Source organism: Cupressus sempervirens, chromosome 10 (genome assembly GCF_028749045.1).
Source record: "Cupressus sempervirens isolate cs-2001-9-10 chromosome 10, ASM2874904v1, whole genome shotgun sequence".
NCBI lineage: Eukaryota > Viridiplantae > Streptophyta > Pinopsida > Cupressales > Cupressaceae > Cupressus > Cupressus sempervirens.
This window is the reverse complement of record NC_143127.1, coordinates 583863776-584007954: the sequence shown is the minus strand read 5'-3', so window position 1 is coordinate 584007954 and position 144179 is coordinate 583863776. Positions and strand designations below refer to the sequence as shown.

Below are 144179 nucleotides of genomic sequence, written 5' to 3'. Positions count from 1 at the left end.
AAGACTCATTGTAGATTTTAACATAAATAACTTTCAAATTCTTAGCATTATCATTTTTATTAAACAACTCTAAAATTGTTTAATAGTATTCAATATACATTATAAAAAGTCTACTATATAAACCATATTAAAATCTCTTTTTTTTTAATCCATTTACTTAGATTGACTAATAATTAACTACACTTCTTCTACTATTAACTAATCTTAATTAAATTTGATTTAATTAGATTAGATAATAGACCATATAAAACTAATACATATTAATAAGATTTTAATAAGAGAAAATTGCAATAATATCTTTAATTCATTTCATGCTTTGATATATATATTATTTTTGTGAAGCTTAAGCATAAAGAACTCTTAGTTAAGAGAAATGGAGAAATATCTGTTTTTGAATAAAACAGTTTCAGTACGACAGTCATATCTCCCTAATGAACCGTTGGATCGAGCTGAAATTTAAATATGTTGGAGAGGGCCAAGTTGCGCCAATTGTGACCGAAGCGATCGAATAAATTCGATCCCAATAAAAAGTTATGAATGACTGAGTTCGGGTCTATCCAAGAGGCAGTGACAGGGCAGTTTGTGATGAATTAAGAATTTTCTCTTAAAATAATTGTTCTCTAAATTTAACCATAAAAAGGTTTGTTCATACGCATCTAAAAATATAATTGATAGAAATATTACATCTAACTATTCAAAATTTCAACTTAGAATTTCTATTTTAATTCCAAATTTTGTCTTTCTAATTTAATATAAATTTGAACCCAAACCCGATTAAAATTTAATTTCTTTCTCATTTGGAACGAGGGTTTTTCTATTGTTTTCTTCTCATCCAAATAAAATATCTAGATTCCAATTTCAAATAGTAGATTCAATCACAGAGAGTATTCAGACACATAAAATAGATATGATGAAGATAGGAAGAGAAAGAGTGCAAAGGAAATATGAGAATATCACGAGTGCACCTGGACACTGATGCTACTTTGTCATGTCTCAGAAGTCCATAGAAAATTCTTTATTTCTCTATCATTCGCAATTCTTTCAAGAATCCAATCCGATCGAATCCTCCAAGTGATTAGAAGTGCTAGAAGGAGCATAGAAGCAAGTAGAAAATATATGAGCATATGAATCTTCTCTCATGCATGTAAGCTTTGAAGCTTCTATTTTAAACTTGTAGCTTGTAGCTTGCATTCCCCAATTGCTCTCCACACTATATCTAAGCTTCTATGAATGCCTGAATATGAAAAGCTCTCAATAAACCTTTGAAATACTTCTTAAAACCGCTGAAAGGTGTCACCAACTAAGCATGAGTCTTTTCCAACCTTTTTGATGAGTCATAGAGTTATAGACACTTTGTGTTTAATTGATGCACTAACCCCCGTGTTGTTGACACATGTTAATTCTCATGCAAGCTTATAACTCCAATTTACTTTACTCTTTCCAAATTTAATTTATTTATTTATTAAGTCTCATGCACTAACTTTAATATCTCCACTTTTTAATCTTAATATATTTATATTTTAATCATATGAGATTTAGAATCTTTTAATAATTTAAAATATATTTTCCACTTTTAAATTTTATTTTCCAAAACTTAATTGCTAAAATATTTATTAGCTTTAATAATAATATTATTTAGTCATTTATTTAAAAATGAACTCCAAATATATTATTATTAAAATAAATGTTGTCACATTCCAAATTTAAACTTTTAACTTTTATTCTCAAATTTAATTATTTTATTTAATTAATTTCTCAATTAATTAAATAAAATAAATATTAAAATACCATATTAATTTTCCATTTAATTAAACCATTAATTAAAATCTTTTTAATTAGGCTTAATTAATATAAAATACATCAAAGACTTCACAAGGGTAAAAATATGAAAACCCATCATAGCCAAAATACATACAAAATCAAACCAAGGGTTAATATCACGAATTATGTCATCCGATATATTCGAAGGGTACTCAACTCAGATACTTGTCCTAATTTTCCAATTAGGGCAAATGGCTTAAAGGGTTGGAATTTGGACTTGAGAATTTATCTCCCTTCTCTTATCATTGAGATAATGTGATAGGGTACGCTCATCCTGGCAAATTCAGGGAAGTCGATACCCGATACCTGCAACCTGCATAAAAATCATGCATGTACAAACACAATATATACTAAATTAAACAGGCAATGGCAGGAAGTGGTGCATCGTGTAGATTTCGACTAGCAGGTGACTACGACTCCCTTCCTTAACCACATCAGACACATCATACAAAAGCAAACACACAAAGCAAACACGCACACCATACACATGCAAGTATGGGGTAAGTATCCATAAGAAAACACATATGATTATAAATTATCTTTCTAATCATCATTAATAATTGCAAACACTGAAAATAATCATCATACATACATGAAATGTAGAGTCTAAGTAATCTCATCACATATCAACTGAATCCATAGCACAATATCTGATACTCTCATAATAATGTTACTAACCATCAACATAAAACTAGTTCTAAAAGAGTTCAGTAACAATAACAAAATGCGAACTAGGGGCAGGCACTACAGTCTTCTAGTAGGAAGTTCTCCCTAAACTTAGTAACCATGGCATTCCAATTGGCTATAGGCTTCTTGCCCATGTTGATCCTCTCATCCTAGACATATTTCCACCATGTCAATGTTGATCCTTTATGCCTTGACTTATCTACTTTGACCTTTTGTACTTCTGACACCCCTTCACACTCAAAATGGCTCTCCATTCCATCTATCTAATCCATTGTTGCATCAATATCCAATTTTCCACTGAATAGTGGTACACCTTCCAAAGCTTTCCCTCCCAAGGCTTTGATAGCTTTTAGAAAGAGCTCTTCATTCAAGATAGGGTCAAGTTTAGGTACCACATCCTCTTCTACTACCTCCTTACCCTTCTCATTGTCTTCTTCGTCCTTCTTTTTAGTTGCATCAGCAACTTCCTCTAACTTTTTCTTCCCCTCTTCCAAGGCTACTTCAAGGAGCTTGTTCTTCTCCTTTTATCAACTTCTTTGGCTAACTCTACATTAGTCACCATGATGGACTCACCTACTGACTCTCCAATAGCTTCAAACATGCACCACTTTCTCCCAAATCTTTAACTTTCTCTAATACCACTCTGATGTAACTACAAATCTTGCTTCTTCCCCAAGCTCTCTAATGTAATGGAGCCTAGTGGGATTGATTAAATGATGATCAACTAGTCCAAAAACCCTCTTCACTGAAGTCTTTCAACCAATTGTCTTGGTATGATGATCAAATGTGCAAGCACCAATCAAAATTGCTTCAAGCATTATATTAGATTATCACAACTACTCATCCAAAAAAGGAAAATCCTAATCACTAGGGCACCCTACAAACAAGATAACTTATCACAAGTTGCTCACAATGCACAAATTGACCCAATTTGGTAAAATAACCCTAAACTTCATGAAATGACCAGGGGAGGCTCATACTCATGGAAATGGTCTATTTAGGTCATAAATGGAATGATCCAATGATTAAAAACCAACTATGCAACTTCTGGCATACGGTTGCTTTGTTAAGCCACTCAAAAAGGCTAATAGCCCTTTTTGATGAAAATTTGACTTAAAAGAAAATATATCCACACAACTAAGGGAGAAAATTATAGTTTTGGATACCCTTTTGGGACTTACAAAACATGTTAATGCACCAAGGTTTGATGACACACAAAAAATAGGCTTTTGTTCAATTTCTCGCCTAGACAATTAGGGTTATTAGGTCTCCATTTACAAAGGAAGTACATGTTCCAAGACTCCATCCTAAAAACCAATGATGGTAACATGTGAAGGAAACTTGAGACAAGTCACAAACCTGATTTTAATCCTTGATGCCAAGCCTAGTTGAAGTTGTGGGAGATGTTGCATCCTTTTCCTAGCATGCACATGGGTCTTGCATACCTAGGGCATCAAATAACTCATGGATCCCTACAAGTACACTCCTAAAACCACTTGCATCTTATCATAAATTTTAAACACAAGGATTTCACCAAAGGCTATTAGATTCCCATGGTGAAATCCCTAGTTATGCTTTAAAATGCTTTAAAACCCTAGGTTAGCAACTTTCTAAACCAACTTGTGCAAAAGTAAGAATAACTTGAGTTAGGAGATGATGGAGACTTAAAACTAGATGAATTGAAAATATATTTCATCCATCTTTCCATAAATGCAACTTTGAATACTACATGAATCTGTACAAATCTGTACAATGCAGGACAATAGGTAGATTGCATTAAAACAAGGTATTTTTATTTATTTACAAAGTGAAAGTGAATCATTATTGCATATCACCCACCTAAAAGGGCTTATTATAGGCCTTCCAATGGTCATAAAAATATTTTTAATTTGTTTGAGCCATTGGGGAATTTTTTGCAACATTTTGCAAAAAGTTACTAAAGTTGCTTGACAACTTTTTAGCAATTTTAGCATTTTTTGCAATCTTCGCAAACTTACAAATAGAACTAATAAAAATTATTCTAAATGACCCAAATAGGTCCTAAACATTTTAAAACATGAAATAAATAAAAATCCTAAGATTCTAGGCCCTTTGACCATGTTTGACCATAGTTGACCAAGGGCTTATAATTGTGCCAATCTTAGAATTAGGTCTCACAATTTGGTCTAGATGCCTCATTGATTGATCTAGCCTAATCTAGACATTCTTAAGACCTTGATGATTTACCATTTATCATGGTTTATCCTACATGACTCTCTCTCATATTATCCTTAGGTCATATAGTTGAACAACTAGGGCTTCTATCCACCCTAGGCTCCTTTGGACTCTATACAATAGATCGTAACTCTTCAACTGGTACACATCAATAAGGTAAAACAACTTGCTTGCTAATCCCCATCAACACAAATAACCCCAAATTCTCATTTTGACCTCCAAATGGATGGATGGCCATCTTGGAATTTTTTGGACTCCCTTTAAACTTTAAAACCAAAAACTACATTGAAACCCTAATTGAGTTCCAATCTGCAAGTGAAAATACATTCAAATGCTTGTAAAAAGGCTACTAGAATTAGCCCTCCAAATGCATTAAAACCACAATATCTAGTAAAACTCCTTAGCACAGGGTAAAACAAACCATCATTTTGAATACCCTTTTCAGAGACCTTAAGGATTTTGGAGGTCTAGGGTTTCCAAATCGTCTATACTATATGAGCACAATTTTAGCCTAGAATCAAGTGTTTCAACGGTTTGTATGTTGCTTGATGCAAAAGCTCAATTTTTACACCTTAGGGCATCGACCAAAACTCCACATTTGGATTGGGGACACACCACTCCTTCCTTCAACACATTCCATGCCTAGGTTGAAGTCTCCATACATTCAACCTCACCTATCTACTCTGCAATAGCCTATGATGCCTAACCATGTTGCTAAGACTTGCTTAGGACATGACTGCAATAGAAAATATTCAGAATTTAGAATGTACATGGAGTCATGTTCCAAATCCCAAAATACCGTATTGTACCTACAGTGGGAAATGGCCTTATGACACCATTTATGTAAATAGGTTGTCTCAAGATAGCAGACTAGTGAAAAACAAAATAATTAGTCTAAGCACACCAAACTCTGTAAAATAAGAAATCAGCTATGTTAAAAACCTTTAATCAATTACTACTAACACTACCAATAAAAAAATTATTGAATCCAATCTGTACACATTCCAAGAACACACAAAACACAAAACTATTTATTGGTATGTTGCTTGCTCAGTTCGTACAATGTCAAAACTACTTTATCCAACCCCTTGGACAAGTTGAGAATGGCCTTATATAGGATTCCCATGAATACTCCCAAATATTTCAAATATTTGAAAGGCTCTAAATAAAAAATTTCTCCATTGCAAGAAAATTTGTCAAAAAAGTTGTCAATCACAACTTTTCAAGTTTGAGCAATTTGTGCAATTTTAAGCATCTGCTTCTCAAATTTTCTCTAACTGACATCAAGCCATGCCAAAGTATTTAAATGGTCACAAAACATGTAACAAGGTCCTTCAAACAAATATTTCAGCTTTCTAGCCCTCAAAACCCAAAAATTCTCTAACTAGGCTAATTGAGAAAACTATGAGCAATCTAGCCCAAACACACTCACCCTAGGACTAAACTAGCCCTATTATTTATCAATTGGTGTGGCTAGCACCACTACAAGCCAAAATATCAAAGGGACCCCTAGGTCTTCCTTAACCACCGAGGTGCCCATACACTAGGTGCATTCTTTCTAGGAAAGAGATTAGTTTCATGGACAAGAAAGAAGTATAATTGCATTTCCCCATAAACTATTGAAGTTGAATATATGTCAGTAATGATAAATTGTTCAAATATCATATGGATCAAGAAATAAGTGAAATGTATGAAGGAAGATATCAAATATCTAGTGGTTATCTATTGTTATAACACTAGTGCTATTAACATATCAAAGAATATTCTAATGTACACAAAGGCCAAGCATATTACTATCAAGTATCATACTTGAGGTAGCTAGTTCAAGACAAAGAAGTGGAATTGGAGTATGTGAACACTAAAGAGAAAATATCTCATATATTCACTAAATCTTTACCTAAAGATGCTCATGAATATCTAAGAGGTAAAATAGGGGTGATTCCCCTAAAAAAGGCTACTTAAATAATGATGGTGCTCTACATCAAATGTGTTGATTAGACTATCTTACAAATTGGTGCAAATAGTCCTACTTTAGGAGTTGCCTAAGGTAGTAATGAGGAAGAAGGAAAAGAAATTTTATTATTCATATACATATGACAAATGAAGAATTCAACACTAACATAAAGATACCTACATGGTAAATTTACATGAGTTGAAAAAATGTCTTTGGCATTGTTGTCAATGGTGGAGAATGATGTAATTTAGTTACCATAAAGAGGGAGAATATTGTAGTTAACTATGTTGTGATCATCAAGAGAGCGAGATTGAATAAGAAAGAAGAGGGAGTTCCATAGAACTTATAAGATGTGTTGCCAGCAATAATGAGAAAGAAGAGGGAGTTCATAGAACTTATAAGAGGTGTTGCCAACAATATAGAAGAATTTGATTAATTTCATGATTTGATGTGTTGCATATTAGAGTTACATGGATGAGATTCAAAATGAAACTAAGAATATTAATGAAGGTTTGGTAATGTACAAAGAGGGAGTTTCTCAGTTTAGTACATGTTTTGGATTGTATGGTAACTAGAGGTGTTGTCTAAATGCTAAAGAGGGAGATTGCTAGAAACTACAATTAGAATAATTATCATTGATGGCCAACCTTATTGGTGAGACAATTCACTATTTGATTTAAGTGTCATATCTATATTATTGATGAAGAGGATTTGAAAAGTTGGTCATAACAAAAGTATATATAGGAAAGGTTGAGTTATGAAGAGGAAACTAGAATTGGACACTTGATTAGTTACACTTTGACAAGATAAAGTGATTGTATAAATCATGTTATAAGTGGAGAAGACAATTACAATCAAGCCTTGAAGGAGAGATCAAAGATAGACCAAATTCATAGGCTTGACCAAGAAACAGAGTAGAAGATTAAGGAATTTGCAATACATATCGAGTGATGCTAGTGTCACCTAAGCCATAGTAAGTGTCAAGAAGAAATAGTGTTGACCGAGTACCAATATTGAATGAGTAGTAGTATATTTTTCGAGCAAGAAATTTAGTAGTGACTAAGTAATCTCATGATGATCGAGTGTTAGAACATAGTGTTGGCGAAGGAAAAGCAATTTTAACAATTTATGAGAAATCATAATTTCCAGTTGACAGAGCTGATTTCTTAGGATATGGATAGCATGTTGAAGATAAGGATGGATGATCTAGAACATTTAAATCAAAGGAAATTATGTTTATATGTTTCTATACAAGGATTCATGAAGAAGTTTCTAAAAAGAAAAGGATGAACAAGAAGGTGGATAGATTCATTGAATGTGTTGAATCTAATTGTAACCCTAATATCTATGGCGGTGTTTAAGTGGCAAAAGATCATAATTGCCTATTTAAGGAGGTGCAAGGAAGAACTTTCAATATGGTTGAAGGTTGCAGTAGTTTCTGATGTTATTGATTGGAAATCTTAAGCAGGAGGCTGACAAGAGTTGAGAAGAGAAGAAGTATGATTGCTTGAAGGGTTGCCAAGCAAATTTGAGATTGAGATGATAATGAATGCCAAACAGTGAATCTACTGATGAGCCAAACTGAGATCTACATTCAAAGTGAGTTGTATTTGATAGATCAAAACCTATTGTTACTTTCTAACCATTGTATTAGTATTTGAAATCCTTTAATCAAGCTTCACATAACAGTCATATGTAAATCCTTTAATCAAGGTGGTATCCTAATGGAATGTTTTAAAGCCCTCTAACAAGGCCACACCTAATAGGGTAATTAAATTCTTTAATAAGGTCACATTTAATAGTGTGTTTTGTAACCTTTAACAAGGTTGGCTCCTAACAGAGCTCACTTCATAAGAGTGAAATGTTGGTGAAACATTATTGATGGTTTTTTCTAAATTGGGTTTTCACGTTAAATCCTAGTGTCAAACTTGTGTGGATGTTATTTGTGATGATTTACTATTAATGTTTTATATTTTGCAAGGCTATTATATTTAGGATAGTGGGTAGTTAGTTAATGTTACTGAAAGTTGATTATAGAGACCGATCTAATGAATGATAAGAATTGAAGTTGTTTAAGAGTTTGTTTGTTCAATTAGTACATTTGGATCTTGGGTAACACCACCTTCGGTTATTCTAAATATTATAACAAAAATAAATTCATGGTTTAAAGCATAACCTATTGAGCGTTGGATAGTTGGTTGATAAAGGTTACAAGTTTCAATTCATAGAGAAGACATGCATTATCAAGGATAAAGATGGTAAGTTGATTGGAACAGGTATAAGACTTAGAGGTAATGTTTTCAAATGAAACCCTACAGAGATGACTTGTTTGGTTGTAAAGGTGGATAACAATTGGTCATCACATAGAAGATTTTGTCATGTAAAGGTTGACAATATTGTGAAGGCTAGCAATACATTTTTTGTTAGAGATTTACCTAGAATCATGAAGCCTATTGATGTTGTTTGTGAAGAATGTGCTATGGCTAAGCAGAAGAAAGTTTCTTTTCATAGCAAGAAGTTCACTATCATAGTGAAATTAGAGATTGTCTGTGCATATTTGAGTGGTCTACCAGAACAAGAGGATTCTATGGTGAAAGGTACTCTATCATTTTTGTTGATGATTTTACTAGAACAATGTGGGTAGCATTTCTTAAAGAAAAGTCTAAAGCATTTGAAAAGTTTAAGTTGTTCAAGAATAGTTAGAGAATGGATCTAGTGTAAATATAAAATTTTTGAGATCAAATAGAGGTAGAGAGTTTACTTCAAGAGAGTTTAACATCTTTTGTGAAGAAAATGGTATTAAAAGACAGTTATTAGCACCTAAGACTTTTGAGAAAAATGATACGGTTGAAAGAAGAAATAGATTTTTAACTGAAGAAGTAAGAGAAATGATGTTTGAGAAAGATGTGTCCAATACATTCTAGAGAGAAGTAGTCAACACAACAGTATACAACGTGAACCAAGTACAAATTAGAAAAGGTACAAATAAGACTCCCTATGAATTATAGTTTGAGCATGCACCTTCAATAAAATATTTTAGAATTTTTGGAAGTAAGTGTTACATAAAGAGAGCTGATGATATTGGTAAGTTTTATGCAAGTGATGAAGGTATGTTCCTTGGTTATTCATTGAAAAGAAAATTCCATGGATGTTTTAATTAGAGAACTAAGGCAATTGTTGAGTGTGCAAATGTAAAAGTGGATGAAAATTTTGGAATTAAAAAGAGAATATTGGATTATATTTCTCATGAAGAAGAAGATAATCTTAAACCTATTAGAGAGAAAATCAAAGTTTTCCTTGAGACTAACAATGATTTGCAAAATGATGTTCAAATTGTTGAACAAAGAGAAGAAAAGAGATCAAAATTAAGAGAAGAAATAACAATTGAAGCAACAACCCCTACACCAAACATGAATTTGACAAAGAACCACCCTGAGAATAAAATTATTGGAAGTAAAGACAAAGGAGCTATGACAAGAAACATAGTACATGATGAATTATGTTTGATTTCTCAAGTTGAACCAAAGAGTGAAGATGAGGCATGCAAGGATGATCATTGGATTCAAGCAATGAAGGAAGAATTAGATCAAATTGTGAAGAATGAGACATGAGAATTGGTTCATAATCCTATAAATAAGAATGTCATAGGAACTAAATCGGTATTTAGGAATAAGATGAATGAACAAGCTAAATTTGTGAGTAATAAAGCAAGATTTGTATGCAAAGGATATTCACAACAAGAAGGCATAGACTATGAGGAAACATTTGCCTCTATTGCTAGACTTAAAGTAGTAAGAATGTTCTTGTCTTATGCAACAAGTAAGAAGTTTAAAGTATATTAGATGGATGTAAAGTCAACATTTTTTAATGGAGAACTTGAAGTAGAAGTCTATATTGAGCAGCCTAAAGTATTTCCTTTGATAAAAGAAAAGGACATGGTATCCAGATTAAAGAAAGTATTGTATGGTCTAAAGCAAGCACCTAGAACCTAGTATGCAAGATTGGACAAATATCTGCCAACATTGGGATTGCTAAAGGTAGGGTAGATAATAACTTATATTTGAGAGAAATTGAGAATGGATTGTTGATCATTGTAATAATTGTTGATGACATAATATTTGGAGGTAATGATGAAGCAAGTGACAAATTTTCTAATAAAATGAAGAATGAGTTTGAAATGAGTATGATTGGTGAGATGAAATTTTTCTTAGGTCTATAGATTGTATAGAATAGTGATGTTATTTTCTTATCACAAGAAAAGTATTTGAAATACTTATTGAAAAGATTTAGCTTAGAAATTTGTAAGCTTCTTGGTACACCTATGATAACTGGTCACAAGTTATTTAGGAGAGATGAGAAAACTACAGTTGAGAAAAAGAAGTATAGATCTATGATTGGAGGTTTGCAATATTTGACTCACACTAGATCAGATATAACAAATGTAGTTGGGATAGTAGCAAGATTTCAAGTTGATCCCAAGGAATCACATTATGCAATAGTAAAAAGAAAATCTAGATATTTAATGGGTACACCTAATTTTGGACTATGGTATGGTAGATCAAGTGATTTTACTTTGTGTACATATATTGATGCAAATTAGGCAAGTAGTTTGGATGACAAAAAGAGCACTAGTGGTGGAGTATTTTTCCTTGGAGGGATATTGGTTTCTTAGCTAAGAAAAAAACAAGATTTTATTTCATAGAGTACAATAGAAGTAGAGTATGTAGCAGTAGCAAAATATTGTAATTAGATCATGTGGATGATATAGTTTTCAGAATTTGTTATCATACATTGTGTCTAAGAATCTTGTGTTGCATTATAAGACTAAGCGTATATATATTAAGTATCATGTTTTGAGAGAGAAAATTGAAGAGAAAGAGATCATATTAGATTATATAAGTACAAAAGAGCATATCATAGATATCTTTACAAAGACTTTTCCTAAAGATACATTTGAGTATTTGTGAGGTATGCTTGGGGTTATGCCCCTACCGACTTCTGAGTAGATGATGCAGAGAATGCATCAATCTTATGGTATAGAGCACTATTATTTATCTAGACTAAATTTTGATGCTTCTTGTATGGGGGAGTATCTGTGATGAGGAGAGTCATCAAGGACTCTTAGTAGTTCGTATAGAACAGTGTCTTCAGACACTTGAGCTAATTGAAAACTTTGGATAGATGATTGAAATAATGAAGCCTTTGTCATTGACGTCAATGGGGGAGAAGTAATCATGAAAAAAATCCTCTAACACAATAGGGGAGAGAGAGTACATGATAACATCTTCTAATAGTATGTGGGAGATCTATATATATATATATATATATATATATATGGAGGAGAATTGTTCATGTATTTATTAATGTCAATAAGGAGAAACGTTTAGTTATATCAATAGGGGAGAAATTGTGAACAACTGATTTCCATCCATGTAAGAATAAGGAAGAAAATAGAGTAGTGTTCTAGTGAGTTTTATATTTGATTGACGAAGACGATTTAAAAAGAAGAAAACAACAACAACACTAGAGTTTGATTTGGTATTCTTGGAATCTAGATGTTTTTCATCTATATTGTCATCAATGCCAAAGGGGGAGATTGTTAGCATGAATTATGATGGTATTCCTTTGGAGGCATATCCTAAGAATTGGAGAGACTATTTATAATTGACATGTTGCATTCATGATTGTGTTTGTCATTGATGTCAATATAGTATTGTTTTTGTGAAGACTAGAAGAGTAATAGATAGTGAACGAGGTCATATAGATTATGTATTGATGATTAGGTCAAGCATAGTTAAGGATTTTTAAGGATGTATTCTATGTTATATCTTGATGAAGTGGATAAGTGTGTGTACAAAGAGTTAAAGGCATACATAAGTTATTCAAGATTTACAAAGGACTATAAGTAGATATAGTACCTAAAAAGTGGTTTTTGATGATTGATTTGTATCTCTTAACTGAGATATAATCATGATGAGTGCAATTAGACTGTGATAGTAGAAAAACTGATGATGATGTTAGTGAGTGCAAAAGGTTAGAGGTTGCACATGTGAGAAGTTGTAAAGATTGTGAGCCAACAATGATTTTTAATTACAAAAAGATGTAAGGTTGTGTAATATATTAATGAGGTCCTATTGTAATTAATTGGGAAAGCCTCAAGGCTGACTCAAGGAATTATTATGAGGATATCGTATAAAGGAAGATTATTTTCCTTGTGGTGATGTTGATTGATGTATGACATATGAATTATACAAGTGATATGTAAAGTTGGTAAATGTGTATAAGCAATCCAAGGGGTTATTTGGATGCAAAGTTGATGATCTAGTATTGAGATCAAAAAAGGACAAGTCTGATCAAGAGGACAGAGGAGTTGATGAAGGGTGCTCCCCTTAATAACATAAACCATAACAGGAATAAAGAAACAATAGCAAATGTGAGAACAAAATGTGGACTTCATATTTGCACCGCAAATGTGGAATTACATAATTCACAAGTACAATATGCTATCCCACATGGGTGCCTTCATTATAATAATTTGCAAGACTAAGCTATGAACTACCACCCAAATCTATCCTAGACAATGTTCAGGCCTTTCTTAAATAGGCAATTTTATACCACCTGAGAAGGTTCTAGATGCTCAAACTTAATACCTAAGATTGACAAACCCTAAAAATACATATAGAGTTAGCTAAATACATTTTTGACAAATTATTTTAGATATTTTGGCAGCCCAACTTTGGAAGGTCATAACTCTTGAACCGTTGCTCTAATTGGCTATTATAACCACTTTTTGGAAATGTCGACTCCTAATCTATAGTCTTGGAACAACACTAACACCCTTTTGTCAAGTTTTTAGACCTCACCCAGGCACTCTAAGGCCTCCAACAATGAGCCTGAAGATTTTTCTACAAAATTTTCCACCAAAAATCCACAAGAACTTCTCCAATACTTAAGCTAGAGAAATGAGATTTTTATGGTAGGCTTTTAACTCTATAAGAACCTTCATGTAGAAAATGAGAACATTCCAAGCTCATATGAAAAACTTAATAAAAATAGCAAGTTTCCATAGATAGTAACCAACCTGTCTACTAGTCCTTGCTAAAATAGAAAAGACTAAAAAGAAAATATTTTGTGATGCAAGATTGCTCTTACACCGAGGATGCTCCTACATCAGACACCAAGGGTAATTTGAGAAGTGACTCTATCATGTCTCAAGTGTTTAGAAGAAAACTAAGATGATTAACCTCCTCCCTCACTAGCCATGATGAATCCTCTATTGGCCTCCCTTTCCATTTGACTAGGTATTCTTCATAAGTTTTGTTCCTTATATTTGTTTCAATATGACTATCCAATATCTCCTCAATCTCCTTTGTAGCCGAACTAGCTGCTAGAATGCTTTACTATGCTTTTGCAACTTCATCTCCATCACCTTCTTCATAATACTCTATCAAATATGAAATATTAAATACTAGTGAAATATTCAATTTATAAGGCAACTCCACTTCATAAGCATTTCTAGAATCATGCCTTTTCACTATCTTGCACGGTCCAAACTTCTTCATCTTTAGCTTATTATATGTACCCACTGGAAAATGCTCCTTTCACAAATGAACCATAACTTCATTTGTGATCTGATATTCCTTATACCTCCTTTTACATTTGGCTTAGCCTTATACTATGTATTCATCTTTATGATGTGCTTCCTCACCTCCTCATGGATTTTCTTCAAGTGCTCAGCAAATTCTTCTACTTGAACACTACTTATCTCTCCTTTATCCAACTACTTTTATTTAGAAGTATTTATGGGACTACTCCCATATACAACCTAGAATGGTGATTTACCAAAGTCCTATTGAAAAAATTATTAGATGCAAATTCTTCCTATGGTAAAATCATATCCCATCCTTTTGTCTTGTCTCTGACCAAACGTCTTAGCAAGTTTCTCAAACTATGATTCACAACTTATATCTGTCCATCAGTTTGTGGATGATGTGATGAGCTGAACTTCAACTCCATCTTCAATTTCTTCCACAAGATATGCTAGAAATACCCAAAAAAATTGATATCTTGATCTAAAACTATACTCTTTGGCAGACTATGTAGCCTCAGTACTTCTCTAAAAAATAACTCTACCATATGAACAACATCACTAGTCTTCTTGCAAGGAATAAATTGTGCCATCTTTGAAAACCTGTCAACCACCACAAAAATAGAATCATGCACTCATTGTGTCCTTGGTAATCCAAGAACAAAATCCATGATGACATCCTCTCACAACTTCTGTGGTATAGGTAATAACTAATACAACCCTGTATTCTGCTTCACTCATTTCACCATCTAACATACTCTGCAACTCTATACAAACTTCTACAAATCTTGTTGCAATTGTGGCCAGTAATAATTCTCAGCAACCAAAGCAATGGTCTTATCTCTACCACAATGTCCAGCCCATTCTCCACTATGCTTCTCCTTGATGAGATTCTCTCTCATTGAACTTCTAGGAATGCACAATTGGCTTCTTTTGAATAACATGCTATCCTAGATCATAAAATCTGACCACTTTGTCCTATCAAGGGTAACAAGTTCTATACAAACCTTCCACGCTTCACCAAAATCAAGATCATCTAGATACAAAGTACTAATGTCCTTGAAGACAACCACCTCTATTTTCATTTCTGTCAACAAAAGTTGTCTTCTACTAAGAGCATTTGCAACTTTGTTAGACTTCCCACTCCTATGTTTTAAAACAAATGTATAACTCTTCAAAAACTCAACCCAATTCAAATGCCTTTGGTTCAATTTTCCTTGACTATTGAAAATATTGCAAAGTTTGATGATTAGTATACAAAACAAACTCCTTAGGAAGAAGATAGTGTCTCCACTTCTTCAATGATTGAACTATAGCATAAAATTCCTAATCATAGACATAATATTTTCTTTTTGCATCATTCAACTTCTCACTAAAATAAGCAACATGCCTACCTTCTTGGCTCATAATAGCTCCTATTATAGTAACACTGGCATCATAGTCTACTTGAAACACCTTGTTAAAATTAGGAAGTGCTAAAACAGGTTGCTTAGTAACTTTCTATTTCAAAAAATTAAAACTCTTATCTGCTCCTATAGTCCACTTAAATTTTTTCCTATCCCCTCTCATTGTTTTAGTCAAAGGTCCGTAAATACTACTAAAACCTCTTATGAACTTTTTGTAAAAACTAGCAAGCCGATGAAAGGATCTTACCTCTATCACACTCTTTGGAGTAGGCCATTCAAGTATAGCCTTCACTTTCTTTGGGTCCATTTTCAAACCTTCTACTAAGAATACAAATCCTAGGTACACAAACTCCTTTACAAAATTGCACTTCTTTAGGTTTATCAGCAACTTTTCTTCCCTCAACTTATCAAACATGTTGCAAATATGGATCAAATTCTCCTCCAATGTCTTATAAAAGATCAAAATATCATCTAGTAAATAATGTCAAACTTACCCATAAACTTCTTTTGTACCTCATTCATGAGTTGCATGAAAGTGCTCGGTGCATTGGTTAGCCCAAAAGGCATGACTGACCACTCATACAGTCCTTCTTTGGTCTTGAAAGTATTTTTCCATTCATCACCTTCTTTGATACAAATCTGATGGTACTCACTCTTCAAATCTATCTTTGTGAAATACTCTCTTCCACTCAAACAATCCATAAGATCATCCATCCTTGGCAATGGAAATTTGTACTTGATTGTGATCTTGTTGATAGAGCAAGAATATATGCATATTCTCCATTCTTCATTCTTCTTTGGTGCTAATATGGTTGGTACAAAACATGGACTCAGACTCTCTTGAATCAACCCCTTCTACAAAAACTCATGAACTTGTCTGTTCAACTCTTTACTTTCTACTAGTGTCATTCTGTGTGCTGCCTTGTTTGGAAAACTAGCTCTTGGAACCAAATCCATCTGGTGACTGGTCTTCCTCATTGGGGGAAATCTATTAGGTACATTATCTGATACAATATTAGAAAATTCTCCCAACATATTTGCAACTTCTATAGGTACATCCTCTACTTCTTCTTTACTATCTTTTGGAATTATAGAAAAACACATATGCTCACGCTTCATACTTTTAAGAAATTCTTTTCCATCAACAAAACATATTCTAGTAGCACTACATACCTTTTCTTTTTTCTCCTTCTATGGCTTCAACTTATGTTTCACTCCATCCTTGGTCAGAGTGTAGATATTTGCTCGCCCATCGTGTACAACATGCCTATCAAACTACCATGGCCTACCCAATAACATATGGCATATGTCCATAGGTATGATATCACATAGTACCTCATCTTGGTAGCTTCTAATCTTGAACTTCACTAAGCACTTCTCGTTGACCATGACCTTGTGGTCATCTTGCACCCAAGCAATGTAGTATGGTCACGAGTGTTTCTATCTCTTTAGCTTCAACTTTTTGACCATCATTTTTGACGCTAGATTTCCAGTACTTCCACCATCAATGATCACATCACAAAACCTATCTTCACATCTACACCTTGTGTGAAACAAGCTCCTTCTTTGATAAGGTTCATTCTCACCACTCAGTAAGACTCTTCTATTGATTAGGACTTCTCCTCTTTTAGCATCTTTAGAATGTGAGGATCTAACATCTTTATCAACATATACAACTCTATCCTAGCCTTCTATTGTTTGATCTATCCTTCCTTGGCATAGGAAATATTCAAATGATCTATGCTCTTTTTCTCTGTAGTGAAAACATTTCCCACGGAAGCCTCCTCTTCTAGATCCTGGTCCTCTGCCTCTTCCTCTTTGATCTCTATTGTTCTAATCATAGAAATGATTGGAATTATTTCCCCTTTGGTTCTGACTACTACTTCCAACCTCATTTTTTTCTTCTAATCATCATCATGGCTACCATGAGATCGTCTGCCAGATCTTCTATTGTGACCTCTTCTATTATTCTTGTTGTCAAATTTCCTAATTAGTTTCTCCTCAACTCTTAGGGAAAACTCATATGCCTCCTCAATATTGTTCATTCAAACCAAATTCAGCTTGTTCTAAATACTTGGCCTTAATCTATTAAGATAGCCGGCCACTTTCTCCTTATCAGCTTCTACATGGACAATTCTAATGAGAACTCGATAGAACTCTTTGGTATACTCTTGAATAGATTTTCCTGCTTGCTTCAACCCATGTATTTTCTTCAATATATCAAGCTCATAATCCACAAGAATGAATTGTCACTTTAGTTTAGCTATCATCTGATCCCATATGGTGATTTGTCATTTCCCTTTCTATTTAACTCCAATTGAACCTGTTGCCACAAGATCTTTGCATGTCCCTTTAGTTTTACCTTCACAAACTTGACCCTATTAGGATCATCAATATCTTCATACTCAAAGTATTCCTCCAGTTCATTGATCCAATCGATCAACTCCTCTGGGTTAAGATTTCCAATAAATGCGGGAACTTCAAACTTAGGTCTTTTTCCAATCTTGGAGATGTCCCTAAAAAGCCTCTCTTCCTCTATGTTTAGAACTACCTCTACTTCAACATTTTCTCCTACTTCATCCTCAACCTCACTTTCATCTCTTATGGGAAGATTTATTCCTCTATGCATTTGTTCTTGCAATGCTTGCATTTTTCTTTGGAGGGCTCTAAAACCCTTAAGTGTAACACCTACAACTCTTCTGCCATCCTCTCTTCGTGGAGGCATTTTTATGCTTCCATTGAAACCCTAGTGCAAACTACCTCACAATCAATGCTCTGTCTACACACTCAACCCAAACCATGGTCTTGGTGCTAACTATCTCACAGTCAAAGATTTTTCCACACACTTAAGAAACCTAGCTGTAATACCACTTGATGAAGGGTGCTCCCCTTAATACCATAGACCATAATAGAAACAAAGAAATAACAACAAATGCGAGAACAAAATATGGACTTCTTATTTGTGCTGCAAATGTGGAATTATAGAATTCACAAGTACAATAGGCTAACCCACATGGACGCCTTCATTACAGTAATCTACAAGATTAAGATGCAAACTATCACCCAGAGTTGTCCTAGACAATGTTTGGGCCTTTCTTAAATAGGCAATTTTATGCCACCCGGGAAGGTTCTAGATGCTCAAACTTAATACCTAGGACCGACAGACCATAAGAATACATATAGAGTCGATTAAATATATTTTTAACAAATTACTTTAGATATTTTAGTAACCCAACTTCAAAATGCCACAACTCTCAAAATGTTGCTTTGATTAGCTATTATAACCACTTTTCAAAAATGCCAGCTCTTGATCTACAGGCTTGGAACAAAACTAGTGCCCTTTTGTCAAGTTTTTGGACCTCATCCAAGCACTCTAAGGCCTCCAAGGTAAGACTGAAGATTTTTCTGCAAATTTTTCCATTGAAAACCTGCAATAACTTCTCCAATACTTAAGTTGGAGCAATGATTTTTTATGGTAGGCTTATAGCTCTATAATGAACCTTTATGTAGAAAATGAGAACATTCCAAGTTCATATGACAAGCTTACTAAAAATAGCAAGTTGCCATAAATAGTAACCACCCTATCTACTAGTCCTTATTAAAATTAAAAAGACTGAAAATAAAATATTTTTGGGTGATGCAAGATTGCTCTTACACCTAGGATGCTCCTACATCAGGAGTTCAAGATCATTCATTTCTATTATTTTGCAAAGAATAATACAGAGACTAGTTGGATAGTCAGTTCAATGGTCTTGCTCTTGAAGCTATTTGGACGCTAAATTTACCATCTTAAAATGGACGCACTTGTCTAGTAAGACCTTTTAGTGCTAGTGCCATAATGACTTCCTAGACCATGGATGGACTTGTTCTTTGTGCTCCATTTTTCCTCTTTCCTTCTACATTCTTCCTGGGATCTTTTGCCCTCCACTTGATCTTTCTGAAGCTCCCTTGTCCTCTCTTATCAAACCAAGTTGACCTAGATCAACTTGGACTAGTTAGGGTTGACCTATGTCAATTTTGACCCCATTAATTGTAGGGCCTAGAGCCTGAAAGGCCTTGGAGGTCTAATTAGCTGGATGTCTCTATTCAATCAACCTTTGTTGTTTTCCCATCCACGACATATATAAGGAGAATTGAAGGCTTCATTTTCATAATCCATAATTCATGATCAAAAATACTTCCACAAGAGCCAATATTCTTCAAGGAGTTCAAGCATTTGTAGTCTTTTCCAAGCATTCATGTAAGGGATATTAATATCAAGCATGGAAAGATCCTTTATGGGTATTTCCCCTTCAAGATCTAACATTTTTCTAGCCTTCAAGAGAGGAGATCTAAATTGAATAATTTATCATCTTCTACATTGATATACACTTACATCCATGAAAGCATGATGGGATTATGGTAGATCCATTGCAAATTGTGGAGATATCCTACATTCACATATCAAAGTCAAGATCTTCAACACTCTACAAGGAAAAATCCTTACTAAAAAGGGTTTTAAGCAAGGTGAATCCTAACATTTATCTTGTTTCAATTATTTACATTTAAATTTATCATTTTAAGGTTGATTCCTCAATCTAGAGTTTGACCAAGGCAAGCCCTCATCCACCAAATAATAAAAGCCCTCCATTTTCTATGTGTATGAGAAAGATAGAAGAATTGTGGTCATGGATCTAGAAATAACTACCCAAAGAGATTTATGGAGAATTTAATTGACTTTGTTACATGGTGACCTCACAAGAATTTGACCAGTCAAGTCAACCTAAACCCTCCTACTTTTTTGGAAAAACCATTTCTATGTTTTGTCCACCTTGTCGTTTTATTCAAGAATCCACAATCAAATGTCCAAAAAATAGGCTCGAATCTAGGTTTTTTGGAGGTAAAATAAATCTTCTACTATGCATTTCAAGGTGAGTCTTTCATACTTTATTTTCTTTCATATCTTTATCTTAGATCTATATCTTAATTGGGTCGATTGTGTACACTTAAAACTTAGATCTACATTATCCAATCAATTAGTTCAATTTTGCATACACGTTATCACACACAAGCCAAAGAGTGTATTTACTTATATTTCATTCTCCATTACAATTCAAATTTAGAATTAGTACCCTCTCTCTTTTGGGCCTTGGTAACCTAATTTGGGTCATAAATTGGAATCATATTTGGGAATATCTCTTTCCCTCCACATACATTTTGACTGGCTTGGTAAGTAAAGTGGAGGCCTACATCCCATCAAAATGCTTCCATTTTAGCCCTAAACACTAAATACAAAGAGGACAAAAAAAAAATTCAAATATCCAAATACAACATCAAGAACATACATGCCACCATGATCTAAATTTATTAAAGAACTTATTGTAAAAAGTATATGAATTTCTTAAGGAAATTTAGTGTGTGAAAAGTGAAATATCACTTGAATGAAAAGCTATAATAAATATTTATCACTATGCGTAGCTCTACCTATACTTGTAGTACTAAATAATGCATTTATAGGATCAACAAAAGCTACAAAACACATCCCTGTTCCTCACCTGTTATTACTTTCAAGTGGTTTTTTTAATTCATTTGAGGGGTTTGTTATGAAGTAGTCAACAATAAATGTGGAGTGACAAATGATAAATTTGCACTTGTACTCTGTTGGAATTATGATATATTTGTCATTAGTGCAAACACTTATTCAATTCTAAATGCTTATCTAGCTCATCACTTAGTATACAATGTATACCGAGTATTCAATGGTTACCTTATAAGTTCAGCAGGTAAACAGTTCTCACCGAGCATTCAATGGTTACCTTATAAGTTCAGTAGGTAAACAGTTCTCACCGAGCATTCCAGAGGATACCAAGTGAATGAGAAGTTCAGCAGTGTTTACCAAGTGAAAAAGGTAAAAGAAGGACTCAGTGTTTACGGAGTGAAAAAGGTAAACAAAGGACTCAGTGCTTATCGAGTGAAGAAGGTAAATGAAGGAGTTAGTTTCTACCGAGTGACACTATATCTATCGAGTTACCAATGGTTACCGAGTTCCAAGCAATGTTGTGTGGCTAGTATGAATTGAGCCTCTACTTCTACCAAGTGCATGACGATGCCGAGTAATGTAGTGGATGCTGAGTATCAGAAGGTCACCGAGTCAGCTTGAGGAACCCGAGTTTTCTACTACCTGGCCGACTCAGTAATGTTTTGTTCACTTGTGTTTTGGCCGACCTTGCAATTGAAAATATTGGAATGGTATATATGTAATGTATGATATCATTTGTAGTAAGGCGTGTGTGTGAAAATATAAAGAGAGTAATGTTCGCATGTGAAGAAGGTATTGTTATATTTTAAGAAAAGTGAAAGAGAATCACCAACAGAGTAAAAGGAATACAGTAAAGTCAACATAGGAGCAGAAAAGTTATATCTATCACATTAGGTGATCAATGCAAAAAGGATCTTATCAGCAAAGAGTTGTAAGTAGATCCACTGCTTCATCCTAATAGGTGAATCAGTTTATAAATCCTTTAATAGGATATACTTGACAGTCTTTTTGTAAATCTCCTAATAGAGTGCATACTTCACTGTATGTTTGTAAATCCTCTAACAAGGTGGATCTAGCAATCCTATTTGCTCCTAACAGGGTAGATCACAAGAAGTGATCATTGTAAGCCTTAATAGGCCAACTTTATGCTGCAGTATTGAAGTTTTGTGAGTAACATCCCCACCCCAGTTTTACTTTCTATTTGGAAGGTTTTTGGGTCACCAAATCTCTATGTACATGTGCAATGAATGTTTGATCTTTCATTTATGCAGTAGATTAGATGATTGAATGATGAATGGTTAAAATGTTGAATTGTTTAAAAGTTTTATAAGTTACTGATTCACCCCTCCCCTCTTAGTAACCTATCTTATCCTAAATATTTCCAACAGTACTCACCAATATTGTACTTGTCATAAACTTTTTTCTTTTTCAAAATGCCTTGATCACTATGATTTTTTTATAGTATCAACTATTTTTTTCTCTTGTGAGAGAAATGTTGTTGTTGTACTTATTTAGGACAACTAGTACTAGTATCCATCTCATCCCCACTAGTGGTAGTGATACTTGGTTAAACATGAATATGAATACTATTTCCATGACAAGTGGTAGTGGTTCTTGATTCACCACTAGTGGTAGTGGGACTTCATTTACCATGTTGTGGTAGTGATTATGATTAAATCTATGTGCTTCAATAATGTGGATTTGAATATATAAAAAATCAAGATAAAGGGGTATTAGTACTACCTTTTTGCGATGATTTTGTTAAGAATAACAAGGCATCACCAATAAATGAGAGTGGGGTAAATCAATTATATGATTAAACATGATTCTTTAATCAATTTTCCACCATAAGAAATTAGCATTAAAAGATAAACAGTAAAGTGCAAAAGATGGCAATACTATAACACATAACACTAGATATTATTTTTTGTGAAAACCTTGTCATGGAAAAAGTATGTTGGGGATCAAACCCATTAAATAATATACTAGTACATATACCCTAGTAAGATATAAGGAGAATGCACACACATTTAGGCACACTTCCTAGGGATCATTGCTCAAAGATACAAAAGGAAAATATCCCCAAGATTACCAAAAGGGAAACTGTAGAAGTTGATGAAATCCAACTTCATGATGCACCAAGATCACTTGCATGCAAATAGCTTGCTGAAGAGAAACTGAAGGAGCAAGAGCTTGAAGCAAATCAACAAAGCAAGAGAAAATATTTCACAATAGGAAAATGAAATTCCTATGTGAATGATGTGAATTTACAATGAGAGAGACCAAATATAAAGCCTTAAGGAAGCTTGTAGAACAAGTTGGAAAGTGCTTGAAGATAAGGTTGACAACTAAGCATATGTCGAAAAATGTGGAATATCCTCGATCAAGGTGAGAGAATAAGTATGACTAGATAGGAACAAACTCCCATGTTGTCAACAACTCATCAACTACAACTATTAAATAAATTCATTAACCTAAGTAAACTTAAGTAATAGAATAAATAATTATCTACTCTAACACCCCCCCTAAATGCAACTTAAGGGAATGCCTTAAGCTCACAACAGCTAAGATGAAATGTAGAATGAGTCCTGGCAATGAGGCCATGTTAGGTACCCATGAAAAAATGCATAAATACAACCTCATAAAATGGGGAAAGAGAGAAAACCACATGGGAAAAGCACTCCTCCAAAAAGAGGTAAAAACAAACATGGAGAAAAAAACATGAAGGAAGGAAGGCCTCAACAAGACCCCCCAAGGACAATGACTACAAATGGCTCAAGAGACTCTCTCAAAACCATAAGTACAACCAGTCCCCCCGTGAGAATAGACACCAAAGCCCCCCCAGAATGATGGAGCGAGTGTAGAAATGATTGAACTAATGAAACTCCAATGTGGAAGGAACAAGGGCACATAACAAGGGAACCCCTAAATGAGAGGGGAAACTAGAAGGCCTAGTTGATGCCCAAAAGAAAAAGTATGAGGATCCTAAAATGGAATCCCCAAGGTAGGTGTGATGACACTGTCATGAATGTTTGCTATAGTATCCACAACAAGTGCACCTGGAGGCTCAATGAATGAAGGTGGAGGATCAGGTAGAGCAGAAGAAGAATCTTGTAGAGGAGAAAAGCCCTCAAGTGGATGTGGTGTGGTAGTCAAAATAGGGATCTTAGGAATAATGTAAAGGTTCAAGTATCCGGATTGCACCACATGATACTCTTACAAAAGAGAAGAGTCGTGCTCCAAAAATGGAGATGGTGGGCAAAAGTGTGAGAAGGTGTAGAGAAAGGTGGAAGAATCAACTGTCCTTGTATCAATAAGGCCTCCTGTGACACGATCCTGCATGAAGACTAAATCAATAGTGAACTCAACTATCTTCACTAATCTGCTATGTGTAATCTAAGAAATCGAGAGAAGGTTGGCAGAGAAAGATGGAACAAACAATACATCATTGAATATACCATCCTAGATGTGAACTGAACCTTTCCCACAAATTGGTAGGGCAGTGTTATTCCCCATGAGAATATGAGGAATGGGAGAAGCCTCAAGAGTAGAGAAGACACATTGAGAAGATGTCATATGGTGAGTAGCACCTGAATCCAGTATCCAAGGGACCTGTGAAGAGCATGTAAAGGATGCATGTAATGCATGACCCTTTCCAAGATCTAGTGTAGATGTCAAAGATGTGGAAGAAGACTAAAAAGTAAACCCCTATGAGGTAGAAGAGGATGGAGAGGAAATTTTTATTTGAAATTTGTTTCTCATAGCCGTCAAATCTCTTCTAAAAATAATGTGCCTCATCATGAGATCCTTTCCAACAATAGGAATAGGTAGGAGTCTCAATCTTCTTTTTCTCCTTCTTAGAAGATGATGATGAACTAGTAGAAGAGGAATCTGATATCTACTTTGACTTATGCTCCTGTGTATCCTTGGCAAGCAATGCCTATGACTATGAACCTAAAAGTGAATCCATCTGATTGATCTTGGATTGTTGACAAGTTAACCAATCACAAAATATCTCAAATGAAGGAATCCTATGTCTGTCACCCAAGGCATCCATAGTGGAGTAGAAAGTAGAAGAGAAGATCTGATATTGGCCTCACAACTTGGAGAGTATTAAAAAGATACACTCATCATCAGTCTCTTTTTCCCACATCCTTGCAAAAGTGTACGTAGAGATTTGAACTTCATCAAGAAGTCCTCAATGGTCTGGAAGTCAATAGGTGTCAAAGATGTCAATTATGCATCAAGCTAAAGTTCCCATAACTCATTCACTATGCCAAACAAATTCTGGAATTTTATCCAAATAGCCCGCAGAGTGGTCAAACCATCCAAGTGAAATAGAAGACTATCTGAGATGTTCAGTGCAATCAATCCCATGGCCTCATCCATTTTATTCCTATGTTGAAGAACCTCAAAAGGGTGCATGAGAACATTTTGGTTCTCATCCAGACATGACCATAAGCCCCTTGACATGAGAAGCCTAGTCATTTGTGCCTTCTAGGTGTGATAGTTATGTGGCCTGAGCCAGGTCACAAATGGGTTTGACATTAAGAGAAGAAGACGAAAGCAGAAAGGTCTTATTCTAAAGTAAATTACAAAAAATAAAATGCATCCCCCCCCCCCCCACCATAATGTATAAAGATATACCTCAAGTACCACCAAAAAAAAAACTATAGAAAGTAGAAAGCTAAAAAAGAACCTGGATTCTAGATGCAGAGAAGGAGGAAATAGAAGCCTCTACTTTGACACCAAAAATAGGAGCTTAAATGAACTTAGAACGTGATGAAACTAGAACCATTGTCTCCATCTTTGATTCAGCTTTCCAAAACTTCTTTTAGATTGGAAAAAGACATTTGTATGCTCAAGTTATGGCCAAAAACCAACTGCAGCTCCAAAAGACTAGCTCACTAGAAAAATACAATCACTGCAAAAAATTTAATAGTTGTATGGCCATCAACAGCCTGTCATTGGAAAAAATCTAGCTGCCAGAATGTTGATTTCAGATGATGAGATGATGACATCAGTCTGAGTAGTGGTGGTCGGGTGGCAGGTGGGTTGTGCACCACGGTGGTGGTGGCAGGTGGGTTGTGCTCCACAGTGATAGTGGCTAAATTGGGTAGTGCCACTGGCGTTGCCGAGTGAAAATAGGTGTTAAGGGTGTGGTACAAGGGTTGAGGCTACTGGGGCCTTAAAGAGCTATGGGTGGCAAAATCATGGTGCCTATGAAGAATTCAAAAATTTTGGGGGCCAAAATCCATGCCACTCCAAAAAATAGGAGGGTAAATTTACACTTTTTTGGAAATTTTTTTTTTTGTTAAAAACATATATATATAAATATAAATATATATATACAAATTTTTTGCAAAAAAAGTTATAAATACAAAACTTTTTTTTTTGAAAGAATTTGCCCCGAGAAAATGCACTTCCTCCTGATTGAAGAAAAAAATCACAAACAAACAAGGGTTTGTGTCTTTGAATTACAACTTCAAAAATCCTTCAAACTAAGAAGTAGTAGGGAGGCTCTAATACCATGTAGAAGTTGATGAAATCCAACTTCACAGTGCGCAAAGATCACCTACATGCAAATAGCTTGCTGAAGAGAAATCAAAGGAGTAAGAGCTTGAAGTAAATCAACAAAGCAAGAGAAAATATTTCACAATAGGAAAATGAAATTGCTATGTGAATGATGTGAATTTACAATGAGAGAGATTGAATATAAAGGCCTCAAGGAAGCTTGTAGAACAAGCTAGAAAGTGCTAGAAGATAAGGTTGACAACCAAGCATACGTCCACAAAAGGTGGAATATCCTCGATCAAGGTGAGAGGATAAGTATGACTAGATAGGAGAAAACTCTCATGTTGTCAACAACTCATCAACTACAACTATTAAATAAATGCATTAACCTAAGTAAACTTAAGTAATAGAATAAATCATTAATAAATAATTATTTACTCTAACAGAAACAACCTTGAGATGGAGTAAAATCCACTATGGACAATAATCCACTAAATTATGAGATCATAATAACATATCTAATTTTCTAATACATATAGATAATTAAGTACATCAACTTTCTATTTTAATAGATTCCAATCATACCTCTTGTCTAGATATCCGATATAATAGGCTTGCACAATTTCACATAAGACACTCTCATTGCATCATCCAATATTCTCATTTGCATAAATGATTTCTTCTTTATATACATAAAATCATCCATCACTCTAATGTACATTAATGATTATTCACAACCTTAATTATAATGATGAATTATACCAATACATGTCAATTAAGATAAGTATGGCCCAAATAAATAATATCTAGTATGCCATGATCATGCTCATAATCGAATCCAACACTCTACATTGTGAAGTCATCCAAGAACACTCATATATACTTCATTAAATCCTCTAAATTAAATTGCATAGCTCAATGTGATCCAAAAATAAGAATAGGACACTATTAAGAAACAACAAGAAGAATCTTGAAATACCACATCAACAATACTAACATCTCTACCTTAAAATCCATGACTCTACATTTATTCATCATAAAAATCAAATAGATATCTCTGTCATTAAATAAAATTATCTTTCTAGTCTTCAAATAATGAACCACTCTAGCTAAGGACACATATCCAAGTCCTAAAAATACCACTAGGTTAACAACTAAAATATTGCATCATTGATCCATGTCAATCCAAAATTTACAATAGTACCAATTTTTTAATAAATAGGAAAAATAGTTTTTGATTAATACATTATCTCTCACTCAAATCATAATATCAACCTCTATAGTCAAAAAATGGACATCTACAAGTTGTCATCCATACCAAATTTCTTCAACATATCCTTTACATTCTTAGGTCATGATATAAAAATTCATGTCTTAGATTGTAAAATCTATAAACTAAGATTTTTTTCATATCACTTATCATAGACATCTAAAATTATTTCTACATCTCATTAGATAAATATTTTCCCTCTTGTCCTTTCTACTAAAAATGATAGCATCCACAAATACTTCAACAATCAAGATATTGTAATGTCAATCTTGAAGTATAAATTACTGTGTATAGTTTCTTTTCTAAAACTGAGTCTCAATAGATATTTGTGTAACCTTGTGATAGCCAATACTAGGGTAAATAATCAGAAAAAATTAACAATTTATGATGAAGTTTAGCTTGGTCTATAAGTGTCAATCTGAAGGTGTAATCTTGTGAAAGGCGTCCAGGCAATATACCATCAAGGGATGTTGGTTGCGAGATGAGGGATTATGAATGTAGCTACAACAGGTGAAATTGAACCTATGGAAAACCAAATAGATCCTAGTGACAAGAACTGTCATTTCTTGATGACAAGAACATCATAAATAGAAATAAACATTAATAAATAAAAATAACATAAATATTTATACAAATACTAAATCCAACTCTAAATTTACTAATCTAAAAATCTAAATTATGTAATCTAAAACCAATATATAGACAAAAACATGAACATTTAATTCACTAGATGAACTAATTAAGGAATAAAACTCTTAAATAATACACTAAATAAAAATACCATTGTGTTTTGCCAAAGATCAGGCCCTTACTCCCTCACTCATATGGTGAATAAAGAAAAGATGAGTTCTACACTATTCTAATAATGGAAAAATGCTATTTTTATTAATCATGGAATGATACAGACTAGAAATGTGTGCAACATTCTCCTCTATAGAAATGTATATATCTCTCAATCTTCATATTAAACTACTTTTATACACACACACATACACAAAGACACACAACTATAATAGTTGTACAACCATTTCAATAATTGGTTATGTGTCAAGAATATAGCATTTACTCGTGGTTATGTGTCAAGAATAGCCAACTTATTATTATCATTATAACAAAAAATATTGTCTTCATCCATCGTGTTTGAGCCATGATTTTGAAACAGTTTGGAAGAATCTGGTTAGTGGGTTTTATTTCCACGTGGGACTTGGAAATGACACTTAACTAAATGATCTTTTATGTTATCACCTTACACTAATCAACTGCACTATTTGTGGCAATAGGGATTGATCTTTGATCGAGTTCTTTGCTATCCACTTGTACATTATCCTCCTTGATGTCCTCCCAATGTATGAAATCCTTCAACACAAATATGAGGTAGAGAGGACCACATTTTTTCCTACGTGAGAAATATGCATCACAAGCTAGTTTCTTAACATCTCCAACACAGTTTGTTTTAAAGAGGTAATGCCATTGTGGAAGCTAGAGTAATGTTTTAAAATAATAGCATGAATAAGTTGTAGGCCAACATTATCCACAACAATTGATGTCTCAAATGTGACATGAAGTTCTCATCAAGGAGGCGATAGGGTGATTTGTACCCACAACATATAATCAGCATGCTACAATAGCAAAGATTAGTAAAAGCAATCGATAAAGTATCTCCCATATTTTAATCCCAAAACCTTATTAAATACTACTTATATATATTGATTAAAATATGGCATAAAATGGGTTGTAAATGGCTCTCATCACCTTGCATAGTAGGCTCTTGGAGATTGTTTTAATATATGTAAAGATTTCTTCAATCTACAAACCATATCATTCTAATCAGTGAAAGGAAAATCATTTTTTTTTCTCAATATAAACTTCTACTTCTAGATCACCAGTCAAGAAAGTTGACTTGACATGCATCAAATATATATATATTTTTAAAGAAACATTATAACTTCTTCAATTCTAGAAATAGGGGAAAAAGTGTCATTAAAATCTATACCTTCCATTTATGAACATTCTTTGCAAATAAGTATCACTTTTTTCCTTATTAACGTTCCATCTTTATTCATCTTATTCTAAAAACCCCACTTAGTTCCAATTTCATTTTTATCTTTATATTTTAGAAGTAAAATCCATGCATTGTTCCTTTTTATTTGATCCAATTATTCTTTCACAAATTTAATCCAATTTTCATATTTACATGCTTCACCAACATTAATATATTCAAACTTAGAATTTTTTTAAATCCTTCCTCTAGTCATAACTCCATGATTTCTTTCACTAGTAATGCATTTGTCTTCATGATTGAACTTTCCATATCTTGGGATCTTTTGAATTTCCTTTATAGTAGACTCTTATGCATCAACCTCATTGTCATCTTCCTCAAACTATTCAATTGATCCCTTCTTATTCTAGTTATGATTATTTACAAACACAATTTGATTCTCTTCTTCATCATATGATTCATAACTACAAGGTTTATCCTTTTATCTGATAGCTTTCATCCTCTTTGACATTAGCACTTTCAAAAAAAATCAATATACTCTTATAAAAAAAATTAAGCTTTTCTTGTGGTGACATCTATGATCAAACTTTCTTAAGACTTCATCTCTCTTGATATAGCATTTACTTCCAACAATTCTAAATTATTTCATATTAGGAACATGACCATACTATAGCTCATAAGGTCTCTTACTAGTTGCATACTTGATCTTAACTTTGTTGAATGTATAAACAATAATACCGACAACTTTTCTCATGTGCATCTAAGGTGATTTCACTTCCTACATAATAATCCTTTTTTTATCAAGAATATTATTGTTCCTTTACTCTGTAATCCAATTCTACTTAAGGCTTAAGGAGGCTAACAATTATCTCCTTATGTCATGTTCCTCACAATAAGAACTAGACTATCCTAATGTAAATTTTTTGCCTCTATGTGATCTCAAACATTTCAAATTAAATCCTATCTCAATCTCTACCATATGTCTAAATATTTTAAATTTGCCAAAAGAATTTGATTTTTCTTTCAAGAGTGTAACCCATATTATTGTAAAATAATCATCAATAGAAAGAATAAAATACTTATCTTCATAGTAGCTCTTTGTTATTCTAGGACTAGTTGAATGTTCATGCACCAAATCTAATAACCCATTTGGATAAAGATGCTATCTTTCTCTTAAAATTATATCTTGGTATATTTCCCAACTAACATTCCTTACATATTGCATTAGTAGGATTCATCAATTTAAGAAAACCTCTCACAACATTTGTATTACTTATCTTCACAATGTTATCAACATTTACCATTGGGTATGTCATGACAATATGATAGGCAAGTAATACATGATGGCATAATTAATAGGTATATTATAGTAGAAATTATGATGAAACAAGTTTTGTTACCTTTGGTAGGAGATTCTAAGAGTGAGAATTGTACCATACTAAGAGTTTGTTTGGTTGAAGGAAGGAATTTTTTAGATGGTTTGAACAAGAAGAGTATGTGATATGCTTTGAATCCCTAGGAAACTTGAAATGGGAACAATTGAAGGAAAATATAAGGAAATAAATGAATTGCTAACACAATATGAAGATATCATTTTAGATAATATACCAGATGGATTACCACCTATTAGGATCATTAGTTATTGCATGGATCTAATTTCTAAAGAAAGTTCACCAAACAAAACACCTCATCGAATGACACCAATAGAGAATGAATAATTGAATAGGTAAGTGCACTAATTGTTAAGGAATATTTGATTAGAGAAACTTGAATTACTTGCAAAATACTTGTAGTATTAGCATGTAAAAATAACAGATAATGGAGAATGTGTATTAATTGTAGAGTGATTAATAAGATTACATTGAAGTACAAGTTTCCTTTACCAATGATAGATGACATAATGGATTGTTTCAATTTATCTAAGTCAAGGTTGATTTGGAGAGTCGTTACCATTAGAGCAAAATTAGAGAAGGGGATGAATGGAAGATTTCTTTCAAGATTGATGAGTGTGTATGAGTGGTTGATTATGCAATTTGGTTTAACTAATGCACCTGGTAATTTTATGAGGCTAATGAATGAGGTATTGAATAAATTCTTAGGTAAATTTTTGATTGTTTATCTAGATGATATTATGATTTTAGTAAGAGTAGAGAACAATATTTGTTTCATCTAAGACAAATTTTACAAAGATTAAAGGAAGATTTTTTTTTTTTATTAACATCAAGAAATGTACTTTCATGAAGGAAGAGATATGTATCTTGGATTTGTGATTTTAGTCAAAGGATTCAAGATAAATATAGAAAAGATTAAAACAATTTTAGAATAGCCTACACCTCAAAGTATTGGAGAAGTTAGATTATTTCATGGACTGGATGGTTTTTACTAGGATTCTATCATAAGTTTTAGACCAGTTTGTAGTTTTATGACAAAAACTATGATTGATGATCATAATGATTTCATGTGGACACATGGAGCAAAAAAGAGTTTTAAATTACTAAAGAAAAGATTATTGAGAAATTAGTATTGGCTTTACGTGATTTCACTAAGGTATTTCAGGTTGACTATGATGCATGTAGGAATGCAATTGGAGCTGTATTAAGTCAATATGGAAGACTTGTTACTTTTATAGTGAAAAGTTGAATGATGCCGAAAATTTATGATACATTGTTCTATGCCATAATTCAAGCTTTAAATAAATGGAGACATTTGTTATTTCTTAAGGAGTGTGTATTGTATAGTGATTATAAAGCACTACAATATTTGAGTAGCCAAGTCAAGTTGAACCAAAGACATATGAAATGGGTTGATTTTGTGTAAAGTTATGTTGACATTAAGGTCAATTTGTCTATTAGTGACTTAACACTTAGTTAGTCAATTATATTGCTATCGAGCTCTACAGTTACTATCAAGCTTATCATTCATCTAGTAGTGTTTACCAAGTGTTTCAGTTGCTACCAAGCTAAGTAGTCAGATTGCGGTTTAGTTTGAGCTTCACAGTGTCTATCGAGCATTTGAGACAGTTTACTATATCGCTCGAGCATAGCAGAGTCTACCAAGCTATTCAGTAGAAGTGATGAAGTTCTTAGTGTTAACCGAGCTCTCTAGTATTAACCAAGTTCTATAGTGTCTATCAAGCTCGTAGTGTTAATGAAGTGAATCCACTATTGACCAAGTCATGCAGTGTCAACTGAGTGATTCAGTATCTACTGAGTTTCTCAGTGTTCACTGAGTTATACAGTGTTGACCAAGTTTGTACTACTCGAAGTGATTAGTATGGACTAAGCTTCAACTTCAACTGAGTGCTAAAGTATGTTGAGTGTTGATAGTGTTTATCGAGTATTAGAACATCACTGAGTTTTTCTTCTAAATCCGAGTTCCAACAAAGGGCTAACTTTGTGAATTATGATGAATTTGGTATTGTAGCCAACTCTAGTAAGGTAATTAATTAGATTCATATATATGTAATGCATCATATCATATCCAAGATGTAATTCAATAAGTATGTGAAGAAGTATAAGTAGAAGAGTGTGAATTGAATGCTACAAGTAGTATATGGTACAATAGAGACTTATCTATTATAGTCAGATGATCATTGCAATTCAAGGAATCTCATTCAGCAAATCATAGTTGCAAATTAGAGATTAGCCATTGATTTATTCTAAAGGTGCATCAATTTAATCCTTTAACCGAATGGACTTAACAGTCTTTTGCTAAATCTCCTCACATAGTGCATGCTTCATTGTATGTTTGTAAATCCTTTAAAAAGGTTGACCTCACAGTCCTTATTGCTCCTGACAGGGAAGATCACTAGAAGTGGTCAATTGTAAGCCTTAATATGCCAACATTATATTGCAGTACTAAATTTTGTGGGTGTCATCCACACCCCAGTTTTACTTTCTATTTGGAAGGTTTCTAGATCACCATATCTTGTGTCAAAGTATTATGAATGTTTTATTGCTTTCATTCTTCCATGCATGCAAACAGATCAAAATAATATATGATGGATTAATTGGTGAAGTGATCTAAAGTGTTATTGGTTCCTAATTTACCCCTCCCCTCTCAGTAACCTAACCTACCTTATATTTCCAACAATTGGTATCAGAGCTTTTGGCTCTCACATTAGAAGTTTAACAACTTGAGATAAGATAAGAGGCAGTAGAGATATACAAGCTAGAAAAGACTATTAAGAATGAAAAGTTAGATCTAGAATTGGCCATTGGTCAACTCAAAAAAGAAAAGGAGCAACTCTCTCAATCATTGCAAAGAAGGAAAGATCTTGCAGCACAAATGGATGACAATCTCTACATTCAAGAAAAAATTGAAGACTTGTGTCCAAAAAGAAATTCAGATGAAATTGATGTAGCAATCAAAGACCTACTTGCAATCATTGTGATAAGATAGGTCATACATCAAATAAGTGTCAGAGAAATGGTAAAGTGAAATTCAATAGAAAGTGTTACAATTGCAATAAGCTTGAAAGAAAGTGTCACAATTGCAACAAACAAGGACACAAATCTTCAGAGTGTAAGACCAAGAAATGGAAACCAATAGAATAAATTGTGAAAGCAATATTTGGATGGGATTATAATACATGGTGTAGATGCCACTACTATGGTGAGTTTAGGCACATTTGAAAAAATTGTGTAAAACATCACATGAGGAAAAGATACACTATAAAGAGATGTTTTGTTTGTATAGAACTTGGTCATCTTGCCAAGGACTATATGAATAGAGGTAGAGTTGAAGATGAAAAGGAAGCCAAAGCTGATAATATCAGAAAACAAATGAAACAATAATGGGTATAGAAATCTCTAGAGAATGTAAGCCAAACTCATTAAGTTGTTGACATCCAAGTTAACGAGTTGGGTGACTCAACCATTTCAACTTAATTCCCTATAGAGATCACTAGAAGTATGATTTAGAAGAAGTCATCTAACATCAGTTCCATCTAGCAAGCAGAAAGATCCATATCAACATTCAATATGCACAAGGATCATCAAGTGATGATGGAAGTTCAAGACCTTACCAAGCAAGCTCAGAGTACAAGACCTTATTGAGAAAGGTCAGGTTGCATATCTTTTTCAGGATGCAGATGTCAAGTTGGTAGTTCCTACCAAGTCAAAAAACCTTATCGAGTTGAAGGTGTCTTCTGAGCATTAAAGACCAAACTAAGGGGAGGACATCCTATCACCAAGCATATATGTGTATGGAGCATTAATGGCAATTGTAAAGACTAAAATTTGTTAAAAGGATGAAATCAAATGTATTCTTTCACTACAAATTTTCAGAGCATAGAGCAAAGAGAGAATTCAGAGCCTTCGAATGATTTAAGTATTTGTCGTTAAATATTTCTCCCCTGTTTGAAACCCCACCGAGTGATGTTATATTTTAGCAACAAGGTTTAAAAAGGTTCTAAAATGTTGGTTCGTGGAGTTGATTGCAAGGATCCTACATTTAAATTGAGTCTGATAATTGCAGAGACACTTGACCCTACTAGAGGGCAATCAAAAATTCCACCTCAGGTACTTCTTGTTCCTAAAATTTGATCATTTTATCACTTTTCCACTCAGGGTCTTGGAACCCTAGAGATGAATGATGCATTCAACAAACTATGTGTGGATGGTGTTTTGAAACCTAAGAAGAAACTTTTGGAGACAAAGGGTTTGACATATATTTTATATATGTCGAGGGAATTTTGAGTGAAGTGGATTATATTCATCTTGATTCATGTTCATAACATGAAGTTATGGTTAGATCATCCTATTTTGATAACTAAGAAGATGATACAAAGGATTACTGGATTGTCTATGTTGAATAAAGCTAAGACTACAAAAATCCTAGGTCGGGTTGAGTTGATGAAAAGGATGCTTGTCAAATGGGATGAAAGAGGCATAAAACTAAGTGGTGTAACTAACATGGAATTGAAGTTTGGAATCCATGTGATAGCTCACAAAGTCTACAGCTCAAGCCAGTTGAACAACATGTCATGTGAAGTAATTGACCTGGTGTACAAGGCAGTGAAGAACAATTTATCCTACTTATCAATTGATGAGCTTAAGGGGCTTTCTAACGAATGGTTCATAAGGCACAACACTTGGTGAATGTTTTTCAAATGCAGTTGCAAGCTTTGGGTTTAACCATGGAGGAAAATCTATAGTTAAGCATGCTCAAGATGGAATAGTATTGGGATGGGTGACCTCCCAAGAAGTCCTGATGCTTCACCCCTGTGAGAATCACCTAGATATAATGAGTGCTAAGTATTCCATTTATTCTCATGAGAGATGGATTCATGTTGAATCACTACTCATGAAACATGGGTCAATGAGTTTGACTCAAAACCACAAAGTTAAATCTTGATAGCAATATTACAACAATTTATCCTTTGACCTTGCTGAGCTACTATTAAATCAATTAAGCAAGAATATGGAGAGTATTTGAGTCTCCAAGAACAATCCATGTAAGTTTTATTCTCTCTTGACATGTTTATTTCTCTTTGTTCAGAAGATTTCCCTTATAAAGGAACTGTAGTATGGAAGAAAGATACTCCAATACTGTACCAAATCAATCAATAAATAGAAGAAATGGGAGAAAAATTTGATAGTATTATGGATAATTATTTTGAGACATTCAAGGAGAAAATGCAAAGAAGATTTAGGATACCTAGGAAACTAGTAGAAGATTATGAGCAGGATATATGTTTCATGGTTGACAGTGACAAGATTTATATTCAAGCAGTAAAGCCTAGAGTGGCATGGGTTAAACCTCTGGAATATGAGGTTAACATCAATGAAACCAAAGACATTGTTGAAGCTCTACCGAATGAGCTTGTAAATCCTAAGCCAACATATTTTAGAACATATGATGAGGCTAAGGCCAGAATTGAGCTTGAGATCAAGTTACCCCAAGCAGTGAACAGAGGAAGGAAAATGAACGAGAAAATAATGAAGAACACTAAGCAATCAAGATCTCCTCTCATGCTTACTGAGGGAAAAGGAGATGATATAGAAGATGAAGATGAAGAGGAGGATGCAGAGGAGGCAAAACCTGAGGAAGAGGAACCTCCCAAGAAGAAGGGGAAGGTTATAATTACCAAACCTGCCAAGTCTTCCCCTATTGTGTTTATAAAAAGATCTGCCAAATCCAAAAGGAAGCTGAAGTTGGGTGAAGAGGATGAAGTTGAACAGATTATATTTGAGAGGCTTGCTCCAACCCTTCAAGAAAGATTGAAGAAAATGGAAAAGGGAATAGGTATGACATGTTTTAAGTCTCTTAAGTATGAGACTAGGAGTGAAGAAGAGAAAAAGAAAATTGAGGATGCCCTTGTGGCAAAATTGGTTAAGTAGAAGTACTCACCTGATGAGATAACTCAGAAAATTCCTAATATACTTTTGAAAGCAGTCAAATCTCATTGGGATAATGCAATGAAAGTTGCTAAAGACATTAGTGAACAAACCTTGAGACAATTTATGTTGAGTCTCAGTAAAAAAGAGGTGAAAGAATCATTGAAAACAAATGAAAAGAAGCTTACACCTAAATTCAATACTTGTCTAACATTCCTAAAGGACATTGAATCTATGGTGAAGTCTAGTACTGCCACATGGAAAAACATATATGGGCTACACAAGCCTAGTGACTTTGTTGTGCATGTTGATAACAAAGATGCTAAAGAAGATGATGCTGGAGAAGAAGTAGAAATTAGAGATGATGAAATGAATGATGTCAGTCTTGATGATGAGGAAGAAGAGCAAGAAGCCACTAGAGGAAGTCTTCCAAAAATATAGAATATTGAGGAATCTGATGTAGAAAATATTGCAATAGAAGTTATGACTTCCTTTCCTCATTCTTCGAGCAAAGCCTTAGTGTAATCAGGCTCAGAGAAGGATTCTACTGAGTTGGTTGAGGTCAAATCTACAACACCAAGCACACAACCAAACTTTGAAATTGCTCTACCAAGTATTTCAATGATTGAAGTTCCTAACACTTCATCTGCCAAGTAGCAAGTCTTCCTAGCATCAGGATTGAACAAGCAACAACAAGGTATTCCTATTGTCAATGTTATTTCTACTGATAGTATATTTGGTGTTATTCCTACTTTTTCAATTATTGTTTCCACCATGGCCAATGCAATTACAGTTGAGAATTAGTCTCAACCAAGCACTGAAGTTATGAATAAGGGAAAAGAAATTGCTCATTCTGTTATTCCTACAAAAAAGGGTAAAAAAGAGGAAATTGATCTGAATGAGGACATTGTTATTCCAAATTGGGATACCTCTAACCTCACTCCTAAAGAGATGGACACTATTGGTGAACTTTAAAAGAAAAGGGTTAAGAAAAATAAGCTTAGAGAAGAGAGGAAAAAGATTAACCAAGTCCTTGAGGAAATCAAGAGCATATTTGTTGATGCTCTAAATATTTAGGTTGATGGGAAACAACCCATTCTAGATCAGTTAGCTGAAATTGTCCACAAGTACAATGAAAAATTGAATGGACAAGAAAAATTGTTGAAGAGAGCTGAGAAAAAATTTGAAGCTAAAGTTTTGGAGTAGGTAGCATAGAAGATTACTATTGATCAAGTAGAGTTGTCTACTATTCTTGCTGCACTGGAAACATCTGTCAATAATGTTATTTCTTTATTTATTTGTTGATGCAGGAGCATCCGAGGTGCAAGGCCAATCTTGCATCACCCAAAAATATTTTATTTTCAGTCTTTTCCATTTTAATAAGGACAATTAGACAGGGTGGTTGCTATTTATGGGAACTTACTATTTTTAGTAAGTGTGTCATACAAGCTTAGAATGTTCTTATTTTCTACAGGAAGATTCATTTTAGAGTTATAAGCCTACCATAAAAATCTCATTACTCAAGCATTAGTATCAGAGAAGTTATTATGGATTTTTGGCGGAAAAATTTGCATAAAAATCTTTAGGCTCACTGTTGGAGGCCTTAGAGTGCACGGATGAGGTATGAAAACTCAACAGAAGGGTGCTAGCATAGTTTTGAGCCTGTAGATCAAGAGCTAGTGTTTCTAAAAAGTGGTTGTAATAGCCAATCAGAGCAATGGTTTGAGAGTTATGGCCTTTGAAAGTTGGGCTATCAAAATTTCTAAAATAATTTGTCAAAGATGTATTTGGTCAACTCTATGTGTATTGTTAGGGTTTGTCAGCCCTAGGTATTAAGTTTGAGTATCTAGAACCTTCCGGGCGGCATTACTACCTATTTAAGAAAGGCTTGAACATTGTCTAGGACAACTCTAGGGTGATAGTTCACATCACTGTCTTGTAGATTACTGTAATGAAGGTGCCCATTTGGGTTAGCATATTGTAATTGAGAATTATGTAATTCCACATTTGTGGCAATAATAAGAAGTTAATATTTTGTTCTTGCATTTATTGTTGTTTCTTTGTTTTTGTTATGAGTTTATGGTATTAAGGGGAGCATCCTGCATCATTTGTCAAATTGAGTGACACATCTATCTTTACAAAGGAGATTAAGGATAAATTATCTAAGATAGATGAGGATATGAAGGAAAGTGCACATCAGCTATCACTTGATCCTAGTTGTAGTTCTACGCACTTTACAAAGATCAGATATCTGACAAATCTTCAAGCATAATTGTTAAGGGAAGAAGCCAAAATTAGGGCCACACTTGTAGCAATTCAGGGAATGATTCTTCCAAGCATGGATGCATTACAAAAGCACATTGCACATGCAAAGACACTCGTCCATGACAATAACTTCTATATAGCTGACCACATGATGGATCTGTTAGCATAAGTATAGACAACCTTGCATGCAAGTAAGGTATTGCAAGAGAATTTGGACAAGACTGACAATTATTTTGAAGGCACACACTGACATCTTGTCGCATTTTGGTATTAACCTATTAATATTATACACCTTTGGCATTTATGTCAAAATGGGGGAGAAGAAGATTATCTGTATAGAGTATGGGAGAAGATGCATTTATCAATAAAAAGGGAGAATAATATTATTTATAAAGGTGGAGAAGATTATCATACTCCAAATATGTGTATAGGAGTGATATATGTAGGGGGAAGTAGTAATATGTAGGCACATGTATAGATAAGCAAAAAAATGTTTACAAAAGCAATTTTGAAAAATCAGAAAAATAGAGTAATTTGCCAAGCTACAACAACAATAAGTCAAAATTGAGTTAAAGACACAAAATGTTGATAAAGGAAAGTTTTGACTTGTAATTTTGAGAATTCAAATTTTTGGTATGGTAAGTGTTTTTATTACTAATGCCAAAGTGGGAGATTGTTGACATAAGGTCAATTTGTCTATTAGTGACTTAATACTTGGTTACATTGCTACCGAGCTCTACAATTGCTACTGAGCTTATCATTCATCTTGTAGTGTTTACCAAGTCTTTCAGTTCCTATTGAGTTAAGTAGTTAGATTGCATTTCATGTCAAGCTTCACAATGTCTATCGAACATCTGAGACAGTTTACTGTATCACCCAAGTGTAGCAGAGTCTACCAAGCTATTCAGTTGAAGTGATGAAGTTCTTAGTGTTAACTAGGCTCTGTAGTGTTAACCAAGTTCTATAGTGTCTACTGAGCTTGCAATGTTAACAAAGTGAATCCAATGTTGATTGAGTCATACAGTGTCAACCGAGTGATTCAGTATCTACTGAGTTTCTTAGTGTTCACCAAGTCACATAGTGCTAATAAAGTTCATGCTACTTGAAGTGATCTATATGGATCATGCTTCCACTTCAACTGAGTGCCAGAGTATGCTGAGTGTTGACAGTGTTTGTCAAGTGTCAGAACATCACTAAGTTTGTCTTCTGAACGTGAGTTACAACAATGGGCCGACTTTTTGAATTATGATGAATTTGGTATTGTAGCCAACTCTAGTAAGGTAATTAATTGGAATGATATATGTAATGCATTATATCATATCCAAGATGTAACTCAATGAGTATGTGAAGAAGTATAAGCAGAAGAGTGTGAATTGAAGGCTACAAGCAATATATGGTACAACAGAGACTTATTTATCACGATCAGGTGATCATTGCAATTCAAGGAATCTCATTCAAAAAATCATAGTTGTAGATTAGAGATCAACCATTGATTCATTCTAATAGGTGCATTAGTTAAATCCTTTAACCTGGTGGACCTCATAGTCCTTATTGCTCTTATTAGAGAAGATCACCAGAAGTGGTCAATTGTAAGCCTTAACAGGCCAACTTTATATTGCAATACTAATGCTTGTGGGTATCATCCCCACCTCAATTTTACTTTCTATTTGGAAGGTTTTTGGGTCACCATATATTGTGTCAAAGTGTTATGAATGTTTTATTGCTTTCCTTCCTTCATGCATGCAATTAGATTAGAATAATATATGAATGATTAATTTGTGAAGTGAGTTAAAATTTTATTGGTTCCTAATTCACCCCTCCCCTCTCAGTAACCTAGCCTACCTTATATTTCTAACAAGTTATACTTTTTTGTTGAAGTATAGGAGTGGGGAATCAAACAAGGTAATTGATAAGTTAGTAGGAGAAGAAATTTGTTGACATAAATGTGAGTGGAAGTGCTTGAGTTTGATGAATTACAAACTTTGCATGAAGCTTACCCTAATTTTATATAACTATGGAAATATTGTAAGCAACCTATTACAATTGATAGAAGCAAGTGGTTGGATTATTTGATACTAGATGATATGTTATTCAATAGGGTTCTATAGTGCATATCAAAAGGATCTACGAGGGATATTTTGATTAAGAAAAAGCACAGTGGAGGACTTGCAAGACATTTTGGCATTGAAAAGACAATGAGTTTGGTGGGTAAGAGGTATTATTGGCTACAAATTTATAAGGATGTTCAAAAATTTGTCATGTTAATAAAGGTAGTAATCAAAATGTGGGGTTGTATACACCTTTACTTGTACCTAGCAGGTCTTGAGAGGATACTAGCATCGACTTCATTTTGGGATTTACTAAACACTAAGAGGTAATGATTCTATATTTATGGTAGTAGAAAATTTTCCTAAGATGTCACATTTCATTCCTTGTAAGAAGGTTTCAGATTTTGTGCATGTATCTAACTTATTCTTAAAGGAGATTGTGAAATTGCATGGGTTGCCAATGAGAAAAGTTTCAAATAGAGATAGTAAGTTTATTGGTTATTTATAGAGGACACTTTGGAGGAAGTTGAATACTAACTTAAAGTTTAGTTCTACTTTTCATTCACAAATTGATGGAAAAACAAAGGTCATGAACCAAACTTTGGGTAATTTGTTAAGATGTTTGGTTGGAGCTAAAATTGATAATTGTGATTTAATTTTAACATGAGAAGAGTTTGCATATAATAATCTAGGGAATAAGAGCACATGAATCTAACACTATTTGAAGTAGTTACTAACATGAATCCGAAAGGAGTTTATGAATTAAGGGATCTTGGTCATGAGGATAAAAGGAGTGGTGAAGTGGAGGAGTTCACAAATCTTATGAAGTCATTACATGAGGATGTTATACATCATTTGGAGGATATAAACATAAGTACAAGGAGAAGGCTAATAGGAATATGAGACATTATGATTTTTTTACTAGGAGATGAAATCATGGTTCATTTGAAGAAAGAACAATTTCTAGTTGGGACTTATACAAAATTGAGAATAAGGAAGTTTGGACCTTGTAGGATCTTAAGGAATTTTGATTAAGGAAATGCTTTTGAAGTTGAATTACCTGAGGATATGGATATATCATTTAACATTGTTGATTTGTATTAGTATTGAATTCAAATGTGAAACCACAATATCCTAAGAAGCAAATAGATGAGATAGCAAAAATTTTGGACAATAGGACTAGAAGGAGTACAATGGTTAAGGAGTATAAGGAATATTTGGTAAAGTGAAAAGACAAACTAAGTGAGCATTCATCATAGATTTTTCAAGCTAAGTTGGATCATTTTGACTCTTCTCAAATATCAAAGTGTGAGACTCATTTTCTTAAAAACCTTAGGTGTCTAATGCAAGAGAATCTTGGGTTTGAAGCCATCTTGCGTCAACCACAAATATTTATGTTTCCTATTGTTTTTATTTTGCCAGTTTCTATAGTTTGAGAGATAAATATGGTAAGTCATCATATCTTTGAGTCAACATTTGCGATTACTAGGTTATAACTAGGACCTAGTCTTCAACATATTCCTAAGACCACATCCCTTTTGAGTTGGTGTTACTTAAGTTGTGTTTTATTCCTTCTCAAGTAATGTGTTCTTGCCAATTCGTGACCTATTTGTAAATTTTGATCTTGTAATGTAAATCTATGAATTTCAATGATCGAAGGCGCATAATAAAGATTCTTGGACCAAGAACCTTAATTTCTGACAAAATGTTCTTAAATAATTTATGTTATAAGTTCTATATGATTTAGGACCTACCCTATTTGTTGAGATACATTTCCTATTCTTGGGGAATGCAGTTCTTTCTTGGGCCAACCTATGTGTAATGATGCTTAAATGAGAAATGTAATAGATCCTTGGAAGGTAGTGGTCAGAAAAAATAATCTAAAAATAATTAGATAGTAATCTAGAGGTCTCTAACCAAAGTTTCCTAAGTAGTTGGGCTTGTTGTAAGCCTAACATGTAATTAGGGATATATGTTGCCAACTGATTGTAATTGATTTTCGGATTGAACAAAAGTTGATCTCATTTATTCTCTCCAATTTCTTGTTGTTTTCTTCGTTATGTTTTATTCTTATTTTTACATTAGGACATATCTCACTAAGATCCCTCCATCCATGACTACATCAAACCTAGAGGCTGCAAGGCAACTTGGAATAATTTAAATAATTAATGAACTATAGTACTTTTGTAGCATGAAATTCAAAACACAATACAAAAAGTCAAATTAGTGGTGCAAGGAGATACCTCCTCTAATGGTGCCTCATCCTCCATTACCCATCTTAGGTTTTCAATTTGCATGAATGTGATTAGCTTTTTTTCCTCGACATTTTCTTCTCCTCTTCAAAAGAACAAAACAAATGAGGTATGAAAATGAAACTTTGAATAAAGGGAAGTTCCTTTTAAGTGGCTTGTTTTCTATGTTATTTTTTACTCCAATTTTATCTTTTTATACAACATTTAATATGCTTGTTCACTTAGTCCTTCATATCCTGAGCTAGAGAGCTCTAATTCTCACATAGTTTTTTGCATTGAGATTGTGATTTAGTTCCTCAACTATACAAATGATTTATAAGATGTTTTAAGTTCATCTTGAACCCCATTGATAACATTTATTTGAAAATTTATGTGTTTACAAATCATTATGCTAAACATGATACCTTGTTTCACCTTTCTCAATAACAAGCCAAAACATGAAGCATATAGCTAACCACAAATTTTATCAATCTCTTAGTAAGCCCTAGGTGCTTTATAGATGTTAACTTACATACAGTTCTACAAAATGTGTTTCCTAACATTTTATTACTTTTTCTTGAACTTTAGCTTGCATGTGCACATAATGTCATATACAACTAAAGTGGGGGTTGAATTCATCATTGTAAATTGTAAGCACTTATGTCGTGTATAATTTCATAATTGTTTTAACACCTAAGTTAGTGTGTTTTCATCATAACTTGCATATTAAGACCTCATTATTACACTTAATGAACAATAAATTCAAATATGGTCCCTCTATCAATCCAATCTCATTTTAAACTATATGAAACAATGACAATGAACACTTCAAACAACAAAGATACCCCATAACTAAAGCAATAAATTTAACAAAAAAAATAGTTACCATACCTCAAAACCCTCAACTCTTTCTACACTCTTTGTCTAACCTTGCTCAATATATATTAAAATATTGCCATCAAAATAGACCTTGACACACATACTTAAACTAACAATGAATCATACCCATTTTGATAGAAAAACAATGACGATGAACAACTAAACTAATAACAAACCTTCCTCAAATGACAATTAAATAACATATGGTAGAAATCCATAAAATCTACTTTTGTCCACGACTACCAACATTATTCACAATTTCTTTTTAGTACCAATAATTTTTTTAAAAGTACATGATTATATTCCATTAACTATAACTAAAGTAACAATAAAGCAAAAATTATTTTCTGTGAGCATTATTTTAATTTTAAAAATGAACTTCTACAAAAGTCAAATTATGATAGTGCTATTAATCTATATCAAATTTTAATCAAATTCATCCCTAACAAGGTCTATTCTCTGGACAAAGTGCACTTGAAAATCAAAATATTTCAATTTTTTTCTTAAGATATACGAAAAAACACACTTTTTTTTTCTTTCCAAATTTGATATTGTTGTCTGCTTGTAACCATTGAAATCAACATGAAAATATACTGAAAATATTGTAAAAATTCACTTTGTTTTCATTGAGAGAAAAAGTCAAAAGTGTAATTTGTGAGGATCATATGATACGATATGATATGATAGATTTTAATGGCATCCACAAGGCTAAATTAGCTTATCGATAACCTCATCCATATCTTATTGACCCATATTTTCGTGGTGATATTGCTATCAGGATTTAACTATGTGATTTTTGAGTCAAACTCATTGACCCATGTTTCATGAGTAGTGATTCAACATGAATCCATCTCTCACGAGAATAAATGGAACACTTAGCACTCATTGGATCTAGGTGATGCTCATAGAGGTGAAGCACCAAGACTTCTAGGGAGGTCACCCATCCTAGTACTACTCTAGCTTGAGTGCGCTTAATGATAGAGTTTCCTGCATGGTTAAACCCAAAGCTTGCAACCCCATTTGCAAAACCTTCACCAAGTGTTGTGCCTTATGAACCATTCATTAGAAAGCACCTTAAGCTCATCAATTGATAAGTAGGAGATAATTTCCACAGCAAGTCAAGTTGTGATATTGCTATCAAGATTTAACTGTGTGATTTTTGAGTCAAACTCGTTGACCCATGTTTCATGAGTAATGACTCAACATGAATCCATCTCTAATGAGAATAAATGGAAAACTTAGCACTCATTGGATCTAGGTGATGCTCACAGGGGTGAAGCATCGAGACTTCCCGGGAGGTTACCCATCCCAGTACTACTCCAACCCGAGCATGCTTAACTGCAGAGTTCCCTCCATAGTTAAACCCAAAGCTTGCTCAGGCTGGAGTAGTACCAGGATGGGTGACCTCCCAAGAAGTCCCAGTGCTTCACCCCTGTGAAGCTCTGCAATCAAGTGTGCTTAGGCTGGAGTAGTATTGGATGGGTGACCTCCTGGGAAGTCCCGATGCTTCACCCTTGTGAGCATTACCTAGATCCAATGAGTGCAAAGTGTTATATTTATTCTCACGAGAGATGGATTCATGTTGAATCACTACTCAGGAAACATGGGTCAATGATTTTGACTAAAAAATCACATAGTTAAATCCTGATAGCAATATCACAATTTGACTTGCTATGGAAATTATCTCCTACTTATCAATTGATGAGCTTAAGGGGCTTTCTAATGAATGGTTCATAAGGCACAACACTTGGTGAAGGTTTTGCTAATGGAGTTGCAAGCTTTGGGTTTAACCATGGAGGAACCTCTATAGTTAAGCGCACTTAGGCTGGAGTTGTACAGGGATGGGTGACCTCCCGAGAAGTCTTAGTGCTTCACCACTGCGAGCATCACCTAGATCCAATGAGTGCTAAGTGTTCCATTTATTCTCATGAGAGATTGATTCACGTTGAATCACTACTCATGAAACATGGGTCAACACAATTCTAGTTTAGCTTCATGATTAGCTTCATCGTGATTCGATGTGAACGATTTGATCCTTTGACCTCCAAGTCTGTTTGGTTCGTCGAATTTAAAAAACCCAGATTTCTACAAACCTTGGTTTAGCCAAATCAAGGTTTTGCATATCTTCATTTCGATTTTTGAAATTTTACTGAAACCATTTGTTTCACTCGGAAGATGCGTGTTAAGACACATTTTTATGCGTAAGCTTGGAGTTGAAGGCAAATTTCAAAAAGTAGTCCAATTTATTATTTTTACACTCCTTAAAAAACGAAACTAGGTTTTGATTTTCAATTCCTACTTTTTTAAAAAAGTTGAAAAACCTAGTTTTGAGGCAAAATTGGAAGTCCCGTATGCTAATTCCATTTTGCAAATTTTGAAACAAACGCACCAATTTTCAAATCCAGATTTTGAAAAAGCCAATTCCTGCCATCTTTGGGGAACCAAACGGACCCCAAATTTAAATGACTTATGCGCGATTCTCTTTGTTATATTCGAGGTCAAAAGGAGTTTTGACATTTGTCTTTCCTTACAATAAGAAACAAAGTCCCACGACTTTTCAAGCTCAACCAGTGGGAAGTGGCAAGCAGAGGTAGTTTCGTGTGGGGAAGGGACAGAATGACTTCGGAGATAAGCCACAGGGTCATCAGGACCAATGGCATCAACATGCACGTTGCAGAGCAAGGATCAGGTTTGGTTTGTCTTGGCGCTTTTGCCTTCTCTTTTCATGCCAGCTTTCAATTGTAAGGAGGAAATGTTGAATCAACGGTTTTTCAGGTCCCGTGGTATTGCTGATACACGGGTTTCCGGAATTGTGGTATTCATGGAGGCATCAGATAACAGCACTAGCAAAGGCTGGCTACCACGCCGTGGCCCCTGACATGAGGGGCTACGGAGACACCGATGTTCCTCTCGGTTTCCACAATTACTCTCATTTGCGTCTTGTGGGTGACTTGATCGGCTTGCTCGATGCCCTTGGTCATGATAAGGTACATGCCACAGATGTTCTCTCTTTCCCTTTGTCTTCTCCTTGAAACCTTACCTTTAAGTGCCTTCCCCCGCTGAATATTGCCTTGCCTTTTCCCCTGGAGATGATCAGAATAGTTAACTACCGATCTGTTTCCTGTTCACTTCTTTGAAATCTCATCTCTTCATTTTACGTGGGAGGATTTTAAAGGCAAGAGGAAAGCTATTGTTAGAAGTACCTTCTGAAAAAAAAATTGTTTGGTTTTTGGAAGTTAATTCACACTCCATTATCTATCATTTGGATGAGATTCAAATCACAAGAAAGATATAATTAGATGGGATTAAAACGATCTGTCATTAGGTTTTAAGAAATACACAATTAGACAAGATATGCGCTATGTAAGCTCAAAAAAACACACACTCTGCACACCGACGCAGGCACACATGCACACACACCTAGACACATGCAGACACACACGTGCGTGGACACATGCACAAATGTACACGTACACATATGCACGTGCACATGCATACACGCACATGTGCACACCCAGATGACTACATGCACCTCTCTCTCTCTCTCTATATATATATATGCCATGCTTGCAAATTTGTAGCATTTGGTTCCAAACGAAATGCTTTAAAAAGTGGATCACCTTGGAAAGTTCTAAGCTCAATTTATCTCTAGGCGGATATATGAAAAAGTCATTAAAGACCAACCCTTTAATTTCACTAAATTTAAAATGAAATAATGTGTTTCATTTCCAATAATATCTAATATCAGTGATACTTTCTTTTATTAATTTGTTGCTTATTAGCTCTATGTTTTATATTTTAATTGAAGAATATGGGAGTTGTAAAGCATAGAAGTATTATACTTTATGATTGGTTCATAAGCATCACACTTCCCTTAAATGAGAGTAACAAGAATCATATTATTCATTTAGTTGTTAGGAAAAAGAGATTTACCTAAAAGAAATCTATTTTTGTGAAAATAATTCAGCCAATAGTTCACAATCAAAAGCACTCATACAATCTTGCTCCTTGTTCTAGCCACTAAGAATATCAACTTAGTATCTTCTCACTTGCATCTAATTTAGTGAACTCTAATGGTTTCTTACACTCATACAATTAAAAAACAAGGGATGGACTTCCTCCTTCTATTGCTAGTAACCTTAAGAGTACTATGATTAGAAATATTCAATTTACAAGAAAACTTGATCTCTCCAATCCTTCCTTGTCTTTAAAATGAAGTATTCACTAGCACATCTGAATGGGTATATTATACTAAAGAATGGATTCATGAGTCAAGCTTAGGTAATAAAATGTCTCTCATGTGAGAGGTCAAAATGAAAGCCAATTAAAAGCCCCCCAGTCAAAACTTCAGTTCTATTGTTTTGTCCTACGTGGGACATACTGGTTTGCAGATGAAACTATTGAATGAGTTCAACTATGGTTGAAATAACGATCTGGCAAGATTTCTTCCACTTTTCCTTCTCTTTTCCAAGTGACTTAGACAATCCAAAACTTTCTTGGAATACTCTTCTTCCATGGAGTGCAAGAAGCTAGTATTCAAGTTCAAGGGCTCTCAGATGAGCCCTAGAGATACTCTTCTTGCTAGTAAACCATGCAATGGGAGGTTCCAAAGACAAGATGCAAGAATGCAAATGTCCCAAGGACTTCCTCAAGAATGCAATGCAAATGAAAATTAAGCTAGAATGAGATGCAAAGTGGAGCTATGCTAAAACATGTATGAGAGTGTTACAATACCATTATTAAGCTATGTGAGATTAAGCTACATGTAAAAATAAAAGCTAAGCTAAGCTAGAATGCCATGATGCCATGGATGAGAGAATGTAGACAAGAAATAGAAGTTCTCCACAAAGCTCCAAAGAAACGTGTTAGAAAACCTGCAGCATAACAATATTCAAAATGAGGATGGATTGAGGGGGAAAGCTCTCTCCCTTTTAAAGATGTATGGACGGTAGAGATTAAGATGAAGATGGTGGATGATCAACGGTGGAATTCAAAAAGAGGAGTGATCCATGTGCACACACAAGTCAACCTATAGAATATAAGTTGACTTGCCATATAAGACAAAAGTCACAAAGCCTTTTCTTTTAATTGCAAAATAGAAAAAAACTTTATGTGTGCACTTTAAGTGGGTTAGAAGAATGGGGTGTTTTATTTAATTAAAAGGGGACATGTTCTTTTAATCAAATAATGAACTTAGGATAGCATAGTCAAACTATAGGTTATAATCAAATAAATTGATTATTAGCAATTTGGTCTAGGTAAATGATTAAATTAAACTAGCCAAAATGCTAAGAAGGGGGCTAATAGTCTAGATGACCATTTTTAGGTGATTACAACTTAGACAATCCAAAGGTAGTTTTTTGTGTTTAGTAGCCATAACACCTTTTGTGAGCTTATGCTGGATTGACACTTACACTGAGCTGAAACTATTTTATTCTTTATCCCTGTGTTGGTCAATCAATCTTGTTGTTTAGTTCCTGTAATTGCTTCTGATCTTGTGATTCTAATTGGTATGATCTTCCCAATTTTTCAATCTGCTTCCTGTTGCTGGTTGCTATGCCCAATTTGTCCTTGATGACTTGTTAAATGCATTCTTCAATGATTTCGATGATTATATTTACTGATGCAAGAGTTTGCTGTATGCTTTAATTGTTGGATGATCTGCTCATGTCTTATATGAAATTGTTAAAAGTGGGATAATGATTGCATTGACAATGAACTCTTAAATAGAGTTAAAAAACACTAATTATATCATAGTCTAAAAATAGACAAAATTACAAAAACTAAAAAGAAAGTCTAAATAACCAGTAACTATGGTTGTAGAGGAACAAGCTAAATATAGCGAGATATTAAAAATATTTAAATTACCTACTATCACAGGCCCAAAGTACAACCTATGCGGCACCAATGATGAGCTCGTCTGATTTGACTTAATGTCTGCACAAACTTGATCCCAGACTATGACCTTCACCAATTTAGGATCGTTTTAGTAAAGCAATGTTTCATGCAAATACTCATCTATATTCAAGAACTCATATGCAAGATTCAACATAACAGAGATATAAGGGGCCAATTATTGAAGTTTATAGCTGTGATAGAGACCTTTATCTTTGATATTGCTAGGGAAGAGATTTATGATGATAATTCTATAAAACCAAGTGAGCACAATGTGGAATTCAAGGTGTGCTAGGTGTCTTATCCTAAATATCAGACATTTTATTATATGAAGAGACATGCGACATGCAAAGAGGCATGTGCTTGGAAATATGAAGAGACTTGCATTTGGAATATGAAGAGATGTTTGGTTATTATATGAAGAGTCTCTCAATTTAATATATGTATGATTACTTTGTGTGATAAATATTGTATTCAATTGAAAGCATTGTCCTCAAACTTCTTTTATTCTAAGTTGTCGGTTTGGGTTCGGGTTTGGGGATGGAATTCAGGTTTGTGGGTTCGGGTAATTTTTTTTTTTCCCCATTTGTGTTTGTGGGTGGGTTTGTGCATATATATATACATTTATACATATATATACACATATATACATATATATATATATATATATATATACACACACACATATACATATACATACATATATATACATATACATACATATATATATATATATATATACACATATACATATATATACATATATATGTATACACAAATATATATATTTATGTATACACATATGTATATATATAAATGTGTATATATATACATATACGCATTATGATACATGAGATGTTTTATGATTCTTGTCTATTGATTACTCAATTCAATAAGCTAAACTACATAAAACATAATTCAAGATTTTAATGTGTTGCATGATGCATCAAACTTTCATAACAAGATTCAAATCTAAGCGAGCATTTGGGAGGAGTTAAAAGTGTCTTTTAGAGGTTTTAATCACAACATTCTTAGAACTAAATTCTTGTACAACTAGATAAATACAAGTCATTGTTGACCCTATGACAAGACATATTGTCAATTAGTGGCAAAATATTTAGTCATTCAGGAAGGTTGGTTAATACTGCAACTGAGTTTTCCTTCACTCAGCATGTTTCAGTGTAAACCGAGTCAACAGTGTGAACCAAGCTAGCATTGTTCGTCGAGTGTTCAGTATGAACTGAGCATCTAGTACAAGCAAGGGATCACAGTGTCACTTGAGTGCATGGTATCACCCGAGCATCTAGTGTTACCCAAGTGCCAGAGTATCACTCGAGTTCATTGAGTCGCCCGAGCATCAGCATAATACACAGTTTGACCCAAGCATCAACATTAGCCGACTTGAAGATGTAATTTGATTATTGAAAAGGCACTTTTTCTTTTGAAGCCAACTTGGAATGAAAATATTGTTTGATGGCTACACACGAATGGTGAATTGTTTTGTCTAACATGCAAAAAAGAATGAAAGGTGGAACAAGCGAATATGGAATACAAGAAGAAGATAGAGCAGATTGATTAGCAGGCTACCAAGTAGTATAAAGGGCAGAGCAAAGACACATCTATCATAGTTAGGTGATTATCATCTTCAAAGGATCTATATCAGCAAACAAGAATCATCCTACTGATTGCTTCCTAACAGGTGCATTAGGTAAATCCTCTAACAAGGTGGACCTAGCAGTCCTTTGTAAGATCTCCTAACAAAGTACATACTTCATTGTATTGTAAAATCCGTTAAGAAGGTGGACCTAACAGTCCTTCATACTCCTAACAGCGTAGATCACTAGAAGTGATCAACTATAAGCCCTAACAGGCCAACTTTATTACTGTAGTAGTGAAGCATTGTGGGTGTCATCCCCACCCTAGTTTTACCTTCTCCTTGGAGGGTTTCTGGGTTATCAAATATTGTGTCAAAGTGTTATGGTGCTTTATGTTTCCATGCATGACAATAGATCAAACAATCTAAGTGGAAAGTTTAAGTGGTTCCTGATTCCCCCCCCTCTCCTCAATCACCTGTTTGTCATTACATTTCCAACAATTGGTATCAAAGCGAGGTTCTCCTATTAGAAGATTAGCCGCTTGAGAATAAAGATTTGAGGAAATGGAAGTGTATAAGTTGGAAAAAGCTATTGAGAATGACAAACTAGATCTACATATGCTTATGGAACAAGTCAAGAAACTCAAGGAGTAACTCACCAACTCTCTGAAAAGAAGAAAAGAGTTAGCTATGTAGATGAATGACAATCTATACATAGAAGAAAGAATAGAAGACCTCTGCAGAGAAAGAAGTTTAGAAGAAGCAGATGTAGCTATAGAAGATCTATTGGGAAGGAATACCACTGTACAAGAAGAAGTAAGAAAATTGAAAAGAGAATAGGAAAGTCACTTGGTCAGGCTATGAGTAATGGAAAAGAAGAACAAAGCAGAAAATGACAAAGAAATGATGGATGAAGATAAAAGATTGCCTGCAACAAGATTAAAGAAAAGACCAATGAAATTCAGCAGCTATCTCAATATTAGGCAGACATGGAAAATCAGCTAGATAATGCAAATAATGAAATCGCCAATCTAAGAATAGAGAATGATAGACTCAAGAATGATCTAAGAGCTGAAAAGGAACTCAATGAAAGAAGGTTGAGATCACAAGAAAGTGTGAATCAATTGTATGAACAAACTTAGAATAGACCTAAAGGCACTACCAACTTAGGGTATATTGATCAAGGAGAATCATCACAACAAGGAGCTCAAAAGAACAAAAGGCCTACATGCAACAACTGTGGAAAAGTAGGTCATACATCAAACATTTGTTGGAGTAATACTATGAAACCCAAGTTCAATAGTTATTGCTATAATTGCAACAAGCATGGATACAAGGCAAATGAATGTAGAGCTAGACCAAAATTTAAAGGAAACTGCTTCATATGTCACAAGCATGGTCACAAATCTTTTGAGTGCATATCAAAACAATGGAATGCAAATAATCAATACAATGGAACTAGACAAGGAACAATTATTGGTTGGGACTACAACACATGGGGAAGATGCTATCTATTTGGAGAATACGACCACATTGGAACAAATTGTTTCAGAACTCACTTTAGGAAAAGACATACTAATGAGAGATGTTATGTATGCAAAAAGGTTGGTCATTTGGCAAGAAATTGTATGAATCAAGCTACAACAAATTTTGGTTAAGAAAACAAAGGTTTAAGTGATCAAAACTCAGATGAATAAAAAATGGGTAAGGAAATTAGAGGAAAACACAAGGCAAGACAATGAAGCTATTGTCACCCAAACCAATGAGTTGGGTGAAGCAACCACCTCTATCTGAGCATATGAAGAGATGGCTGGAACAATGAATCCAAAGAAGATCCTATACTAGTTCCAGATAAGCAAGAAAGAACAATCCAAATCTGCATACGAAGATGCACAAGGACAAGTGGAGGAAACTTTGTTTTAACCGAGTCGAATCTTAGTTATAACCGAGCTATCAAGCATTACCTAGTCAAGTCGGATTGTATTCCAGTTCTAATTGAGCTTCACGATGGACAGTTCATGTCGAGTTTAAGTTTGAAGACCTAAACCGGTCATCTCACCAAGTATGGAGCATTTATTAGGCCCTGAAGCTTGATATTTTTTTATAAAAAGTGAAATCGAGGGTTTATTCTCTCATTGCAAATTCAAAGATCAGTTTGAGCTGATCAATTTTTGAGCACCAAGCAACTAAGAGCAGGTTATTGAGCGAGTTTGCAGTAGTATAGTTTGGGAATGTTATTTGTCAATAAAATTCTTCATTCACCGAGCAAAATGACATCCAACTCTAGAATGAAGATAAAGAAGGGTTCTGAAATGTTGGTGAAGAATGCGGTTCGTGAAACACCCAAATATAAGCTATATCTTGCGGTAGCTAAGGAGAAAGACCCCATGGGAGCTCACTCGACCATCCCTCCAAAGGTACTGTTAATTCATGATATCAGGTCATTTTACCACTGCACAATTTAGGAATTGGGTCCTTTTGAGTTAAATGAAGCATTTGGTGCAATGTGTGAAAATGTAGTGTTGAAACCTGAGCATAGACATTTGGAAGTGAAGGGTTTGACTCATGCATTGCATATGCCACGAAATTTCCAAATTAAGTGGATCAGATACGTTTTAAGTAGGGTTCATGATATGTCTTATTGGCTTGAGCAACCAGTGAAGATCATAAAGAAAATGATCCATTGAGTCACAAGTTATCCTATGTTAACCAAAAATCGGAATTGGATCGGAATCGGAAAGGCCTACTCGAATCATGAATTGCCTATGAATTGGCTAGGAATTGGCAAGGTGAAAAAAAACTTGAAATTCAAAGATTTTAAAATTGGTGAGTTTTGGTGATTTTTTACCAACTTGCTGGTTTTTGGGGCTGATTTTGCCTGCCGGCGAGCCGATTCACCAACTCACAATGAATTGCATGCCTTAAGTCAGATCGTGAAATCACGTGAATTGCTTGAATCGCGACAATTCATGTTACTTTGCCAAGAAGCACCAAAACCCTAGCTCGAGGTGAGCTTGCAAAGAAAACCTTGCAGAGTGGGATGACAGAGGTATGGAATTGAACAATGTTACAGACATGGAAATCAAGTTTGGGATCCATGTAATTGCTCTCAAAATCTACAGCTCGAGCAAACCTAACAGTGTACCTTGTGAGGTGGTTGACCTAGCATACAAGGTTGTGAAGAACAATCTGTCTTACGACTTAGCCAAGTTACAACTGAGTCAATTAAGCAAAAACATGGAGAACATCCGGGCATCTAAGAAGAACGTTTGTAAGTTTGGCTCTCTTTTGGTATGTTTATTTTTCTATTTGCAATTTTTTTCCCTTCTAAGAGCAATGTGGTTTGGAATAAGGATAGACCTGTCATATATCAGATCAATGAGTTAGGAGAAAATTTTGATGGAATAATGAATGCATATTTTGAGAACTTTAAGGATAAGATGCAGAACAAATTTAGGATCCCTCAACAACTGGTTGCTTAATATGAACAAGATATTTTCTTCCTAGTTGACTGTGATAACACTCATATTCAAGCAGTCATACCTAGGATAGCATGAATAAAACCATTGGGCTATGAAGTAAATATTGATGATACCAAGGACATCATTGAGGCTTTATTGAATGAGCCAGTTGATCCTAAGGATACTTACTTTGACACTTATGAAGAGGCCAAAACCATAATATCTCTACAAATAGAGATTTCTGAAATATTGAAGAGGGAAGAAGAGAATGGAAAAATATTCACAAGAAATTTGACAATAAGGATGACTCTCTTATGCTTACAAAAGGACAAGGAGAAGATGAAGAGAGCAAGTTCAGTGAAGAGGAAGAAGAACCTCCAAAGAAGAAAGGGAAAGTAATCAAGGCAACACCAAAGAAAGCTACACCTAAGAAGGCAGCTACGCCTGTGATTACTACTTCCAAGAGACCAAGGAGAAAACTAAGGCTTCAAGATGATGATGGGGAAGAAGAAGCTCAAAGCATCAAACTAAAGAAGCCCCCACCATCCTTTGAGCAACAATTAAAAACAATAAGGGAAGGAAGTGGCATGGCTGGATTCAAATGCATCAGATAAGTTCAGGAGCAAGGAGGAGCAACAGCAAATAGAAGATGCTTTGGTTGAGAAGATGGCCAAATGGAAATATGATCCAAATGAATTAAAAAAACCAAGCTCTAGATGCCTTACTTAAGGCAGTGACACATAGATGGACAAATGCTGTAACAACAAAAAGAGAAATTAGAGAACAAACATTGAAAAGTGTCATGCCACACTTCACTAAAGAAGAAATCAAGGAGGCTATGTTCAAGTATGAAAACAAGCAAACTCCTAGATTTAAATCCTTCCAAATTTTGTCGAATAAATAGAAGTTGTTCAATCTACAACAAATTTGTGGAAAACTATTTTTGAAGTAGAAAATAAAGATAAAGATGCAACACCATATGTACAAACAATTGAAGAATTAGATTCAGAAATGATGGCAGCTGTGGTAATAGCTTCTCTACCCACTTCTCCTAGCCAAGCCATTGTTACATCAAGTGCAGAGAAAGCAGAGATTAAAGAGAAGGAGAAAAAAAGTTCTACATCCACTCAAGTAGCAACTGAGCAACAGACTCTGACTACCTCTGGGCCAAGCATAACCAAGTAGAAATCAAATAAGGATGAGAACATGGTTGACAAAGGAAACAAAGAAGAAAGAAAGTTCTACATCCACCCAAGTAGTAACTGAGCAACAAACTCTGACTACCTCCAGGCCAAGCATAACTGAGCATAAATCAAATAAGGATGAGAACACGGTTGACAAAGGAAACAAAGAAGAAAGCAAGAGTCAACCGAGTTGTGAAGAGAAGGAGGATGAAGGTAAAGGAAAATAAATTATACTTTCTTCGAGTGCCAAGGGCAAAGAAAAAGAAAAGTTTACAGAAGAGAATGACCTTGATAAAGACATTGTGATTCTAAATTGGGATCAATCTAATCTCTCTGCTAAACAAATGAAAATCTTGAGCAAGCTATGGAGGAAAAGGGCTCAGCGGGAGAAACTAAAGGCAGAAAGAGACATCGGAAAGGTTCTTGAAGACGTCAAGGACATTTTTTGATGTGATTTCAGTCGAGGTAAATAATAAAGCCCTATCATTGAACAATTGATTGACATTGTACATAAATTCAATAAAGATTTAGATGGTCAGGAAAAACTTTTGCAAAGGGTGGAAATAAAATTTGAGAATAAAGTTTTGGAAAATGTAGCCAAGAAGATTGCCATTAATCAAGTGGAATTGTCCACTCTTATTGCTACATTAGGAGTTGTAAATAATATTGTATCTTTATTTGCAAAATTGTGTGATACATCAAATTTCACCAAGGAAATAATGAACAAACTGGCCAAGATTGATGAGGACTTGAAGAATAGTGCTAATTAGTTGGCACTTGAGTACCAAATAGGCTGAACTACTAAGGGAAGAAGCTAAGATTAGGGCATCATTACCAGATATCCAGAGTATGATGCTTCCCCACATGGATATAATGCAGAAACATCTTGCACATGCAAAGACACTAGTACATGATACAAATTTCTCAGTTGTAGATCTCATGATGGAGTTATTAGTAGAACTCCAGATTGAACTACACATTTTGAAGGTATTGCAAGAAAATTGGGATAAAACTTCGTCTCTAGTTTTGAAGGTGCATCATGATTTTTTCAATCATTTTTGTATAACCTTGTAATGACATGTTTTTGGCATTTGTAACAAAAACAAGGGGGAAAATGTATGGGGGGAACATCTATGCACATGTATATGTATATAACAAGAGGAATTATATAAAGTAGATGTACATCTGAACAAAAACAATTTTGAAAAACCAATATTCATTTAGTTGTGACCAAGCCACATATATTCAGTTCAAACCAAGTTGTAGACCCAAGCACATGGAAAGGGGGAGTTTGACTACAAATTTTGATTAAGAAGTTTTTTGATTGATGCCATAATTGCACATGATAAGTGTTTTTGTCACTAATTCCAAAGGGGGAGATTGTTGACCCTATTAAGATATATTGTCAATTAGTGATAAAACACTTAGTCAGTCATGAAGGTTGGATAATATTGAAACCGAGCTTTCCTTCAATCAACATGTTTCAGTGTAAACCGAGTCAACAGTGTGAACCGAGCTAATAGTGTTTGTCGAGTGCTCAGTATGAATCGAGCATCTAGTACAAGCAAGGGATCACAGTGTCACCCGAGTGCATAGTATCACCCGAGCATCCAGTGTTACCCGAGTGCCAGAGTATCACCCAAGTTCACTAAATCCCCCGAGCATTAGCATAATACATAGTTTGACCCAAGCATCAACATCAACCGACCTGAAGATGTAATTTGATTATTGAAAAGACACTTTTTCTTTTGAAGCTGACTTTGAATGAAAGTATTGTTTGATGCCTATATAAGAAAGGTGAATTGTTTTGTCTAACATGCGAGAAAGAATGAAAGATGGAACAAGCGAATATGGAATACAAGAAAAAGATAGAGCAGATTGATTAGCAGGCTACCAAGCAATATAAAGGGCAGAGTAGAGGGACATCTATCACAGGTAGGTGATTACCATCTTCGAAGGATGTATATCAGCAGATCAAGTTGCAAACAAGGATCATCCTACTGATTGCATCCTAACAGGTGCATCAGGTAAATCCCCTAACAAGGTGGACCTAGCAGTCCTTTGTAAGATCTCCTAATAGAGTACATGCTTCATTGTATTGTAAAATTCTTTCACAAGGTGGACCCAATAGTCCTTCATACTCCTAACAAAGTAGATCACCATAAGTGATCAATTGTAAGCCCTTACAGGCCAACTTTATTATTGCAGTAGTGAAGCATTGTGGGTGTCATCCTTGCCCCAGTTTTCCCTTCTCCTTGGAGGGTTTCTAGGTTACCAAATATTGTGTCAAAGTGTTATGGTGTTGATTTCTTTATTGCTTTATGTTACATGCATGACAATAGATTATACAATCTAATAAAAGCAATCTAAGTGGAAAGTTTAAGTGGTTCCTGATTCACCCCCCCTCTTAGTCATTTGTTTGTCGTTACATTTCCAACAGTCATGACTTGATACAAACATATATTTATGCATATCTGTGATGAAAATGGGACCCAAAAAAATTAGGATCTAGTATCATAGGATTGCGTTAACCATTTTCTGAAATTCACACAATAGACAACTACTGAGAAAGTAAAAATAGATTATTCATTGAATAAAGTTGCAAAAGTTGAGTACAAATCTGTGAATAATACTATATTGTATTGAATTAAGCTTTTACATGCCATATTTTTGAAGGATTGCATTACAATGCTTAGCAAATGCTAGAAAGAACCGAGTACAAGCTGACCTAGACGTCCTTTTCCTCTATCCAACAATAAGAGATAATATAGGACATGCTTCTAAAAACAATTAAAGATAGTTTCTTTGACTTGGTAGTTTGACCTCTACTTGGGTTCTTTTAGGTTTACCTGGGTCCTTGACGGGTACCCACAGGGTCCATATTTCAGACTATGGGTCTGCGCTAGCGTGAACCCGGATGAACTCAGTCTAAAATAAGGACCCTGTGAGGACCCGTTACAGACCTGCTGCAAACCTGGGCCTGAATCCACTTGGCAGGGTTTGAACTCGATATCATAGCTTTTATTTAACAAAATATATATTTTATGGTGTGGCTTGGTTTTTCCCCTCAAGTTGGATGGTTTTGCTAGGATAGATTGTCATGTCTCTTTGTGTCTTATTGTTCTTCATTTTGGTTTTTGTTTGACTTGGTAGTTTGACCTCTACTTGGGTTCTTTCGGGTTTACTTGGATCCTTGACGGGTCCCCACAGGGTTCGTATTTCAAACTATGGGTCTGCGCTAGCGTGAACCTGAATGAACTCATAGTCTGAAATAAGGACCTTTTGAGGACCCATTACAGACCCGCTACAAACCTGGGCCCGAATCCACTTGGCAGGGCTCAAACTCGATATCATAGCTTTTATTTAACAAAATAGATATTTTATGGTGTGGCTGGGTTTTTCCCCTCAAGTTGGATGGTTTTGCTAGGATAGATTGTCATGTCTCTTTGTGTCTTATTGTTCTTCATTTTGGTTTTTGTTTTTTATCTTTATTTCCGGGCAAAACGTTAACATGGTATCAAAGCAAGGTTAGATAACAACAAATAAGGGAGTTTCTCTTGTTCTCTATTTCGTGTATCTTTTGCAAATTGCATGAGTGTGTTGTAGGTAATATGTAAGTGTTGAAGTGAATAACTGCAAGAGAGATTATTTTACCTAAATTTGTCTGCCCAAGCTTCTTAGTATATGTTAGTGCCTTGCTTTTGCATGAAAGAAGTCATTTTATCTTTGGCATGTTTGTTCCAGTCCTCTATCTGGTATTTGAATTCAGTTGTAGATTTTATGTTAAATTCAATGGCTTCATATCTCCTCGTCATTATTAATTTTGAATGTCTCTTTTGTGTTTCTATTGTCTTTGTGCAATCCTAAAACGTCACCATTGAAGCTTTGCATATGTTTTGTGACATGGCAGCAATTGTTTGTGACCATGAGTGCACTTTTCTTCATATTTACATTGACATAGATTTAGTTTCTTGTAGGTCAGTGGTTGGCTTGAGTGACTTTAGTGGATGGCTTTTGTGGCTTTTGCTATTGTTTATGTCTATCCTTGTCACCATTGAGTATAGTGTCGATTCATAATTATATTTATTTTTTGGTGTTTATTCTCATTTTTGAACTTCCATTATGTAGTTGCGAGAGAGATTAACTACTTGCGATGGCTTGTAGTAAGGTTCTTAGAATCACTATCATATGTTTCTCTTAAGATCAAGTACTTGCTTTGAAGTTTTTGGTATATGATATGAGTTTGGGTTTCTTGATGGCATGGTGTAAGAAATCTATTTGGCATTGAGATGCTGTTGTTAATCATTGCACTATTGTGTGAATATTGTGTGTGGTTTGTGTTGGAAGTGTGAGTCATCTTCAGTTATGTTTGTTGGGAGTTCATTGATTTGGCATCGATTCTCTTTTCACTCTCTCCTATTGCCTATCTTGTTATTTTCTGTTTTTGCAATGTCTTGGCATTGTAGCATCCTTGTTCTCTATCTTTAGTTCTTAATATGGAGATCTCAATGAGTTGTATGGTCCATTTCACATTTATCACCAACAATGTGTAATGGTGGTCTTTTGCCTTCCATATGTGAGTCTTCAGTTGCATTGAAGAGTTGTTTCAATGAAGATAAGTTTGTTTGTCTTCCATTGCGGATTTAAGCAAGTGCATATTCTTTGGTTTTGGTAACATGTGTATTAAGAGCTACTTGTATTTGTGAATAGCGAGAGCTGCTTGCTTGGGTGTGTATTAGGAGTTGCTAGTGTTTGTGAGTAGTAAGAGCTGCTTGCTTGGGTGTATTTCAAGAGTTGCCTTCCTATTTATGTATTAGGAGTTATCTGTGTTTATGGATACCAAGTTTTGATGGTCATGTATATTTCAATATGTGCATGATCAATATTGTTGAGGATCGTTACTCTTGTGTGTGTAGTGAGATCCTTCTCAAAGAAGTTAGACTACAAAGAGATAAGTATTCTATGATTACATCTTTGAATGTTGATCATATTTTTTTTTCATATATATCACGGGGAATAGCGTATGCTTTTAGCATTGATCTTTATATTTCTCCTCTTTATTGCTAATCTCTCTTGATTGCAAGACGGATCAAGAAGCAATGGGATGATGAGAGATTACATTCAAAGTCATGTAAACTCTAGATATGAACATGGAAACGCTGCTTGCAGTCATTAGGGTTGAATTGGTGATACATATCTTCATTAAAGAGGAAGATCATATACAGGTTGTTATTATGATTAGTTTTTTTGGAGAGGAAGAAATGATATTTAGAGGGAGACTATCCAGCTCTAGAAATCAGATTCAGAGGGAGCTTGCATGACAGAGGGAGAATGCCTAATTCTTGCCTATGTGGTAGTGTGACTACTAAAGCTTCTTCTTTGGTCAACTTGGAATCAGCTATCTTATTGTGATAATCAAAGTAGTGAAAATGTTGCTCTTGCTAAGAGAAAGTCCGTTGAATCTCAACCATTCTTATACATGTCAATGAGTTCATTTATGAAGGATAAGTTCAAGGTGAAATCCCATGTTCCACCCTCTGTGAGTAGGCATGGTGGAAATGCATTATTCTCTAGGAGAAGTCTGAGGTGAAAGCCCTTGTTTCACCCTCTGTAGGCAAGTATGGTGGATCCACCCTTTGTGAGTAGTTATGGTGGAAATGCATTCTTCTTTGGGAGAAGTATGAGGTGAAAGCCTTCATTTCACCCTTTGCAAGTAGGCATGGTGGAAATGCATTCTTCTTTGGGAAAATTCTGAGGTGAAGGCCCTCATTCTACCCTCTACAAGTAGGTATGGTGGATCCACGAGTAAGCATGGTAGATGTCACGTGTGTGGATCCATGACTTCAATCTTATGCTTTTATGGTTCACTTTCTAGAAATAGCTATGATGAATAGTTTTATGCTAGAAATAGCTATGATGAATAGTTTTATGCTAAGATAACTATGTTTTATTGAGAAAATTCTGTGATGAGAAATTGTTATTGACATTTTTGGTTGCAGCTATGTGTGTCTACCATGCTAAAGATCTCTCTGTTGCTAAGAGGGAGTGTTGAAGATTATAGCTGCAATAGAGATCTCTACTTCTAATATTGTTAGACAAGAGATTTATGATTATATTTCTGTATAACCAAGTGAGCATGATGTGGCATTCAAGGTGTGCTAGGTGTTTTATCCTAAACATCTGACATTATATTATATGAAGAGACATGTGTTTGGAAATATGAAGAGACTTGCATTTGGAAAATGAAAAGACATTATGTTATGAAAAGTCCCTCAATTCAATATATATGTATGTATGTATGTATGTTTTGTGTATAGTACTTGAACTTGTTTTATTTAACAAAACTGATTATTTTTGGTATGGCCCAGTTTTTCCCCTCAAGTTGGAGGGTTTTCCTAGGATAAATTGTTGTGTCTCATTGTTCTTCATTTTGGTTATTGTTATTTATTTTGGGCAAAACAATAACACCAATATGATTCCCTTTTCATTCTGAAACAATGATTACAAATATATATATATATATATATATATATATATATATATGTATGATAGTTTTGTACATAGTACTCGAACTTGTTTTATTTAATAAAACTGATTATTTTTGGTATGACCCAGTTTTTCCCCTCAAGTTGGAGGGTTTTCCTAGGATAAATTGTTGTGTCTCATTGTTCTTCATTTTGGTTATTGTTATTTATCTTAATCTTTTGGGCAAAACAATAACACCAATATGATTCCCTTTGCATTCTGAAACAATGATTACAAATACCAACCAACTCGTGCTCGGTAGCTGGTCTGTCATCACCAACATTGCCAATGCTGATCTACAATGAAAATCCAAACAATGAATTGCCCTAAAGATTACCAAGCTAGCCTAGAACCCAAGACTTGGCCAAAATTTTACAATATATCCCAAACAACGCATCAAGTTTGAAGCCAAAGATCTGCTCACAAACACTCACTATGCAATCAAGAATGCTTGCTCATAAGTCTTATCCATGATTTGTGCCTAAGGCATTGCCTCATTTATTGGCACTATCTCTGATTGTAACTCGGCCTATATTGTTATATCTCCTTTTACTTAGATCACCATCGGATGGTTGTTGGGCTTCACCATGGGGACAATTTGGCTCGCAAGACATCGCCCAATGAGAGCTTGGGCTTGCCATCCATGTTGCCTTCTTATAGAGCTTCAAGGAGACATAATCCACATTGTGTGGCTATGTCTGAACTCAAATAGCCTTATGAAGATTTCTGAAATCATATTGGACCTCATATTGACATAGATCCCTTAGGATCGATCAATGCTAATTGGATTCATATGCTTTTCTTCCTAGGATCTCAATTGTGCCAACATTGAGCCATTTCACACCCAATTTGATCTACAACCTTAGTGTTTGTCAAGGTTAACAAATTAACTTGAGCTTCTAACAAGAGCTCACAAATCACAGTAACTACAACCTCCCCCACCCAACTTGTGGCAAGGCTCCTGACATTGATATACCCTCTAACTTGAAGATGCATGAGAGGCATGGCACCACCGCTCACTTCTGCTACACCAAGCTGCCTACCTCAAGGAATGCCATGATTATCTCTTCATCTCGCCACAACATCTCACCTCGTTCCCAACTTGCTACTGCAGGAGCTGATCCTTCCGAAACCACTAAGAACTCGCGAAAGATCTTTCCATGTCCTCTAGTGCATGTGGTCAACACTTTACCAACTCGCTGATCTAGATTATCCAATAGGTTTGCGAGACCTTGGGTAGGAACGTTCCACACCTAGTCCTCTTCACCAGGTAAATGGATGCATAATTGGGAGACATGGTAGACTGTATATAGACCAAGATACAATGACAATTCAGCTTGTATACGATAGGACCTAGCTTCTGCACAACTTCAAAAGGACCATCCCATTTCCTTACAAGTGACATGCTCAACCCCTTAGGTATTTTAACTCATTCCGATCCATGCATAGCAGTGCCTTGTCACTGACATTGAATTCCACCAGCTTGTGCTTCTCATGCTCAAATCTCTTCATATGGTCTATTTCTTTGGTGAGATGCTATCTTGCTAGATTAACTCGTTTCTTCTAGCTCTCATGAGCTCGATTGCCTCAGTGTCTGAACCTTGATATCCTCGCATGACTTTATGTGGTGTGAGTGGTTGCTAACTCATAGCCAACACAAACTGTGAATGCTTAGACAATTCACTCTTTTGCAAATTATAGCTAAATTGGGCTGCATTGAGAAACTTGGGCCAATTCCTCTGATTAGATGCAATATAATGTCTCAGGTACTCTTCCAACACTGTGTTGATGCGCTCGGTCTGCTTATCTGTTTGCGAATGGTAACTCGTGCTCATCAACAATCTTGTGCCTACCAATTTCAACAACTTGGTCCATAACTTCGACATAAACCTCAAATATCTATTTGATACAATGTTTTAAGGGAAACACCCTAATTCTTAACCACAATTCAAAAAAAGGCAGTGTGCTGCCAACTCAAATTGTTGCTTGCAAGCAATGAACACTGCATACTTGCTAAAGTGATCAACTTTCACCATGATTCTTGAAAACCCATCAAGATATTGGTAGAAGTTGCAACAAATCTCCCAAATAGATATTAACCAGCCTGTCTGGCTAATAATTGAGGCATGTCTTCACATACAACTCGACATCATTACACATATTTGGCCAATAGAAGCCACATTCCGACACTTCCATCGTGTGCTTCTGGCCTACGTGTGTTGCACAGGTTGAGTCATGACATTCATGTAACAATTTCTTGCACAATCTTTCCATTTCGGGACATAGAGCTTATTCTCTTCATAGTAAAACATGTCATCCTTCAATGTGAATCTCCTCGTCCTCCTAGCTTGGACTTGGAGTACTATTTCATGAGCTTGTAAGTCATTCCCTAAGCCTTCTTGGATCCTACGCTAAACATGCTCAACAATCATCACTTGACTAGATGCCTCATCCTCCAAGTCTGAAATGTGCTGAATTGAGCTTTCTTTCTCAGCACGTCTGTAGCAACAGTATGCCTCCCTGGATTATATGTGAGCTAGAAGTCGAACTCGATGAGGAACTCTTGCCACCTTTCTTGGTTAGGTGTAAGCTTTGCTTGTGTCTTGAAATAGGTTGAATTGATACTATCAATTTTCACCACAAGAGTAATGCCCAACAAGTAATGATGCCAAAATCTGAGACATGGCACAGTCGCTGTCATTTGCTTCTCTTGAGATGAATAATTCCTTTCCCAATCATTCAACTTCCTTGACTCATAAGCCATAGGATGCCTATGCTGCATCAAGACAGCACTAATAGCATAATCCAACATGTCTATCTGAACTTCAAAAGGCTTACTATCTTCCGACAATGCAAGCACCAACTCCACAGTGAACTTGTTTTTAAGCATCTCAAATGCTTCTTACTATCTGGGACCCCATTTCCATCCTTTATTCTTCTTTAGCAAGTCGGTAAGGGGACCTATGATCTTGAAGTAACCCGCAAAAAATGTGTGATAGGAATTTTCTAGTCCAAGAATCTATCACACCTCTTCTACATTCTTTAGTGGCTGCCATTCTTGGATTGCTACTAGCTTCTTAGGGTCAGGCCAAATCTTTCCATGCCCGACAATATGGCCTAGAAACTGAACTTCCTCTTGAGCAAACATGCGTTTATCATTCTTCTCAAAGAGCTCATGGGTCCTCAATAAGCTAAACACCTCAACAAGGTACTCCTTATGCTTTGCAAGGGACTTACTATACACAAGAATGTCGTCAAGATAAGCAACATAGTTTTCTAGCAACGGTTTGAAAATGTCATTCATCAATGTGTTAAATGTAGTAGGTGCATTTGTCAAGTTGAAAGGCATGAGAAGGAATTCATATGTCTCATATGAGTTGTAATTATAGTCTTCTCCTCGTCACTTGATGCTATTTGAATCTGATAATAACTTTGCCTCAGATCGAGCTTGGTGAAATAGCAAGCTTCCATAAGCAGATCAAAGCTATCTGCAATGAGGGCAGTGGATACTTGTTCTTGATGGTGAGTTTGTTTAGTGCACTATAGTCCACAGAAAGCCTCAGCGTTCCATCTTCCTTGTACTGAAACAACACCAGAGCCACGTAGAGAGCGAAATAGCTTGCGTTGACGAGCTCACATAATTGTCTTTTCAACTTTGCCATCTCGAGGCCTGAGAGATGGTATGGAGCCTACATAGGCGGCCTAGCTCCAACCTCCAGCTCAATTTTATGGTCTACATGGCGCTTCGGTGGTTGTAGTATGCTGCATTGTTGTTACATCTAATTTTTTAGAATGTTTTCAGCTTAAGGTAATTTGTGAAATAGTTTGCATGCAACCATTTACACTGCTGTTTTCTGATATAACTTGTAAACTTGCAACAACTCGATTTAAAGATGAGAGAAACTAATCGTGCATTTCACAGTAATACTTGAACACAAATAACTTCCCAAATTTTTTAAAGTCACAAGAATTGTATTCAGAGCTCAAAGAAATTCAAAATACTTATTTTCAGCAATCAATCCCCACATAACAGTAATAACTAACCTATCAAAAGTATTTTCAATTTATTTTTTTAATACACACATTAAGATAGCGTTTTCAGACTTGGTCTAGATGCTTGCGTATAGATTATAGTCACTTTGTGGAGCATGCAACTTGCGTGTTCACTTCCAGGAAAAGGAGAATCCAAATTGGGATGAATACAAGAAGTTTGGATTGCCTATAGATGCTCACGTCCACTCTTAGTCTGCAACTTGGTATGAAAAACGATCCTGCTAGGGCTTGCACGATCCTCAACGAAACCAAAAATGCTTCCAGCTGGTGCGAGTACTAGTCCATCAGCATATGCAGCAGCTTAAGGAATGACACAAGATGTATTTCTAGTTGGTCAACACGTTGGTACAAGAAGATGATTCTTCAACATCCAAAATGATTGCAGATGTTCCTATAACCGCAAATTATTATCTTTATAGCTTCCTTGATGAGAATTGAGCCCCTTTTCTTATTAGCTTACTCCCAAATATGCAACTCACCAAAGATTTTTCAATGGAATGCCTAGATATCCTGACTCTGCATCTCAACAAAAGGAAAGATGTTAACCAAAAGGATAGACATGCTCAAAGCCCTTAGAATAGTTAAACCTTCACAAGTTCTCTGTGTTTTCAGAATCATTTTTCTGACATTTCAATATCATATTTTGCATGCCCCAAAATGCTAACCCCCAACAACATATATAATCCTTATAGGAAGTTAATGCCCATGAACTTAACAATGTGGGATAAGAAATATGCATTATTCTAACATTATTTCATGTAATGAGTGCCCATGTACTTCACTTGAAAAGGGGTTGTTTAGTCTTTCAATATTTCTTATTAACTTATTAAGTGATCTAGGAAAATGATATAATATTTAATTTTACAAGTCAATTTATAACAACTATTTTGAGCTTTAGAATAATATAGCAAACAAATTCACAACCCTGTGAATAGTAGCTCATCGGAAGGGGCTTGACAAAATGCATCACCTCCCATTAGTGAAAAGATGAAAGCATCATATCCTTGTTGACTTACTAAAAATAGTAAGACTCCTCACATTTGCATCAAATGAGCTCCATTTGGCTTGAAACTAGATTTGATTAGTGTAAATAATCTCAAGGTCCCTCTAAAGTCCTAGTTAGCCCTCAAGACCATGACATATTGGGCTAATGTCAAGTCACATCTTGTCTAGCTAAAAACAGGGCATTAAAATCTGGCCCCCTTGAAATTGCTCCCTTGAAATTGCTTGTCCTCAAGCAATCTTAACTTTGGATATTGCAAGATGTCCTCACTCTCTCATGTAGCATCCTCACTCGATAAATTCTTCCACTACACCAGGAACTCCTTGATAGTGCTACTCTGAAGCATACACTTTGTGGTATCCAAGATGGCTATAGGAATCAATACCAACTTTTCCTCATCATTGAGGGGAGGCAACTTTGTTGAAGGCACCACATTGTATCCCAATGCCTTTTTGAGGCATGCCACATGAAATACATTATGTATCTTGCCGTCCGTTGACAACTATAACTCATAGGCCACTTCCCCAAATCTCCTAATTACTCTGAAAGGTCCATAGTATTGAGGCTCCAAGTTTTCTGCACTACTCCTCATAAGAGACGACTGCCTATATGGTTGCAGCATGAGGTAAACTATATCACTCACCTCAAATGACCACTCTACTTTGTGCTGATTTGCATGCTGTTTCTATTGGTTTCGTGCCTTCTGCATATTTTCCTTCAACGATCTCATGATATCTTGATCCTCTTGCAATAAATCTTTTGCACCAGGTACCCTGATATTGTTGAACAATAGATCTAGGAAACTGGGAGCATCATATCATAGAGAGCCATGAATGGTGTCATTTGAATAGACATCTGGGATGTAGGGTTGTAGTAGTACTCAACGTGGTGTATCCACTTCACCCATGCCTTTTGTTGCCCTGCTATATAATTACAGATATCCTCAACCCATTTATTAACTATTTTTGTCTACCCATAGGTTTGAGGGTGGTAGCTAGCACTCGGGATAAGCTCTGTCCCACACAACCATAAAAGCTCCTGCTATAAAAGACTCATGAACCTAATATCTCAATCACTGATAATATTTTGCAGCAACCAATGCAACCTGAATATCTTTACGAAGAATAACTCTGCTACTTGAATTGTAGTATAAGGATGCAATGGCAAAGACGTGAGAAAACTTAGTTAATTGATCTACCACCACAAAAATGCAATCCCTGCCTTGGACCTTAGGTAGGTCCATGATAAAATCCATCGACACATTGTCCCACATGGGTAGGGGTTGCCACAGCCCACTTGGGAATGAGCACTCGTGTTTATTTTGCTGGCACACTGGGCACTCTTACATGTACATTTGTTTTGAGCCCCTTCCATGTGAGCCACACTCTCACCTGCTTGTAAGTTTCAAAATATTCCTGATGTCTTACCGTAGGTGAGTCATGAAAAATTGTTAGAATTTTCTGCTTAATAGCAGATCCTAGCACCACTAAAATCCCATCCTTGTATATGATCAAATCACTAACCACTAAATACCTCTCATCTTGCATAGTGCCATTAATCCTTTGCATACTCTGAAAAATCAACTCTCTTCAATCATCTAATATCACTCCTAAAGTGCACAAGTGAGGTGTTCAGGATAAGGCGTCAATAACAATGTTTTTCTTCTCTTTGATGAAAATTATGTCAAAGTCATAAGCCTGTAATTTATTGACTTTCTTTTGTTGCTTGCCATTCAATTCTTTCTGCCCAAGAAAATGTTTCAGACTTATGTGATCCATATTTACTATGAATTTTCTGCCCACCAAATACTATCTAAATTTAGCCAATGCATGCATTATGGCTGACATTTCCTTGTCATATATGATATAACTCCTCTCGGCACCTCTCAACTTTTTGTTATCAAATGCAATAGGGTGCTTATCCTGCATTAAGACTGCCCCTACCCCATCTCTTGAAGCATTGCAATGTAACTCAAATGTTTTGTTGAAGTCTAGAGTCACTAAAACCGGGTAAGTCCTCATCAATTCCTTGAACTTATCAAAACACTGTTGAGCTCTATCTACCCACTCAAATGCATCACTTTAATTAAGTCTTGAGAGAAGTTGCAAATTGTGAATATCGCTTCAGGAAACAATAGACCCATGAAGCTTTTGAGATGTGAAAGACTTCTAGGTGGCAGCCGATCCATAATAGCCTCGACTTTATCCAAATCCACATGAACACCCTCAACGCTGATAATATGCTCCCAAGTATAACAATTCAACCATCCCAAATTCACATTTTGACATTTTAGCATACAAGGACTCCCTTGTAATGTTCACGTCATAAAATAAATAATTAATCAAACTTTGTTTATGGGCCAATTGATTTAGTCTTTCTTAGACCCATTTTTATTTAATTGATTCTATAGGTGTGGCCATTGGCTATATTTGTAAACTCTCGGGAAGTTCCTCCAAAGGGTATTTAAGCACAACATGTAGGTAGTAGTTGGTATGCGATTTGGATTATTCTTCTTTGTAGTGCGAATTCTGTTAAGATTATAGCTATAGTCCGATTGATTTAATCTTAAGATACAATGCTGATATATATACTACAAACACACATTTTATATATAATACATACGTTATATTGTGATTTATATTGTTAATATATATTAACTAATAATGACTAATCATAGAGACATGTCTCCTACTCTTATAAGAGATTAGGATCTGCATTTGAAAAATATCAATCAATGGCAATATAATTACATTTGCAAAAAGCGATCCATGTAAATTAACATGGTATCAGAGCTAGATTGCAAATGATTAAAATAAAATTGCAAATACACTTCATGATTTATCATTCTAAATAGATAGTAAGATAGACCACAGATTGAAAGATTGAATGAGAAACCTTATGCTGGTAACATCCCAATTTATTGGCTTTGTGAGAAACACAGTTCGGTGATTTTGTAAATGACATCCAAGTCGTTCTTGATCTTAAGAAGTGGGGAATCAATCTGGCCTTATTTGTTTTCTTTTTCATAGTTTTGATGGTCTTGCCCAAAAAACATTGAAGTGCAACATTGGAGCGTGTTCTCCAAACAATAATAATGATTCTTTTGTAATTTCTGAAATTGATCTTGCTTTACGCACTCAAATTCCATAATATCATATGATGGAATGAGGTCAATTTTGAATGTTGTGAGCTCAATGTTGATGGGTTGATGGTAATGAATGGATCTAGGTAATATTTACACAACTAATTTTTGGAGTAATTACTGATGATACCATAATGTTTGGGTCTATCCGTAATGATAAAGACATGGAAGAACTAGGCTTTCAATTCAGAAATAAGACTTGTCAAAACTTTTCAACCTTTTATTGTCTTTACCACAGATTTCAATTGTGTAGCATTAAAACACCAGTCAGACACTTTTTTTTTCTTCCCAAGATTGTTATATTACACACCTATATGGAGGTATGATGAGGAATTTGCTTGCGTTGGAGTTTAATGATGCCAATCGGCAGAAACATGTGACAATACGTGGAGTTGATGGACTGCCTGATTGACATGCTAGAGTACGTTGGTCTGCTTTGAAAAAGTCATGTGATTGATAGGTACAGTATGATGATCAGTGATGGGTACGTGGCAAAGATGTGAGACGACATGGTGAAGCCGATGTTTTTCGTAGGGTTTCTGGAGCATGCGCAGGAGGTGAAAGTTGGAATCAGGGAAATCCAAATCAAGAATTATTATAAGAATAAGATAAAACTGCATGGGCAGAGTTTCATGGGGAACATCCGTCAAGATTGTGGAAGGCATTGGCGTTGTTCACTACGATTCTTATGGTTGGCCTCACCATAGCACAGACATACTGTGCTTTTGCTCATTGCGAGAAGATATCCTAACGATGAACCCTTGATATCTTGTAGGCTTTAGTACCGTTTAGAATAGAATTTGGCCGTAACCATGGTGAAGAAGCAATTGGACTTGTTGACAACTCTAGATTAAAAAAAAGAAAAAAAGACAATCTTACCATTTCATATAAATTGAGATATCCAAAATAGAATCTTTTCTACATCACAATTGTCACCAAACCGCCCAAACGATTATATTATCTCAGAAATAATTTGTCAGGGTTATCCCAAATTATTCACAAGGAATATATATTTAGTTTTATGGAGTGTGGGAGTTATTTATCAAGCCAGTGCAAAACCCCCTTCATCTTCCTCCCACATTGACATGTTAGTCAATGAAGGTTGGGGAGAAAGATATGGCTGATTACTAGAGATAGACACCCCTTGATGAAAAACATTATCGTCGCCTCTCTCCCTTCCAACTCCTCAAATGTGTTGATAAGCATGTAGTCTCCCATGTCAGACATTTATGACTCAGATAACACTGCTTCGCATATGAGATCAGATATAAATTATCACAATGGAAAGATATAAGACTGCTTGGCCATAGAGGTGGGATATTCCATGATTGATAAGTGATCTTTTCTCTAGATGATTTCCTTCACTCACAATTACAGTTGAAGAAGTAATTTTCTAGAGAGAAGTAAGTGATACCATGTTACAAGTTGATCAGTGTTTAGATATTCGAAGATTGCGATGATGCGCTGCTTCCAGGTTCCATAATTGCGACTATTGAATTTGGAATTATGTTCGAGCAGAATATTTGTCAGAGATGCCATGGCACGTTTTCCAATGAAAACTGTGAAAATCTGTGAAGGCACGTTCTTCGAGGCAAAAATACGAAAGACCCAGAAGAATCAGAGAATGACTCAAAAGAGAGCTTGAAAAACCCAGAAGGAATTTGCTGTCGTTTTTTGGATCCGTTGGCTTGGAAATCGAGGCACAAAAATCGAGGCACCCAGAAAAAACGGACGACAACCCAGTTGAGCTCTCGATAAACCCACCAAGAAGAGTTGGCAAATTAACGGATTTCCGGATGATTGATTGATTAACAGAGGAACAAATGTGTTCCTTATAAAGAATTACAAGGACGTTGTTTTTAAAAGAAACAACATAGACTGAAGACGGAATTAGAAACAAAACTAGAGACAGGATAGGAAACATTCCTATCTGGACTGAAGAAAAAAGAGACGGGATAGGAAACATTCCTATCTAGATTGAAAGACGGACTACAGACAAGTAGTTGACTATTATAGAAAGTATAAGATATTATCTTAATACCCTCCCTTAATGGTCAATGTACGAATGTCGGAACATTCTGTGATAACTGAGACCCTCTCTTGATCTACAGAATGCTGAAACCAAGAAGCTTTGCCAGAAGAGTGCTATGACTCAAAATAAGTTGCATTTACAAAACTTCGTTTTTGTGGAAAAAATGGTAAAACCCAGAATCTCACACAACCTTGCGTATTACAGACAACTTGAAATGATTTTTGAGGAGAAAATCAACAAACCCAGAATCTCACACAACCTTGCGTATTATAGACAACTTGAAATGATTTTTGAGGAGAAAATCAACAAACCCAGAATCTCACGCAACCTTGCATATTACAGACAACTTGAAATGATTTTTGAGGAGAAAATCAACAAACCCATTCCTATCTGCAAACAAAATATTTTTTCGACCCCAAAAATTAAGGTTTCGAAAAAAAACGGCCCTAGCTGAAAAAAGCTTGAAAAAACTTCAGATTCTTGATAAAAAATGGCAGATTTTTCTTCAAGGATCGATGTGCATGGACGAATGGGGCTAGAGTGTGCTGAACAAACACAGGCAGACCCGAGTTCGGGAATTTCTCTAGGCCGAAAACCCTAAGCGGGTTTTAGAGAAATTCAACAGAAATAATTTTGAAAAAATTTAAGCAAATAATTTCACGAAGAAATTATAAATTTTTTCGAAAAAATTTAAGTAATAGCTCTGATACCATGTTACAAGATTCAAGAAGAGTTGGCAAATTAACGGATTTCCGGATGATTGATTGATTAACAGAGGAACAAATGTGTTCCTTATAAAGAATTACAAGGACGTTGTTTTTAAAAGAAACAACGTAGACTGAAGACGGAATTAGAAACAAAACTAGAGACAGGATAGGAAACATTCCTATCTGGACTGAAGAAAAAAGAGACGGGATAGGAAACATTCCTATCTAGACTGAAAGACGGACTACAGAGAAGTAGTTGACTATTATAGAAAGTATAAGATATTATCTTAATAGTTAGATCATATGAATCTAGACATTATATGAAAACATAGAAATAATAAAACATATATTTCCAAGAAGTGTGTGGCATTAATTAATGAACCTCCAAAGAAGCATATAGAGCTTATACTAGGTTGCTTAAGTATGCAAAAAACTGAATAATGATCAATATTAGGAGGTAGACTATAGTCACTAATTCATTAAATATGGCCTTTCCTTATGCTTGGAGATAACTTCATCATATAAAGTTTACAATAAAACATTTTCCTCCTAACTATTGCACAGACTATAAGTGCTAAGAAAAGAATCACTAAGGGAAGAGAAGCACGAAGTGGAAACGTTAAGAGTTCAAATTTGTGACATCATGCTCTAGCATTAAGATAGATTAAAAATTAATTAATAGTAATTAAAAGACCCCTATATAAAAATTTAAAAAAAAAGAAAAATGATTTCCAATGTCGAGTCATATGAGACACCCTTTCAGTGGTGACGACTATTATGAGAGCATTGGGTCCTACAAATATGTAAGAAACTCTGAAAAAATGACCTAAAGTTTTATGAACATCGAGGCATGAAAGAATCACCTTGTTTCATTATATTGTTCATTTTTGGACAACCAAATAAGATTTTATGTTATTATCAAGGATTGAGGAAAAGAAGTCTACATAGATGTCAATCAAAGATCTAGTATCATGAATTTTTTATATGATGGATAACATTAATTACAATTAGAATGGGCAAATTATCCAAATTGTATAGACATAGTTGCCAAAGCATTTGAGCCACCTATGGTCATCCTTTTGATGAACAGAGCTCTAAGTATGAGTAATAGATCCTTGTGGCATGAACACTCTAAACCAAGATATTGGTATATGGCAGATGGGTTTAGAGAAATGCCGATTCTCATTTGCTTCTATGAATGGTTGGATCTTCATTGGATGAAAGGAACACAGTAGAAGGAAGAAAGAAGAATTCACTAACATAGATGGAGGTTGATATCATTCATGCATGATTGTCTCTCATTAGACTTGATATTGATTTGAGAACTCTATAAAATGAACTATGTGGGAATTTTACATTGTGGGGGGTGAATGATTACCTTAACCCAATGTTTCATTTCCATTGGAGGCATTTTCTAATTTGATGCATATAGACCTTCATTAGAGCATTTATATCAAGGATGTTGATGTACAAATAAGTACACTTAATCTTTAAGAAATGAAGAATGACTCATTAGGCAACTTATGACAGCAGCTTAAAAGGATTTGTGATCAGGCTGGATAAAATGAGCAAATATCTTTGATGATTGAGATTATGAGATTCTTCTACATTAAGAGGGAGTATGACACTTATTCGAAGGCAACATAGGATCTTAGAAGATTGATACTCAGAGGGTATGTGACTGCATGATTTTGATGGGCCTACCCCAATATACATCATGAGGAAATAATGACTTATCACTAAAGGTTGAAAGATTAATATCAGATTCAAAGAGAGTTTGAGAGGCATCCTTGGGTGATGAGAGTCTCAAAGGTTGTAACTTCAGGACCTGACTTCTCAGGATCATTGTTCAGAGGGAGAAATTTTGAGATGCAATCCTTTGTGGATGATATCTTCTCTACGAGGAGCAGTTCTAAGTGAAATTCTTTGTAATGTGCTCTCCTCTATGAGAGAGAAGTTTGAGGTGAAAACCCTTGTTCCACCCTCTAGTAGCAACTATGGTGGGTCCACCCTTTGACTTGGTTCATGGTGGATATCATGTGAGTTACTACATGATGTTGTTGTGTTTATGTCATGAAAGATAACGATCTTTCATTGATGTATATATTTAGAGAGGAGCTATTGAAAGGTGATGATCTTATCAATAGCTGAACCTATTATCATAACGGACTACATTAAGTTGATGTCTTGGAGTGTCGAAAGTTATGATAGCGAATAGAAGGTAACTATCGTAAGGTGACGATTTTATCAATAATTGACCTATCTCCTAACACCAAAATGTGTTGGAGCAAGTGTTATCTTCGTTCTTTGGGCAGGATTTTGGCGGACACCTTGATAATCAACTCATCATAGTTCTTCAAGCCAAATTTTGCCAGACACCATGAAAATCAATTTGTTATGATTCTTTGCGCTAGATCTTGCCGAACACCATAACTTAAATCTAGCTTAGACCAAACTTAAGTTGGTATTCAAATCTTGTGTTATAATTGCTTTAATTCTCTCCTTTTTAAAGAAAGAGTGTTAAATTGAAGCAAATTTCATATGTAATATATGTTAATATAAATGTGTGGTGATGGATTTATGTTGATATGCGTAAAAATGTCATTCCAGGAATATCACTTTTAGATGATATATCTCCCTATGCTTGAGAGCATATTGTGTTCCATAACAAATCCTCCCTAGCTAAGAGGGAGTGTTAAGATTATAACTACAATCGAATTGATTTAATCTTAAGCTACAATGTTGATATATATACTACATACACACACACACACATATATTATATATAATACATATGTTGTATTGTGATTTATATTGTTAATATATATTAATTAATAATGATTAATCATAGAGACATGTTTGTTAATGAGACATGTCTCTTATATTTATAAGAGATTAGGATCTACATTTGAAAAAAATTAATATCAATAGCAATATAATTACATTTGCAGAAAGCGATCCATGTAAATTAACAAATTCTAGTTGGAATTCTTTGTTGTTCGCCATTTCGGAAGTGAAAGATTTTTCCTACTTGGCTATTTTAGTTTTGGTGGGATTCAACCCTCACCCTATTTCATCTTGGTATTACTTGCTCGGGTCTGGCGAATTTGTGCACTATCTTTGTTTGCGATTATTAATATTGTTCACTAAAGTTCCATCAATTCTATTGGCAACTATCTTGTTTTAGCAATTTACGTCTATTCATTGGCGTAGGAGGAATTTGCAATCCGTCACTCTCAGTCTCCATTGTATCGTCACCCATAGCCTGAACCGTATGGACCCCCTTATCTCCACCGTATGACTGTACGACCTACCCAAACCATACATCACTGCCCACACATTGTATGAACAAATTTGCTTCCCCAACTTGATCACTGCACGACTTTCTAAGGCACTTCCCAGATTTCCAACATCTCACTGTACAACCTTTGGTTATGATCGTACGACATCCTACTCCAACCATACATATTCCCACTGAGACCATACAACCTCCACAATTGTTCCATCATTCGAAATGTAGGGGAATTGAAACATTACTAGCATGAGCAACTGAGGTCGTGTAGCATGAACAACTCCATCTTGAGGCCATGTAGCACGCACAACTCCACCCTAAGGCTATTACCATGAATAACTAAGGCCGTATAGGACGGGCAACTAAGGCCGTGTAGCATGGACAAGTCCACCCTGAGGCCATGTAGCACTGACAACACCCCCCCTGAAGACGTGTAACATAGACAATTACCTTCGGGCCGAGATTGCCATTAGGCCAAGTTCACCTTTGGGACATTACAGTGTATTAGAGCTCAGGATCTTGCTAGCCTGTGGACAGTGAATGCAAGTTTATAGCCGGAGAAGAAGGAGATCCCACTTAGTTGATAGAATGGTAGATCAAGAACCCACTCCTACAGAAGTCATGGCACTATTGAGGGATCTTTCAAGGAATCAAGCACAAATCAATGACACTCACTGACTTATGGAAGAAACTCTCCGAAAACTGGTAGACAATAAAACTTCTAGGGAACAAAATGGTCATAGTTCCGACTTGGTTTCGAGAAAGGCGAACCTTCATCCATCATGCTCTCGATGTTCCATGCCAACCTTTCCAACATGGGTGGAGGTACCATGCAGAGGAAAGCAACCAACCTTTGAGGAAATTCAAGAATAGTTGAAAGGGCGCTGGAAGAATGCCAACTTGGAAGAGGATATATCCTACAAAGATTACGTAGAATTGAGAATGTGATATTTTGGAGGCGGAAATCGAGGATATTTTAACAATGATCTTAGAAGAAAGTTGAGTAAAATAAATTTGTCACCATTTGACGGATCTGGATCCATATCTGTGCAAGCATGGGTAATAAAGGCCGATACTTACTTCCATCTTAATCCAATGCCAGAAGAAGAAACAATTAAAGTTGCAGCACTCCACTCGGGGGGAGTGGTGCATGAATGGTGGCATTATGGCACTATCATGCTGGGGTATGACCAAGTCAATACTTATGCATAATTCACTGAAAGATTGATAGATCGGTTTGATGGTAAAGATGCAGAGCTTAATTTTAAAGAGTTGGCATAATTGAGGCAAATTGGATCCGTCGACTAGTACACCACAAAATTTCAAAAACTCTCTGTTTTGGTCACAAACATTTCTGAAAGGAGATGGATAGTGCTCTTCATAGACGAATTTATAGAGTCGTTGATGGGTTGGGTAAAAGGTTTCAATCCTGCCACCTTTTCAGAGGCTATAAAAAGGCACGAAGCATGGCATCATAATCAACATCATCTTCTCGAGGCTTCTCTCACTCCAAACCGCCTGTATTTCCAAGGGACAAAGATAACAAACCTTTGCCGAAGAAGCCTTCGTTGGACGAGGCTACCAGATAGGAGCTCCAAAGGAAGAAATTATATTTAAATTGCAAGGAATTGTGGGAACCTGGGCACAGATGCCTTGGTAAAGGGAAAATACACTCCATCAAAGTCATGTTTGATGACGAGGATGATCAAGAGAATCTATCCATAGAGGACGATCATCCCCACGAAGACTCCAAAATGGTGAATTTGAATTGTATGGAGTTGATCGCTGCATTGGTATGGCGTGGAGGAGCCGTCGCCTTGGCTGGGAGTTCGAGATGTATGGTATTCTGAGTACGGGGAACCCTTCAAGGATAGAGGGTGCAATGTCCCCATTTTTAGCAGGTTCCTGTAGTTGGTTAGGTTAGTGCACCATTGCGATCCTTGTGAACTGACAACAGGATTTGAGGGTCTTAGTTGCGTGGTTATAGGCTTTCCAGTAGCCTATTGTGTGTTTTGGCTCCGTTTGAGGGACTTACTATTTATAGTAAGTCAATTTGTTGGTTCCGATGAGCTCAGTTGAGTTAGAGGAGTTGGAGGATGCTCTCAATTTTTATTTCGGGCTTTCGGATTGGGCTCCAAGAATCTTGGAGGGAGTGTCTATTTATAGTAAGTCACCCCTTTAGGTTCATTCATCGTCTTTCATCATTAGGATCACTTTGGTGTTGTCAGACTTCGATTCTGATGCTTCTTCAATTGTTTTTGCAAGACAAGTGAATTATTATTATTAATCATCTAAATATACTGAGGTTGTTATTTTTGTTAGTATTGTTGGTTGGTCACCTCAGTATCATAGCTTGTTGGAACTAGGACAAAAAGTTTTAAATCATTGGGGAACAAGAAATAGTGGCTTTACATGTCAAAATTTGAGGTTATGGTGGAAAAGGTCATTTTTCAAAGCCAAAAGTAATTAATAAATGAGTTTATAATGGCACTTTATTATGTTTTAATGTTGTGTGTGGGAAGCTTCTTAAGTGAAGTTCATTTGGGAAACTTTGTGCCATTTGGAGATTATAAATATGAGCCCATTTGATGAGTAAAGCATCTGATTGATTATTTTCTTTTGTTGCTTGCGAAAAGTTTTTGAGTTTGTCGATTTCTTTGCCCTTGCTGAAGTATAAGGGATTGGAATTAAGAAGTGCCTGGTAATTCACAGCTGAGGTATTGTGAATTAATTCTAAGAATTGTCTTAATTAAATTATAGTATTTCCCGACTATTATGTTCTGTACTTGGGAATTTCATTGTGGCTGGAGAATTTGTGATTTGGAACACCATTATTGTCCACTGTTTGGTGTGGTTAAAGAGGAATGTACTGTGGCTGTCATCCTTGTATTTGGCAACGATTTCAAACTTCATGGAAGGCTGCAATCAATTATTGAGGGGCAGCAATCAGGTTTTAGAGCACTTGTAATTATAAGTGAGGAGCATGTATTTCTTAACCAGCGAGTAAATTGGATTATTTCGTGAGAGCTGTAATCCATATTTCATCTGTTAGAAGTTAATTTCCAAGTTCATTATTGCATTCTTGTAAATTTCCAGAAGGCAATTTTTAAATTGGATATTAGTAGTATTGCCATCAATTATAGAATTACTTCTGAATTGTTTAGTGGTGTTCATTTGTCCAAATTGATAAAGACTTAATTAAAATTGTGAGCAGTTAGCTGTGAATATAAAGAATTATTTATTGAGTGATAATAATTTGCCTTCCAAATGTTTGACAAAATATCAAACTATTGATTAGCAAAAGCAAATTGATGTTTGTTAAGGATATACCTTGTTGAGGGTTTTTACAAAGGGTCATTGTGATGCTCGATAGCGGAGCCACTCTAAACTTCATAAACTCATCCTTGGTGAAAAAAAGAGGTCTACTTATAGAGATGCACGTAGGATTCTAGGTCGTCATCGGAGGAACACTTATACCCTGCACGCACCTTGTTCCCCAACTAAGTATCATCATGGCTAATCGCACTGTGATGGAGGATTTCTTTATAGTGGACTTGGATGATATGGAGGTTATTTTGGGCATATAGTGGATGGGGACACTAGATGAATAAACAAAGTTTCAAGCGGATGGACTTCACTTTTTTTGTTGATGGAAAGAAGGCTATTCTTCGCGGGGTGGCCAATGAGGGACCGAAGGAAGTTTTGGCACAGTGGATGGAGGCCATTTTTCGGCATGATGACATTGCATTGGCTGCACTTTGTTTCGTTTTGGTAAAACCTATAAAAGGACAATGGACACCCCACCGGAATGATGATCTTTAGAATATCTTGAGTACCCATGATAAAGTTTATGTAGACATTCCTCCTGGCATATGCCCCCATCGTGGGTTCAAGCATACCATTGAGTTGGAGGTTGGCGCCAAACCAGTTATCACCATGCCATACCGACACCCCAAAAAAATCAAAAATGAGATCGAGAAGACAATTCAGGAGCTTCTTGAGAAAAGATGGATCCGTCCCAGCTCTAGCCCTTTTGCATCATCAGTAGTATTGGTAAAAAAGAAGGATGGGACGATGCGTATGTGTGTGGACTACAGTGTGCTGAATAAGAAGACAATAAAAAATAGATGCCCTATTCCCAGGAGTGATAAATTAGTGGATGAGCTGCATGGTGTGGTTTATTTTTCTAGAATAGATCTTCATTCTCGATACCATCAGACTCCCATGCGGGAAGAAGATGTGGAGAAGATGGCTTTTTGTTGTCACTACGACCATTACGAGTTCTTGGTCGTGCCATTCGGATTAATGAATGCACTAGCTACTTTTTTAGTCTTGCATGAATCACATCTTCAACAAACTGTTGTATAAGTACTTGCTGGTATTTTTTGATGATATCCTTATTTACAACAAAACTTGGGAAGAACACCTGAGACATTTGGATGAAGTCTTAGGGATCATGAAGGCTCAATCTTTGTTTGCCAAGCAATCCAATTGTGAATTTGGGATGACAAAAATATTGTACCTAGGGCACGTTGTCAGTAACTATAGAGTGCAGGTCCACCAGGAGAAGACTCAAGCTATCCTGGATTGGCCCCTACCAAAATCGCTCTCTAAGTTGTGAGGGTTCTTGGGATTGTGCAGTTATTACCAGAGGTTTGTAAACGATTTCTCTCAGCTCAGTGCACAATTGACAGATTTGACCAAGAAAGGTTCCTTCCAGTGGAATCAAAGAGCGCAACACACTTTTGATAAGTTAAAAGAAGCAATGAGCACTTGCTTGGTTCTCACCTTACTTGACTTCACTCAACCATTTATTCTGGAGTGTGATGCATTTGGAGGACATTGGCGCGATATTGATGCAAGATAGACACCCCATAGCCTATGAGAGCCGAAAGCTTACACAAGTAGAGCATCTATATTACATCAATAACAAATAAATGTTGGCCATCGTGCATGCACTGACCAAGTTCCGACAATATCTGGTGGGTGTCAAGTTTTTCGTTCATACCGATCATAATAGTTTGAGATATTTTTTGGAGCAATAGGATTTGAACAAGAGGCAACAAAAATGGGTAAGTAAGATTCAGGCTTTTGATTGCGACATTGAATATGTGAAGGGAAAGAACAATGTGGTTGCAAATGGTTTGTCAAGAAAACCTGCCATCTGCTTATTGTCTTAGATTTCAGCTGATTGGAAAGCACACTTATTGGTGGAATATTCCAAAAACACATTTGCATGTAAGCTAATGGATGGTGACACTTAGGATGATCAATACAAGGTGGTGGATGACATCATTTACTATAAGGATCGGATATACTTAGTGCCTGAGTCCAAATTGAAGCAAAAAATCCTGAAGGAAATACATGCCTCACCCTTGGCCGGGCACCTTGGGTTTCTCAAAACATACAGACAGCTCAAGGAGAGGTTTTAATTGAAGGGACTTAAAGGAGATGTATTGCGGTACGTACGGGAATGTGCAATTTGTTAGCAAAAAAATCCGAACACACTTTACCTGCTAGGTTACTGCAACCTTGCCTATACTAGAATAGAAGTGGGAAAGCATCTCTATGGACTTCATCAACGAACTTCGTAAGGTAAATGAGAAGGATTGTATCTTTGTGGTGGTTGACAGATTGACGAAGTATGCACACTTCTTTGCCATCTCCTTAGATTTCTAGGCCGCGTAGGTAGTCGACTTATTCTTTAGAGAAGTTTTTCGTCTACACGAGTTACCTCAAAACATTGTTGGTGACAAGGATGGTCAGTTTCTCAGTATTTTCTGGACATAATTGTTTTGGTTGGCAGGAGCAAAATTGTCACCAAGTACTAGCTACCACTCTTAGACAAACAGACTGACGGAGATTGTGAACAAGTGACTGGAAGGCTACCTTCGCAACTACGTTTTGACACAACAACAGGCATGGGTCAAATGGATGCATCTAGGGGAATACTGTTACAATACCACTGGTCACATGTTCATTGGGATGACATCCTTCAAAGCACTATACGAGTATGAAACCCTTTCATTTGTCGACATGGTACTCGGTGATAGCTGTGCACCAAGGGCGAGGGACTGGCTTCAAGAAGGGAAAGACACCCTGAGATTCTTGAAGAACTTACAAAATGGATAGAATCAACAAAAGATCTAGGCCGACCAACACTGGATTGAGAGAAGTTTTGAAGTGAGAGACTTTGTCTATCTCAGACTCCATCCATATAGGTAGTCCTCATTGAAGGCAAGAGGGAAAGAAAAGTTGAAGCCATGTTTATATGGTCCTTATCGTATAGCTCACTGCATCGATGAAGTTTCCTATGAATTAGAACTTCCAGAAGGAAGCCGCACCCATAACGTCTTTCGTGTCTCTTGCCTGAAGAAAGTCGTGGGACAAAGCATCGCAGTAACCACAGATCTTCTATCGCTCAATGAAGAAGAGAAGCTTGTGTTAGAACTAGCCAAGATCATTGATGTACAGGAGAAGACTTTGTGGAACTACACCCTGAGAGAATACTTGGTATGTTGGAAACACTTGCCGTTGGATGATGCGACTTGGGAAGGTGAACACATTCTGCAGCATCCGACACTGCATTTTCTTGAGGACAAACAAATTTTGGGAAGGGAGGATTGTAATGCTCTTGTCATAAAATAAACAATTAATCAAACCTTTGTTTATGGGCCGATTGATTTAGTATATCTCAGACCCATTTTTATTTAATTGATTTCGTAGTTCTGGCCGTTGGCTATATTTGTAAACCCTTAGGAAGTTCCTTCGAAGGGTATTTAAGCATGACATGTAAGTAGTAGTTGGGAGGCAATTTGGATTCTTTTTCTTTGTATTGCTAATTCCAGTCAGTATTTGTTGCCCAAGTTTCCGTTCATATCTTTTGCCTTAAGGTTTTGAGTCAAGTATCAAAGTAATGAGTTTGAGTCTAGATTGCCTATAGGATGATCTTGCTTCTCATCATTCCTTTGTGTTAACTAATGTGGGAATCATAGGAGCAATGCATCAGTCCAAAGCTAGGTGATTAGGGTTTTGAAGGGTTTTTGTTATGCTTTATCCCAATGAGAAGAAGGTCTGGATATTCTATTTATTCATATTTTCTTGTTCCTAACGATGTTGTATGCAAGGATTCATGTTGAAAAGTAGTTCTTCATGAAAGCATTCCTACAAATCTTTGAGAAACCCTAATTTTGTGATTAAGTGTTTCATTAAAGACATAATGTAGGTAAAATTGAGAAATCTTGAGCATATACAGAGTAGATACAATAGACGAGTATCGAAGACCAAGCTTGAAGACAATATATAGATCATGAGAATGAACTACATAAGATCAGTTGAATTCGATGTAGAATGAATACTTAAAAATATAGAAATGGCGAAGTACGCGGCCAAAGGTGGCAAAGACCTGAGTGAAAATCAATTTGACAAATCAAAACATGTCTGATTGTCCACATCACCAAACTAAAAAGTCAATTGAATGAAAGAATGTATGCTATTGGCCAGTTGAAAATTCAGATGTTTACCTATCATATTGGGTCCCATTCAAGCGAAAGTTAAATGCATCTCTTTGACCGTCAGATCAAAGAGGATCTACAGAGGTAGTTATGTTGCTATATAAAGATGCTCGATTGTTATTCATAGTGACATAGCGACGTGAAGGCACGTGTTTGGTGGGCCATCATCACATTTCGTGAAACACAGTCAAAGTCTAGTCACGAGGTGCCAATGAGGCAAAACAATCTGACTTTGGACAATAAAATTCTATAATCTAACTGCTACAATGTACCTAGTTGGAAAGAGGGATCCGCACCGCAAAGTAAGGAAACATAACCTCATTTTGTTATCACCATCAGATTGGAAAGAGATCCATGGTTGTCGCTATCTTGCTATATGAAGTTGCTCGATCGTTATTCTATGTGACATAGTGGCGATTTGATGCTTGGAATTGTGGGGTCAATTTTAGTTTGTGAGTCACAAAAGGTAAATGGGTTCCAGATTGGCGTACTGCGATTGGATAGATTATCTGACAGTGACAGAGGTGGGTCAGTTTTGCAAGTGCCGTCAGATCTTAAAAGATCAATGCTTCTTGCTATGTCGCTATGGAGAGATGCGTATAAGTTAGTCTTAGTGACAAAGCAACAAGGGGGACCCATGGTAGAAAATATAAAGGAAGTCATAATGTTTAAATCACGATTGTTAATTTGAGATTGACGACCAAAATTCGAAAATGCAGGGACCGTTGAAATATGAAATACATGGGTTTGGCACAAAACAACAAAAGATGAAGAAAACCGTGTTATCACAGGGTTTTCTGAAGATTGCAAGAAGCTGAAAGTCATGGAGTGTTTTCAAGAATATCTCTGATTCAGAATCATCGATGGAGAAGATGTCACTTGGTCATATTATTGGATAATGTCACATTTCATCCTCATTTTATTTTCTATTTATGACTGTTGCTTTGCCATAATTAGAAATGATAATAACAGAGTATAAATGTAACCTCATTTGATAATTCAAGGGTCGACAAACTTGACGGTGAATGAGGCTGTAATTCCATTTACTTTCTGTTGACTAGTCATGTTTTGTTGCCTTTTTCTATAGTAGTTCTACATAAAGAGTTGAAGGACAATTGTATGTGAACCTATGATAATCAGGTGGGTTCCATTTCATTTTGATGTTTGCAATGAAAGTGATTCCATTTACTTTCTTTATATATGATTCTGCATCCTCTCTTGTTCATTTCATATTATGTTAGAAGGTTTCATTGCGATTTGAAAGATAGATATGCATGAATCTATTAGTAACTTGTTGAATTCCATTTCATTAAGTCTGGTAGTCAAAGCAATTCCATTTGCTCTCATGTACATCTATTTTTCCATTTCTCCTTGCATTTGGATGATTAACACTAGATTTAGATTAAAAGTGAGAGTTAGGAATCTTATGATAATCTATTTCAGTCATTCCATTGGGTGTGATAGGTTGTCCAAAACTACTTTGCCTAAATTGTTTGTGCCTACAAACAATTTGGTTATCCTTTAGTGCTCTCAAGTTAAGAGCTTATCAGGTTAAGACTTCTGATCTCATAAAACATATTCATTGCAAATCATAGGGAGCTATACCAAATCAATTCAGAGGGCAGTGATAGAATACATACACTGACCCATTTGTTGGTGAACATCCTTTTGTTCCTCACATTTTGGGCATCTAGAGTCAAGGTAAAACCATGTTAAAAGGAGGGACAAACTGTTAACCAACAATATTCTTTGTTGTTCGCCATTTTGGAAGTCAAAGATCTTCCCTACTTTGCTATTCTGGTTTCAGTGGGATTCAACCCTCATTCTATTCTGTCTTGGTATTACTTGCTTGGGTTTGGCAAATCTGTGCACGATCTTTGTTTGCAATTATTGATATTGTTCAGTGAAGTTCCATCAATTCTATTGGCAACTATCTTGTTCTAGCAATTTACATCTGTTTATTGGCGTAGGAGGAATTGGAATCCGTCACCCTTAGTCTCCAGCACACTGTCACCCACAGTTTGAACTGTACTGACCCCTTGTATCCATTGTATGATTGTACGACCTATCCAAACCATACATCACTTACCACACATCGTACAAACAAATCTACTTCCCCAATTTGACCATTGTACGACTTTCTGATGCACTTCCTAGATTTCAAACATCTCACCGTACGACCTTTGGTTCTGGCTGTACGACATCCTACTCTAACTGTACAGCTTCCCACTGAGACCGTACGACCTCCACAATTGTTCCATCATTCGAAACGTAGGGGAACGAAAACATTACTAGCATAGGCAATTGAGGCTGTGTAGCATAGACAACTCCACCTTGAGGTTGTGTAGCATGGACAACTCCTCCCTGAGGACATGTAACATGAAAAATTGCCTTCGGCCCGAGATCGCCTTTAAACAGAGTTCACCTTTAGAACATTACATCCCTCTCTAAGATGCTCAACATGCTTCTCCCAAGTTTTGCTATAAATGAGTATGTCATCAAAGAATATCAGGACAAACATCCTCAATTGCTCTTAGAGTACCTTGTTCAAACATGAGTTGTAAATGAGGCTAATTATTTTTCTTTTCCCTTATTTTAGATAGACAGTGGCAAATGGTTGGACCCTCAACTTCAAATCTTCAAAAAAATGCCATTTGTATTTTGAGTCAATTAGGCAGTGCTTCTAGATGTGAGTGCAATTGGTCCATGTTCGAGCACATCCACTCGAAGAGGCGAAATAGGTTCTTTGTGCAGAGGTTGAATGATCTTGTCTTTGTTCATGACAACCTCTGTCTTGGGATCAAACAAATTTTAGACATCGACTCCTCCCTTATCACTCTGGAGGAGATCGATCTAGAGTCAAAGTGGCTCATTGAGGCTACCGATCCAATCTTACTACGGAGGACCTTGATTGGGCTGACGAGGCAGATATAGTGTCTATGGCTATAGCTATGGAAAAGGAGGAGGATAGAGCATGTTATGGTAGACGTGCATGCACATACACTGTCACACTAACACGCCCTCTTGATGTTGTCCATGAGTCCACCTCACATGCAGGGGCTATGGCTACTCAGTCCTCTAGGACCTACCTTAGACACCTTTGTAGCAAGCAGATAGGATACTCAAAGGTTGATATTGAGATTGCAATCAAGCTTGAGGATGAGGATGATGATGAGGATAAGGCTTTAGCACAAACTTTTTTGTTTGTTTATAGAGCTTGAGCAGATACATTTATGATTTGATGTCATTGGTTTTATGGATCTTACATACATTTATGATTTGACAACATTTATGATTTTGTATATTTGTCATATGATCCTATGTTTTCTATTTACTTCAGCTACAATTTACATTTTACATATGTGATGGATTTATCATTTGTGTTCCTTGTTTATGTATGTTATCTTCTATTTGATGATGTTATAATCTTTTCAAGTTATATTCAAAAAAGGATGCATAAAATAAATTTTAAATCAATAAAATCTCTAAATTTCAAAGGTTTTTTCATTTTTCCAAGTCGTAGCTGAGTCATAGCCGAGTCATGAGTCAACTCGGCCTTGTCGAGTCCGAGTTTGTATCCATTGATGGGATTGAAGACAATAGATATTGATTTGAAAACCATTTGAGTACACCCTTAGAGGCTTGCACTAGATGGGTGGAGTCATTGATAAAGCTACATCTAGTAGAGTCGAAGTTCATCTATAATTCCTTTCATCCAGAATTACAAGTTGTTGTAGAAGTTAAGTTTATGTTGAAGTCCAAGGTTGAAAATCAAATCATATATTTATTGCACATGATGAAGTTAAATCTTTGGAAGTACAAGCAATTGACAAGTCTTGAATGGATTAGCAATGTCCCCTTAGTTATCCAGTAAATCACATCATTTCAACTGAGCAATAGAAGGAACCTTGAAGTCATTTCATGATCTTACTTTGCAAGATTAGCATGAGAGATGACTTTATATCAAGAGAGGATTGAAAACTTCGAAACATTGACTGTTTTATTCTACTTGTTAAATTTGAATAATACTCACATCAACAGGCAAAAAGGCATTAATTTCTCTTTTTATTTCTTCCGTGGTTCCCTCACAAATCCTTGCATCATGCTTTGTGACACTTGCGAGGTGGTATTTTGAGTGGTGTTTGCTTCCATAAATTATTTTTCTCACACTTGATGCAAATTAACTTTAAGATATTATGTTTTGGTCCTTTAGAGGCATACTTTCAAGCAATATCTCTAACCCCTTTAGGATGTGTGCCTACATAACCAAATAGGCATGCGTCTGAGACACTAGTAGGCTCAAAAGTTGACTCAGATGTAAAAGAATCTCTATTTTTATTATCAATCAAATTTCAGCCTACACATGCAAATTGAAACCACAAAATTACAATTAATATTTTAATTAAAATTTAGCGAACAAAGTAAATTAGTTTAAATAATTTTTGACATAGGAATGAAAACAAGAGAGAAGTGTTAGGGTTTGGAATTTTTAGGAAAGGTTGAGATTCTTAAGAAAACAGTGAAAAAAAAAGAAAAAAATGTCAAAAGATGGTCTCAAATCTTGTTCATTACACACAAACAATTTAGAATACTTCGGAAATGCCATGATTCAATTTTTATAAATTTATAAAAAGAAAAAGAATTTGAAAACATACCAGAGAATCTGATTTGGCTTCAAAAATCCTCTTCAAGTCCACTTCCAACTCCACTCCAAATTGACTTGAGTTCTTGCAAATGACTTGAGAAAACCTTGGAAGGTTTTTTTGTGGCTTGGACAACAAAGTAAAAATCATAAAATTCAAATAAAACTTTTTGTTTGACATCTAAATGCATTATACAGCCACGGCTGAGAACTTTGCACAGCCTGACCAATTTCTCTGTAAGAAGTTGTCAAAAGCTTATGAGTTCTTGGCAACTTCTGTGCGAGAAATTTGGCAAAAAAAGCTGTAGTTTCTTGCGAGCTGAAACTTCTTGCAAGAAAGCAATTTCTCGCCAAGAAGATTGTGACTATTGCATCTATGGATAGCGTTATTGAACCACTGTTTTTTTCACAATGTAAGCATAGCAAAATAAGGATACCAAAATATTCATAGCAAAATAAACATAGCAAAAGAGGGAAGTAACAAATGGAGTCATAAGAGTTTTATTGTATTCAATATTTATATCCTATAAAGTACATTTAAAGCTTATTTGCATGTGACCCTAATGTTTCTGATCAATCATATGTACTTAATTATTGCAGAGTTTTATTAATATGAACTTCTGCATACATTTTTTAAATATGCAAAGTCCTTTTTTAACATAAAGTTGTCTGTGCTTCTTTTCTATTATTACTTTCGAGTAAAATTCTAATATTGTGAGGAGGCATTCGTTGATTTTTCCTTATTAATTAAAAAAAAAACTCTGAGCAGGTTTTTGTGGTTGGCCATGATTGGGGCTCTGTTGTTGCTTCACACTTCTGCCTTTTTCGACCAGACAGAGTTATAGCACTTATAAATTTGAGTGTCCCATATCGACCACGTGACCCTACAAGAAGTCCAGTTGAGAAGTTGAGGTCTTTTCTTGGGGAAGGCTACTATATGTGCAGATTTCAGGTATGTTTAACTTTATCCAAGAAATTCAAGTTAAAATTTGTTTCTCATAATTCAAATTTTCCTTGTTAATTTCATGCATCCAAAATTGTTTTGCCATGCACTCTCACTACTGTGCATAGATAATCAAGAGGGTAGCAAATGGAGAGATATCTCACAAGGAGAAACTATGTCTAACCATTAATGTCTGTATTAGAGAAGTAGCTATATTGAACTAAATAACTTTAGGGAAACCTTTAACTTAAAGCCTATGGAGGCAATAGAACCAATGACTGGTAATTTTGAGTGGATTATGTGGAGATTGAAACTATGTATGATGAGTAGCAGCTCTCAGCAGATAAACCCCCTTTTTAAAACATAATATAGGTTGGCACCCAAGAGCCGCAAAAAAGCTAAAAGGTATTAAGCCCAGGATTCTCATTACTTAAGTTAAACCAGATCCATATCCAGATTACATTAATATATCATAATATCAACCATACAATCACCTAATTGCATTGTTCAGTTTTTACACGAAATATAAGTCCTGGCTGACAGGTAAATTATATTGGCTGCCAACAAGTCGTATACCTTCGATTACATAACATTATTCCCATCCTCAGATTATTCCTTTGAGAAGGAAGATTCACAACAATTCACCTTCGCTGAAGTGGCCTTAGCAGACAAATTCATATTAAGAGCTGCAATAATCTTTATTAACTTGTGCAGATTTTCTTGACCATCCATAAGAGAATCAAAGTGGTCAATGTAACAGTTGTGAAAAGCCATTGCCTAGTTTTTTACACCACAGATATATTCAGAGTGCATGAGTAAACCACTCACCATGGACAACATTGATGAAGTGTTGCATACCTGTACCAGATCAAACACATTACTGCAGCCTATAGCTACTCGAGATCTGCAACAGAGATCCCATAATCTCTCAAATACCCACACATGGCTGATCATCCATATCCTTGCCCTACCTGCACATCCTGAACTACCAAATACATAGGTCTTTGTTTGTGATTCCTCATGTCAAATTTTCTGAGAAATTTTATGATACCCTGAACATGTCATCTTGGCTACCTCTGGTATTCTTCCAAATGATTCATTACACTTCCTTCTTTATGCTCTTTTTTACCTGTCCTTGCTTTTGACAGCTTTGCCCATTTTCCATCCTATTGTCTTGACTAGAGCATATGTGGAGAGTAGTGGAGCTGAAAGTCATCATGATAGGAGAGGTAGCAGCTTGGTGCATTCAAGTGAATGCCTATTCAACCAGGTTGGGATGTCCTTTCATCATCCTTATTGAGTGTTAGTGGGATTTTGCCGTCATTGTATAAAATGGACATTAAGGCACCTCTTTCTGTAACTTTCAAATTCACATTGGCATAAATAATTGATCATTATAAGATTTGGAACAAAATGAAAATACACCACTGTTATTGCCACTTCCAACATGGTAGGTGGTGGCATCATTCCTTTCATTCACATTCAATATGTAGCATAACTTTCTATAATCACATATCTTCCACATTTGTGAACTGCCTCTTATTAAGCAACTCCTGTTGTATCTCATTTGGTAATCTTCTTTCCCACAACTTGAAAGGCTTCTGTCTCTTCCTACCGGCCCCACTTCTAGATTAGCCGCCCAGTTAGCAAAAGTGTTGAATTTCTAAGGATTGCTGCGGATGTAATAGCACTGCCATAATATCTGGTATGTGTTTTCCAAATGGCAGCGTCCACTTGTATTTGTATGAGGAATAAACCAAGAGAAGAGACATGTTTCTTCATGAGACATGTCTATGAAGAGACATGCCTATTAATCAATATAATTAATATAATGGCAAACTTAATTATAGTTGTGTGTGTGTGTGTGTGTGTAATTATATTAATTTCTCATTTATCTCACAGGTTCATCCTACTAAAGCTACCAAAACATCAACACTCCCTCTTAGCTAGGGAGGATAAACATAGGACATGTATTACACCAATTGAAATATTAGGTATGACAAATTTTAAAGATATCTTTGATTAGAAGATATCCACCATTTTGATGTCATGTATGTTATCAAGAGTATTGGCCTTCACAATATCAACATATGATATTCACCAAAACTTTGAGCAATGGTCTCCAAAATATCAACACTTGATATTCACCATGTACTCAATAAGGCAATGCTCTCTAGAATATCAACATATGATAGCCACCAAAACTCTGAGTAATGGTCTCCAGAATATCAACACTTGGTATTCACCATGTACTCAATAAGGCAATGATCTCTAGAATATCAACATATGATAGTCACCATTTGAGTATTGGTCTCTAGAATAACAATATATGATATTCATCAAATACTCTTTGAGTGACTGCCTTCTGAATGTTGAGATGCAAGATATTCACCAAAACTGTGAGTTATGGTCTCCTAAACATCAAGTTGCATGATTTCACCAAGTACTCCGTGTAATGACCTCTTGAAGTCAATTTGCATTACATTCACCATGTACTCAATAAATGTTTATAAGGTATGTTTACACGCATTCTCATAATGCGTACCATATAAACATCCACCATGCAAAGTATAATCTATCATAATTTGCATAGACATCGTAAGATATACATCATAATAGAAAATTAAGTTATTTTAAGATCGTCATCTTCAATAACTTCTACAAACACAACTGACATCATTTGGAAGTCGTCACTTCCTCATGATGCACACAAGGGGTAGGCCATTAAAATCACATAGTCACGAGGTATATTCATGAAGCATGGTCCTCTTGATTGCTACAATTTATTGATCACTGGAGAATCCATCTCAACATTGTTTACTCCCTCTGAATCAATATGTCTGAGATCCTCTATCTACTCCCTCTCTTTTAAGGTTGCCTTTAATGAAATGATAGACTCCCTCTGAATCTCAATCTTTTGAGCTCCTCATCCAAAGTTTCCTTTGAAGTCAGACTCCCTCTGAATCTAATATTGATCTCCCTTTTCCTTCAATAACATTCTCAAAGGAAAAGATCAAGGTAAATAACTCTTATAGAAATACAAATAAATACTTGTCTACACATCAATGCTTAATCTTTCATTCCTTTAGACTTTATTATAGCCGAAAATTATTATTTATTACATTAATTATTTCATAAAAGAGATTACATGGTCATGTTAGTTGGAGATTATCAATCTCCTATCATGCTAACACCATCGACTATTTCCCTTGTGAAATAATCTTTTGTTATAATAATATCAAATTTAGATAACCATTTACATTGGCCTCTTAACTATTTTCCATAAATGTACATTTATATCTATCCATATAAATGAATTAATCTAAGTTACCATGGTTCGTCCCTGGACCCTCCGGACCTGCAGAAGTTCAAACTGGTTCGAAGTTCGGGTCCGGTTCGCAGTCCTGTTCGGGTAGGGTTCCAATTTTTGCTTGCTAGTTCGATCTAGTTCTAATCAAGTTCATACTCGGGCGAACCATGCCAAAATAAATGAACCAAGTTCGAACCATGTGCTTTTTGGGCCCTGCAGACAAGCAATAAAGTGTTTGCTTTTTGCAAAATTTAATAAGTTTTTGGCATCCACAATCCGAAAAGGTTGTTATGAAATGCTTTTGGTGGCCTCTTGTTGTCGTTGTCATTGTCATTTTTTGAGGAATTTGATGCCAATACCATTGTTACGACTGCTAATCCCATTGGCCTTATCTCTATTGCCGAGTCAACTAATTCCAGAGAAGAAGAAGATGAAGATTGAAGAACTTAGAATATTAATAGATTTTTATTCCATTAGTTGAACAATGAATGTGAAACAATGATACTTGAACTTGGTGCTATGATTTTTTTTTAATGTTTTGAATCTTTGATGTTGAACTATATGATGGTATGAAGTTGTGAACACTATGATTACAAGTTTATGGTGTTTTTGTTGTTTAAATGTGTTTATGCTACTATGCTACATTCTAATTTTAACTCATGCTTCATAAATATGTATCTATATCTATATCTATATATATATAATTTTTACATGTTTTTGTACTAACAAACCCAAACGAACCCAAACCCCTTTCCACAATTTTGACGAACTTGCGAACCGTTTCTCAAACTTCAAACTTGGAACTGAACCCAAACTTGTAACTTAGAAATAAATAAATAATCATAAGCATGAATAATTATGATCGCACTTCTATTGATTAATAATATTTAAATAATATTGAAATAATATATCATACCTTTAGAAGATTGATCAACAACTCCATCAATGTCCTCGTAGGTGTCCTTGGTAATTTATTTAAATGAAACTATATGCCATGTAATAATTGATTATGCACCATTTGTAAAGCCCCGGGCTAAGAGATTGTCGCTCTATGAACCACAATCAAAATCTATTGGAGGCTTGAATCCTTTCTTTTACAAACGTGCCATTCTTGATCACCACGAACCATTATTATGCACACCTACAATTTTGAAAGAGGAGGGTAAAATTGGGCTTAGTTGAATCTGTTGTCATGCCCGATCATTATCATATTTTGTTGTAACCACCAACAGCACCAAATCATTAAAGAGTGCACAAGGATTGTCACCAGAAGTATGTCTTTTTCTATGACAGCAGATAAAAAATTGTTTCTCTTTTGAAACATGGAGTATTTATTCTTAGTCTTAAATACCTTACTACTTTCATTCATTCTGTAAAAAACTTCACATGCATTCTTAATGATTATATGCATATACACCAGTGCATTTGTTTTGAAATTTTCTCAACATTTCCTTTTCTATCTTGTCATCTTTGTATTGCATGGCATCACATTTCTTTGAGACATTCGATAAAATGGTCACGTACACTATTGGAGCTTGCACATTGTGCATGCTTTTCAAAGCATTTCCAATTGCAAAATACATTGGTTATGATTTTCTTAAAGCTTTCATCATTATTTTTCCTTTCTCATCTTGACAACACAACACAAATGTCATGATTCTGGACATACCTTTGCTATATACATGTCAACTGCGCTAATTGCAACTATAACAGCAGACCAAAAACAAGAATATATATTCTGCTGAATGTCCATACCCTGTTTTGAATCTCCTTGTTGAGTTTCTATCCACCCAAGTGTAGACTTCCCAAGAAAGCAATGGTCTTCAATGTGGAATATATAAGGAGGCAGCTCTTGATTGAATAGTAGTCAGATTTTGATGGATTCTACAGGAAGTTATAGCAGTTCGAAATCATGCTCTGTTGCAAAAATGTTGATGCAGAATCTCCTATGGGCAGTCATATTCACATTATGTGTTGCTATGGATGTATTGGCATATTTTGTATCAGACATGCATTACCAAGTTACAAGCCTCTGCCCTTTTCTTCTTTAGGAGCCTTTTTTTCATCTTTTATGTTCAGCCTTTTTTGTTTACTTTCTACATGTGCAACTAGGCTCTGATGCCATGTTGAATTTCTAAGGATCACTGCAGATGTAATAGCACTGCCATAATATCTGGTATTCTGATGGATTCTACAGGAAGTTATAGCAGTTCGAAATCATGCTTTGTTGTAAAAATATTGATGCAGAATCTCCTACGGGCAGTCATATTCACATTATGTGTTGCTATGGATGTATTGGCATATTTTGTATCAGACATGCATTACCAAGTTACAAGCCTCCTGTCCTTTTCTTCTTTATGAGGCTGTTTTTTAAATCTTTTACGTTCAGCCTTTTTTGTTTACTTTCTACATCTGCAACTAGGCTTTAATGCCATGTTGAATTTCTTAAGATCACTGCAGATGTGATAGCACTGCCATAATATCTGGTATGTGTTTTCCAAATGGCAGCGTCCTCTTGTATTTGTATGAGGAATAAACCAAGAGAAGAGACGTGTCTTTTAATGAGATATGTCTATTCATCAATATAATTAATATAATGGCAAACTTAATTATAGTTGTGTGTGTGTGTGTGTGTGTAATTATATTAATTTCTCTTTGATCTCATAGGTTTATCCTACTGAAGCTACCAAAACTTCAACAAAAAGAACTCTCTATTTGCGGAATGTATACGAAGAGATTCTTTTCAAATTTACTTGCTATACCATTTTTTACTTTGAGAGAATGATGTCTAGGAGCCAACCTTCGTATTTTTTGCTTCACATAGAGTCGATGATTAACTCACTCACTACTCTGCCATGAGTTCTAAAAGAACTCTCTATTCGCTGAATGTAGACGAAGAGAATCTTTTCAAATTTACTTGCTATACTGTTTTTCACTTCGAGAGAATGATGTCCAGGAGCCAACCTTCATATTTGTTGCTTCACATAGTGTCAATGATTAACTAACTACTTTGCCATGTGTTTTCTCCATCCTCTTTTAAGACTTCTTTTGAATCCACAACATTGCTGCCCCCTCTTTCATATTGTCATATTTGAGCTGAAGTCTGGGCACATGCTTGACTCTTTTCTTGCTGCCAAGGTGTTGGTGCCCAAAAACTAGTAACTCCTCAACCCTCTACCAGGGGTTTACTAGAACTTTGCTCTGAACATGTTGTATATGCCCAACTGAACATTATTTAAAGAAAGCACAACAAAAAGGCATTCTGTTCTTTATGATATTTATTTTTTATAGTATGTTTTTCTCAGAGCTAATGACAAAATATATTTGCAATGACACAGGAACCTGGAAGAGCAGAAGAGGAATTCGCAAGATATGATCATACAGAAATTATGAAAAAGTTTCTAGTGGGAAAATTGCCAGAAGGTCCATTTACTGCACGTACAGATCAAGGAATATTAGATGTTGTTGAGGCTCCAGAAACCCTTCCTTCTTGGATGACCGAGGAAGATATCCAATATTTTGCCAAAATGTTTGCCAAAACAGGCTTTACTGGTGGTTTGAACTACTATCGAGTGCTTGACTTGTATGTTCTCCAAACATGCATCTTTAGAATGTTATTAATATCCTATTGTCTTATTTTATTTTAGTGACATTCTCTACATTATGTCAAGCAATTGGTGGTTTTTATTTCTTCTTCTTTTTACGTGTCAAGAAGATAGATTATGAAGGTGCAGTTGGGCTAATATATTATGGTCCCTCCTAAGGTTTCACTGAATGAAGCTAGCCACATTTTAAGGACAAGAGCTGTACCGAATATGGTTATGCCTTAGATTTTGCATCTTGTTTCAAGAGAATAGAGTAGAGTTTGCAAATTATGGGTGAATGAACATCCAAGAGGTAAAAAATTATGATACTTTGTATTAGATAATGTTCTTTTAATTATTAAATGTAACATTGTATTGTCTCCACTAAATGAATATGTAGACCATGAGCCAACGGAAAAAAACAGGTTATAAGATACTTCTAATACTATGTTGTGCACAGTTCCTCTACATTCCTGCACCCTTAAAGATCCTTTTCCCAAAGCCAGTAAGAACTTCAAAATGTAGTAAACCTAGACCAATATAAGGATGAATGACCTCAAGCAAAGGATTGGAGCTTCAATATATGCTTGGAATCAAACCAATGACCACTAAGTCATGAAATATAGGTGGACTTGATATGCTAGATACTACAGCTTGCATAAATTAGAATGAGGATTATTTACCCTTCCATCCCCTTAACATGGCATCTTCTTGAGCTATATTATTTTAGTATTAGATATAGTTCAAATGAAGTGCAAAATAACAGAGCTTACATCATAAGACCCTTAGGTTCTTATTTTGATCTGAGAAAACAAGTAATGGATAGCTGCTGATCCTGTACAAAAGTGCAACCTAAACAGTCTTTCTATATTTACTAAAAAGCTGCTGGTCTTATACAAATGAAACCAGATATACAGTGACTGATATCCAATGCCAGCATAAAAGAAGGTACATAGTATATTTTTGACATATAGCTAGAGTACTGCCTATAGGTTCTTTAATAGTTGTGACTCTTACTGTACTTGTCCCAATTCCAAATGAACACAACATTAAGTTACACTAATAAAAGTTCTTCATTTGACCTCACGGTTTCAATTCTAGAATTCTGTCCACTATTGATATGTAATCTCATTCCGTGCTTTCTTTTTTATTTGCTTTCACCTTTGTGTCTGATTTTCCATTGTAGTTGTTTTGGAACTCCATTTACTCTTATTCAATGTGAGGTTTTCAAATCGATCATAGGACCATGTATGTCTGTATTTTATCTCCTCTTTATTCAGTGTCACTAAGCCATCTCCAAGCAGCTTTCGAAATTTGGCTTTTGAGATCTACATGGTGACTGTGACCTGCATAGCAACATGAAAAAGAAAGAGTTGTTTAAAAGACTCAGCGAGCTTCCTTTTCATCCCATTAAACTTCTCATCATTTATTGCATCCAAATAAACCATAAAATTTTAAAATCTCAGTTGAAAAGGACAGCCAAAAAATATTATGATTTAATCTAATTTATTCACATTTTCATTCACCAACCAATTCGCATAATTATTTACATCCCAGTTATTCAGCCCTGTACAAAATAGTACAAGATTTTCTTTGCAAAAAAACATTCAAATAAAATGTGTTCAATAGATTCAGGTTTCCTGCATATAGAGGACAAGTCAATATCAGAACTCTTTAATTTATAAAGCAAACACTGGAAAACAAGAAGCCATCAACTTTAAGACATGATAGCATCGGTCGGAATTTAAGAACAAATCAACTGGCAAACGGTATGCATATGTGTGTGCATGTATGTAAACCAGTTCACCATGTGAACTGATATAAATACATACACACACATATACATACACATTAAATTATCCTGCCATGGCCCATAAACTTCTTTTGAGATCATCCTTGATTTAAATCTGATCAAACCAAGTATGAAAATCTGATTCTTTTTCTCTTACATTGGGCTGCTTATCCCTGATCATTATTGATCTTGTATGCTTCAGTATGGATTGAGTGAATGATTCACTGCACATAACAGATTGGAGGCTGTAGACAATTATCACTTAACATGAAATCACATTAACATATTAGCATGCCCGATAATCATAGGGCCTATGTGTTACATCCCAAATTTTTGCCCTAAATTTTAATTTGAACATAGTTGTTGGTTGTCATGTGAAGCGAGTTAGTTGAATTATAGCCTTTGTATTGATTTATTTCTTCCTTATCATGTGAAGCGAGTTAGTTAATTATAGCCGTTGTATCAATTTATTTCTTCCTTATCATGTGAAGCGAGTTAGTTAATTATAGCCGTTGTACCAATTTATTTCTTCCTGATCATGTGAAGTGAGTTAGTTAAATGTAGCTGTTGTATCAATTTATTTCTTCCTAATCAGGTGAAATGAGTTAGTTGAATTATATATGTTGTATGAAATGAGTTAGTTATTTGGACATTGATGAAATCTCTAACGGTCACTAGATGATCGGCAATGGTTTTGAATTAACAATTAATATAGCTTGAATTAATGTCTTGGCAAGAATGTTTGTTTGAGTAATTGCAGGAAGAAGACTGAAGAGTGGGGAAGCATTGCTAAACGGGGTCATCGGAAGGGGATGATCAAATGGTCCAGTCATTAGAGTCGACAGGTTTGACCTAAGGCCACTCTGTCAAGGTTACTAGGATTTGACAACATGCTACATGGTGGAACACACATGAGCTATAAAAGGAACATTATAATAAATAAAATAAATTAAACATAATTCATACCTTTAAAAGAATTATCAAAGAATTTATTATTTAATCATTATTATACACTCTCAAATACGAACATATGTATATAAAAACAAGGTGACACCAATACATTATAAATTATAATCTAATGATGCCACCTTATCAATACATATACATGAACGCAGATAAGAATACATAATAATAATAAAATAATAAATAATAACTCTTTAACTTCTTTTCTTTCCCTCCTTTTCTTTTCTTTTCTTTATTGATTTCAATGGCTTTCAAATGAATTCTTGTAACTGAAGGGAGCCGTAGAGTCAAGCTTCTTCTTTTTAATAGAGCCTCATAATCGTATCAAACACACTCTTTCTCCCTTCATATTCTCTGCTATTGGTGGCTTTCAAATGACAAATCAATTTCCGACTGATATTACTGCTCATACTGTTCTTTCTCCATATTTCCTTCACATACCTTGCCGCAGGAATCAGAACAAGAAGTGGAGTCCTTTCTCCCGACCACAGAGCATTTCGGGATATAAGAAGAGGTGTCATGTAAGACTACTGCTGTAACATGATTTATTTTGTATTCTTTCTTATGCTATAAGTTTGATGTAATTCATTCGGAATACAACACATATACCGCCGAATCCTTTTTGTATTTTCTTTCCATATTTATTGCACCAGTCGTATATCTTTTGTGCCATTGATACAGAGAATCCATAACACTGATGCCTATTTATTTTAGACCGAATTCAAGGGATATTAAATAGATTTAAAAACATGGAGTCTGCCAAATATATTATTGATGTTTCTTAGCCATGATAGTGTATCAATCATGCATAAACAATTGTTTACCGCATAGATTAATTAAGTAATGCACACAGATAATGAATACGAACAGCAACAACAGTACTCCTTCAAGTCGTAGTATAGTGGTAAGTATTCCTGCCTGTCATGCGGGTGACCTGGGTTCAATCCTTGGCAATGGAGCCAAATGTTTGTTGCATAGATTAATTAAGTAATGCACACAGATAATGAACACAAACAGAAACAACATTACTCCTTTATTCGCATATGCCAATAGATTACATCTAGAGCATCAGATAAGATGATTTACAATGCACCCAGACGGGTTATAAATACTTTCCACCGAAACTTCCTGAAGGGGTCCGTCGGCTACAAAACAATCCTAATCTACCTGTCCGCTACAAAATCTTTACCGACGACAACACCCTGTCGGCTACAGTTTCTACCGACGACAACAATTATCTCAGCTCAAATTTATTTACATCCATTTATATCTCATAGAGGTGAAAATGATATGAAATCAAAACACCGAGGATTTCACCAGGCAATGATGCCATTATAGGTGAAGGTGGTGTAAAGCAATGCCGTGAATATAGACTCGCGAAGCACCTAGGAATCACCGGCATGGTAGCTTGAAAATGGTGAGGAGGTGTAGAGAGCCTGCACAAATAAGAATGGCATCAGATTAAATAAATAATAAGTTTAAAACTACAATAGCTCATGCATGTTTCAATTATGTAAATGTTGTCGAGTGGTGGAGATCGGGTTTGTAGACCCAATTTGAAATCCTTGGCTAGGGTAGAAATTAGGCAGATGTGCCGAACATGTGATCTTTGTTGATTGTCCAGACGCTTCAGTTATTGTGGAGGATAACTGTTGGGACTTCAACCCACTTGATTACTCAGATGGCTGGACATATGAACATCCCAAGCTCGATCTCGAGGTAGGAGGGCTGTTCTATTAAATTAGGATGTGTGGGGATAAGTAATGGTCTGTGGTTGGGAGGTTAAGCCTATGTTAATGCTTCTCCTCTCACCAATGCCGAAGCTTGGACAACAAGTTAAAGAGATTCTTTGTTATTACTGTATGTTCCTTTCACTTTTTACCTCTATAAAATAGATAGATAATTTCATTTCAAGATGGAGAAAACATTTACTTTTATGTTGAATAAGCTTTTCAATTGATATAATTAGTCATTACTTTATTTTTAGTTGAACAATTAGAATTAGTTAAATTGTTAGCAATACATAAATATCTCTTTTTGTTTCTCGTGAATTCAGTTGAAGATGTAAGATAGATTTGAAAGAGTTCTTTCAGTTATAATCAGTTGGTAGAAATCATTGTCATGTGAAATGAAAACAGTTACTTGTGAAATTATATTAATTTGAGATTAAAATTTGGTTATGAAAATTCGTTTCATATGGTATTAGAGCACTGGGTTCGACACTGAACCTAGGGCACCCTACCTTCTTGAAACTTCATAGAAATCTGATAGGAGGGAAGCAACTGACCTTTGAAGAAATGCAAGAACAGCTGAGAGAAGACGGGAAGAATGCGAATTTTGAGGAAGATATATCCTACAAAGATTATGCAGATCTGAGAATGAGATATTTGGGAGGCGAAAACAAAGGATATTTTAATGATGATCTTAGGAGGAAGTTGAGTAAAATAAATATGTCATCATTTGATGGATTTGGATCCATATCTGCGCAAGCGTGGGTAATGAAGGCAGATACTTACTTCCAGCTTAATCCCATGCCAGAAGAAGCAATTAAATTTGCAGCCTTACACTTGGAGGGAGTTGTGCATGAATGGTGGCATCACAACACCATCACACTGGGGCATGATCAAATAAATACCTATGTGGAATTCATTGAGAGATTGATAGTTCGATTTGATGGTAAAGATCTGGAACTCAATTTCAAAGATTTGACACAACTGAGGCAAACTGGATTAGATGACTAGTACATTGCAGAATTTTAGAAACTCTCTGTTTTGGTCATGGACATTTTTGAAAGATGGATAATACTCTTCATGGACGAACTGACATAACCACTGAAGGATTAGGTAAAAGGGTTCAATCCTGCCACCTTGTCGGAGGCCATTAAGAAGGCAAGGAGTATGACATCATCAATGACATCATCCTCACAAAGTTATTCACACTCCAAATTGCCGGTGTTTCCAAGAGATAAAGATAACAGACCTCCATCGAGAAAGCCCTCATTGGATGAAGCTACCAGACAGGAGCTCTGTAGGAAGAAACTATGTTTCAACTACAAGGGACCATGGGAACCTGGGTACAGGTGCCTTGGGAAAGGAAAAATCCACTACCTTGAGGTCATGTTTGATGATGAGGACGAACATGAAGATATACCCTCCGAAGACAACCAACCCCACGAAGACACCAAAATGGTTAGTTTGATAATTGTAGCATTAGTGTGATGCGGAGGAACTATCACCCTTGCCAGTAGCTCGAGGTGCACGGTTTTTTTGTGTACGGGGAACCCTCCAAGGACAAAGGTTTATGGTGATGCTTGATAGTGGAGCCACTCTAAATTTCATAAACTCATCTCTAGTGAAACAAAGAGGTCTACCTACGGAGACGTATGCAAAATTCCAGGTCAAGGTTGCTAGCGGGACTCTTCTGCCCTACACACACCTTGTTCCTCAACTAAGTATCACATTTGCGAATCACATGGTGACTAAGAATTTCTTCATAGTGGACCTTGATGACATGGAGGTTATTTTGGGCATACAGTGGATGGAGACACTTGATAAAAACACTCATAGCTTCAAACGGATGGATTTCACTTTTGTTGTTGATGGAAAGAAGGTTTTTCTTCGCAAAATGGCGAATGAGGGACCGAGGGAAGTTTCTGCACGTTGGATGGAGGCAATTTTTCGATGTGATGACGTTGTTTGGGTTGCACATTGGTTTGTCTCGATAGAACCTATAAAAGGGCAAAAAACACCTCCCCAGGTTGATGATCTCCAGAATATCTTGAGCGATCACGATAAAGTTTTTATAGACATTCCTCCTGGTATACTGCCTCTTTGAGGGTTTGAACATACTATCGAGTTGGAAGCAGGAGCCAAGCCGGTCATAACCACACTCTACCGCCATCCCAAGAAATTCAAAGATGAGATCGAAAAGACGATTCAAGAACTGCTAGAGAAAGGATGATCTATCCCAGTTCTAGCCCTTTCGCATCATCAGTGATATTGGTCAAAATGAAGGACGAGACGATGCGCATGTGTGTGGACTACTATGCATTGAACAAAATAAAAATAAAAATAGATTATTTCATTCCAAGGATAGATGAGTTGCTAGATGAATTACACGGCACAATCTTTTTCAAAAATAGATCTCCGTTTTAGATACCATCAGATCCGCATGAGGGAGGAAGACGTGGAAAAAGACGGCTTTTCGTTGTCACTATGGAGATTATGAGTTCTTGGTCATGCCGTTTAGATTAATGAATGTACCTGCTACATTCGAATCATGCATGAATTGCATCTTCAACAAACAATTGCTTAAGTACTTACTAGTATTTTTGATGACATTCTAATTTATAGAAGGACAAGGGAAGAGCATTTAAAGCATTTAGATGAAGTCCTAAGGATCATGAAGGATTAGTCTTTGTTCGCTAAGCAATCCAAGTGTGAATTTGGTATGACAAATATTGTGCTTGGGATAGGTTGTCAGTAAATATGGTGTTGACGTTCATTAGGAGAAGATTCAGGCTACCTTAATTGGCCTCCCCCAAAATCGCTCACAGAGTTGCGATTATGTTTTGGACTGCACAGTTATTATTGGAGGTTTGTAAAGGGGTTCTATTAGCTTAGCGCACCACTAACAAATTTGACAAGAAAGGGGTCCTTCCAGTGGAATGAAAAGGCACAACTCACTTTTGATAAGCTGAAGGAAGCAATGAGCACTTGTCCCATGCTTGCTTTACCTGATTTCACTTAACTGTTCATTATGGAGTGGGACACATCCAGAGAAGGCATTGGCGCAGTACTGATGCAATATAGCTAACATACCATTATAATACAATATAATAATCAAAAGATCCAATTAACATTTAAATCAAGGGTCATGTTCCCCTTCCGAAGGGGCATAAGAAAGTGCAGGCCCATGCATATAAAGGGGATGGTTAAGATGTCAAAGAGGGATATCTAACATAAATATATTGGCAAGCATCATTTGATACAAGAAACACCACGGTAGAGATATAAACAGGATCACAAACTACAGGTAGCATTGCTGGAAATCAAAGACAATTATTATAGGGAGTGAGATCACAAATAGAACAGAAGCAAATACTATTTCCTCCAAAAAAGCTGACGGGAACAATTAGGAAGCATCGAACAATCACTATTGAATAGAAGAAGAAAATATATAATCAAATAAATCTAACGGAAGAATAGTTTCAATATCACTGAAGGCATAGCAGAGTATTAAGAGGAAGGCAACTGTTGGAAATAACCAGTGACATGAGACACATACCAGACACCAGCAATAAGAGGGAGACACAGACTATACAGAGGGATCTTAGTTTATATAGTGTTATTACCAATAATTGATAATTTTTCAAGCAAAGATTAAAAGAGAAATAAGAAAGAATTCAAACCAAATATATTAAGTGCAGAATAAAACATCGTGCTGGAGTAAATAAGAAAACAATTAACCATGCAAAACAATCAGCAACGTCTTATATTGATAGAGGTGTGTGCTATCTAACTAACTAGGATACCTGATTACAGACTTTGTACAAGGAACTAAATATCTTGCAAATAAGGAAAGGAGAGACCAGATACAGAAAGAAAGGATATAAATATCTCAGAGGCAATCACGGTCAAGCAACATTTGTGATGGGTAAAGGAAGATGTCGAGAGAATATAAGGAAGAACATAAAGATCAGCAACAGCAAAACGAAAGGAGAAGGATAGAATAAATAGAATCCTAGATCGGATAGACTGAAATCATGAGGAAACAAGAAGGGCAGGGGATACCATATATCTGTTGGACTGTTGATAGTTGTAATTCCTGTCTAATCTTATTGTAGATCGGTGGATACTCTAACCGTTGCATACTCTAAGAATAGATCAAAGATTCTGAACAAAAAAGTAAAGAGATTCTAATAAGGCAAAAGACATTCAACATATAAAATTGGATGTGGCTACAAACCCTGATTAGTATAAGAGCAATTATAAATGGAGGAGTCGAATAAATGATCAAAACTAGTGGCAGAAATCAGAATAAAAGAAAACAACAATGATACTATAAGGAGGACTTTAATTGTCAAGAAGGTAGCAAAGAAAAAGAGTTTAGTCTAAAATGTAACACAGAATTGTGAAACACACAGTGAGGGGGAAGAACACATCATTAATTGGAAGAGTTAGTGCCAAATCTTACGCAATTGAGAGTTGCTCAGATTTATGCATACCAGCGTTCTAAGGATCGATGACAAGGAAGATCGATAGCCAAGAAGATAAGATATAAACTCAATTAATAATAGACATGTAAACCACAGTGACAAAGACATACTAGTGAGTAACTAAAAGATGTTTTTTCCAGACGGAAGAGAGGAACCTTATATAAAGAATAATTACAGAGATAAGAGACCATCTTGGTAGAGGGCAGTCTTTGAGAATGTTGAGTTTCTTATTAAGAGAACTCAGAAATTAGAGGACATTTCTGATTGAATGTCATGATTTCAAATAGGAATTCAGAGAAAGATTTGTAGAGAATATCTTAGAGACAATATATATTGTAGTGGTCAATCATATGCATATGTCAGAGAAAAGAGACTTGGTTAGAGGTGGGATCTCTAACAAGTAGTGTTATAATTAAAGATCTCAAAGGCATTAGGAACACACTCTTCATATGATGATTTCCTAATCGAGAAGTAATTCAAACTAGAGGGTTAGGTGATTTGAGAAGAGTTCCTTCCACGGGATTAGGAGGGGCTAGTAAGGGGTAGTAATTAGATTGATATTTAATTAGTTTAATATTTCTAACATGTTTTTGGATTTTAATTTTCTTTTGGTAATGTTCTAATGATTTGTTGCAGGTTCCAACATTTATTTCCTTAAACTAGAAGTAGGGACATTACATCCTTCAACGTGGTCGGATTCTGACCTAGTGTTAGGATTTTTTAAATTTGCAAGTTATATTTATTTCTTTTCTTACACTTTAAGTTATATTTATATGAATATTGTCAAGATGTTTGAGATAGGTTTTAGCTTCATAGGAGTTATAATAAATAATCTAGCTTTTGGGGGTTATCAAATAATTCTAGTCTTGCTAAATTTCAGGACTCAACACGCCGTCAACAGTTTTACCTCCCACAACCTATCTTGGCTTTCTAAGGTCAAATTCAAGTTGGAACAAGGATTTTCTAATTTTTTTAAAACTCTTTTCCTCACAAATGACTTGGTTTCAATTCCATATCCTGATAGACTTAGCCCATCTTTCATTCATAGTGAGACAAACTTGACTACCCCAATAGGCCAAAATTGCTCAAATTCCCCCTTCGGAGTTGGAGACTTGAAAATTGTTACCACTTAAGACTACCTAAGACAACTACTATTGTTAAACAAAAAAGAGGGGGTCCCAATTTGTAATGAGGAAATGGTGTGAAAACCTCACAGCAAAACACTTGCCCATTCCATAGCCTCCCAACTAGTAAGCAAGTTTTCTAGTATATACATGCTCCGATAGCAACGGTTTGAGTTACTTATAAACTTGGGTAAAACATCCACTAATCTCATAACTGAGATCTTAGCTAGGATTTTATAATAAACATTTAGTAGGGTGATAGGACTCCAATTTTTAATCATAGTCTTGTCACCTTAGGAAGAGGTTTTCTCTTTTTTGATGGAGGTCCTCCACGAAATAGTTGTAGCTACCCGATATAGGAGCACAAGCCTTGTGGCTGAACCTCTTCAACTAAGAGCCAAGGACTAAGGGGTATCCATTCCGCCAAATTTGCTTAGGGCACGATCCCGGCCTCATCCCTTTTCAACATCGGAGCCACACACTCTGTGAAACTTGATCCTTGGTGAGTTCTTTAAGAACCTTTCAACTTCACTAGTAGACCAAGGGTCCATTGACATTAGGAAGAAGTTTGACAACACCTTTATCAATGTTTTTGCCTACTAATCCTCTTTTCAGAGCCTCTTTTTAAACTTGCAATGGATGTTCATAGATTTATTCAATATTGTCTTGGCGGAACTCAACCCTTGGGGATTTGTCATTGATTAATGTCAAAATAGGATTCCTGATTTTTTTTTTGGTAATGTCACTCTTTAGTGATCCTATCACCTTCTTCAATCTTATTTAGAATATTTTTTCTAATATCTGCTCCGGCATTGTTATTATCATCAGAAATCCCTTTTAATTTACATTGATTTTTGTAGAATAAGAAAAATCGCTTTTTGATGTCTTCTTGGCCAGTAATGATATTGCCTTCGTGACAGATTTTGTCAATCTCTTCTTTGATTCCTTCATCTTTAATATCTCCATTATTGGCCATTTTAGCTTAGCTCTCAACTTGAACCCTTGTATTTTGAGCTTCAGCAGCCTCGTTGAGGAATTTCTAACTATGCTAAGCTCTTCGCATAGTCTATTAAGAGGATCTTTCTGAATCACTCAGCTTTTAACAATCAATGTTGCCACTAATTTTCCTGCTTACTTCTATCCATAACATACTTCTTACCTATAGTATCTCCATCATTGGTCATTTTAACTTAGCTCTCAACTTGAGCCCTCATATTTTGAGCTCTAGTAGCCCCCTTGAGGAATTCCTAGCTATGGTAAGCTCCTCGCATAGTCTATTAAGAGGATCATTCTGAATCTAGTACTCAGCTTTCAACAATCTCTGTTGCGACTAATTTTCCCGCTTACTTCTATCCATAACATGCTTCTGACCTATTGTCTGAAAAGGTGTTTTCATCTTTTGACATTGTTCTCTCATTTCTCAATCTCACGAGCGCCCCTTAGCACCCACTTGTTTATTTCCTCTAGGGTAAAGATGAAATCTTTATATTCCTCATCCTGCAACATATTATTATTTAAGATGAAGCAATCTTCTTTTTTATTCCTCTTCATCTTGTTTTCCAAATTGAATATCAATTTACTAAATGTTCGTGTGCCATTCTTTTCCATATTAATATTTCCTTTTGTACCCTTTCAAGTAGACTAAATCAGATGTCTTAGCAAAAGAAAAATAGTGCGATAGTCATCAACTCCACTTTTTTAATGTATCAGCCGAGAATTTTGAATGATGAATGACGTGATCAATTATTTCTGTGACTCTATTTAAAAGCATCATGCCAAGTGTCCTGGTTTAACTTTATATGAGAGAATTGGGAGAAGTTACATCTTGAATTGTCAATAAGAGGTGATCTGTCCGGACTTCATTTTGAGATGTTTTCTCTCTCATGAAGAATTGAAATAGACACTAATCTATACCACCTAAGGTCGTGCAGATGTCTATCTTGTTGAACATAGAGATGCTTTTTATAAGATTTATTGAGGCATGTGTTCTTTAATCTGATTATGTGCTGCTTTTGGTGCAGAGATTGGGAGCTTCTAGCCCCCTGGACTGGGGCAAAAATCACAGTTCCAAACAAATATATAGTTGGAGATAAAGATTTGGTATACAATACCCTTGGTACCAAAAGCTATGTCCATGACGGAGGCTTAAAGAAAAATGTTCCCTTACTTGAAGAAATAATTGTTATTAAAGATGGCCATCACTTCATCCAGCAAGAAAAACCGCACGAAATTTCTCAACACATTCTGGAGTTCTTTGGGAAATTCAAATTGTCAGCCCTCTGAACTGCTGAATCTCTTCAAAATTGTAATCCACAAAAACTGCAAGTGTGATTGAAAACTTTAATTAGTTCGTGAGCCTATTTATATGTTGGCATGGCAATTGGCTAAATATAAAATTAACATTTATGGTGAATTTGTCATCAATATGGTCACGTTTGTTATTATGGAGCAAACTGTAAACAAATAATGGAGATCTTAGCTTCTATAAGGTGGTTTAATACATACTCTTTGGCACCAAGCATCCATTTAAAAAAAGAAATTCATAAAAAATTATAATATATATAGACAACACTTGTTTTGTCCTACACCTGTAACTGGCAATGATGTGCCACATTCCCATATACTTTCTTATTTTGTTAGTCGCCTCTACTCCCAATGTAATTTGGATGGAGGCAATTTTTTTAATGTCTAATCTGATGTAACACTTTTACTTTTGTAGTATATATTAAATTAATAGTAAATGCTATAAACTTATTTTTAATGGTATAATAGCATGAACTTCAATTAGGAATTTTATATTTTGTGGTTTCATCTTACTTACGATATGGTTGCATGGCTACTTATATGTTATCTTTCTAACGTGGTATTAACATTACTGCGATGTATGAGTTTTGGACGGTTTTGCAGGTACTTGGAATGCAACAAAAGGTGGACCTAGCAAAATATACCTGAAAAGAATTCTAAACTTTGCAACCTAGTTTGACTAGTGGAAGGTTGAGTCACACTAGCTACATCGCTCAACCGAGAATCTATCCAACCTAGTTAGTAAAGTCTGAACTATGAAAGGTCACCCAACCTTGTTGGTAAGCCAATTAACCCTCTCTCTTTCACAAACACTCCAAATAAAATTAGACAATAAGGAAATTTAAGGAAACAAAATAAAAATATGAAAAACAATAAAATATAAGAAAGAATCAAAATAGAAAATAAAAACAAAAATATTTTAAAAATAATAATTGAAAGGGGAGGATAAAGTAAAGAGGAGAAGAGAAAATATAAATTAAAAAAATAATTAAACAAAGATAAGGGAAGAGGTCATAGGTTTTTCCATTGCAGAAAAGAATCACAGATAGCATTCAAATGGTAAACTACTCCCTCCACGGCAAACACAGGCCGCAATTATGGAGAATGGGTGCCAGAATTGAAAGCAAGAGTTATGAGTAAATGCAGCATGCCCTTCTTGACTGTGGACGGCTAGACATTGACAGTGATTTGGAAAATGGAGGCAAGACATTGATTTAAAAACCCTTGTGTCTCACGGGAAGGGAAAGGCTACGAGAAAAAACAGTGTGTGGGATGAGGGAGTAAGGAAGAGGCCGGTGAAAGGACAAGTAAGGTCCAAATTTAAAGAAACCCCAGCCACTGTAGGTGCTTATCTAAGAAGTAGTCTGCAGAGAAAAACTTCCTTTCATACTCTAGATTAGTTGCTCCAAATATAAATTGTGAAATTGAAACTGAAATGAAATGATTATCCAAGTAAGGATACTGCAAATCAAAGGTTAGATAAGACTTTATTCTTATATTTAAGCAAACAGTAGGTTGTGATAACAATAAAATAGACTACTTAAAAGTAATTTCATTGCCGTTCTTCCCTAGCTAGCATTCACATTACCTTAAGCTCTATTAAAGTAGGGTAGAGATTCTTCCCCAGTGAGTTTTAAGTTTATGATGATATCTGCATCAAGTATATATGCCTTTTAGAAAAGTGTTATGCTGAGCTGCTGCCATGCAAAGTGTCCTAAATTCATCTTACTCCTGAAGATAAGCTGTTTACCAATATCATAAGCTAGAATGACAACTGTATACTAGAAAACAGAGGCAAGAGTTGAGAAATCATCAAATAGGCAGATATAAAGTACTAAGCACTTGATAAACATTTCTTTTCGTTGATAAAAAATGCAGCCCTATTATAATTATCATGTAAATTCTTCTTCTTTCTTGGAAAAATCTCCAAAATACCTTATAGGAGGATAGATAGAATTATGGAAAATGATTGCAACTACTCTTTCCGTAGCTGGTATGTGTAATGTCCCCAGTCTAATTATCACAAACTTGGGACTGATCCAAATGCAAATAGTTCTTCTATCCAGACTTTTCATCAAGTGATTACAATCTAATTTGAATAGGGTGTTATAGTGATCTGTCTTAGTATATTGAGGGTTTGTAGGCTTGCATATTTGCTTTATAGTGATCTGTGCAAATGAACCTAGATATCAATAATAAATATCTATTGTATGCTTTTATGCCTGAGCCTTGTTCACTGATCTCCACTGGATAGAATATGAACTCAGTTCTGTTGGCTGAATGTAAGACTTATAATGACATTAACATGTTTCTCTATGTGCATAAGACCAGATTGTATCTGAGACGGCAAGGTTATGGGAGGGTGAATCCAAGAGGATTGAAAAAATTGTCTGTTGTCTTTGTAAGGACTAATTCAGATATATGATAGGAACTAGCGCTGCTCTCCGTATAAACTCTATCTTCCACTCTTACTATTGCTGAGTGTTTCAGTCACTGTCTGTACTGTTCTGTGGATGCTTCAATGTCTTGTTCCGTAGATTGATTTTCCTTCCCATTGAAGTTGCAGTTATTTGGTCCGAAAGAGTCGTAATGGTGGATCTCTTCACTTGGTAAATGTCCTTCTATATTCTTCCTCCCTTTATCACGATCGTTTCTCATTACTATCGATGTTTGCTGTATATTATTATTAGTGTAATTGCTGCATACTGTATATTTATTGGATATATAATTTTGAGTGATCTCTTGGGTCGAATTCTCTGCCATGCATCTCAAATACGGCTGGTTGAATTTTCTTTTTCACATATATGTTGTCTTTGTTATTCATAAGTCCTCCTTGGTACTCCCTCTCATCTCCAAGCAGCGGCCGTGATAGTTATCGAGTGTATTTGTTGTACCTCATAGTCTTGGTGCTATATATTAGATCACTCCATATATTCTTATTCTCCATTTAGAGCCTCTGTTCCATATCTCTCTGCCTGAAATATATTCATTTCTTATGTGTTCCTCATGTATCTCGATTCCCTATTCTTGCTTTCCTGTGCGAACAGTACCCATATTTATCGAGTCATAGTTGTAATGTTTGAATTAATGCAATCTGAGGTACTTATGGTTTATTCCGTCATTCCATATCTCGATTCCCTATTCTTGCTTTCCTGTGCGAACAGTACCCATATTTATCGAGTCATAGTTGTAATGTTTGAATTAATGCAATCTGAGGTACTTATGGTTTATTCCGTCATTCCATATCTCTACCCTTTGTATATTATTCTGACTTCAATAATATCTTTAATGTTTTGTGTTAGTTTCTCGAACAACGACCAAATTGCTATATGTGTTGACGGTGATACAATTCACACTTGCATTCTCATATGCATCCAAATGATGTCATATTTCCCAACGTAAATGAAAATTAAGAGAAGGTATGCAAGACTGCTAAGAGATAGATATGGTCGTGCAAATCCAAGTATGGAACACAAAGCTATGTGCTCATCATTGGGTAGTCTTAACTGCCTTTTTAATTTATTTATTTTGGGTCTCAAATTCGTTGTCCCTCCCCTTCTCTCGATTTAAATGGCTACTATTTTATTTTATATATAGTTTGTATCAAATGGAGGGAAGAGTCGTGGCTATTGGCTTTGCTCTTAATAATTTCCTTTGTTATCATTGTTTACATAATTTTGGTATGACCTCTACTAGTTATATTATGAGTATCATTGTAGATTTATTATATATATATATTTTGTAATTATAATTTTATATTTATTATAATTATAATTATATTTAATTGTCATGTTTAATATTTTATTATTGTTTATCAGTTATATAATTATATCATATTAAATTATTTATATATTATCATTATATCAATTGATATAATGTTATATTATATCAATTTGATATCTTATATTAGGTTATGATGTTATTTATTTAATATTATTATTGTTAGATAATCTTTGTTAATTTCAAGTTAAAAATAAGGGACATTACAGTATGCCATTCTTATGTCTGCCCTTCATCATCAGTATCTCTTTGCTTATTCGCTTACAATAATTATCCACAATAAACTTTAAATGATAAAGTAAATAAGCCCCCTTAGCAGCCCCTCTCCAGCATGTAAATGCATGGACAAACTGCAAATGTACTTCATCACTTTCTCTTGATATATTCAATACAAAGATGCTGCTGTCAAAACCGACAGGTGTATTAAAATGAGCAATTATATTAGGCCAACCTTTGTAGCAGTGTATTACTCTCCTTTGTGAACTGCATGGTCACTAGACATCCTCAATTAATTCCACTCATAAACTGTCAAACCTATGATGCAAGGCTTCTGCATAATTCCCCATAGTTGGAGCTACTGCTTACAGCTATTCCCCTTCGTTCTTCTTAAACTAGAAATGATTCCCTTGAAACCTCGGGCTAGTGATGATCCAACACTAAACCTCCAGGACTATTCAAGCAGTGACAGGTAATCAGACGACCGGGCCAATGATTGATGACTGGACTATTGCTAGGGACTAGCCAACCTTCACGTAGTTTACACAGGTGAAGAATTGTTGAGAGCTATCCTATATTTGAAACAATAAGGGTGACACAGGTAGTTACCTTTTTGTGCATGTAGTGGTAACCGAAGCTAAGCATTGTATCATACACTGCAGTCACCTACAGCATACGAGTAATAGCAATGTCATGTGTTACTTGGGCTGGGTAGAAGATAGCTGATTATATCAAGGTCACAAAGTGATGTATGTTGGAAGCTAATTTTTCCTAGTGTATAGACTCACCATCGGTGGCCTATAGGTGATGGTAGATGGAATCCACAAAATCCTCTACCCAGTTGATCAATGCACTTGTAATAGTGGGGACATTACAGCACATTAGCCCATAGTTGCCACCATTCTTGCTAATGCAGAAGACCAAGAAACAGATGGAACCCACGGTGTAGTGCACAGTGCACCGACATCTCTTTCCTTTTAGGATGCAGTTCAATAGGATGGGAGGGAGCCATCCTTCGCTTACATACACCGCACTTACCTTGTACTCGACCTGTTGTGATGAGGGTGGACCCACGATGTAGTATGGGATGCATTGCATCCTTTTTGCAGCTGAGCTTTAGTCAAGCTAGTCACTTATCATACTTAAACCTATGGCTTTTACAAGTTGTTCCCAAGATAGTTTGTTGGGTCCACTTGGGTGGCGTGGACAGGGCAGTGGTTCACATGGTTGGGATCGTTGCACCCCATAAGGACGTAGACGGGAACTAAAGCAAACATGGCAATCATCGTGACTTTTCGTGAATATCTATTTGACCAGCTAACTGAAGTTAATGATCATGTAAATTATTATTTGCTAAAATGATTATATAGTATAATGAATTTAATCTTTAATACCAGTTTATATTCGTTTTGGTACTATTATAGATATAGATGCAAGAAAACAAAATTGCTTCTTTGTCTGGGTCATTACATATTTGTTTTCTCCAAACAAGTGTGTCTCATTGTTCATTCGCTCTCCTGTCAAGAAGTATTTTTCCTGAGGTTTCGGCAAATCGTCATATTTGTGATGCAAGAAATGGTTAATCATCATCCAATGTTCTAAAATTAATCTCGTTAATCATCCATGACCAAGTAAACCGTCACGAGAAAGTTTCTAATGTGATTTCAGGATGCTTCTTTCCATGAATGTGGGGTTGTAGGAATCAATACATTTGGCATGATGCATTCAAGTGCTGTTTAAGGAGCCCAAGATTTATCTATATTTAGCTGATGTGCTTTTATTGTGGACTTTTTAGTCCAGAGATTACCTCCATACCAGTCTCACGCCATCAATTTGTCAATAAATCTCCTCTAAACCATTTTCAGTTACCGGTTTCTCTGCCATGACCTTTTTGCATTTTCACTAAGGCTCTGTTTGGTTGGGGAAGATGAATTTCTCTCATAAGCAGGGTATCTCATAACCAGGTTTTCGAAAACCTGGTTATGTATTTTAGGAAGATAGTTGGACCGTTTGGTTGACACGAATTTTCAAATCCATTTCTGCGTTTGGTTGCCAATTTAGAAATTGGAATTGGAACGGAATATGATTGGGAATATCTTTTTCTTGCGTTTGGTTGCCAATTTAGAAATTGGAATTGGAACGGAATATGATTGGGAATATCTTTTTCTTGTGTTTGGTTGTTTATTTTCGAATTGGAATTGGAATTTGATGAAATTTTTTTAATCTTATTTTATTAGTGAAACACAAGGATTATAATGAGTGAAGTATTAATATTTATGATTTAATTTATTTATAATTAGACTACATTATTATTATTTTTTATTTTTGAATATTCACAGTTTTTTTTTGTTAGTCAAGAATAAATAAAATGATTATTATTTTTTATTTTAATTCTATTTATTAGCAAAGAAAAGTAAAAAATAATCATACTTGCAACCATTTGTACAAAGTTATTTTTTGTCCCATTGTTGGAAATTGTGATCATATATATTATATTTTTTTGAAAAATTATGTAGGACAAATTTATCGTCGAATTGAATTTATTGTCAAGTTCATCCGAACTTTATAATTGTCGAACTCAAACTCAAACTCAAACCTTGTGACTTAGCCACTAAATATGTGTGTGTTTGTGTCCTCCCTCTATCCTTCTTTGTGTTTGTGTTCATCCACGTGATTTGGTAGAAGGATTGGACACAATAAATGTTGTTTATGCAGATGAATTATTGCCTACACTATATGAATTATTGCCTCTACTATATGAGAATTCTTGCATCTCTTAGGACCAGTTGCCGACACAGAGAGGGATTGTGAGGCGTGCTGTGGCTCTTGGTCGGTATCTTCAGAATCCATTGGCCATGGTTGCAACATTATGTAGTCCTGGCAAAGAAATATTATCATTGAAGCTTCATTCACTGGAACATTTCCTTACTCCAGATGATAAGTATGAAGCTGTTGAGCAGGTAATGGTTACAACAACCAACTGTAGAGGCTATGAAGCAACTTGTCTTTATAAATGCTATTGGTTTTTTTAAGGGTTAGAGGGACTAGACAAGTAGCGTTCGGAAACTATGTTATGGATCCATTGGATGATACTAGAATTCATTCAGAGTCATATGAACTTGCCAAGAAAATGGCTAAGGACATATATTGTGAAGAAGCTGGACATGATATAGATGATATGGATGAGGAAACACAAGAAATGGCTGTTGAGCATGCCAAAAAATATCCTGATCTGTTAAATGCCCTTGATATTGATGAATATGCTAGAAGTGTGGAGCAACGGACATCCAATAAAAAGCAGGAAACCCTTGTTGACATAAAGAGTGAATTGTTACATGGATTTAAGGATTTGAGATTGCCATATAAAGAGCCATCCCAGGATGAGGAATTTTATCTGCTGACTAGAGAAAATGAAGAGACCTCGTCAGTGGGAAAAATTGTCCAAGCAACAACCCGCAGAGTGCAAAATCATCGTATAATTTGTGATCTGGAATCAGGCTTGACAGGAATAATATTGAAAGAGGAGCTTTCTAATGATCTAGATATAGATCCTGTAGAAAAAATTGTAGAAGGTAGCATCCTTACCTGTTGGGTGAAAACTATGACAAAAGTGAAGTACCTAGTTGAGTTAACTTGCAAAGAGAGTTCACCGAAGAATGATAACTATCAGGGTGAACGGGATAAGGATAAGGACGTTAAGGATCCATATTTTGCGGAAGAGGATTCCATTTCACGAAGTGAACAAGAGAATGAAACCATTAAGTTCCTAGCAGATAAAGAGCTAGGGGAGAGTATTATCCGTCCAAGCTTGAAAGGGCCTACTCACTTGATTCTAACACTGAAAATATTCAATGGAGTTTATGCACACAAGGATATTGTGGAGGGAGGAAAAGACCAAAACGATTTTGCTAGCTATCTTCGACTTGGAAAATGCTTTCAATTGGGGAGGAGGCATTTGAAGATCTTGATGAGGTCATACACAGATATATATTCAAGAGAGGATAAGATATTTCGATATTTTGCTCTACTGTTTGGTGAGTCATAAAACACACATCAACAGACACCTTTCTACAGATGCATGAACACACAAGCTCCTCTCTCTCTCTCTCTCTCTCTCTCTCTCTCTCTCTCTCTCTCTCTCTATCTCCCTCCCTCCTTCCTATCCCGCATTCTCTGCCCCTCTATGTATCTCTCCCTTTTAATAAATTTATTAAGTTAGTTAATTATTCAACAAAATATGCAACTAAAATTTTACGTGAAATATTATATAGAAAAAAATATACCATTTTACATTCACATACATTAAACATTTGATGACAACTTTAACAAGAAAGATGATGCTTTGTCAATAATTGCTCTTAAAAAATGTGGAATTTTGGCTACATAGGTTTTACATGAAATTATAAAAAAATGATCATGAAAATCATTAATCATATAAATCATATTTTAACATCATGAAATTCTGATAATGAATTTCACATAATTACTACAATATGAAAACTTGCTAACTAGATCACATATCCATGAACAATATGAAAACTTGCTAACTTGATAGAACAATATCCATGATCTGAATGGTGGTGTGAAAACACATTGTTAAATACGAAAACACTGAGAAATCCACGATGTATGCCCTTATGCCCCACATTCGACGGCAACCCTCTCATGTTGCTCAATCTTCCCATTACTGTCTGTATTGTTAGAGGGTGAACCCTGCATATATGAACTAAACATGCTTGAAAAATTAAAACCTGATAATTTTTTAAATGGAATACACCAAGGAGTGGCATCAGAAATATTGACCGTTTACAAACACAGTAAACAATCATCAGATAGCTCATTTTTTATCAGCATGTGTGGTCTTGCAATATTAGCAAATCAAGAGCAATAAAAAAATACAAGAGAAAGACACTTTATTAATACCGTTGACAATCTTGTCAAGAAGCACGTACATAGGAAACCAAATTGTGGAAAAAAAAAATAAGAAATTAAAAAAATATCCAAGCAAATTAGGAATATACATATAACATGGGACAAAATCATGACTGTACAATCATCTACCAGAAATCTTCAATACTTTTGATAATCTTGTCAACGAGAACATACATAGGAAATCAAATAGGGACAAAAAGACAAAAAGTAAAAACATATGCAAGCAAATTAAGACTATAGATATAACATAGGACATAATCATGAACTATACAATCATCTAGCAAATCACATTTCTATATGCTTTCAAGTTCTACAATTGAGCATTCATCATTTGCCACTCCTTGTGTATTCCACGTATGTATGGTTCAAATATAACTCTAATTAACAATGCAATGAACAACTATACCAAACGTTTACGAGATCATAAACTACGTGTTGTGAGAGATCAATGCAATACCATTAAACAAAGCCAACTAACCATTCGGAATTATTTCACATGCCAATCGTGTGAATGCCAATGAAATGAACAACTAAACTATGTATTGACCAATGCCAATCATGTCAATGAAATGGATGACTAAACTATGCATAGATCAAGTATGTATACATATGTACATACATGTGTACATACATACGCACGTACATACATACATACGCACATACATACATACATACATACATACACACATACATACATACATGCTTAGCAAAACAGTAAAAATGTGCTCAGTAATGATTTCCAATATAGTGTTGTGACAGATCAATGCAATACCATTACACAAAGCCAATTAACCATCTGAAATTACTTCACATGCCAATCGTGTGAATGCCAATGAAATGAACAACTAACCTGCATATTGACCAATGCCAATCATGCCAATAAAATGGATGACTAAACTATGCATAGATCAAGTTTGCATACATACATACATACATGTGTGTACATACATACGCACATACACACACACATACATACATACATGTGTGTACATACATACGCACATACATACATACATGCTTAGCAAATAGTAAAAATGTGCTCAGTAATGAGTTCCAGTATAGTGTTGTGAGAGATCAATGCAATGCATAGATCAAGTATGTATACATATGTACATACATGTGTGTACATACATACACACATACGTACGTACGTACGTACGTACATGTGTGTACATACATATTGTTTGTTTCAAATCTGTTTAGCAAAATAGTCAATATGTGCTCACTAATGAATTCCAGTATAGTGCTATGACAGATCAATACCAGTGAAATGGACAACTAAACTTTGTAACAGTTTCTTGCCAGTAATGAGTTCTAGTATAGTGCTGTGAGAGATGAATGCAATACCATATAAATAGAGCCAAGTCATAAACTATGTATAGATCAATGGCAATCATGGCTTTTATCTAGACATAATCAATATGTGCTCAATAATGAAATTTACAAGTATAGCACTAGCTTTTATCTATACATAGCTGACCTATACATAGTTTATCATGGTTCTATTTCTATTTGCTATCTGCTTAGCATAGTCAATAGATGTGGTAACTGTTTGTTTCAAATCTATTTAGTGAAACAGTCAATATGTGCTCACTAATAAATTCCAGTATGGTGCTATGAGAGATCAATACCAGTGAAATGAACAACTAAACTTTGTAATAGTGTCTGGGTGTTTGTGTCAAATCTGTTTAGCAAAATAGTCAATATGTGCTCATGTGATTACCTGTATATATCATAGTGCCAATCATAATAGCAAAACATGGCAATCATGCTTTTATCTATACATAGTTGACCTATACATAGTTTATCATGGTTCAAATCTGTTTAACAAAACAATCCAATATATGTTGTAACAGTTTGTTTAGAATCTGTTTAACAAAATAGTAAATATATGCTCACTAATGAGTTCCAGTATAGTGCTGTGAGAGATCAATGCAATACCATTAATCAAAGTGAATCATGCCAATGAAATGAACAACTAAACTATGAATATATCAAGTATGTATAGATCCATGCAAAATCATTCAACATACTTATGAGGTCATTAAATATGTACAGATCAATGCAATACCATTAAACATAGCCAACTCATAAACTATGTATGGATACATGGAAGATCAATGACAATCATGGTTTTTATCTATACATAGTTGACATATACATAGTTTATCATGGTTCAAATCTGTTTAGCAAAACAGTCCAATACATGCTGTAACAGTTTGTTTAGAATCTATTTAACAAAATAGTAAATATATGCTTACTAATGAGTTCCAGTATAGTGCCGTGAGAGATCAATGCAATACCATTATTCAAAGTGAATCATGCCAATGAAATGAACAACTAAACTATGGATATATCAAGTATGTAGGGCTCAACCCACTACCACTACTTTTTCGTTGTTCGGGCTTCACGGAGCTCGAGACGAAAGAGCAAAAAGTAGTTTCCCGGCCTCATTCTGATACATTATGGGGTTGGACCCGGTAACAAAAGGGGAATCCGTAAAAACCTGGGATCCGACACCGTGGTGGAATACTACCCTCGTGATTAGACCATGTCCTTGAGATTTGATAGAGCAAAGGTGCATTGGCATTGGAGTTGGTGAATACGTTGTAATTGGAAGTGTTGGAAGGAGTATGACGGAACAAAGGACCAGGGAGAGAAAGAAGAGTGCACAAAAAGTGGGGTGAAGCACCAAACGCAGGTGGTGGTTTCCTGTCGTAAGCGAATGCAACAGAAAGACTTGGAAGTAACAGATATAGATCCATGCAAAATCATTCAACATACTTATGAGGTCATAAACTATGTACAGATCAATGCAATACCATTAAACGCAGCCAACTCATAAACTATGTATGGATACATGGAAGATCAATGACAATCATGGCTTTTATCTATACATAGTTTATCATGGTTCAAATCTGTTTAGCAAAATAGTCCAATACATGCTGTAACAATTTGTTTAGAATTTGTTTAACAAAATAGTAAATATATGCTCACTAATGACTTCCAATATAGTGCTGTGAGAGATCAGTGCGATACCATTAATCAAAGTGAATCATACCAATGAAATGAACAACTAAACTATGGATATATCAAGTAAATAGTCAATTAAATAGTCAAAATGTGCTAAAAAATGAGTTCCAATATAGTGATGTGAGATCAATATAGTTTCGGTTTATTGCCATTAGAGATTAATGCAAAATCATTGAATAGAGTAATCATGCAGCATAAGTCATTGCAATCCAGTCAGTAGCTGAAATAGCTAAATGGTACCAAATGTCATTGCAATCCACTCCACTCTCTCCTCCTCATCCATCATCAAGAACCCTTTGGCTCTTTCACGTTGAAGCACGAAGGTATCATGTGTTTTCACAAAAATTGCTTGACTCAGTTCAGGGACAACTTTGAGAGCAGTATATGCAGCACTCAAAATATTATCATCTTCAGATTTATCCACTTTTACAATCTGAGGCTTACCGAGGCCATCTTTCAGTTCCTTCATAGTTTTGCATATCACATCCAATGATGTAGACAAAGATGTCTTCTTCCTCTTTCCCCTTCTTGATGATGATGGTGGAGGAGTCCCTCTAGCACTTGCACTCGACTGATTGGAATGATATAACTCTTCATCAATATCTGGTTGGCTGTTAAGAGGTGTACCACAATTGGTATCATCCTCATCAAGCACGTTAAATGCATCGTTCATAGGGTGCCCTTCTTCAGCATCAAGGGGCATTGTAGATGCAAACCCTTCAGCAATGCCATTACCAACAATTACAGCCAACTCATTGAAATATTGGAAAGGTGACCTCTTATACATTTTTGCATTTTTGAATTCTCTCCTCTACATGTAAGCATTAATAGATGGATTAGGTTGTAAGTTTTTCATTATTAAAATAAGGGAAAATTTCTTCAATGAAAAGAGTACAAAGATCATCCTACCTTCAAAAGGTCATCCCACACTGAATCCTCAGCATCCACAGTTTGAGTTTCTTCATTCCAAGCTAACTGTAACGCCCCGCCAAGGGATCCAAAAGAATTAACCTAAAGTTTCACTAAGTTTGCTAAACATTTTTTTTTTTAAAGTAAGAAAGTATGACATACACATCGAACACATAGTAGCGGAAGCAATAACATGTAATCATCGACAAACATACATTGTAAGTTACATTTCTTAAAGATCCCAAGACGTTGAGTCACGTTTAAATTTAATTAATTCTAAGTCTAACAACTGTCACATACATATAAAAGAATAATCAGAAACTCCAATGTCCATAATATACATTTGTTCTGAATGCTCCTTGGCAAATTAATTCGGAATGCTCCATCATCCACTGTACATGTCACAGGGTATGAAAGGTTTAAAAGAATATACATATGTAAAGATCAAGATACAACATCCTCAAATCCATGATACAAGGTACAGTAAAAATATATGAAACTATTCACCATACATGATACATCCATACATCCATAATGATAAAACATCTATCATAAAATCTAACCATCTATCATAATAATCCAAGAACATAGTGAAGGTAAATGTCAATCACGAAAACTCCAGCCACGGTGACCACGGAATGGATCTCAATGGTAAGAGTAAAAGCACTACCACCCGACCGCGTGGAACCTAAATGGTCCACTCCCACCACGCTGAGGAGATAGTCTCAAGTCCCAAACAAGGTATCAAAACACAAAAAACAAGTACTCTCTAAGTCTGGGAAATCTTAAAAGTATGCTAACTCAAGGTTTCCTAAAAAGATCGACATCTAAATCCCAGAGGTACCACAAGACACGTAGGAAACCTAATATGCAAGCGGGAAAGTGTCATCGCAAAAGTCACGTAGAAGTTACCCGAGCAATCCCTTAGGAATCCCGGGTCCCTACTGATCCTGCGGCCACTAGTATCCTCTCGTACTGACGAGGCATACTATGGAATGCAAGGTCGTAACCAAGCGTTCTCTCTACCCCATCCTAGTCTGTACTAGCACTCAAGGCATGGGAGAGAACATACAATTATCTTATTAGGTTCATTTTCCCTTCTTTAGTGTAAATGTTTTCACTTATTAAAACAACTTACAATGGGTTACTCCAGGCAGCCTCTTAGGGCCCCGATCCCCATTGCAAGCCACTTCCCGACTCTACACATAGATAACCTACCCTAGGCTCATGAAATCACAAATCAAGAATCATGATAAAATCACCTCAGTCTTATACAAGCAACTGAAAAACATCATAAAAGATAAGCCACAAAATTACATCAGTTCTTCATGAGCAACAGATAAGCATCCAATAATAATCATATGATCACGACAGTTCTCTATTAGCAACTGAAGGCATCAATGATAAATCACAAAATCCAATGGTTCTCCAATGAGCAACCAGAAAGTATCCCAATAGTAAATTTCAATACTGATCGAAGACTCCAAAATGGTCAAGTCAAAACATGACATCATCAAGAACATAACAAAAACTTCAGTCCTCTCAAGCGACCGAAAAGCAAACCAAGTATAACTGATCGAGACTCAAAAATGGTTATCAAATATAACTGATCGAGACTCGAAAATGGTTAAGTCAGGTATCTTAAATACATACATCATAGCTTCACACAAGGAAACTGGAAAGCAATAACCAACAGTAAATACATCCATCATAGAGCATACTATCACATTACCTTGGTTGGTTTGAAAAGATCGAGAACAAATCATCATAACATCACATTCACAACCCCGAGCCTCTGGGGACAACCTAAACTGGTCAACGCTAAACCAACCCCATAACACTCAAACATAAACAATATATAGAAAACATCATAGTCTCACAATTGGTTTTGATTTGAAATATACAGTTGAGTTAAACAATAAGGTTTCAGTTTTCAGTGTTTATTTTCAAATAAAAAGTTTTATAGTTCAATTTGATTGATAATATACTATTGAGTAAATGTGAGGTTTCCATTTCTAGTTGAACGTATGTTTTAAACAGATAGAACCCATAGTTCACCTTTACAAATTAACCCGTTCCTAACTCCAAATGAAACACCTAATTACCCTTAATTGATTTTAAGTCAAAGTCCTAAAACAATCCAAGGTAATAATTAAATTATTAATAATCCTTGTTGATTATAATAATCTGAGCTTCCATTAAAATCGATGTTATAATATTAAACTTGCTTACACAAATATTCGACTTAATTAATCTTAATTAAGTCAAACTATAACTAAGATTAATTAATGATACATAAAGAATCATATTATATTTATTAATAATTTATTTATTTATAAAATTATTAATAAATAATAAAATTTCAATATAATTTAAAATTTAATAATTTTAAATTATCAAATAACAATATTAAATAAAGTAATTCTATTTAAAACGTTTTTTTTTTTTAAAACGATTTATAAAATTTTAAATCGTAATATATATTTTTTAATAAAACAATGGCGTTTTTAAAGGCCCGCCGGCCTGTCGTCCACCTGCGGCCGCAGGTGTTACTGCTGCCGCAAGCAGCAGTACGAGGTACTGCTGTGGCAGTCGTGGGGGAGTGTGTGGGGCGTGGGAAGTGGTGGCCCCGCCCCACCCAAAATATTTAATTAATTTTTTTAATTTTATTTTTAATTTTTTTAATTTAAAACTCTAACTTGTTTTTTTTTTAATAAATGTATAAATTAAGTTTATTTTAAATTAGATTTATTTAACAATATATATAAAATAATTAATGTTTATTAAAAGACAACCCTTCTCATTTAAGTTCAATAATATATGTTTTATTATTACATATATTTTATAATTAATTAATTCTAAATTTTTTATTTTTTTTATTTATAAACATTCACAAATATAATCTGATAGAGACAATAATATTAACCATTCGAATTTTCAACTACAATTTTCATTTCCAAAGATTCAAACTCCTGCCAAATTTAATTTCTTTAAGTCTATTAATTAAACACAGATCCCAATTTGATCCCAAATTTCCTTTTTACCTATGAACGAGGTTTTCTAAAATGGTCCTCCAATCTAGATTTACAGATGAAATCGAATAGCAAAAAGGTCCAGAATGAAGAATTGACACATTCATACAATGAATTTTGAGAAGACAAGTTCTTACAATCACGAAGTAGACAGAAATATCAAATTGCATAATTCAAGCAATGATCAAAACACAAGACCCTACCTGAATCTGATGCTAACACACAAACACCCAAGAATTGTGAGAAGATTCGCCTCCAAAATTCGCGTCCAAATTCGTCTCTCCAAAAAATGTTTGTCTCCAATTCCTCTCTTTAAGAATGAACCCCCAACGTTTGTGATAAGCAAATTTTCTCCTCAAACCGGGGCACTTAATTGTGCGTTCACCCGAGAAGACTCTTTGCACAACTGAGTTAACTCCAATTAACCTTTCTTATCTTTTATTTTATTTTGCATTCATCTTTCATGCGCATTAAGTTGATTTATTAAATAACTTTATTTAATATTCTACTTGACTTCTATTTTAGATTAATTTATTACTTTAATCTCATGTGCACTTCATGAAATTAAAATAACATTATTAATTTCTATTATTTAATCTTTTAATTTAATTCTCATATTTAAACTCATGCTTAGATCATGCGATCTAGAATTCTTAATAATTTAATATCTTTCAACTTTTAATTTATTTTAGAACTTAATTGATAACATATTTAATTAATTTAATTAACAATAATATTTAGCATTTATTTAAAAATGAACTCTAAATATATTATTATTAAATTAAATAAATATTATCCTGTTCTAAATTTATCTTTGAACTTTAATCTCCAAATTTAGTTCTTTTATTTAATTAATTTCTCAATTAATTAAATATTAAAGATATCAAAATAATTCTCTATTAAATTAAATCATTAATTAATCTTTTTAATAAATTTCTTTTATTTTAAACTTATGCACGCATCATGCAATGTAGAATCTTTTTAATAATTTAATATCTTTTCCACTTCTTAATTCATTTTAGAAACTTAATTAATAAAATATTTATTAATTCAATTAATAATAATATTTAGCATTTATTTAAAAATGAACTCTAAATATATTATTATTAAATTAAATAAATATTATAATGTTCTAAATTATCCTTAAACTTTTATCTCCAAATCTAATTCTTTTTATTTAATTAATTTCTCAATTAATTAAATATAATTAAATATTAAAATATCATAATAATTTTCTATTAAATTAAATCATTAATTAATCCTTTTAATTAAACTTAATTAATAGAAAATACATCAAGGACTCATAAAGCAACATATAAAAACCCATCATAGAAGAACCATACTAAATCAAACAAAAAGGGTTATAATCATGAAATAACATCATTTGATGCATTCGGAGGGTACTTAACTCAGATACTTGTCCTAATTATCAATTAGGACAATTGGCTAAAGAGTTTAGGATTTGGACTTAAGAGTTTATCTCCCCTCTCTTACCATTGAGATAATGCGATAGGGTACGCTCATCCTGGCAATTCAGGGAAGTCGATACCCGGTACCTGCAACCTGCATAAAATTCACGCATGTACGAACACAATATTCTAAGCTAAACAGACAATGGCAGGAAGTGGTGCATCGTGTAGATCCCGACTAGCAGGTGACTACGACTCCCTTCCTTAACCACATCAGAAACACCATACATAAAGAAAACAAACACGCACACCATACACATGCAGTATGGGGTAAGTATCCATAAGAAAGCACGTGTGATAATAAACCATCTAACTAATCATCATCGATAACTGAAAATATTGAATAATCATCATACATGCATGAAATATAGAGTACCAAGTAATCTCATCATATAATAAACTGAGTGTACAACAACATCTAATAATCTCTAAAATAATAATACTAATCATCAAACATAAATTGGCCTAAAAGAGTTTGGCAAGGATGACAGAAATGCGACTTAGGGGCAGGCACTACACTAACCCACTTGTATTTTTCAAGTCCTTCATTACTTTATATCCTACTTTCCATGTTTTCAGCTTATTCTTAAAATGATCTCGTGATAGATTCAAGTTCATCACTGCATTGAATGTCCTCTCTATCGCAGTCCATGCCTCTTTTTTAAACCCACCTTCACCTTTCCGTCCAAGATGGACTTGTTCGAGGAGCAAGTCTAGAAACTTGCATTCCATCGGTTTTGTCCACATTTTCTTCTTTAAAGAAGAAGATTTGTTGCTCACAGTGAGGGATCCATCTATATCACTCAAAATAATGGGAGAACACATCTGGTTCACATGATCAGATCCGTCCATGCTCATCATGAGCTCGGTATATGCCATTGTGTACTCCTTCCTATATTTCATTTAAATTTGAAGGTGAAAATTTTTAACTATCAAGTCGTAATACGTCATAATGGAACGAGGCTAACATATTGAATAGATAAACGTATTACGATTTAAGGTAATCATACGACTGAAATTGAAAGTTATTGCTCTTTAAATTTAAATGGAATGCAACAAGCAGTAACATCAAAAAGATAAGATTTTCAATGAATTTGTTGTTCTCTTCTTACTAGTGGGCTTATGATCTTCATCATTTGGTACTCCTTGCTGTATTTCATTTAAAATTGAAGACAATAAACTTTAAATATCATTTTTTAATACATCCTAATGCAATGAGGCTAACATTTAATAAACTTGAAAGCATTTAATTGAAGATGATACACATTTTAAGAAATAATTGATGATAACACATCAATATCAAAAAAACTACCAGCAAGACAAAATCGTGATATCAATGGTAAGTAAATAGTCGTGAGCCCCATTATGAAGCATGTTATTGTACTTTCTCAATGCAAAGATGTATAATAATTGTGCCCACTCATTTATTCTCGAGATCTATAATCTTCCCACATCCTATTTGCTATATCTTCTCGAAATTGGGCCCACTCATTTCTATCCTCTTGAGACAACCCATATGTCTCAAGCAGTGGTACCTCTATCCCATCACGATCATCTTCCTCTTCAATAGCTTCTTCCAATGGAAGGCCATCCTCTATTGTAATGAAATTGTGAAGTATGCAACATGCTAAAACAATATAGGATTGTGTCATGATATCATAAGACGTTGCATGCCTTAAGATTGAAAAATGCTGCTTCAGAATACCAAATGTACGTTCTATTGCATTTCTAAGAGAGGAGTGTCGATGGTTGAACAACTCATGTGCATATTTTATTGGGTTCTCTCTTGACCACTCTTTCAAGTGGTAGTGTGTACACCGATAAGGAGAAAGAAATCCAGGTGCATTTGGATATCCAACATCCACGAGATAATATTTTTCTACATAAAGAAAGTATATTGTCAATACTTGAACAATTTAGCATAACCTTGAGTATATTAAAATGTGATTTGGCTTACGAAAGGGAACTACAAGTGGATCTGATCTGGATAGAGCTGAGGCTAGAACACGGCTATCTATAATAGAGCCTTCCCAACCAGCAAGGCAATACTTGAAACTTACAATCAAAGGAGCAGACACCCATAACATTTTGCGAAAGGTTCCCTTTTTTATCATGATATTTACCTTGTATGTCGACATCGACTCACACTGGAATATGGGTTTTGTCGATGGCTCCAACGCAATCTTGTGGGATATGATACACTGATCAAATGTATGCTCAAGTAATAATAAGATAATGACAACATTCTAGACAATAAACTTGTAACAATGTGTGATTTACCTTGAAGAATGGTTCAAAACGATCCTTTCCACTAATTTTGGGAGGAGTTCTTGGACCAGGTGGTATGAAGTAATCTCTGTGAAGGGCTAAGACAACCATCAAAACCTTGTGGAAGTACTGACTGACTGTCTCTCCTGAGTGCCCAAAGTTATGGGCAATCTTGCGGTTCCTTAGATTGTGCCCAAGGGTGTGGAGGAACATCACTAGGTGTTCCTCTAACTTCAAGTGGATCGTATCTCTCAAGCTTCCTTTCAGCCTCAGAATATGAGCTAGAGAAAAGAAGGCTGCCCTACTCATCCGAATCTGATCATTACAATCCACCTCATTCGAATGAATAATGTCTCTACAAAAGGAATTTCCTTTTCTTATTCGTTTATCCATTTGACTGCCTTCTCGGGCTACCGGTACTTTGGCTATGCCAACAAAAGAAAAAAGAATTGTGAGAATGCGGGTGTATGTGGTCTTCCTAACTATGCTTCCTTGGACCTCTATACTCTCCATAGGTTCCATCAGTGACCTGAAAGGTGGACAATTTAAACACTATCAGTTATGAGATATCAACTATCATCTATCGAGATACAACATGATTATTTGCTAGCCTCATTGCATTAAGAAGTCAATTATTCATTCATATACAACAAGGAGTACCAACTACTGAGGATCATAAGCCCATAATGAAAAAATTACAATAATGTGTCATTCTAGTCCATGTAATCTATCTATACCAATGAAAGCATAATACTGATTCCATTTGTCTATATGTATACACACATGTATTTGTATATTTATGTGCATACACATGTATGTATGCATGCACATACACACACACACACATGTATGCATGTGTGTACGTACGTACACACACATGTATGTATGTGTGTATGTACACACACACATGAATTTATGTATGTATGCATGTACACACATGTATAAATGTATAGACACATGTATGTATGTACACATACACATGTACAAACTATAACCTGAATTTGGGCTTTTATGAATGTGTTTTAATAAACTATCGGGTCTGCTGAAATTGAGGCTCGTCTTTTAGAAGATGAAAAGTAGCATTGTTGGCAGTGGGAATAGAGTTTCTTTCTGCATTGATCTATACATAGTTTGAAATCATGGCTTTTATCTATACATAGTTTATGACCTCATAAGTATGTTAAATGATTTTGCATGGATCAATACATACTTGATATATCCATAGTTTAGTTGTTCATTTCATTGGCGTGATTCACTTTGATTAATGGTATTGCATTGATCTCTCACAACACTATACTGGAACTCATTGGACTATTTTGCTAAATAGATTTGAACCATGCTAAACTATGTATAGGTCAACTATGTATAGATAAAAGCATGATTGCCATGTTTTGCTATTATGATTGGCACTATAATATATACATGTAATCACATGATCACATACTGGAATTCATTATTGAGCACATATTGATTATGTATAGATAAAAGCCATGATTGCCATTGATCTATACATAGTTGATCCATACATAGTTTATGACTTGGCTCTATTTAATGGTATTGCATTCATCTCTCACAGCAGTATACTAGAACTCATTACTGGCAAGAAACTGTTACAAAGTTTAGTTGTTCATTTCACTAGTATTGATCTCTCACAACACTATACTGGAACTCATTAGTGAGCATATATTGACTATTTTGTTAAACAGATTCTAAACAAATTGTTACAACATATATTGGACTGTTTTGCTAAACAAATTTGAACCATGATAAACTATGTATAGATAAATGCCATGATTGCCATGTTTTGCTTGATTGACACTATGATATATACAGGTAATCACATGAGCACATACTGGAATTCATTATTAAGCACATATTGAGCACATATTGATTATGTATAGATAAAAGCCATGATTGCCATTGATCTATACATAGTTGATCCATACATAGTTTATGACTTGGCTCTATTTAATGGTATTGCATTCATCTCTCACAATAGTATACTAGAACTCATTCTGGCAAGAAATAGTTAGAAAGTTTAGTTATTAATTTCACTGGTATTGATCTCTCACAGCACTATACTGGAATTTATTAGTGAGCACAAGTTTATGAATTGGCTCTATTTAATGGTATTGCATTCATCTCTTACAGCAGTATACTAGAACTCATTTGCATTCATCTCTCACAGTAGTATACTAGAACTCATTACTAGCAAGAAACTATTATAAAGTTTAGTTGTTCATTTCACTGGTATTGATCTCTCACAACACTATACTGGAATTTATTAGTGAGTACAAGTTTATGACTTGGCTCTATTTAATGGAATTGCATTCATCTCTCACAGCAGTATACTAGAACTCATTACTGGCAAGAAACTGTTACAAAGTTTAGTTGTTCATTTCACTGGTATTGATCTCTCACAGCACTATACTAGAAGTTTTTTAGTGAGCACAAGTTTATGACTTGGCTCTATAATGGTATTGCATTCATCTCTCACAACAGTATACTAGAACTCATTACTGGCAAGAAACTGTTACAAAGTTTGGTTGTTCATTTCACTGGTATTGATCTCTCACAGCACTATAGTGGAATTTATTAGTGAGCACATATTGACTATTTTGCTAAACAGATTTGAAACAAACAACCATAAACTGTTACAAATTTTAATTGTTCATTTCACTAGTATTGATCTCTCACAACACTATACTCGAATTTATTAGTGAGCACATATCGACTATTTTAGAAACAGATTTGAAACAAATAGTTACCACATATATTGACTAAATTGCTAAGCAGATAACAGATATAAATAGAACCATGATAAACTATGTATAGGTCAGCTATGTATAGATAAAAGCTATTGATATACTTGTAAATTTCATTGCTATGAGTACAAAAAATTAAAACTTTAACTATGATATATACAAGTAATCATAGTTAAACATACTGGAACTCAATATATTTTAGCTATTTTTCTAACCAGACCTACAACAAACTGTTACGTTTGAATGAACAACAAAAACTCCAAAAAAATCCAGTATGCAAAGGTGGGTGGGAGAAGAGAATTGTTTAAAACTGCTGTTGCCATTCAAAGCAGAGAAACCCTAGCCACGACCACAGAGAAATTGCAGAAAATGCCACGGCCACAGGAAACCCAACAAACCCAGCAAATGCCACGGCCACAGGGAACCCAACAAACCCAACAAACAGCCATAGCCCAACAAATGCCATGGCCACAGCCCAAGAAACCCAGCAAACCAGAAACCCTCGCCTTCGCACAATAGAGCACGAAAATTCGTCGTCTTCCAAAAACAACACAACATCCCAATTTGTTATTCCAAAAACCTAAGGCGGATTCCGCGGACCCGACGATTTATTCAAACGCATTCATAAAAATCCAAAACCTGATTTTCATTTCAACTTCCACCTATTTCCTGGAAGATATTTCTTCCAATTTTTGAGCCAAATTGGCAAACGAAAATCGAAATCGGGTTCTGCGTTTGGTGAACCAAATGCCATGTTTTTCCTTCATAACTTGATTTTGGCTCTAAAAACCCTATTTCGTGCCCGTTCTTCCCGTAACCAAACGGGGCCTAAGAATGCTTAGGCTGGGTCCCATGGAAGGGGGCTTCCTATAAAATAGAGCCGAAGCTGCTTGCTATTTTTTAGGGAATATTTTAAAGGTAGTGGTGAGATGATTTATGTTGCATATTCAAGCTGAAAATTTTAGCTCCAAAATTTAAGGGAAGTGTACATTAAAAATAAGGTAAAAAATTAATTTCCCTCTCAAACTTTATTTTGACTAAAAATCTAAAACTCAAATGTTTTATAAATGAATAAAAGAATCCCTAAGTTGGTGGGACTATTTCGAGCCCCACACCTTTTTCAACCACTTGCTAAAAATTAAGGGCTTATATTTTTTAGGAGAAGATTCTGATTAATTCTGTAGCAAAATATAATTTTGCTCATAGAACCGCTTGCTTCTTGAAAAAGAGAGTTAAAGCCCCCCTTATGGAACCCCTACCTTACTGTGAAGACACTCTTCATGAAAAGTGTCTGACATTTTATTACTATTTAATGTTAAATTAAAATTATATTATAATAGTTTTATGATTTCTAGACTATTGATAAATTCTAATATACAAACATTTTGTCGGCTGGATAACCAATTTGCTCTTCATGCAACATATTCAACGGTGGAGACAAGCAATATACTGTTAATCGTGGTCATAAATAATGAAGACCATCTAAGTAAAGTTCAAGTGTTGTTAAAATTGTGGCCATTGAAAGTCTTATGCAAGAAATGAATATTCAACATATGGATTATTCAATAACGATTTTGAAACTTGCTTTTACATTATTGCAAAGAGTACCATAATAATTTTGCTCCAAGCACACCATTTTTGCTTGTACGAAGCCAGTTGCAACTGAGGTGTTCCATTTTATATTGGCTATTTCGATATTTTTGTGACGCACTGAGGCATTTCCAGAATTTTGGTTTTTTGTTTTTAGATTGAGGAATTTAAACTTGATTTGACTATCATATGCAATCTGCTGACCTGGTTTAGTCTTAAATACATTGCTGCCGTCAGAAATTTCTAGGTTTACTTGGTAAAAATAAAGTGAATAAAGGGTCAGCTTTCTATTTATTCTTGCATTGAATAGTACTTACATGAGTTCTTAGCATATTTTGGCATTAAAATTTTTTGGACTTGCTTATGGTCTATTCTATTTCTTCGTAGCAAAGTTTCATGGGAAATAGGTTTGGTGGATCTTTCAGATGGCAGATGTTTCTAAGACCATTGTTTTATCAAAACAGATTCGTAAAATCATTGAGCAGGGAATCAATTCCAACTAGTGAAAATGATCTTTTATAGAAAATATTTATTCATAATTTTCTCAAGTCTAATCAATGACTTGGTTTTTGATAAATGAATAAATTTTTTAATTAAAAAATAATCCAAGTAATGATTTGTTTCAATATATGCTTCATACATTTTGTTGTGCTAAATGTAGAAGATTTGCTTTTTATTACTAAAAACCACTACTTTAAGGTATAATATTTTGCAGATTTTAATTCAAAACCTTAGTTCTATCTGTTTTTAGGACAACTTGACAAATTTTCTGCCGAAATCTTTATGCAAAATTACTCCATTCCCACACTTTGTGGAATTTGAAACTTTTCAGATAGCTCTTTTATAAATAAACATGCCATGCAAGTAATTTTCTATATGGTAAAGTTAAACTAAAAGAAGGTTAATAATTTATTCAAAGTTAAGAAAGATATAAAGAAGGACAAGTTATTCAAAGAATAGCATTAAAGAACATTGGACCTGTCTAGTAATTGATCTGATGTATGAGCCATTTGGGGAGACAATTGCCTCTTATCTACAATATTGTACACATGCATTTGGTCAGAAGACTATTTGGCCAAATAGTTAGTGACACAATTCCACTCCTTGGGAATGTGCCTAAAAGAAACATAATTGAAAGGAAACCTAGCCAACAAATGGCAACACACTTTCTTGAAGAGGAAAATCTAGACAAGCATAAATATCAATATCCCCTATATCCACACCTTAAAAAAGAAATCACACTTTGGTAAGATGGTCTCATGAAAAGAATGAACAATTTTCCACTACAAATGTTGAGAGACCATCCTAGTAACCTAAAAATCCTAGAATGTGTCTCCAATAAAATATGCCAAATTGTAGAAGATTTATTTTTCATTACTAAAAACTGTCAAATTAAGCCATGATATTTTGTAGATTTAATTGAAAACTCATAGTTCTAACTGTTCTTAGCATGGTTTGACACATTTTCTACCAAAACATTGAAGCAAAGTTACTTCATTCACACACTTTGTGGAATTTGAAACTTTTCGAACAGTTCCTTTATTCATAAACCATGCCATGAAATTAATATTATATATAGTAAAGCTAGCAATTGCACGAAGTTTTTGATTTTTATTATATGTTGCACTCTTAATCTTGTACCAAACCTTGCCATACCGTTTGTTTTATTTCCTTGCATGTGGAGCTCATTATTAGTATTTGTCTTAGGCTATTTACTATTGCAATAAGTTTTGTTAACTAGTTATAAATAAAACTTTATTTCAGCCAATTATCATTATGTATTTTTATTTTGGGTCATTGCAAGTTGGGTCTCACTTTTTGCTAAAAAGTGGAAGTGTTTTTCCTGTTTTTGAAATATATTGTCAATTGATGCCAAAATTTGAGCCATTTAGGGATTAAATATAAAAAAACTTTATAATTTTTTTTTGTAGTGCTTGGAATCTTCTTTTTGAATATGTACTTTATTTGTATACCCATATGATAGATTATTTGTTTGGTATGGATCTTTAAAAATCACTTTTTCAAAATGCCTGTTTCAGGACCATACCACGCTCGTGTACAAACACCATAACTTGACACAACTAAATGAATTTTTGTGAATTCTTTTAAAGGAAGTTACTTGACACACCAAAGATTGATGAGAATAGTTTCTTGAACTTTTTAATGAATATTTTATTATTAATAATTATTAATTGATGATTAAGCTAATTTTTAAAACCTCTCGTGTACGAACGTCATAACTTAATCAAAATTTAACTTCAAAAGAATTCTGTGAGGATTGATGACATGTAAATTAATTTGCAGATTATGAAAAATTAAAAAAATTATTAAAGTTTTAGTGAATGTCACTATTTAATGTTTAAGAGATACCATTGATTAATAAATAATGGAAAAATAGCAAATGAACTCATAATACTATTAAATTTAAAATTTTGAAATCAAAACAGTAAGAACTATAATGCATTTTCATTTTGTCAAAAAATTTAATGGGGATGTCCATATAAAAATTATGACAATCCCTTAAATTGTCGATTAAATGCCTTAGTAAAAAATTGGTTCATAAAGCCACCAAGCCTATGCCATGCATTTCTCCAAGGCAAAACTCGATGCGAATTTGCACCCATGGAACTAGAATCAGACACTCGATTTGCAATTCATAAATCAGGTGCCTGATTTGAATTTAGTCGTTAACTAAATTGGGCACTCGATTTTTAAACAATCAAGTACCTAATTTTTTAAAATCAGGCACCCAATTTTTAAATAATCGGGTATCCAATTCTGATGTACCCATTGGACCCCAAAAGATGCCCCATAAAGCATATTTCAATGATTGCAATGATTGAATGACAGTTTTGAACAACAACAACAAATTTCTATCATAATTATTCTATTTTCTTGTCTTCTTCTACAATTTGCAAGTTGTTGATTTAATTTCAAAACTGGTGCAAACATAAGATCAAAACAATGAAGAAAGAAGAAGATAAAAGTTCTGACAAATGAGGAGATTGCAACAAATAAAGAGAATGAAACACAACATCAATGAGAGAGAAGACAAAGAATTAGAAAGTTGAGCAATATTTCAGAGGAGAAAGACATTGAGCATACCGTGATGGATGAAGAAGTTGAAGAAGAGAACCCAATACAAGGAGATTCAGGTGCACATTCTAATCAAACATTCAATACAAGTGTGTCTCCAAACCCTCGAATTTTTTTCTCATGATAAAATTGGTGATTTTTTAGAAGCAGGTTACGATTTAAACGATTTAGATTTTCTTCATGAGAATAGATTGCCAAACGATGATTCACAACAAACTCCAATGGAAATGCATGCCACAAAAGAAATACCAAGAAAAAATGAAAATGAGATTCAAATTCCAAATAACATTGAAAATGAAATGACAATTGAAAATAACAATGGTATGAATGTAGACATGGAAACACCAAATATTGAACAAATATGTCAAAATGATTTTCTAATGATGTGATAGATAATCTTCATGGATTGGTTTTGTGGAGACAAATTATGACACATGCTAATAGATTATATAGAATTTTTTTTTTATAATAAGAAATTTGGGTTTAAATGTTAGTTGATGTTGCAACTAATTAAAATGTCTAAACTATGAAAAGTAATGAAAAGGTTAGGAATGACCCAAGAATAAAATTGAGTCTTTAAAATAAGTTATATCCGCTGTTGCTAGTGCCTTTGATGTTATCAAAAAGAGAAGTTGCTATAAAGATAAGAACACAACACGATGAGTAATAACAACTTTACTTAACAATTCAACAACTAACAAAAGATTGATTTGTAACATAAGTGAATATCTTAATGTGAATTCTAAGACATTAGAAAGAGTTGTAAAGAGAAGGGTTAAATTTGAATGTGATCCATCAAATATTTTGTGGACTCCTAGTGGTAGACTCCAGAGATGTGATATGAAACTTACTAGTGAAGTCAAAAGTTTAGTTAAATTTTTTTGACATGATAATACAAGAGTATCACCTAATTTAAGAGATCTTCTTAAATTGAGAGTTGGCTCAAAAATATGTGATCCACATCCTAAACACCTTTTGGACATGACTCAAATTGAATTGTTTAGAAAATTTGTAGATGGTAAGGTGTTAACTATTACCATTAGTCAAAGATCTTTTGAAAAGTGTAAACCACAGTATGTAAGGATTAACAAGAAAAGAATCACATGTTGTAAAACTCATATTCAATTTCATTACCATTATGATGTATTTCGATCTATACGTGGTGCCATGCATAGTAAAGAAATGTTGCAGGAATGTGGTATAAAAATACTACCTCAAACTATAAAGAATTTCATATTAGGTTTGTTTTGTAAGCCACCTAATGATCAATACTTTCTTTTCAATGCATGTCTTTCTAGTACATGTGATACATGTGGCAATCTTTCTTTGTTAGATGAATGCTTGCATGAAAATTCTTTAACTACTTTTGGACAACAAGCAGTTGATGTAAAAAGGTTAAAAACTATTGAATATCCATTGAAGATTGGAAGAAGGTGTGATCTAGTTATATATAAAGTTAGTTGTCATGCATTTATGGAAGAGTTTAAGAGTGTGATCATACCAAAATATATTAAACACTCAATATGCTAGATGACTTGATGAAAAATTTCGCATATGTAAGAATACATTTCCAATTGGTACTATACTTTCAGTTGTTGACTTTGCAGAGAACTACACACTTGCACCGCAAGATGAGGTACAACCACATTATTATAATTCAGTGTAATTAACAATTTATGTTCATATAGTTTATAGGCATGCACTTGATAATATAAAAGAGGATAAAAAATATTGAGAGAGTGCCATTTCTATATGACTGATAATAAACTTCATTCATATAAGCTTGTCCAATATTGTGTCAAGGCCTTTTATGATAATTTAAAAGAGAGATAAATTCAAATGACACCATATTGGATATGGTCAGATAATTGTACAGGACAATTCAAGAATGCTAGAATGTTCTATTTGTTGAGTAGGACACATATGCAAACTAGTATCCAACATGTGTGAAGTTTTTTTGAGGCTGGGCATGGTAAAGAAGAACATGATGGTGTTGGTGCATGTTTAAAAAGAGCAATTAAAATTTGAGGAAAAAGCCAAATTCAAAAATGCACATGAGATTGTCAAATGGTGTAACAAATATTTATACACAGGATCAAGTCAAAACTCTATAATCAAACTTTTCTTCTGCCTAGTTGAAGAGAAGAATATCCTTTCAAGATATGACTGTGACACAATTAATAGGTCAGCTAAATGACATTCATTTAGGAGTTCAAATTCTAACACTTGGACTATATGGACTAGGGAGCTTTCTTGTTCTTGTTAGTTTTAATCTTGTAGGTGAACGAGAAGAATGCGAGAATGCAAAATGGGTTGAAGATTGGAAACAAAAATCATTAGCACCTACTAACACACATTTTAAAGATGATATAGTAAATGAAGTCCAGAATGTTACTTTTGCATCAGAAGACTATGGCTGTATTTTAGACCTCATACAACCTGGTATGCATGATTTAATAAAATTTTGTTGTGATCATGCTTCAATTTATATTATTTATTTATGTACATGTGATTAATATAATTCAAGTACATGTCTTTAATATATTATTTATATATATACACATGTGATAAAGTGTTTATGTACTTTATCTTATCTTGTAGGACATGTTTATGCTATTATTGCACCTAATGATAACGATGAACAAACTGAGTATTAGCTAGCTAGATGTGTGGAACCTAAGAAAAAAATGACATGCAATTAAGTAGATGATGATGATTTTGAAAATCCATTTGGGTCTGTCATTGTAGATGGCACCCAGCTATGTACATACCTAACAAGAAGAAATGGTTTACTAGCTTTTGAAGACTACTACTCCGAAAAGAAGATTTTACACTATTCTCATTTGGTTGTGGAAATGAATATCAAATCAGAAAGATACAAAGGGAGACCCGCCAATAAGGTATTATGGAAAATTTCAATGGAGGAGCACGAGACAATCATAGATGCATTGCAAAAGAGAGAGGATGCAGATGGTATAGTGGGATGACTACATTTGAATCTAACACATGTAAATTTTTTCTTTATTGTGCTATTTTTATATAATTAAATTAAATGTATGTATGCATTGTCAATAGAAAATTAGAGAACTTATATATACCTCTTATTCAGGTCTCAATTACAATTTATGAAAATTTAAATGTTTAAGGTGGATCGAACATCAACATCTTGTGCAATTACACATAGTGAGTACATACAAATTACACATATTTACATAATTTAGATAGCTCATATTAATTTATGCTTTTATTAACACATGTTTTAGTTTTACAGTTTTATTTTGCATGACCTCATTTTAAGAAATGCATTGAACCAATTTTATATTTTGAGTTCACTTCTAATTATGTCATTCACATTGTCTTACATATATCGTGAAACATGTTGTAAACATTTAAAAACAAGAGTTTACTTCTGTTTGAAGAATAAAGTTGTGCACTTGATATTATAAATTAATGTTTAAATTAATGTTCCTATATAAATAATTAAAATTAATGTTCAAACATGTTTAAATTAATGTTCCTATATAAATAATTAAAATAATTAAAATTATTGTTCATGTACCATATACTTACAAAATGTGTCATAACTTGAATAAAATATGTCACATTAAAGAAAATGGTTCATACGTACAACATGATAACATAATAATCTATACTGCATACACTAGCATGATAAGAAGTCATAAAAATATAGTACATGGTCTGACATGTCATAACATGATCTATGAAGTCAAAAAATACATAAAATACAGTTAATTGTCCTAATACAAAGTGTATCATAATAAACAATATGTGTTATAAAAATACAATCTAAAGGTTCCAAAAAGACCTAATCTATTTGATCTGCAGTCCACTTTACTCCACACGAAGAGGACTCAAATGGATCATCCTATGTAACTTGAGGTGCCTCATCATGTGGGACACCCTGTGAGGCAGATGGATCATCCTATGTAACATGAGATGTACATGTTTAATTGAGATGGGTTTCAAAATCTAGCTTGCAAATAAATTAAATATTTAGTACATAATAAAAATAATACCATGTGAGATGGGTGTCCCTCTGTAATAAGAGGGAGGTCCATTGTGAAAGCTACCAAATGTGGCAGTGGTGAGGTCCTATAATTTACAATACATAATTTTTTTAAATTTGATAAAGATCGTAATGAACTATGTACGTACACATAAATCACAATACTGACCTCAAAGGATGATGTATGTACCACCATCTGGCTTAGTCCCATAGTCTCAGCAACACTCATGGCAACATAGTCCTAAAATTATGGATACATAAACCTTGAGTCATAATTATATATACATGAATTAAAAAGTACGTAAATTAAAAGGTACATAGTTTACACTACATTTTTTATAAATTATAAAAACATATATCATTCCTGAGTAGTAACCAATGCCACAAATGTGTCTAAACACTAATACATTAGACCTCAATTTGCGACGGCAAGAAAAGGTAATGTGTTTTTGGCTTTTTTTTTTTCAATTTTAGCCCGATTTCGTCACAATTGCGACGCCAACGGGATATAGGAGAAAAAAAAAAGCGAAAAACCCTCATTTGCATGAAATCGCGCGACACAGGGTTCTTGTGAAAGGAAAGGCGCGCGCGCGGGAGATCACTTCGGCAGCATTGAGAGGGTCGGGGCATTGAAAATTCATGCATATACATGGAAAATGTAAGTAGCATTGAAAATGAAAACCTCACAAGTATACTGCAGTTGCACAACGTATTCTCATTTGTAGAGAATCTAATTGCACAGTGATTAATAGCTTCTTCTTGCCATGAGAAAACATGTTTAAACTAATTCATTATGCATTGGAATGGCTCACATTTACTACAAAATTTTGGGTATAGAGGATTTTGTTTTTAACATTTGGCAGCATCTGTAAATTATAGACAAATAAGGTTATTTTTGGGAAAAATAAGGATGTATGTAGTAATAAATGTGCAATTTGATGTTATAAATGTATCAAATAATTTTTTAGTTTTTTCCTACAGTCATGTTTACAATATACGGTGAATCTTGGATTATTGCTTCTACAATTTCATGTAAGCATGACACGAGGCAAAATTAATATACGACTGTTGGAGACAACATAATCTTCCACTCATGCAATTTTGTAGCTAACAATATTGCTAAGAAAAGAACTCAATATATTACAAGATCAATTAGCTCACAAAGAGAAAAGATCTGAAGCATGCTGCACTTTCTTCTTATATTTCAACAAATATAAATACATAAAACTTATATGTCCTTGAAAAAATCTCATGTGTTCCTTTAAGTCAAAAGGCCAAAGTGTTGTGTCTAAACCTATTGTCCATAGCTACTAATTACGAAAGTAACGAAAACAGGAATAAGTTAAGTCACAATTAACTACTTATCCAAACCTGTTGGGAGAGTTTGGGAGCCTCAAAAAGCAGACGAGAAAAAAGGCTTGGTTACAAAGACTGTTGGTTTTAATGTGCCAAAATATTCGAAACCCATAAAATTTGTATCAAGGGGAGATATAAGTGTATCTCATGTTGAGATTACAAATGTTGATAATAGAAAGTTCAAACATCTAACCAACCCAAAAGCAACGTGTACTAAATCTAATAATATTTAAATTTTCTCCTGCTGTGTACATCAAAGTCATCTTCAAGCTGTATAAGGCATATGAAGTTTGGTTGGATAAACCATTCGTAGTGGAGATTTAAGGTTGATTTACCACCCAGATCTTGCAAGAGTTCAATCTACTTTGGATGGTGAAAAATGTACCTACTACAATGGTGATGATGTTACTCAATATTCTTCTAATTCCGGTAGATCTCATTTAGCCTACATTAACTAGAGTTAATATTGATACTTATAAGATGTCACTAACAACATTTGATACACATTCAATTGTTACAATATGATGATGTTGGTTCTTGTTAATTTACTCCAATTATTTAAGGCTATTTAGATAACTTGTGTGGCAAATTTAACTGGAGACATGTCCCTCCATAACATACTGATTGTACCCAATTTGTGATTTTTGATATTTTCTTCACTGATAATACAGAGTTACTCTAGAATCATGCTGGCTACTCATATTGGATAATGATGTCTGGTCATTTTTTCAAATTGCAGCAATGGGCAAAACTAGTCCCTGATTGAGATTTATCAAAATAACAAGCTCATTATGAAAAGTTGAGATTTGTCAGAACCAGTCTCATATCAAGTTTGAGACTTTTCAATGTCATGAGATTATTATCAAAATTTGGAGCAAGTTTGAGACTTTTCAATGTCACGAGCTTATTATCAAAATTTGCAACATGCGAAAACAATAAGATCAATATCTAAGTTTGAACCCTATCAAGACAACTGAATTAGTCCATGCAAGTTTAAGCTGCCATACTAATAGACCTATTAGCCTTCAAATCAGCAAGCAAATGTTTCCACCAAAATACCAGGCCACCAAAATACCAGGCCAAGAGAAGTTTAAGTAATTCAAAAATACATCTTAATGTCATTATAGCTGATGTTAATGTGTCAATAACCAAGGTTAGCTCATATACAAGCCTTGTAAACAATTTTTTAGTTATTAATGAATATAGTAGTTAAACCATCCTGCTGCCTAAAAATGTAATCACTTTTTCTATTAGGAATGATTTTGACATTTGATCAAATCTATTTTTACTATTACCCTATTGGTCCTAGCATAAAGTGTGATATAGCTTCACTGATGGTATTTCTTATATGAAATGAGGATCATGTCTAGGAAAATAGAAGTCCTTACAAAACAAGAAAGAGAAAATTTAATGACATACGAAAAGCTAAAACTCACTCCTTGTATCTTTTCTTGAAATGAGTAATTGACATCGTTTCCAGGTATGTATCAGCCACCAAACCTGCTCGCATGGCTCGAAAGCCTGTGTAAGGCATAGGAAGAAATATTCCAGAGATCTCCACAAGATCACCTGGCCCAACTTGGTCAAAATAAAATCTAGTTATGGCAAAATTATATATATGTTATCAACTTGACTTTTCTATTAAAGGCTCTCATGCTGAATTGAAAGCCAGGTAAAGAAAAAGATATTAT

General features: G+C 34.9%; 1 protein-coding gene across 2 annotated transcripts; it reads left to right on the top strand.

Moving 5' to 3' along the window:
• The first annotated feature begins 47253 nt into the window (after nucleotides 1–47253).
• Nucleotides 47254–110294, top strand: LOC149535215 (epoxide hydrolase 3-like). 2 transcript variants are annotated; one of them, XM_089807782.1, is made up of 6 exons: nucleotides 47254–47423; nucleotides 47510–47721; nucleotides 90548–90730; nucleotides 97370–97614; nucleotides 100168–100252; nucleotides 109733–110294. In XM_089807782.1, the coding sequence occupies exons 1-5, from the start codon at nucleotides 47351–47353 to the stop codon at nucleotides 100241–100243; spliced, it is 789 nt and encodes a 262-aa protein (XP_089663908.1). In that variant the 5' UTR covers nucleotides 47254–47350; the 3' UTR covers nucleotides 100244–100252; nucleotides 109733–110294. The 2 variants fall into 2 exon arrangements, with proteins under 2 accessions (XP_089663908.1, XP_089663907.1); XM_089807781.1 differs by lacking the exon at nucleotides 100168–100252.
• Nucleotides 110295–144179: the final 33885 nt, after the last annotated feature.

Excerpts from the sequence above, each read along its gene's own strand:
- LOC149535215 (XM_089807781.1), top strand. The coding sequence starts at position 47,351 with ATGACTTCGGAGATAAGCCACAGGGTCATCAGGACCAATGGCATCAAC. Across the intron at positions 47,424-47,509 it reads CGTTGCAGAGCAAGGATCAG|GTCCCGTGGTATTGCTGATA; the intron begins GTTTGGTTTGTC and ends ACGGTTTTTCAG. Across the intron at positions 97,615-109,732 it reads TACTATCGAGTGCTTGACTT|AGATTGGGAGCTTCTAGCCC; the intron begins GTATGTTCTCCA and ends CTTTTGGTGCAG.